This window comes from Fundulus heteroclitus, chromosome 17, assembly GCF_011125445.2.
Source record: "Fundulus heteroclitus isolate FHET01 chromosome 17, MU-UCD_Fhet_4.1, whole genome shotgun sequence".
In the NCBI taxonomy this organism is placed as follows: Eukaryota; Metazoa; Chordata; class Actinopteri; order Cyprinodontiformes; family Fundulidae; genus Fundulus; species Fundulus heteroclitus.
The window spans coordinates 9,274,850-9,419,028 of NC_046377.1; the positions used below are offsets into that span (position 1 = coordinate 9,274,850).

Consider the following 144,179-nt stretch of genomic DNA (forward strand, 5'->3'; position numbering starts at 1 on the left):
AATCAAAGGGGAATTAACATTTTTTTATGCCAGCTCATTTGCTTGCAGTTGGGTCCTTGATATGGGGGTCGCGAAGAGATGAGGCGTTTTTTTTTTTTTTTTTTACGAGCCCGAACCCAGACAGGCCCGTCGCTCATAAAGTTGCATTTACAGTTGCTGTTATTGATTTTTGTGTGGCTGGCCGTGCCGGGAATCGCGCTCCAAATGCAACGGCGGTTGTAAAAATTTAACAGCTGCTTCTCGGACTCAGCTTTTTGCAAAACAGGAGAGGGGAGGGGAGGGCTTTGGCTGCAGACTCGGACAAGAAAACGTGCATCTGTACGTCTTACAGCGTCTTTAAATTAACTTTGGCTTAATTGTTATTACTTTTTCAGTTATTATTACTGATATTCTTGCGCTTATGTCAAGACTCCGTCGACTGTTGGCTAGCGGGGCCTACAACACCCTCAAGACAATCCAGACTCTCTTCATGTGTCACTCCAGGATGGTGGAGTCACCTAGTAAGCACTAAAAGAACAGTATCACCTAGAAGACCCAGCTCTTTAGAAACCATCTCCTATCCTAGCACATACCCTTAGGTCTTCCTTAGTAACTGTTAGCTGCCTTGTTATATACTCATTACTAAGTCGTATAAAAGCTTCTGCTAAATGCACGATTATGGTTACACGGTTACAAGTGGAAACCGGGACCAAAGTTAATAACCTGCAGTGGATGGATGAATGGATGGGTTATTGGACGAAAGTGTGGAGTGACGGGAAAACACGGATGCGGGGAGGGAAGTATAGATTGATGGAGGGTGTGGAAAATGAACAAATATTTCCGCGCTTTTATCCCCTACCCCATTGTCTGAAAGCTGCCAGTAGGAACTCTGTCGTTTGTTCTTCAACTACTTTCAGAGTAATCCTGAGGGCAACAATAACGTGTCTAGCTTCCGCTGAACAAACTGAAATGGATCAGAGGGTCTGTCCGGACATTTTAACCACACAGAAGATCAACCAATTAGCTCATACACTCCTGGCGAATCAGAATTGATCACAAATCTATAAAAAGGAGTGCTTGGGGTGGGGGAAAAATGTGCACGTTACCAGCCCTTAGTACACGTGTCTAGTGGCGCATTAATCCCGTCTTACAAAGATACAGCCTTAACTCTAGGCTATGGATAAGGTATGGATAAACCATCAGTCTGATCTATGGTCAATGGGAAAGCAATGAGACTTGCAGTGTTGATGGCTTCATTAAGTAAATGCCACTTGTGTCGTCAATATCATTAAACAGCGAGTAAGCAACCCATAAAGATCCTCATGGGGGAAATTAGCTTTCAATCCGAGCATCTGCCCGAAGATGGAGATTTGTGTTTTCCCGCACGAGGCAATTCCCATCGCCAAAGCCCCTTTGGTCTTTTGGGGTCAGCAGCAATCCAAAATCTCATCCCGGAGAGTGAAGCGGCAGGCGGCGGAGGACGGCAGCTGGGTCACCGGGGTTTGAAACAGCCCTTTCATCAGACGTCCAGCTAGATTAAACCAACAAGACTTAGAGCGGCCTTGTCAAATCCGCTCTTTAAACTTTGATGTACCCAGGAGACTTTTTACAAGAGGGCCACTCGCGCCTTTTTCATTCTCTGAAGGGAGGAAGGCGGACCTGGAAGGGAATGACACTGCTGTGGCTGTTTCCAATCTCAAAAATGGGTGATATCTATTTGACATCTAGCGACACTGAGCTGATTTTTTTCTATTATCTTCTGACAGTATGAGGCGATGTCTTAAATCCCCTTTCAGTGTGGATAATAAGTTTGCTTTCTTATCTGTATTTATTCTTGAGCATTTTTTAAACAGGTTTCAAATCACCTAGAAATGCACGGACCTAAGGTACAAGAACTCAGAATATGAGAACTGGAGTTATCTTAAACAGAGACTAAATTGCTGGGCTGGCCAAAATAACATAAAAAAACATGGACTAATTAGGCAACAACATGGTTAATTATATTAGCAACTTGCTAAACACATGCTAATAGCACATATTTATGCTACTGTCAAAAGCCAAGGAGGCGCTACTGTGGTGTGGGCCTGTTTTACTTCTAAGCGGGCTAGGAACCTCATTAGACTGCACTTTTGGTGGACTCCATCAGATAACTGAAAATATGTCATAACTGGGTCTTTGAGCTAAACAATCAAAAGCAAAAGATGCAAAAAAAAAAAAAAGAAATTATTCAAAATCAACCCAGTTTGACAGCCGTCTCAGTCCTTAGAGGTAAATCCTACAGAAAAACCTGCTGACAGAGTCCGGCAAGCTCTTTCTCAAAAAATACAAACCTTTTTTATTGCATCATAAACGGCTCTGAAAGCTGGTTGTTTGTAGTCGTGGTAAACCCCTCGGTTTCCATGCAAGATGTAGATGCCATCCTCCTCAGCCGGGGCGCAGTTGCTGCCATAGATGCAGTGATCTGGCCGATAGTTCCACTTGCATGGAAACTCCAGCAGAAACTCTTAAAGGGGGCGGGAAAAAACAAAAACAAACAGAGAACTGTTACTAGTTAAATCTCCAGAATCAACAAAGTACGCATTCGGTTTTACCGCTTTACATTTAAATCCAGCAGTAAGAACAGAACCTGCATCTTAAAAAGGGGTGGAGCCTTACCAGGATTATGGTGAAAAATAATATTGAGAAGGTCCTGGTCTCCCCAGGTTATATTGAGTTTGTATTTTTGCAGCAGAGGCATCAGCAGCTCTTCCCAGCGCAGTCCCACCGGGGTCATGTCATTCTATCAACACAGACGAGCGTTTTTTTTATTTATTTTTTTACACATCCGTGCACATCAGATACAGCAGAACGCCGCCCTCTTGTGGCCAGCGGTAGGAATCTCACCTTGAAAAAGGCGCTCCTCATCCTGGTCATGTTCATAAGCATGACCCCGGAGTTGATGCCCGTCCTGCCGTAGAAAGGGTGTCGGGCAAAGCGGCTGTACCAGGCGATGCGGGGCTCCTCGTGCTCTGGGGACATGGCTGCCAGCTGGGAGGGGTTAAACCGGGACAGGAAGTCCCAGAAGCCGTCCACGGGCTGCAGGAAGAGGATGTCGGAGTCGACGTACACGATCGAGTCGATGTCCTTTAAGATCAGCTGCAAAATCACAAAGTGGGCTTTAACAGGTGGGCGATTCCGATTCTGCGAGTATATTTTCTTCTCTAAGCAACTCACGGGCAGGAAGAGCCTCTGAGAAGCGCAGGGTTTGAAGAGCTTCTTCCACTCGCCTGCGTTCTCCCTGGGGAAGCTGATGGAGTACACGGTGTAGTTGAACCTCGAGCGGAAAGAACCCGGCCAGGACTCCAGCTGCAGGGAAGGAGGGAAACACGGCGGCGCCGGTGAGCAGCCCGGGAGAGGAAGAAGAAGAAGAAGAAGAAGGAGAAGGCGCACGACGGCAAACGCAGAGCGTAACTCACGGCTTCCACGAAGCTGGCGTGGAGCTGGTCTTCGGCAAAGACGTGCAGGTGGAGGCGCTTGATGCTGAACAGCACGGCCGACTTGATCATGGTGAGGGTCTCCTCCAGCCTCTCGCCGCAGGCCACCACGGCCAGGTGCATGGTGGGCTCGGGTCGGCTCCCGACAGCTTCCATCTGGCCGCTCTGACGCATGATGTACCTGGAGGAAAAGGATCCAGCGCCACATGAGCAATCCAGACACACGACTTTGCAGAAATAAGTGTCTTAAAGTCAGATTGCACAACATATCGGCATTGGTATTGGCCGACTTCAGTGATTTCTTTTTTTTTAACATATAGGCTTTGGCCTGCTAAGTAAAAGTCGGCCTTTATCACCATCCGGTATTTGTTTCGATTTTGTTCCCAAATGTTTATCTTTATCGGGAGGGGAGGCAGATGACCATTTGGTATTGGTTTGGGCATGTGACAGTGATGGCGATTAACTGAAGCAGAGAGGCCATTTTTTAACAGAGTTGAAAAAGTAGGAAAATATATATAATATTAGTCAATATCGGACATAGATATTGGCCCAAATTTGTTTTGTTAGTTTCCGCTTGCTGGCTTCTTGCAGGCGCACTTCTACCGTTTAAGTATCCGGCTAGCTTCTGCGTTAGCCGCTCATTGTCGCTCCGCCGCTCTCACTGTATGCTGTATAAGTGTACGTATTTATGCGAGGAACCGGAAGTCCTCAGTAGAAAGAAAAAGACCAGAGTGGATTTGGGGGATTTTTTTTTTCACGCAATCCCCCTGAGGAACGGAAGAGCAAGGTAAGACGGTCTTACGCGTGCTCAGTTATTAAAAAAAAAAGGGACTTAGTTAAAGTCGGCGATTTTTCTGGAAGGGCCACCAACAGCAAACAAAAAACAAAAAACATTAATATGGCAATAATTAAACATCAAAACAAACAGCTTTCTTGGTGGAACGAGAAACAAATGGCCGTGATGAAAATCACTGTGCATAAAAAAATTAATAAATAAAAAGAAAATCAGCTTAGGTTGCACCTTGAAGACCGAAGAACACACAAGACAGGTCCAAGATAGAGTTGTCTATAGCGGGGATAGTATATAATACGATTTCCTGAGCTTTGAACATCTAACATTGCGTCTAACTCTGGAAGAGCTGCAAATATCTGCTGACTATTATTAGTCATGAAGGAATGTTGTCTGCAAATTGCCACAAGCCAGTCAGCGGACATACCAGACCGGTTGGTAGAAGGTGGTCTGAACCAATGAGAGTAAAACGGGCTCTTCTAGCCCACATTTAAAACACTATGTGTGTCCACAATGAACCATGGTAGTGGCAGCATCATGCTGTGGGAAAGATTTCAGAGGGGAGCAAATAGAGACATATCTCAAAAGACCTGAGGCTGAACGCAAAACATATACCGCACTTTTCTGGTTACTCTTTTATGTGATTTCACTTGAAAAACGTCCTTAGCTTTCCTGCCATCTCCCTATTAAGGTTTGTGTTATATTGGTCTGTCAATTAAAAGCAATAAAGTACATAACTAATGGCCAGTTTCCGAAATAACATTGTGTGTCTTGACTTCAGGAACAGTAACAGCGACCTCTAGAGGCCTCTTTAACTACAACTGATCACAAGTGTCTCCTTACAAACAAATAAAGAGATTTTAAAAAAATGGGTGCAGTAAAAAATAACGTCTGCAACACATTTATTTTAAGATGTGTAAATATGAGAAAAAGGCCCCTTTTTAAAGGCAGTTCTCAAGTTGATGTCTGCGCAAACTGTTGCATACCAGGGTTAAATCTCTGCCGCATTCCGGTGCATCGCTGGCATTGATCTCAACCATGTTTTCCAAATTCCTAACTTGAACGCGTTTTTCAAATGGAGCCCATGCAACTCCCCGCCCTCCCCCGAACAATGGCCAGAACTACCTATGGTACCAGTGGGGTTTTGGGGGTCCGGCTCTGTCCGCGGACCCCCGCCTGGTTCCGGTGCCTCTCTGCGGGATGAAAGCCCTCCTCGCTCCGTTTCCTCCGACCGAGACGTCCGCGCGGAACACCTTACTGTAAACATACAAGCCCGAGAACACGGCGAACACCGTGCACAGCAGCAGTGCACGCATGTACCGCCGCATTATGGTGTTGGACAACGCATCCCGGGACTAAAGTCATGACACAGAAACTAACGTTTTCTTTTCTTTTCTTTTTTTTTTTTTTTTTTTTTTTAGCTCGCCGTCATGTTAGACGCCTTGTGCGCGAGCGCTTCCTGTTGCGGCTTTAGACAGTAAAACTGATCTGACTGAATCTGGCGCAGACAATGTCGCCCTCTGGTGGTCATCCTGAAGCTCAACAACTGTCTCCCCAAATGCTTCATTAGAGAAAATGGTTTAATTCTGTTGCTTATTTCATGAAGAATTTGGGTGATGCGTATTTTAATTTTCACATTTTAATTACCCACTTTAGTGTGGATTATATCACCCATATTAGGATTTAATCTAATGTGTTCGTTGGTTGTAGTAAACATTACACTGTTTTATTGAATCGTTGTTTTTTCTGCTCATCATTTTTGTTACTTTTTTTATATCTCAGATGTTCCTTGACACTGTAACGCTGTACTTCATCTGTTCCTCGTGTCCTCAAACTGTTTTAATGTGTTCATTTAAATCCTAATGTGGCTTTCTACATTCTATTGTAACCAAGAAAAAGCTCAGATTTGCATTATCAAAGTCAAAAAATTTGCATTTACTGAGTAAACAGGTAGCTGAATGGTTGATTAAGATCCCAAAGCTATCCAAAATGTTAGAAGAGCCATGATCTCATAAACATTTGATTATATTGCCAGTCCAGTGTATGCGTGCGACCTTCAGAGGCAACGGTGGAAGATCTCAAGTGTAATGAAATTGTGTATTATTTGCACAGGGGGGAAGAAAGTTTCCAGTTTTTCTCATGGTTTAAAGCGCATTTATTTATCCTTTTCTGGTCTCCACCCCAGTAAACCTCTCCCAGGGTTTATAAACTCTGTGGTCTGACTTTTCTGCCAGATCCTCATGCCTAATATCTCATTCGCTTTGTCTGTTTTTGGTCTACACTCTGAGTTTTTTTTTTTAAAATCATCTTGATGGCTTATGCATGCCAGGGTTTCCCCAACAGTCTCCTTAACAAAAGGCTAAGGTCCATTCTCTGGATTTTTTCCTGAATAACCTCAGCCCACAAAGATTATTTTTCTCACTTTCTCACAGTGAAGTATTTGACAAACAGACATATATGTTTTATTGCCCTAGAGGGAAAAACAAGGACAGAGTAAAGAGTAACAATTGTTAGTTTAGTACTTTTTGGAATAAAAATCTGGATTTCACATTAAGGTCAGTGGAGACATTTCTGGCATCTATCTGCTGATGAGGCACGTAGTTCAAACTTCGACGGAAATCAGAATAAGTAAAAGAGGCTGCAGTCTTCTATATTTTGATCTACACACTGTTCAAGAATGATATTCGAATGGTTGAAGTAGCACAACTAGTGAAGCACAAAAAAAAAAAAAGAAGGAAAGATGAAGAGGATCTTGATGAATATGAACCATTATTTAAAAAAACATGAAACTTGAAAACTAAACTAGCTTTGCCTCTTTGCTTTCGTGGTTTTATTTTGAAGGTGGGATGAGGAGGAGGATCTTCTCTCCTCGGCCTATCTGTGCAGCCTGACGCCTCTCCTCCTGCAGCAGCAGGCAGAGACCCTCTGTGGGGGAAGGGTGGGAGCAAGAACTGAGCAGGGTTCCCTGAAAGGAGGCTTTCAGTCTGGCTCTCAGAGAGCTGCTGCCATCGACTGGGGGTGCATTTGACTAACAGACCTGAAGGTCAACTGACTTATCATTAACTGTGGGAAGACAATTGATAAAGGGGGTAAAAAAAAAAAAAAAAAAAATGTTTTGTTAGGGGAAAAAATACTAGAAAGCAGCTGAGTATTGCACATATCATAAAATACAAAAACATAAATACATTTGCTTCTCCATTTGGACATGAATGTTTCTTTTACTTGCTGCACAGTTTTAGACAAGACGAGGAAACTCCGATGTTTGTTTTGCTGTTTTTTCTTTTTCTTTTAAATGCCTTGCTTACATCGATGAAAACCGATCTTGCTCGCATTGTTAGGCACACAGAAGCAGTAATAAGAGCCATCCCCACACCTGCAAACTCCAAAAAAATAAAGGAAAGTTTGTGCCTCCAGGCACCGGCCTGTCAAGAAATAATAGCTGTGAGTGAATAAGGAGCAGAACCTGTTTTTTCTTGCTTTTAATTTGGTAAGTTTTTTCATTTTAGACACAAACACATTTTTTTTTTAAAACAGATGACCGTGACAAAGCAACTCAGAAACAAAAACAAAAGCTACCGGCAAGTGATAAGAGTTGCAATTTAGTCGTTCGACTTTTTTTGCACAATCCGAGCAACACCCACCTAGTCCCAGCTAGAGTGGCGAACGCGAGCGACACGTAAAAGACGGCCCCACCGACTCAGAGGGCGCCGCCTTTTCCACAACATCATCAACACTCTCACATCATGCTGTGACACCTCTCCGGCTGTGAGCTAGAATGAAACAAACCTCGACGACACGGATATGATGGCAAATATAACCACATCGAAAACATTGTAGTAGAATATTATAGAAAGCTATCTTTTTTTTCCCCCCCTCATCCCCTCTTGTTTAGCTATTCTACAGGTTTTTAGAGGTTACGGTGGAGTTAGGTTCATCTGCGGCGGTCCTGCTGGGAGATTACGGGCCTCTGAGGCTGTTCGTTTTGAAGTCCTCTCAGTTTGCCCGGGTTCATGTCGAGAAGTCTCTTTCTAAATTCCCCCACACACACACATTTTTGCGTCAAGCGGTAGAAGGTTTGGCTTCTTGTGCTTTTTTTCGCCACGACTTGAAGCAAGTGGAGGCTTCTCTGCAGGTCACGGGGGGTCACGAGAAGCGCACCGGAGTCATTTTATAGCTACAGTCACTTTAGCACCTTTCGTATGCGCTCGTCTTCCCCGCCGTGGGATCACCCTGCTTTGATAAAAAGCTCCATTTAAAGCACAAAAAGAAAAAAAAAAAAAAAAAAAGAACAGAACGTTGCATATTTGCTCAGCTCCAGCCTTTAGAACAGGTTTATAAATATAAATCTCCATCTGAGGGTAGTTATTGACTAATAGAATCCCTTGAGTGTCACTGCTGTGGATGCTAATAGTTTTTTTTGTTTTAGTTTTTTTACTTTATGTAGAGAAAGAGCAGTGGAAAAAGCACAGAGAAAGACAGACTAAAAAAAAAAAAAAAACAAGTATAACGCTGCAAAAAAGGGAACTAAAAGTGAAATTGTTCCTCGATTTGAGCAGGCAAGTTTAAATGATCTGCCAATGGAAAAAGATGTTTGCACGTAAAACGGGAACAAATCATCTTCTTTCAAGTGCAGTTTGCCTGATTATCGTTTTTTTTTTTAGGGGTCAAAATACTCATTCCAGTGAAAGATAACCTTATTTACCCGCTCAAATCAAGGACAAATCCACTCATTTCAAGATTACCTTTAGTTCCGTTTTTTTTTTTTCTGTGAAACAGAGGCCAAGGCAGCACCTCGGCCGTTCGCCACATTCCCTACGCATCCATGAGGGCCGTCATGGTGCCGAGGGAGGCTGACGTCAGGGAACCGCCTCCGCCGTGAAGCAGGAAGCTGCTGTGACACGCTGCCGTCCACTCATCGTATGCAGGTGTGAATGTTAACATTGGCTTGGAGCTCTTAATGCTTTCTTTCAACAATTCCTTTTCCCTGGGGGATAACAATGACCCAAATTCTATGACGAGGACCAGGCGCACGAGCTGAAATCTATGGTGCGCTTTCTATGATCTACAAAAATAATACGTACAGGTTCAAATATAGGCATAGGCCGGCGCCGGCGTTCGTGCAATGATGCCCTGCGAGTTGGACCACGCCCTTTCTGCAGCTGTCGGGATTTGGAGTTAATTGAATTTAGTTGGCCTGCAGCCACGCAACAGGCTTTTAAGCTCAGTCTAAACATGTTCAACAAGGTCGAGGCTGGTGTGTGTGTCTCATTGTGCTGTCAGGACAGGTTTCAGCAGAAAATTGTCCTGCTGCAAGTCTCAGTCTACTTAAAGGTGTCATTTTGGTTCAATCCACTTAGACAAGCCAAATGCTTTCTAGGGGGAAAAAAAAGTTTTATTGTTTAAGAGAAAAAAAAAAAACTTTCTGTGACATGACAATAAGTAAGTTTGGAGGAGTCAATATCAGGGCTTCAGATGGGAGAAAAGTCTACCGTGGTGGTGGCAGCATCATGGTGAGAGTCGGTATTCCCCCATTGTGGGAGAATAAAGGAATCTCTTACCTTATATTTCACTGCTGGTGGGACTGGCCCATTGCAAGGAGGAGGACTGCCTCCAAATACTTCAACCTCACCTCAAATCAACAGCTATGGAGGTTTAAAGCACACAAGTGACTGTTCCAACACAACAGGCAATGGCTGCAAACACACCAAACGTGCTTCTGGAGTGGATAAAACAGGCCAACGTGACGCCTGGGGAACGGGCTAAGGCTTCAAAGCTGGATCCCCGGCAGCATTACTTCATTTCAAATGATATAATGCATTTCATTTGAAATAAATGCATTATTTCCGATAGGACTGGTCAAACACCCACACCCAGAGCGATTTATAGCAGAGGCTTGCTGAAGTTGACAAAAAACAACTTGCTAAAGCTCATCTAGCTGAATATTAGAGCGGTTGTATGTATATATTTGAACCTGTACGTGTATCTATGACCAGATGTGGTGAAATCCCACGCTAAATTGAAATCTGCGTACACTGCTTTTGCTTTTTAAACATAATTAAGTTTTATGATCACTACAAGCTAAGAATCTGTGTGACATTCATGTCCATGATGAGTGGAACGTACTAAAAGTACTAAGGTACTTTTGGTCTTAATGTGGCAGGTGAAGGCTGTTCCTTGCTTGAGTTTTTATTGCACACATCACTTTGTAATGACTCTGTCGAAAACAAAGACTGATCCCCAAAAACGAATGACCGAGACACAGAAGCGGATTATTTGCAACACGTTTCAGCACCACAACGGGTGTTACCTTGTTGAACCGGCGCAACGTTCAGCCGGGCGACGTTTTGCGTGTTCAGTCATGCTTTCGTTACCCAACCCGCTCCAGTATGCAAACGAACCCATGTGGTCAAAAGAAGAAGAAGCTTTCCAGATCAGCAGTAAAAGTTTGCTGCAGGGTTTGACAGTCCGCTGGACAGACGCTGTGAAAGCAGGCGCTAAACAGAAAATCTCCAGGTAGGGGTCGGAGACGCTGCTGACGATGCTGATGGCAACAGTAAGACTGTGCATTGCTTTAGAGGAAATTTCAAATCTCAACTCAAGGTGATCCGAGTACTCTGTCCAAAGTTTGTCCCAATAGTTTTTTCATAAGAAGTTCCTTAATTAGGACCAAACTTTTCAGAAGTCCATATTCTAGCAGCGGACTTTAGTCAGTTCAGCAAAACATGTCTTCGTAACGTTGTGGAGGATCGTTCAGTTTCCTAAACGCCACAAATACCTTACCTTTCAAAAACAATATCTTCTGGAGATAATCACCCCTCCCCCCCCAAAAAAGTTTTTCCACCCGTGACAGTGGACCGGGCCCTTAGATGCAGGCTGCCAGTGAGCTGTGAGGAGAATCAGTGGGACTCTCCGTTGACTGAGCTCCCCTCTCCTCGGGATAGGGAAGAGTGGGGAAGGCCCTTTTCCGTGTTCTCCGAGCCGGAGCCGTTCTGGCTGTGATGGTCCGCCGACGAAGCGGAGCTGGAGGAAGGAGCGGAGGTGGCTGAGGGCTTGGCCTTCTCCTTAAAGTCCGTTATGATGACCGTCAGGTCTCCAACCGTCACCTCCAGGTGCTGGGCACTGCTCCGGTCGATGTTTTTTAATCTTGGCCTAATAAGGGGTAGAAAAAAAACAGAGTGCTACAGTCAACAGTACATATTCTGGTTTTCTGTCTCACACTGACCCTTGAAACCTGAATTGGCTCGTTTACCTCATCTTCTTGTGACTGTTCTTCTTAGGCGCCGGCTCTCTTTCACTCTTGTCCCTCTCGACCCTCTCCTTCTTCTCCTTTTTGGGCTGCGACGGTAGAACAAACTGCTGCGTTACTTGCTGCTGAGAGACGAGCTGGGAGACAGGACGAGGCTTCCTGATCCAGCCGGAGGTGGGTGGGTAGGCGGCAAAGAGAGTCATGAAGCGGCGGCGAGAGGAGAGACGAGTGCGGCAGATTAATGACGAGGAAAATCACAGAGAGTACAAAATCACCTCTCGCTGGCCTACTGCTAATAGCCTACCGCTATAAAGAGCTGTACACCGCCAGAGTGTTTTAACATCAGCTCCAAATGGCACCAAAAAAAAGAATTTAAGAGGCTGATCAAATTCCTGCAGAGGTATTTCAACACTCTTAGAGAGATACATGTAGGATAAAATGGGTTTAGGGTAATGCAAATATGCTATAGCAAATTTTATTTCCATTTTATTTTACCCTTTACTACAGAAACCTACTCTTTCTTATCTAAAGTTATTGAAAAAACAGTTGCTCATTAATTTGTGAGCATTTACGCAGTAATGACCTATTTGAAGAGTTTTGGCCAGGCATCAGAGCTCATCGTAGCCTTGAAACAGCTCTGGTGAAGGTCACTAATGATATTCTCATGGCCTCAGATAATAGACTTGGGTCTGTACTTGTCCTGTTAGATCTCAGTGCTTCATTTGATACAGTCAATCATTATATTCTCTTAAAGATTTGACCATACTTGTAGGGCTTAAGGGAAAAGCTCTAGGCTTGTTAAAGTCTTATTGGTTTGGCATATTCCATTATGTTCACGTCAATGATCATTTTCACTTATGGCATACCACAGGGTTTAGTGTTTGGGCCAATTGTCTTTACTCTACAGTGTATATGCTTCAAACTGGTAAAATACTCAGACAGTACGAGGTAAATTTCCACTGTTATGCTAATGATAATCAGCTATATTTATGCAAAAATCCTGAAAAATCTCTTCAATTTATAGACTACGGCCATGTCTTAAAGACAAAAACCAAGATGACTTTAAAGTTTCTGCTTTAAAATTCAGACGAGAAGTTTACATCTTTTGACCAGAGTCTTTTAAAAAAGATACTGCTTAGTCAGTTTTGATGGAATTAAATAGGCTACCGGTAACAAAGTAAGAACCTTGTTAACGGATTTGATCAGGACATGTCATTTATATCTCACATTAAACAGGATTCTAGGATTTCTTTCTCTTACATCTAGACTATTGCTAAAGTTAGAAATATCCTGTCCAGAAGTGATGCTGAAAAACTGGTCCATGCAGGCTGAACTATTGTAATTCTTTACTACCAGGACATCTAGGAAGGGTGGTTAAAAGTCTTCAGCTGATCAGCTGAATTCTGATTAAAATTAAAGAAATCATATATCTCCTGTTTTAGCTTCCTGTTAAATCCCGCATAAAACTAAAAGTTCTTTGCACACATAAAGCCCAAAGCTCCATCATACATCAGAGATTTGATTGTTCCATATATTCCTAAAAGAATACGTCATTCTTAGACTGCGGGTTTTAGAGTGTCTAAAAGTAGAATGGGAGGCAGATCCTTTAGCTATCAGGCTCTTCTCCTGTGGAATCAACTCCCACTTTTAGTCTATGAGACAGACACCCTGTCTACTTTTAAGACTAGGCTTTTGTTGTATAGACTGTAAAACTGGCTCATCTACTTATCTGCATTTTTCTTTTTGATGAAGCCACTAAAGGAGCTACTACAGCAAGTAACGTTTTACTTTTTAATATCGCATGTTGCAGTCGGACTTGTTGGCGTATCAAGTTTGAAATGTTTCCAAACAGCAGACTTGGCTCGCTCCGGCGCTTACTACATGTTGCTCTGTGTTTGCTCATCATTAGGCGTCTTCTGCGTCATGGTGCAACCCCCCGTTGCAAACATAGAAGTGAAGTGATCACTGTAACTGTATTGCTGCGTATGATATTCATAAAAAATAAAAGGAAATGAATGCTGGATCAGTGTCATTCATCCGAAATCCGACCCAGCTAATTACTCAATATCAGAGCCGATATCCGATCTGGGCATCTCTAAAAACAACGTTGATTCAGTTACCTTCACACTTTCCAGCCTCTATAAATAACCTGTGCTAACAGCCTCTACTTTAGTTTCCTTTATCCTAACGTAGTAGTAGTTTACATAGAAAAGCCCATTACACTTATAGGTCTTCAAAATTAAAATGAAAGGATGCTTTGATATTTTTTGTCCATATACATTTGTGACATGTATTTATAAAGTGGAAGGCTACAGACGTCCATTTTAAGATCACTGTAGGCTTCCTAATCTACAAGTTGTGCCTTGAATCCACCACAGAGTCCCTTGTTTTCTGCAATACTTGCATTGTCAGTTGGCGGTTTCCAAAGAAACGCTGATTGAGGGGCCAAGGTTTAGGCAAATCTTTAAACAAACAGACTGCTCTGAAGTGAAGCAAAAGCTTCACAAGGCAGCGATGTAAAGAGAAATGCACAGACAGGAATATTTGTTTTGTCTGTTTAAACGGTACAAGGCAACACAGCTTCTTGTGTTTCAAAAAGTACTGTATTAAACATTTTCAATGAATAATTTAAAAAAAAAAGCAAAATACTTAACTGTTAAATTACAAAAACAATCAAAATATGAAAAATATTAATTTCATATAAATATGAAATAAATTGTTCCCAAAACACACAAGAGTAGAAATTATATTGTTACCTCTAAAAAACAAAATTTAAAAAAATATAGATTGTTTGATGGAAAGTGATAAGTAACTATAGCAGCTCCTTTTGCTTTCTTTGTGTATCTCATTGTCTCCCACAATGTCCCATGCTGAAAATGAGTAGTGTCATTTAAAAGATGGTAAATTGTCCACTGATGTGCATTTATGGATGCAAACATGCATACAGACGGTTGCATATAGAGACAGTAGTGCACAGAGAGCAGGTGAAACACTGTTAGCCAGACTTTTTGTATTCAGACATAATATTTACAACTAAAAACTTACTTGAACGATGGTTCTTTACAATTAACAAGATTCTGTCATCTGAGCTTGTTAGATGCATCCATCTGCACCAGGTTTAAAGATCCTTTTTAAAGTGACTTTATAAAGCTCTTTCAAAAGAAAAATCTGCAGACTCTTGCTCCATGAAAAATAGATGGCAATTTGCGGTTGCCAAATTTAATCATAAGGCTGGTAACACAGAGTAGTCGAAACCATCTGCAGAGTCTGACCATTTGGACAAGTATTTAAGAGGCCAACGACAGATTTTTGCCAAAATGAGTCTCTGTGGCCCATTTGACTCAATGTAGCGGCTTGTGGCTGATTTCCTTAAAAATGAGGGAATATGTGGTCAGCTGTCTCCTTCGGTGGGGGGGTAATTGTTGTTTAACGATTCTGGGGTGACCTAAATTGGACCCAGCTTCAAAAAGACTCTCTCTAGCCTTTTTTTTCCAGACTTATCGGTGTCTTCAGAGAACCAAATTTGGTGTTAGCAGGGGTAGACTGAAATGCAAATGGGTCTCTTGGCCTACATAACTTGTCTGATGGAAAGGAGATAGCGAGATGCTCTAATATGTCTGTCTTGTCAGCAAGATGCAGCAAAACTGCTGACGTCCTTGTTGAACTAAAGATAGATGCCCTAAAGTCTTTTATTTGGAGCTGTTTAGAGTTTTCTGCCTCCTTTACATTCAATATTCCTTCAACGATGGAAAAAGCAGACAATGAAAAAAAGGGAGTGCCTTTTTTGTGTTCAAATAATGTAGTTTACTGTAAATAGTTACCCATTAAGTCAGTTGCTTCTGGTCATTAATGCAGTAAATGGGAGCACCCTGAACCATGCTTTATTTATTTTATATATTTTATAGCCTCTTCATTTATGCATCATTTTTATTCTCTTTTTTTATTCCCATAGAAGGTACACATGGTTGGTTCTTCTTTGTTAAGTTGTATCCCTTCTGGGCAAACATGTTGACGAAGCTACTTTCTTTCCATAGAAAGTGCACCTGGCTCAATGATTCGCTGTTTAACTCAGTCCCTCTCCTGGCTGGGGTCCTCACCTGAACATACTGAGACATTTGGTTGGCTCCACGTTGAGATCTAGAAGGGTGTTTAAAACGATGAATTTATGCCGAATGTGGAAACCAACCCCACGCCACCGTTATGAAATGAGGGAAAACGGGAAAGTGGGATCGTTCTGAACGCAGTTCCCAGATCCCTTCTTTTTGTTTAAATGTTAAGTCATGTCAAAATATATAAAAACTTTTAAAAGTATTACTATATTCAACATAGTTCTGTGATGTAGAACATATAGTTATTACTCATTAAAAATAAATGCAGAGTTGTAAATCCAACACATCAGTATAAAACGAAAAAAAAGTTACATAATGCAACATTTTCTTCTTATAATCCACTCATGCTATGTTATGATCTATAATAAACACAGCTGTCAGGAAAAAAAATCTGTAATTTTATAAAATCTGGACAGAGCTTCTGTACCTGCTTTACCTCCATAAGAAGAGTTACTAGTTCTACGTGGAAAATGAACCATGCTGGGCCAGTTTCTCTAGACAGTTAATGATATCATACAACTCATGATCAATAACTGAGACTGATATTTTCATTTGTAAAATTCAATGTATTATGTTCCATCTTTTCACTGATAGCCTTATCACTATCTCTCTGAATGCTGACCGGGAGTCTGTAAGAGAGTTTATTGATTCCAAAAATAATTTCAGCACATAATGCTAGCAGCTCTTTGACATTAACACTGGGTGAGTGGCAGGAGCCAAGATCTGCTCCATTCGTGCCGTCTATCTATTCTGCAGCAGTTAAAGAAATCCCAAACACGGGAAAATTAGGATGCTAGGAGAAGAGACTCCGAAGGGCGATTTGTTGAATGCTAAATCATAAATGTGATCTGTAGTTCATTAGATTAAAACAAGGGCTCACTGTAGAATAAGGAGCTAGTTAGAGACCAGCTTGCTTTAACCTTACAACAAACACACGGAAAAAAAAAGCGGACCCCTAACTGACGGGGAACTCTGGCTGACCTGTTCCTTAATATGTTGCACACAAACACACGCACATACCATCCATCAGTATCTTCCTAGCGTGGTCTTTCACACTCCTCCACCCCCCCCCCTCTCTCTGCACTCGCTGACCTCACACTCTTCCTCCACTAATGGCCTGGGCTGGAAACAGATGGTAACTTTATTGGCGCTGGCTGGCTTATAAACAGTGTGCGTATCTGCGTTTAGCAGACTCCGTCCATTTTTTAAGTGTATTTTATGATATCTGAGCCTTTGCGATGCTACGATGATTAAGTTGACGAACGTTTAAACTTCGACACATACGGCGAGCGACATAAAAACGTCATCCTCGCATCGTTTTGTGAATTTGTTCACAAAGAAATGAGCAGTAGCGTTATTTTCCTGGTAGTTGTGACAGCACTGCTTTTAGCACTCTTTGTGGCCTTTGTGCACCATCACCCAGGTCAGATGCGGTTCATCTGCTGCCATACGACTCACTTCAACAGCCTGACTACCTTGCTGGCATGCAAAGTATAGAGATTGTGTTTCAAACAGTCCTGTGGCTTATATTTATGAATAATGACAGTCGCCTTCAAAATGAGAGCCAGTATTTCCTGAATACAGTTTCCATAAACAGGTTTGTGTGTAGACAGGTCAACAATGGTATGGTATATTAGCCAATCCGTTGTGCAAATATTGTGGTTTGTTCCTTTTTATTTTTTTGGTGTACGGTGTTTTCCCCTACCATTCTACACGCCTGCTGTGGGAAATGCAGGGATTTGTCACAAGAAGTTTTGGCAGTAGGCGCGCTCCACAGCGAAGGCTAAAATGTCCGCGGAGAGTCAGCGCGGTACGACAGCGTGTGCGGGAGCCTTTAGTGCAGTGGTGTGTAAACTTTTTTTTTGTCACAAAACTTTTTTTTTTTTCATAAATAAAAGTTTACATCTTAAATCCACTATATGTTTTAATGAAACATTATCCTTTTCTCTAGATATCTTTAGTGTAATCTCAGCAACAAGAACGTTGACTCGTCCATGCTAAACTCTTGCTTTATAAATTGTGAACTGTTTCTCACGTTTTTCCTTTTAAGTTGATTTTAATTTGGCTGCATATATTCTGGACTAAATTAATTTTTAAACTGCATCTGAACCAGCCACAAAAGGCCCCTGGGCCACACTTTGGACACCCCTGCTTTAGTGTGTCTCCTAAGCCGAGTTGTCGCTCCTCTACTTTTAGCTCAGAGTCACGTGTGTTAGCACGCAGGTAAACTCCCACTCCCGCGCAGACCACTCTCCTAGGGGGAGAGATTTTTACCCGCCTCGGTTAACGTATCTGCGTTCTGTGAACGACCCAGTTTGTGAGGACGGCTGCACTAAAGGCTCCCGCAGAGTCGGGAGCGTCTACTAGCTGGGCAGACGTCAGCGGCGTCTGTTCTTCTGAACATTATTCTATATTAAACTGATCGTTTACAACAGATTTTGTTAATGACTAAAAATGTCAATGTTTTATTTGGCGCCACTACTGAGTACAGTTCAAGAACCAGAGATAAAAAATAAATAAATCGGCTTTTTCAAAATTATTATTTTCAACAACCATTTAAAGGCCAAAATATGCCAGTCTTTGTTTCTGGAAGCGGAGGATGCTCAAAAACCTAAATGATAAATTAGAGGGGCAAAAATTGATGAAACCAAAGTGAAAACATCTGAACTGAATAGACACTGATGAAAAAAGGCTCCTTCTTCATAAAATCAGATCGTGCCTCTACCATTATGATGTCGTTTGCCAGATTTCTGGACTTGCCTGTGAGGTTTGGATAGAAGAAATGGATTTAGCCTCTCGGTTACTGTTCAGAGAGGTGTATTGTTCTTCTTATCTGTGAACCTGCTGCTTAAAAAAGGGCCAAAAATCTCTCCATGAGGTTTAGAGCAGGAGTCAATGTCATCTGGAAGCACTTCACTTGCGAGTCATACGACGGAGCATCGTCTTGGATAAAATTGATCGTCTTCCTGAAAGTTGCAGACGTGTTCCTGTCCCACCTCTTCTAAAAACTGCCAGTAGGTCTGTGACTTCAAATTGAGTCGGTCTTCAACCTGAAAAGGTCCAACTAGCACATTCATATGTTTTTTTTTTTTGTACTTGGTTTTTGCCCATTTCACATGGGAAATAGAAGCTGTCTAAATATTGCTCCAAAAACACACATCATTTGAAAAGCTTAGATCAAATGAGCATTCAACCTCATATGGCGGAGTTGAAAAAATATGCATAACAAAGGAGAATATCCTCCACGTGCTCACTTGACTAATAGCTGCGCACACAGAGCCTCTCCTCCTGCTTTGAGAGCAGCCTAAACTATTCTTTTCCTCATGCCTAAACCGGTACGTGATCAGCGTGATGATTTCTCAACAGCTCAAACCCCTTATTGGTGCTTTACGCCGAGTATAAACCGGTAAATAACGACGTTTAATTTAACTTTTTGTTCAGACAAAAGCATTACAGGACATAATTGCACAACCTTGGTTGCATTGTGCCTCAATCAAGTGGATTTTATTTTAAAAAAAGGGACCAATAATAGTGACGCTTGGTAATGTTTGTTTATTCTTTAATAGTTATGTTATTGTGCGCAAATATAACTATGGACCCAGGATAAAGTGAGATTAGCATAAATACACGTCACCGGTCTGTAAATGCTAGGTTGTAGGGGGGTAGGATGCTTATTTCACTAAGGCTACGTTCACGCTGCGGCCTGAAGTGACCCAATTCTGATTTTTTTTGCCCATATGCGACCTGTATCTGATCTTTTCATGACAGTCTGAACACAGATCAGATTTTTTTCAAACGCGACCCGGGTGGCTTGGATATGTGGTCCTGAATCCGATACGTATCTGATCTTTTCAAAATGCAACCTGTGTCTGTACGGCCGGGTCGCATTTATCCGACCTGTACGTCACCGATACTCGACAAACGTCACTAATGGTGGACCTGGCTATGCCAAAGAGGTTGGCAAAAAAAAAAAAAAAGGAGGTTGGCTATTGTGTGGTAACAAGCACATATTGCAAGTCAAAACAGCCCGACGACAACGTGTTTACTCGCTGCCATGGCCGCTGAAGATGTGCATTTTTACATTAGAGCGCTGAAGAGATCCGTTCAGACGCACATAAAGGTTGCCTTTGTCATTCGAAAATTTTTAATGAAGTCTGTATCAGTAAAGCCGCTGGCATCACTAAAATTTGGCTCTTCCTTTTCGATCTTCTTAAAAAGATTGCGTTGGTAATGTGCTGGCTCCGGTTGGAGAATAACTTAAAGAACGCAAGATACGCCGCAGCATTACGATCCATGTTTACCCCCGCAAACAATGAGCACGCTTGCTACGTGTGACGTCATCGCGTCCTCTACTGCGCATGCGGGATACTTAGGTGTATGAATGCAGTTCACACAGGAGATCACATACCAGTCACATATATTTGGAAATGTGAGCGGACAGGCAAAAAAATCTGATTTCACCAAAAAATATATAAATAAATAAATAAATAAAAAAATAAAAAATCGGAATTGAGCATCAAGGCCTGCAGTGTGAACGTAGCCTAAGATGCACATCAAGTTGACATTTAAACAGATTTTTGATTAATCTTTGTTCTCTCCACATAAATGGATGTACAATAAAAAAAAGAAAAGTAGGAGTCTGTTCCTTTCTTTGTAAATGAGAAAACTTAAAGCAACCTGCAAGTGTTTTTCCCCCCATTATATCCGTTGTAAATGATCAATATATGCAGGTTTGCTTCAGTCATTCAACTGGAAGTAAAACACTTAACCCTGTAAAAGAAGAGTAGGATTGTCATGATGCTAAAATTTCTAATTCCATACCGATACCAGGAATAATACCCAATACCATTGTTGATACCGGCGCCGTTGTATTGTCTGCTCCAGGGCAGCTGTGGCTACCAGCACAGCTCACCACCGTCAGAGTGACAATGTGGGAATGACAGTAGTGTGAAGCGCTTTGGGGTTCGTCGGACTCGATAACGCTCTATACAAGCCCTTCACCATTTACCACGCAACGGCAAGATTTTTTTTCAAGGCACAGGCTTATTTCTGGTTAAGAACAAAACACTTGATTGATTACAATATGACAAACGTATCGGCAAAACCCCTGAGTCCTCATTTAGAGAAACAAATCATTAAAGAATCACTTCCCTGTTTGGCCAAACGCTAGACAAGATACCGCTAATAATATGTGTAATATGTAATAAAGTGTTTTATCCTTTTATAAGCTGTTGATCTGCTGATGACTTGGATCTAAAGCGTGGCTCTACGGAAATCTGCAAAGGTTTCCGATATCAGCCACTAGCTGTTGGCTACGCTGGTGTGACGAACAAACAGGCCGAGGAACGGCGGCCTGTCTGCCTGTACGCGCATGCAGCAGGGTGGGCAGTTAGTTAGAAGGAAATCTCATCTCGCCATTCGGCGATGATTGTGAAAGAGCGCATTTTACGCCCGGCTGATCGCCGTCAATCAGGGTGTACGTGTCTGTCTCTGTGTGTGTGTGTGTTTCTTTTTTTGTTTTTTTTTGCAGGTCCTGGGAGCTCCTCCAACCCAGTAATTAATGACTTTTCCTGCCTGTACACGCTACCATTTTGTGTGTGTGTGTGTGTGTGTGAGTGTGATACAGACAGATGGCTCTCTGCGTCCTTTGGTTTATGACACCTTCCGCAGCCCACTGACCGCACTTTGCTGCACACCATCGCCTGCCTGCACAAACATACCAGGCGTCGTGCATCAGTGTCATAATCGCTGATTACAGGCTTATCGGGCCGCCGTAATTTCCGAGCTGCGCTGATGCGATAACAGCTAGCCCCATTGTCCGAGGCGTACGCTCGCTGTCAGTACAACGCGCGGGCGCTAATGCCGGGAGCCCACACTAACGACCCATCTGCGACACTTAGCAGAAAATGTAATCACGGCGGCCATTTATGTGCGGAGAAAGGCGGCACAAAAGAGAAGTGGAAGTGTTTAATAACGCTGTCGTTCCTCGATGACTTGAGCCTCAGAAGCGGCGCGGCACAATGAAAACAAACCAAGGAATTTACAGGCACCTAAGGGGATGAAAAGATGCGACTCTATCCGAGGCGTCGTTCTTTGCTAGTTTCACAGTTCTGAGTAATTAGGGCGAAGAAAAAAAAAAAGTCACACACAAATGGGGAAAACCGTGGGTTGTGGCATGAATACAGCTTTCCCGGTGACGAAATAAAGATGCAGCTCAGTAAAATAGACTATTATCTTATGGGATTACTTTCATTTTCAGAGAAAGAGAACATTTTACACACATAAACATTTAACACATCAGCCTGAGGGGCAAAGCATCAATCCCTGTAATTAAAGAGAGCAGACCAATGCTCTGCTCTCTAATTTACTGTAAACATTTTGCCGAACGGACAAGCACCCATAGTCCTTTTCACGCGGAACAAAAACGTTTAATAAATCGTGCACTTTTGCCCTGCTTTGCATGCTCAAACCAACCAAACTGCCTGGTGGAATCACACAGGGGAGGAAAGAAAAAAATGCACCTTGAAAATAACGGGCTCCTGATTGGTTTGTTTTATGTACACCGTTAAGACGCACATCCAAAAATCCAGCGTCTACTTCGGCACCAGTGTGTCGATGACTGATCGGTTCAGGGGTAAAATCCATCGTCGTAAATTTAGTTATGAAAATATGGAAGCGTGGATCGCCCAACGGGTCTTGTGGAAGAAAGACTTTGACCTTAGCTACGAGTAAAAGTTGCTAAAAACCTGACGCTACGACACCAGTTCACAGACTGAAAAGACGCATCAAAAGTCCCACTGGGATTTGTTCTTGTAGGAGCAGAAATAAACGAGGAAAAGGGGGCACTGAAGACCACAGTGGTAGTTTGAGAAGTTTCCACTGATCTCCGATTTCCCCTCATCGGTGCGGAGCGAAGGCTCAGCTAAACGGTTAGCATTTAGCTTGGGGGCAGCTAGACCTAGAGGTTGTCAATACGGCAGTGAATTTCAGATTGTTTTTCAAAAATCAGCCACGTATGCTACAAACGCATGTATGAAAGAAAAGAGTAAAGGGTAATGCTGTACGACGGTACAGCGAACTCCCAAAGAACGTGGGAGGCAGAGCTACAAGAGCCGATTCTTGGCAAAAGTTCGGAACGTGCTAAAGAGCTGCTTCTTTGCGATGCCGTGGGTTCAAGCTGGAGATTTTGGAACATTTTCAACAGATTAAAGACCGCGTCCTCTAAAACCTTGAAGATGAATGGCCCAAAAGAAATCAGTCGAAAAATTTGCTAAAAACCAAAAAGGTGCAGGTTTCTCTATCAATTACGAGGTTGCACATATAAATGAAGATGGAAAACATCTTGAGTTAGGATTGTTTGAGTGCGATTTGTTCATGAAAAAAAGGGAACCGGCCTTTAACAAGTACAGTATAAAGTACTTTTAGTGGAGTGGGCTGTTTTTTAACACTACGTGTATTATTCAGGATTTAGCTGAAACGCAAACCAACACAATCTGCTATATTCTTAGAGGCAAGATTTGTTTGCAGATGGAGCAAAAATCAAAGGGCTTTACTCTGATGCGCTGAACTTTTGTTGGGTGTTCGTTAAATGAGCATCTAATAGGTTTTTCCAGCATCAAAACAAGGCCTTACGAAGAGGTCGCCTCGAATTAATGATCCCAGATGTTAATAAGGAGAAAATGAACGAGACAAACAAGTTACTTTGCCTTTTTTTTTTTTTTTTTTTGCCCTCGCATACTGACTGCGTGGGTGAGCTTTTGGAAACGACTTCTAAAAGCAGCCAAACGACAGTTTCCCAGTCAGCCAGAATAGCCCAGGCTTGTTTAGGTGGAGCTCATGGAAAACCTTCATATCAGTCAGTCATCCTGTCAGAAAAGACGCCTGAGGTTCAGTTCGACTCCTGGGGGCGAAGGTGGCAGGGAAAAAAAGAGGAGCAAACAGAAAATGCGGAGAGAGAGAGAGAGGGATGAGCTCAAACGGGAGAGGACTAACGGGAAAACGATCAGGCTCACTGTCCTGACCTGCAGAGTGAGGCCGTCATGTCGCGAAAACAGGATCTGAAAACGTGCCGCGGATCCCTGGCGGCTCTGACTTGTCAGCTCAGGGAGACGTTACAGGTGAGGTCGACGCCAGAGAAGGTTATCACGCCCTGTAGCGTGTAGTCAAGGAGGGATTTAGGCTTCACGGCTGTCTGTCGGCAGCGCTCGGGCCGCATTTAGTCAAAATTCCAATCATCCGGCCAGAGAACGTTAGGTAGCTTCCCTTAAATACTTAGAGGCACCGGAACAGGTTATACTGGTTGCGCGGGCATCACCCTTTGGTGTCTCGCCGTTTCTGCTGCTGCAGGGAAAACCAACTTGTTACCTCGGACCTTCGCTTATGAAACAGCAACAGCAACCACTGCGCCACGACCTCCACGCTCAACGTCTGCTCCCAAAGGCTGGGACTGAGCCCAAACACTTCCAGGAAGAGCAAATACCTCGCCTTTTTCTCAGCAGACCTGTAATATAATGAGAGTGCCTCATATGGCATCTCCTCCGCGACTCCTTTGATTAGCTGGCAGCAGACGAGCGATGTATTTTACTATGTTAATATGAAGAAAAAAAAATTGCTGCATTTGGTTTGCAGCGTGTCACATCTCTACAGTTTCAAATATAGCGCCAGGATTACAGTGCGCCGCATAAGTATTCATACCCCTAAAACCTTTTTTTTTTGGGCATTTTGTCGCATTACTGTCACGAGTTTCAACGTGCTTTATAGCGACCGACGCAGAGCAGCTTATTAAGGAGAACGACTCCTGGTTTTCAGTCCCCTTTACTCTTGATACTCCAAACAATAACCTTCAGAAGTCACCTGACAAACACACAGTGAGTGGTTGATCGATGCAGGCATACAGCAGTTCTTCCATAAGAGGTCCCGCTTGGACATTACCACGAGCCAAGTAAAGGACAGGGGAGAGTTGGGAGGAGGAGCTCTGGTCAGATGAGAGCAGAAATCCACATTTTGCAAAGTCAGACACTGATTTTCCTCCACCAGAAGAAATAAACGCCAACCATGCATTGAAACATGGTGGTGGCAGTATCATGCTGTGGGGAGGCGTCTCTTAAGTCTTAGAGTTGCTCCACACCTGGTGCTCTTCGTTCATTCTCACTGACATTGAGCTATTTTTGCAAAGAAAAGGGGGGCAAAACGTTTAAAAGCGCACGTTTGGTAGAGGTGAACCCTAAAAAAAGGTTTGCATTCTGTCTATCTGCAGCCGCAGACGGAAATGTGTCAGATTTTCAGCGACACGCAAATGTCTTCAAACAGAATCCAGTGGGTATCGACGCCAAGACTCTCTGCATGCGAGCAGGTTGCGTTTCGTTAATCGGAGCTGCTGACAGCATTAGCGAAACATCAGCCAGTTCCCACTTAGTCCGACTGTCGTCTGCAGACACCATCGCCTACGATAAGGGCGTCTGGTTCTGCTGACGCGGCCTTTGCTAGTATGCAGCCGGCATCCCAGACTCGACACGCTGCCTTCAGTCAGCTGACGGCTTTGGACCCCCTGTAGCTGATCATCTTCCTGCACACCGCTGGAATCCAGGCTGCAGGATGTGCCAAGCAGCGTCTTCATCAAACATTTATCCCAATGTCCGGACTAAAAAGTCTACCAGCAAACGCTTTTATGTCGTATTCAGGGCATTTAGTGCGTCGGCCTCGTGCCGTTAGTGTCTGATAAGCTGATTTAAAGTCCCATTAGCCGCTGTGAGGGGCTTCTTCCTGACATCCGCGCGCTCTATGCTCCGTGTCAAACATGAATCCGTTGCGTCGCAGCTACAGCTCAGTCGTGCTTATTTAGTAGGTTACCCTGCGTAAATAATATAAAAAAAAAAATCTGCTTGCCTCACGTTTACGTCCAGCCTCCGGTGAGCTCGCAGAGAAATCAACTCTTTTGATGCGTTTGGTAACGAGCAGCCGCGCGGCCCTTTTGGTCGTATTTCTGCAACTCTTCAGCTGGAAGAACGAACGTTTTATGTCCAACGAGACCTTCAGAGACCCACCTGAGTCATTGTTGGGGTTCTTTAGCTCTAAAGGGACAGCTTTAGATTCAGCTGTGACCATCCTGTGCTGATAGAAGAAAATCCAACCAATAACTCATTTAGTGGTGATACGGTTCCAAATTTAGATGAAAAATGACCCGTGCTCACACATAATGGTACTCCTAAAAAAGCCGTTTAAAATAAATGCCCCCCCCGAGTCATTTTTGTTAAATACATACTTTTTTTTTTTTTTTTTTTTTTTTAAACCAATCAGTAGCTGCTAGGAACCTCTAATTAGGAATCCAAAACTTTTGTTTCCCTGGGGTATGACTGACATTTCAGAGACATTTTATGGCCACTACTGTAGAAGAGGAGCCGGTGTTATCTGGGCTCAATGCACACTGAAAAAGGTTGGTAAAGGGAGATAATCTAGAAATCTCCAACGCTCACAGTAATAGGTAGCATCTCGGAGTCAGAAAGTGTCTGCACTAAGCATTAGATGGAATCTGCATGCCGTGGGGTTGTTTGGTAGGCATGTCGGCAGAAAGTTTGTTCCTTAGACTTAGACAACTTTATTTGTCATTTTGTATGCACAGAGTGCGTACAAAACAAAATTTTGTTGCATACAGCTTGTAAATTGCAGTAAAATCAAATTACAGTATAATGCACAGCAGTGATTTAAAAGTAAACACTTGAAATGTAAACAATGCAGGAGAAAGTTACAGTGTACAGGTGAGTATTTTTAAAAAAAACATTTGTATGTACAGAATTTGATTGTGCAGAGGGCATTTGTGCAAGAATGTATTTAGAAACTAAGAGTTCGGCAGCATTTGTAATGCTGGATGGAGATGTAATGATGCAAAATGTGCAAATATGCGAATGTTGTGCAGATTTCCGTCCTACTTTCGCCAACGTAGAAGGTGGCGTTTGCTTAAACTGGCTGGGAGGTACGGAGGAGGATCCGTGATGCTTTGGGCCCGCGTCACTTCTAAAGCCTCCCTGGCCCTTGCTAAACTGCATAACATCACAAACTCTTTGAGGTATCCGATTCCCACCCCCACACAAATCTATAATGCTCCATCAGAAAAAAAAAAAAGCTTTACTTTGATCCAAAAACATATAAATCAACGCAAAAATAGGGTAACTAACTAGACTGAAACACAGCCTTCCTCCATGGCCATCTCAGTTCCCAGACGTGAATCTTACAGGCTGTGATCGAGAGGGCCGTGTAAAGCTTTGAAAACAGGTGCATCAATTCTGCCACCATCGTTTTTTTGCTAAAAACAATCATTTCTGAACATAGCCTTTTCCTCCCCACTGGCTTAAAGTACTCAAATTAAAAAAAAAAGGTTCCAATTTTCCTAAATGTTGCGTTTTAAAAGCTTTTTACACACGTCTTTACCGGGTTTGTTTCTTTTCTTTTTTTTTTTTTTCCACCACTTGTGTTGGGAAAACAAAGTTTGACATTTAAGCAAGAGCTTCTCGGTGCCATTTTCTAAGTACGCCGCTTTAGCATTCATAGCTTAGAGGGGGAAACTCTCAGTCGTTGCCAACTTCCTGAAGAAAAAATAAACGGAGACAAAGGACGTCACGTCGTCTGTTGTCCTGAGACTCTGGATCAAGCGATGAGATGAAGCGATCTCTACGCAGCGACAGCAGCACTTCGGCTCTTTTGCCTCTATGTGTGCGTGTGCGTGTGTGTGTTACCCTACAAATATGCATGCAGTCATGTTGAAAATTTGCATGATGGGCGCATCTGGGCTCAAGTGTGTGCATGTGTGTGTGTCCCTCCGACAGCAGGCTGATTAAGCTGTTGCATAGTAATGAGCTATGGCTGTCTGTCTGGCAGCTGCTCTTTTTACAACAAAGCCTCCCACTCACACGCACAAAGAAATAAACAGAATCATTAAACACACACACAAACGCACAAAGGCGGCGGAGAAAAAGAAGAAAAAAAAATTATTACCACCACAAAGGCCATTAAAGATCCCCTTGTTTTAGATGGTATAATCAAGGAGAAAGTTGTGCTAATGCAGAGGAGCATAATTAGTGATTCACTCAAGAGGGGAGATCATGGAACAACAACACACCGTGTCCCATAGCAGGAGAGCGGCGCTACACTTCCTCCCCTTTATTTCTTTGTGTTGTTTTTCCCCCCTTCTCAAAGACCGCCGCTCAGGAATAACTCCCGATTTCCTGCTTCCAGTTTCTGATGACGGGGGGGAAAGAGCTGCGTTAGTTGGGAACCTTAACGCTGTTAATGTGCTGCTATCTTCCTATCTGTTCCCTCTAAGCATGGGGGAGTTTTGAAGACATGTCAAGGTTTCAGTTAAGCAATTTCTTTCCTACCTTTCAAGTGATTTTAATGAGATGACACAATGTTAAGGTAACACTGTTTTAAAAAAACTCTAGTTGCAGACAGCTGACTGCAGGCTGGCTCTCCAGGCGGAAAGTCGTACTGGCTAACCAGCGAATAGGGATGAGCGGCATTAGATTGTCCAACCTCAAGGAAAAACCACCACAGTTTCAATGTTTTTACGCACATAAACAATGCTTACGGTGATCTAACTGATTATTTTTAAAACCAAAAAGCTGGAATGTTTTTTTTTGTTTTTTTTTTACTACCGGTGCCACATAACATATTATTAAAGCTATAACAATGTTATCTATAGTTATTCATCCATACTTGGATCTTGATAGCCTGACATAAGAAACATTGCAGAACGAAAAAAAAAAAAAAAAAAAAGAATTTAAAAATGTTTCTAGTTTCAGTATTTTTCTGCCTTTTAGGGTGAGCAAGTAAGCCGACCCATTTGGGGATATGCCACTGTTAGCTTTCTAAATGTAGTTCTAAAAACAGATTTACCTTAATAATAAGGGGTTCCTAAAGTCTTGATGGAAATATTCCCGTAAAGCCAAATCTGTCTTCCATTTAAGCAAGCAATAAGTGTAGAAGCCTTCTTTCAGACAGCTGACCAGCAGCGCACAGCCGCAGGCGAGCCGCAGGCGAGGGAAGGGCAGAGAGTACGGCCTAATAAGCCAGACGAAACGCTGGCATCTCGTTAAGAGGACGTTAAACTGTAAGAACGCTGTAACACAACGATCGGGACATAACGTGGCTATTTTCCCACAGCTAAAAAACGAGATCCGACAGAATTTTGCCTCTATATGTGGACAGAGCTGTCAATGTTTTTAAACCAAAAAAAAAAATGTAAACATAAATGTTTTAATTTGGTTGTCATCCAGCAATAAGGTTGTTAAGGAAAACTATATTAATGCCTAATTATGCAAACTTGACTGCAGCAGGAACAGAAGCTGTTTTGGTTTGAATTCACAACAATCTATAATGGATTAAATGTAGGTCAAATAAAATAAAAAAATAAAAAAATCTGTTTTTTTTTTTTTTTTAACAGAACAGGAATCTCCCACTTTCTCCATTTTGTAGGCCTGACCGCAAAGAAACCCACCATGCCGACAAAACAACAACAAAACACGAAAACAAACACGTGGCCTACAAGTATTAACTACCCCTAGAGCATATTTGTAATAGGAATAGCGCGAATAAGTCTTAAAAAAAAGTGTCACTAATGTCCATTTACTGTTTTATTATGAACGCAAAGGCGGCCATAAGAGAGAGGTGATTGTGACCAAGTGTATTTTTGCTGTAGGAAGGGGGGGGGGCAGCATATCCATCCCTGGAGACCCACTACCGACCAAACACATACAACGTAACGCCATATCCAACGCCTTACCTTGTTGACGTCCCCTTCCTCACATCACACATCATGCACTTAAAAGCCTCTGCCGTGTTCTTGTAGGTGCACACGCTGCAGTCCCAAAACCCCTCGTCGGAGGAGGGCTTCGGTTGACGCTTCGGCCTTTAAAGACAATAAATATAGAAATGAAGGGGGGAGAAGAAGAGGGAGAAAGGGGGGGTGGTGGTGGAGAGAGAGTGCATTCATAAGCAAAAACGACGGGTGGGAGGAAGAGTGACTTCGGCTTTCGAACGCGAACCTCTGATGAAAGCCTAAACGGTTGAGGAAACCATCATCTGCACGCGCGCCGTGATCTGACACTGTAATTGCCGATGAGGGTTGTGTTTTTTTTTTTTTTTTTTACACCCGCGCGCGGTTACATGGCACGCGCTCATACACGAGAAGGAGAGAGGGAGAGACCGAAAGAGAAAAAGCCAATTTTTTTTTTCCTCCCCCCCTCCGTGGGCTCGCCTCTGTGTCCGCTCCCCTCCCCTGGTTAAAAAAATATTTAGGACGCGCCGCTTACCTTGTGGGGCTCCGCTTGTCGCCCATGCCAGACAAGGGTTTATCTGGAGGAGCTGGGACGAGCAGAAGTCCGGTTCTTTTCAGATTATTTCAGGAAAAGAAGCGATGCGCCTTTTACCCGCTCGGCTTCCAGCTGTCGTGGAAACTCCGCTTGGGAAATGGCCACGTGGCTTGAGGTGGCCAATCGGAGCCCGGGTTATTTCCCGAGGCTGACATTCCTCTTGATGAATAATGCTGCGTTCACGGACACCTTGTAAAAAGCATACTTTCTGGTGTGTCGTTTTAAAAATCTTACCGGAAACGAATCACAGGTGCGTCTACATAGATGAGAATTCGTTTATTTGGTCAATTAAAAAGCCGAGCTCATATTTATTTATCACTGTGCACAGATTGGTATATTCAAAGAGTTTGTTGATTTTAATATTTATGGCTTATAGCAAATTAAAACGCAACATTTGAATTGTCTGCCCACCTAAAAGCATATACATGTTCTCAAGACTCGGTTTGAGCTCCTCTTGCATGGATTGCTGCATCAATGAGGTGAGGTGCGGAGGTGATTGGCTCTTAAATTGTAATATACTGCACTATGCAACAATTAGGTCCCCTTTTTTCCCCTTTAGCCCAGATAAGATCATTCTGATGTTGTCACTGGTTCAAGTTTGGCTCCAAACAGGATTTCCAACCAGTACAGTTAATTTTTTATGCATCACAGCAAGGGGTGTTGATTCCAGCACCATGAAACTCTTGAATGGGTTGTACTTGACCATCCTCTCAAACCGGTTGTCACTGTTTTTGGCGCATGTTTCTCTGCCACAGGTTTGCCTTCCACTAAACTTTCCATTAATTTGTACGGATACAGGCCTGAGTGTAACTGAGGGGTTTATAGCAATGTCCTTTCATGGGTTATTCTTCTAGTGGAAGGTATGTCAGTTGAGCAACTGTTAAATCAGAAATCATCCTCGTACTTGGGTAGGCCATGACACAACATGCCTGCATCCTTTGGCAATATTTTTTACTCAATACCCAATTTTTCAGAAAAATATTAATTTGGGGGTTTTCATTAGCTGTAAGCCATAATAATCAATTAACAGAAATATAGAATGCATTGTTCTGTATCTAGACATTTTCAATAACAACATCCGTTCCAACGAGGCTCGTTTTTCAGCTTAAAAGTAAATTTTGAAAATAGCATCTAAAACAGAAATTAAACATACTTTTCATTTGGCCCATATTTCTGTAATAAAAATGTTTTTATTGGTCTGATGTAATATTCAAGTCAAATGTTGTGTTCAGTTAGCTGTGAGTGGAAAATCATAACAGATATAAATGCCTGAAAACATCAGTAATTAATCTGTTTATTTTAGTGAATTGAGTTACTGAACTTAATGAACATTCTAATTTAAAATAACTATAGATGATTTTGCTTCTTCCACCAAATTACTGAATACACTTTTAATTAGATTGTAATTAATTATATTGTAATGTACTGAGATGCACCAGTATGAGCAATATTAAATCATATGGTTCAGTGACTTAACTGAATTAATTATTCAATTAATTAATATTTACGGTGTAAATTCAGGTTACTAAAACCTTAACCTTGCATGCACGCCGAATGCTCACGGTGTTTGTGCGTTCACAAACAGACGACAACGTGCAGAACATAAAGTGCTACACATTATCATTCTAGCTTGCCAGGTTGATAAATCCCAACTCAGCTGCATTCTAGTTTTAAATTCTAAAACAAGTGAGCTATTTAGCTAACAGACACGCATATTGACCAGGCTAACGACTATTTAGAATACAATATGATTCGGTACCTTAAATTTTCTAATTCAAAACAAGTTCTCTAAATAAGCATGCATAATAATGTTTCTGAATGGCTTTATAAGAACAAACTCAGAAATTAAAATTCTATTTTTTTAGGTTGTTTTGTTTAGAAACCCCCAACTTTTCTAATCTGAAGGCACTTGTTGGAACATTTTGGCCGTGTTTTTAACGTCGAACCTAAGACATAACAACTCTAAAACTGGAACACAATCAAACTATATCCTTCAGAAAAAAAATAGTTAAGAGATAGGATGATGTTCCCAAATCCTCTTTCAATGAGGCAACGGAAAAAGCAAAGAAACTTCAAATCATGTCACGCAATCCCATTTTCAGTGTGTCAGGATGGAAAACAAAAATAGTAATTCTAAGAAATTGTGTCTAATTTTTCTTCACCCTTGGTTTATCCAAAGTTGTGAGAAATATATTGTTCTTGCGTGCCCCATATGATTTTAAACGAAACTTTTATTTAGCACCTGCTCCAGGATATATTTACAATAAACACACATATGTATACAAAGCTACTTTATTAAGAAAATAAAAACAATCATATCTGAGGAACAAAAAATTGACTTTACTGGTAAATAATTTGATAAATATATATGCAGTTTTTTAAAAGTCTGTGTGTATTAGTCACTGAGCTCCTCCTCGTCACTGAAGTATGCGCTCTTTTTGATCCTCGGTTTCTTAGAGTCTGAAGATGTCGATGCGTGGGCATTGTCTTCTTCTGCTTGCCTTTTCTTCTTTGTCTCCTCTTCCTCAATATGGGCTTGCTGGAGGGACCCCCCCACCCCCAGAAAGAAATTTGTTAGTTTTTCTTTGAGAAAAAGAAAAAGTCATTTTGTTGGATTTAAATCCAGATATAATAAATACTAGAAAACAAAATGTGCCAAAGAGCCAAGTCTTTTAGACTTTACACCAAATAACTTAAACAGAGAAAACAGTTTTCTATTAATTCTGATTTATCTGGTCATGAACCAAATAAGATGCCTTTTTTTTGGCTTTTGTAATTCTGGGATGGGTTCTTCTAGTAGACTAAAATAAGCCACACAGAACCACAGAATGAAAAGGAACCAAGAGTTGAGACTTGCTAACCTGACTCATGCCAGATGTATGTTGCTCCGCCTCGCTCCACTCACATACATCTGGGACATTGCCCATTGAAAGTGATTTCTCCAACCAATTTTATGGTCTGGCCAATCAGGACCCAGGGCTGGAGTTTCATAGATGTGACGTAGTGACGCGACCATGACGTGAGACTGTTTTGAAAGCAATGGCGGCTCGTCGAGGAAGCAAGCGTTAGCATTGATGCTGCTATTTCTTCTGTGTTGTCCAATCTACCTAATATTGTTTCATTAAAAGAACATCAGCGAACGCCTCTGAAGGCTTTTATTGGTGGAAACGATGTTTTCGCCCTTCTCCCGACCGGATTTGGCAAGTTTTGTTTTCCGGGGCGCGTCCGCTGCAGACGCGCCCTGGAGCTGTTAGCGGTTAGCACGAACCATGTTAGTAGGCCTTTAATCCTCAACGCGGTCGGCCCGGGATCGACTCCGACCCCCGACGCTTTGCCGCCTGTCTTCCCACCTCTTCCTGTCAGCTCACTGTTAATAAAATGCGTGCCACTAGAGCCACAAACACATAAAAAAAAGTTTTGTTTTTTCCTGCGTAGCTCTCACAGCGTCACGGGTTAGCTTCGGTGTGAGTGGTTGAAATAGCATGTCGATAAAGATGACAGACAAGTGGCTTATCCAATCATATGCAAGGATTTTTGATAAGGCCCAGCCTTCAATAAAGGCAATTCCAATGGCGGTGTCCCAGATGTATGTGAGTGAAGCTAGGCGGAGCGACATGCGTCTGGCTTGAGTCAGGTTAGAGGCTTGCAGAGAGGGTCACAAATTGGCTTTTGAGAAGTTGTAAAAACCTGTATTGCCCCGAACCTTTGTCATTTTTGTCAAGCGTCACCTGGTCAGTTGTTTGTTAGCTCATGTTATTGCAAAGACCCAAACATTCACACCTAATGTGACATGAGCTTAGGTATTTAAGGCTTTTGCAGTCTCTAAATAACATGGCAATGTTATGAATTACCTGAAAAGCTATGGCTTGGCTTAAGCTATCCAAGGCTGGGTCTTCTCCTTCCTCTTCACTTTCTTCATCTTCTTCACTAAAAGAAAAATAAATCTAGTGAGACATACCAAGCTATGCAAAAAAAAAAACTAAAATTTTTTTTTTATACAAGAAACTATTTACACAATTTCTGGTTGTTGGGCCTTTTTCTTCTTCTTCTTTTCTTTCTTCTTTGGCGGTTCCCTCTCTCCAAGCAGGTTTTTGGGACATGCGTAGCTCAGATGTCCTGTTTCCTGTGGCGTATACGATCGCATTTACACAGAGCATTCCTGCAAGCCCCCCCTTAACCAAAAGTAAAGCGTGCACTCACCCCGCATTCATAACATTTGGTCTTGTCCGTGTAGTTCCTTCTCCTTATAAATTCAGTTGCTCGCCCGTTGTCTATAGCAATGCTGGCTTTAACCGTTCTGCCAAACAACTGGGTGGAAAAAGACATTTTTCTTGGACAGTCAACACTCAAACCTTGAAATTAGGGCTCAGTTTGTGCTAGGAGTCGTTCGGCATGGCTCACCTGTTTGTTGTTCACTGCTCTTGCACAATTATGAGCCGATTCTCTGTCCAGGAAGAGAACAAACGCCACTCCTTTGCTCTGTAGGGTGAATTTATCCTTAACTATTGTGACCCTGGGACAGAAATTACAACCCCATGTCAAGTTTTATTAAAGCTACAAGCCTTTTTCTGTAAAATTCTAAAATATTTGGAGGTTCAATTTGTCAGGTATAGAACATTTCAGGATGAGCTTTTCTTTTTCTGTAGCTAGATTGATGTAAACTGTTATTTATTAAAGTTAAAACCTACCCTTTCTGAAAAACAAATTCCACATGTAAATGTCTCTGCTGACACCAAACGTGGTACTCATGACATGAGTACACCAATATCTCCCTCCCCTCTTTATTCAGTGGTTTGACTCAAACTCTTCCTTCTTCAAAGACGTTTACTTGCCTACTGTATGAATGCAAGAAAGTGTTTGAGCCAGATGCTGGAATATTGCGTGGATTTCCCCAAAATCTCTAAACAAGGTGCAAGAGAACCAGGGAAGACTGGAGTGACTAGACTGCATTATCAAAAATATGCTACATTCATTTGGAGCAAAGTTACTGAAAAGAAAAAAAGTCAAATGGTCTGGTAGACATTTCCTTAGGATGTTTTCAGCTGAACTGCTGCATCGCTCGCTACTCCTGTCAAAATGATCGGCAGAAAAGCAGACCTATAATGATCCCAGGCCTGCCAGTAAACCTCACCATGCATGCACTCTCAGAACAGCTGACACTGTCAAGCAATTTAAAAAGAAGAAAAAAAAAAAAAAGAAAAAAAAACACAAGAGCACCACTTGGTAGTCAAAAATGTGACAAATACAGAGCTGAACTAATCCAGCCTTTCATTTCTGATACTAGGGCTGAACGATGTGGCCAAAACTTATATCACAATATTTCTTCATTTCGGCCGATACAATATAATTACGATATCGATATGAACAAAATAAAAGCCTGAGAAAGACTACCAGAAAAGCCCACAACATATGCCCGTACAAACTAATGACAATTATTTTTGCCATGTTTATAACACTCCTCCAATTTTAACATTTTAGAAATATTTGCTTTAAAAAAAATAAAACACATACAACCCGGAATGTCAGTCAGTGATAAACGATGTAATCATAGACTGTGACGTGTATTGAAGTATCGGAAATTTCATATCACCCGTATTGAATAAAGTTATATTGTGGCATACAGCATATTGATACTGAACAATTGTCCACCCATAGATGATACCTATTCCTTGTTTCTGCATAAAAGACAGAGTGCAGTGTAGATTGTTTGATAGATGTAGTACCGTTGAATCCAACAAAGAAAAACACAGACATACATTATTATTCCTGTTTATGCATTCAAACATGTCCCTATCTCATCCATCCATCCAATATCTATGCACGCTTATCCTTCATGAGGTCGCGAGGGGTGCTGTTGCCTGTCTCCAGCATTCAATGGGCGAGAGGCGGGGTACACCCTGGACAGGTCGCCATACTCACACCTAAGGAGAATTTAGAGACCCAACAGTGTCCCTAATCTATTTTTTTTTTTTTTTTTTTTTTTTACAAAATTCAAAAAGGTACATAAACGTATGTTGATGCTCTCATAGACAAAAGGTGTTGTGACCTTTTGGTTTTGAGCCATTTAAGGAATAGGAAAAGCACCACACCAGTTGTTAACTATTTGATGTACAGATTATGGAAAAAGTATGGCCTTACTTGTTTTACAAGCGGCAAGTATGCACAGAAAGCAAGCGAAAGGAAAAATTAAAACAGGCTTATAATCAGAAAAAGACAACCAATGTTATCTTTATTTCAGATTTGCCATCCACAGCAGCATCCATCAGTGCGACATAGCCTTTTTCCATTTGTGTGTTTCTTGTAATTGTCAGGGACCCAAATGCAGGGGAGACAGAATCATCAGTTTTTCTTTCCTCCATATGATTTTAAAAAGTAGCATTTGGGAAATTTATGCAGTGCAAATCCACTAATCCACTGTTTTTATCTGTAAGTGTACGTTTAATCGTAAGGAAATAAAATCACCACAGAATAACATTTTTAATCCAATTGATCGGTTGTTTTACCAGAAAATACCAAAAAGGCATTACTTACTTTACGACTTTTCCATACTTTGTGAACAACTGCAAGGACACAGATGAATACATCAATGCACAAAAAACTGACATAAGCAATGATTCAACATATCTACGTTTTCTCTTTGCATAGATCGATTTGCAAAAGCCCGATTACCTTGTGTAGGTCGTTGTTGGTCAGAGAGAACGGCAGATTCGACACATACACTGTGCTTTTGCTCGGTGCTAAACCTCCACTCATGGTGGACAGACTTTATGTAAAAAAAAAGAAAAATAAGATAAAATAAAAGAATCAACACAAGCATGTATCATTTTCAATTAAACGTTTTCATGTGACTTCGTGTACGCGCATGTGTTCAATATAAGACTTACCAACGTGACTGTCACCGGTAAATCGCAGTTTATATGAAATTTCAGTGTCACTAAATAACGAAGCTAACAGAAACAAAAAACAGCGCCTGCGCGTCGCAGACTGATGACGCGTTCGCTTTGATAAATAGGTGTTGTGTAGTAGCTGCTGGGGAAAGGCTAGGCTAGACTAGCTAAACGCTGATGAAAGGTGATACGGTTTTGAAATTTCGCACTAAGAGAAATCACTTTTGACTAGCTGCTTAAATGTGGTTTGCTTGTGCAAGGCCGTACGTTGCCCTAAAAAAAATTGTTCTGGGTAGTTTTTTGCGGTGATAACTGAAAGCTAACGTGCGCTTACGTCAAATGAAACGTGCTAATGTTTGCGGCACTGACGGGTTAGCCGAGTTAGCTCCTCTTGCTTTAAACTCTGTATTGAGCTGCTGTTGTAAATACATCAAAAACCAATGATGTGACGACGATACGACGCTGTAGAAGCTGACAGGGCGAATGTTAGGTATCTATCGAGGTGATAAACCTGAACGAAATCTGTCAAGTTTAGCAGCAACTAGGTGTTTTAGTGGCAGACTAGTATTTTGAAAGTGGCAAATAGAATTATGATGCGTTTATACTTTTTTTGCGTGTGAAGGTTCCATCAGCCCTACGTGTTTGTTTTTCCATAAAGATTACTCCGGTTTGCTCTCTTCAGAAATTAATTTGGGCCATTCCGTTAACTCTACTGAAAATCTCTTCACAGATTGATTAGAAGATCGCGTTTGCCGAAGAGCAATAAACCTGAGAAGTAAGTAACTCACATTTTTTTATGATACAGACACTGCTTGAGGCATAAGTAAACAAATTTGTTGTATTAACCAGTTCTCTGCCTGCGCAAGACCTTTTTTATAGGCAATACTGAATCCGATTTTCTTAACGCATTGCACATGTATTTGCACCCCAACTTTTTCACATTTCATCTCTGTACTGTTATAAATCTGAACACATTTAAATCGAATTTAACGTGAGAGATAAACACAAAGAATCGCGTAAGCGGGAGAGGGGTTAGTGGATCTGATGTACTCTCCAAAAAAAAAAACCTGAATGCTTGTGAAAACGCTCAGTGTTTTCTGTCTGAAAAATTTCCAACTGTGTCTATTTCAAGTCGTAAACATTCAGCCATAGCTGTAAGACGATCCTTTAGTCAAAACGCGTGTTAAAAACTTGAATTTGTCTCCGATGTGCAGAGCTGGCAGAGACTGTAATTCAGCTGTAATTGCAGCAAAAGATGGTTCTACAGAGTTCTGACTCAGAAAGATTGGAGAGAAATGCACAGAACAGTTTTTTAACATTTAATTTGAAAAAAAATAAAAATAAAATAAAGATGCTTTCAAGTTTGTGGTTGTAACATGAGGGAAGGTTTCAAGGTGTACAAACGCCTTTCCCAGACAATGTAGCTCATCCAGAAACTACGGGAGGCTTTCATGAACCGCTTACCATTTTCTTTCTGAGACAGATAGCCCAGCCTGTATTGTACAATTTCTTTTATATATATTTTTTTTTTTGTTATTTATCTTTTTTTCCCCCCCACAGTGACATACAGAAGAGAAAGAGGTATACGAGAAGTGTATGAAGAGCGCTTTTTGCCAGAAAGACCAGTGAGTGTTTCCATGTTTTGTTTGGAGCACAAACTATTTATTCCAACAAAACCATTGTACGTCAGCGACGGCAAAATTAATCGTATTTTGGAACTTTTTCAATCTTAAAACAAATTAAATGCATAAAATACTTCACGCCTGTCTTGTGTAGGGACCGTATCCCCGGGTAGCTGGAGGCGTCGAGAGGAGAGGCCCTTTCAGCAGGCCGGAGGACGAGTATGGGCGTGGCGGGTACGAATATGAAGGAGGTCCCCGTTTTTACCCCAACGGAGGCGGCCCCCGGGGTTACCATGACGATCAGAGGGGCTACCAAGTGGAGGGCCATCACTTTCCCGAACGCAGAGCTATCCCACCGGCACGAAGGGTAAAAATAAAACGATCCATTTATTCATCTTTTCACTTTATCCTTATTATCCAAGTGTTTGTTTTGAAGGTCACCTGGTTGAGTTTGGCATTAGTGTGTTTGTATGCAAATATCATATTCCCTACAAACAAGTACAGTGAAAAGCTTTAGTATTTTTTTTTTTTGTGTGTGTTTAGGAAGACTTTCCCTACAGAGTACCGAGAGAAGACCCTCACGCGGGGCGACCTTTGGAGTTTGGGTAATATTTTTTTCTGTCTGTTTTCCCAAAATCCAATTTCGTTTTGCAGTTTAATATTTAAATGACGCCTAGAAACGTCCTGATCCAAGAATTATTTACACCGCCTCGGATAATTTACTGTTTACTAATGGTATTTACTCGTACCAATTATCAACACATGCGGTTCTTCACAGCATTTATTTGCACTCTGCGTTCTATAAGGTGCTGTTATTTAAATCAGTGCCATGTCTTCGTTTGACACCTCCAGTAGATCTACGGAAGTTTGAAGTGCTTAAACTCACCGCTTGTCTTTCTGTCAGTGGTTTCTGTGATGGGATTCATGCACAAGCAGCTGAAGGATCTTCGTATACTCTCTCATGCTTGCATTTTTACAATCATCAACGTTTTTTTTTTTTTTTTTTTTTTTTGCAATATTGCATAAAATTAAATGTTTAAGACAATCTAAAAACCTATATTCTGCAACAAAATGATGGCTTGGTCACAAATACTCATGGTCCCATTTCTACATTTTGGCTCATACCACCAATGGTATTGTTTTACTTCAGCAAAATGAATTTTAGACTTGAAGCATCCAGCGTCCATTCCTCCATTGTCCTCCGTTTATGTGTCGGGTTGTGGGGGCAACAGGTCCACGAGGGACCCAAACATCTCTCTCAGCAGCCAACCCTTTTCTATAAATGCATTTTTATTTTATTCCTTTTAATTTTTTCTAGATAGATAGATAGATTAACTTTATTGTCCCAAAGGAAATTTGATTTGGGTTACAGACTCTGGCTGCTACATAGTGCACACTATGTGTCACACTGCATTCACACATAACACTACTATAAAAATTCCATTATAAGACAATAAATAGATACATAAAGGAGCATGTTACATTAGCACAACAGCTGTTTATAATTCTTTAAGAATAAAACATAAATTCATATATTGTAATATCAGAAAATATTAAAAACAAGTGAATTAAGTAAAACTGCAGGAAAACTGTACTGCATTGCTTATTTGTCTGCAGGGATTTAGGTTGTTGACTGGTTCAACAACCTTTTATTTTGCTAAATTGTTGTCCTGCATACCATTATTTTAATGCTGCCACAAATCATCTGTTTATTAATTTAAATTGGCCTTTTTTTTGTTGTGCTTTGTGCAAATTTGAAGGTCTTGTCGCTCTTATGATGACCTGGAGCCAAAACAGTCTCCTGTACGTCACACGCACAGGAGAAATTTGGGTTGTTGAGAACTTAAGCGGAGGCTATTCATATTATATTGTTTTCCTGCATAAAAAAATAAAACAACAAAATAATCATTTAGCTGTAAAGTCAGTTATGGTCTGAGTGTTTAAGGTTTAAACTAAAGAGGGATTTATAAACATTTACTTTTCCATTCGCTAGTGATTTGGTTTCGGGCATTTAAGGGTTTATATAAATTTTTTTTAAATAATTTTAAACTTCTACATTATACCCCCACAAAGACTTAACCTTCTGTTGTTGTGTTTTTTTTTTAATTGATATTCAGAAGACAAGCTTTACTTTCACTCGACATAGTTTTTTTTTGTTGTTGTTTTTTTAACTCGCCAGGGTCATCAGAGGATTTTGTGAATTGCGTCTATTTTAATATTAGTATTTATTTATGTAATCTTTATCTCCTCAGGGCTCGTGTACCTCCACCTCCCAGTGTACGAAGCCAGGGCGTCTATCCAGCACCCAGATCGCTCCCAGAAAGCGGGGAAGACACGTTAGTCCAAGCCATCCGCAACCTGGACAGAGGGTATGAGAAAGGCGCTTTCTGATCGCCTCCCTGAAGACGTATTTCTTTAAGACGGATAAGCTGATGAAATAAACACCAATAGGCTCTGTAGGTGAAATAAAAAAAAATAAAAAAAAATCAAGCATTGTGCCTCCAGAATGAAGCTTCAGTACATTCTGGTAAATGCTAGATGGCAGCATTGCGCTGCATTCAAGAACGAATAGAAAGGAGAGAACATTGTGGCAGATCAGTGGTTATGATACCAAATGATTACGCAGCTATCTGTGCTTCCAACACTTGAAATGTTTAAAAAGCGACAAACCTATGACATATCTGTCTCTCGCCCTTCCAGGGAGGACAGAGATCCTTACAGGAGGAAGGCGGCCCTGTTCCCTCCCCTAAGAGAGCGCTCCCCCGTCCGCCGTGAGGTGGCCCGCTCCCCTCACAGTCGCTCCGGCTCCAGTGTGAGCAGCAGAAGCTACTCGCCAGACCGAGCCAAGACTCTGCCTTTTCCAGCACAGCAAGGCAAGAGTATGTACAAAGCTTGTGTTTTTTTTTTTTTTTTTTTTTTTTTAGTTCCTGTTTTCAAGCCTTTTGAAGCTTTAGAAAATGAAAAGCATGGCAGAGTATTGACACATCTCGAGCAGTTTCGTATTTTACAGCTTCAGGACACTTATATGGAAGCAGGCGCTTTAGTCAGATGATTAAACGTTCTGGCCCTACATGCAAAACGGTGTGCGACAGAAGACGAACATGAAACACGACGGCGGCGACATCCTTTTGATGCTTTTCGTCAGCTGGCACGGGGCAACCCTAACCCTGGAAGAAATCCTGGTTACGAGCCACAAAAGACCCATCTTCATCTTCTCTCAGAACGACCCGAAATGTGCGGCTACAGTAGACCAGTTTAGAGCAAGCAGAGTCACGTATTGGACTTGCCCGGACCTAAATCCAGTTGTGAATTCGTAGCTACAGTTGAACTGATGTTTAGAGTCTCTAGATTTAATGAGAAGAATGCTGTATGCTGCCTTTTGGCCAGGTGATGGTTGTAAATGAGAATTAGTTCTCCAAACACAACATGCCAGCAAATTTGACACCTACCCGGTTAAATAAAACGAATAAATGAAGCTGGAAGAGGCATGGCTGAAATGATTTGCTGCTGTTACTGCAGGAAAAAAGTGCTTCTACAAACTATTAAGTTCAAGTACAAAGTGCACGTGATGCTTTTCTATTTTCTTTTTTCTACAATATCTGAAAACTATAATTTTCCTTCTACTTCACAATCATATGCACTACTTTGTGTTGATCTGGTAGGAATATAAAAAAAAATCCCAATAAATACAATAGTTTTACAAAACAAAACTTGAAAGCTGCTAAATATTTACTGTTCCAAATCCTTGGTGAATCTATCCAGCATAAGCATGTTGGGCATTTTCATTAGAGATGATTAAAACGGACCAGAGCCACGTAACACATTCAAATCAGAGTAAATCACAGCTTCAAAAGTGTCCTGTAGGCATCATTCAACAGAATGAAATGGTCTAAAAAAACGTTTTTACCATTAAAGCAAAGTGTGTTTATTGTTTCCCATTTCCTTTTTGTTTGTATTTTCTCATCCTGTGTCCTTGACTGACAATCTGGCGGATTGGCTTTTCCAGATTTGGACGCTCCAGAGGGTCACGCAGGTGTTTCTGAACACCTCTGGGGGGCGCTCTTTCCTCAGAGTGGACATGAACCTTTAGGTCTGTACACCAACTGAAGTGACCCAGCTTGGACTTGGGTGATGTCCTTACTCGCATCCTTTTCATGCTCAAAAACATGACGAGGAATAAAGACGGGTTGAATAAATCAAAGGGTAAAAAAGAAATAAAAAAAATAGGAGATGGGGACAACATTTTCCTGCGAACTCTTGGAGATAAAAATAGTAGCTGGGTAACTTCGGTTCTTATTTTCTGACACTAGTATGTTTTTCACCCAGGTTTTCAGTTGTCGCATGAGTTTTAATTATGTTGTAGAGCCTAGTGGAGAGCTCCATTCATTAGGATAAGCAAATCATTTCAACTTCTTGTGGGGAGATACTGTAGCACTTCTCAATGTTCCTACCCTGATCCAACCACTGGTTTTTACAACAGTTTTAATTTAATTGTTGTGTTTTTTGTTTTTTTTCCAAAATGTGCCTGTTTTTAGCACAAAACACCCAGAAGTGCCACGGTATCTCCTGACACGCTGCATGACGGAACCTTTCCCTTTCCATTTAACATTTAGCTCTGCTGCTTTCCATTTCACCCTAAGCTTTTCCCCTCCCAAATAAGGACTTGTTTTATATTGAAATAATAAAGCCGCCTTGTTTTACCTTGCAAACTGCACAAGGAGGTGCATAATTAAATTTTCCTAAAACAGATAGACAAGGGTAAACCTTTCCTTAAAGAGACAGGGTAGTGGAAGAGTGTGTTTATGTTAGACGCCCTAGTTGGCACACTCGGCGTAGTGACCTTATGGTTTGGTCTTCCTGCAGGGTACGAAGAAACTTATTCTCAGTGCAAGATAATCGGTAAGTAAAGTTCAGCGTGGTTGTTGATGACCGAAATGATGCCGACGCTTTTTAATATGTAGGATTACTGATGCGTAATGCAAGAACAAGACCGATGTTTTAGTTTAATTCACCCAATGAAACAAGAAAGCCTCGTTTTTCCTGTCAGATATGCGTTCTCCGCTCTTTGTTGGAGGTAGAGGATTGCTCCCCAGTAGAAACACGGGGTTAGCAAGAGCTTTCTAGGTCATATAGGTCTTTAAAAGAAAGGCTGTCTCCAGAAGTTTGTAAAAGTTTTTTTTTGCGATAGACCAACAGAGATGGTGCCTATTTATGAATTGGAACGAAAAGGTTTCAAATTTTTGGCAAATATAAAAAACATTGTTTCCTGTCTCTGGGTTTCTACGCAGTATGCATTATTTTCCAGATCCATATGGTGGGGAAATTGAGGTACAAAATATATTTTGGGTTTATGAGGTGGTAGTTTAAGAGTTACTGAAGGAGCGAACCAACAGAAAAACATTGATTATACAAATGAAAATTGGCTGCATATAGTTTTAAGACTTGGTCTTGATATTTTATTCTAGTTTTTTTTTTTTTTTTTTTTACAAGTCGTAGCAGCCCTTTTTTTACTTTTATAAGCTAAAAGAAAGCATAAAATGTGACACAATTCAGTCTAAATAAGAGCTATTTTAGCTTGCCCCAAAAAAAAACAAATAAGGCAGTGCCCTTTACCTTGCTGCTTGATCAGCCAGCAACCTCATTATGATTAGTAAAACTATAACCAACTATGTACATTTACTATTATAAATTGAACAAAAAACCCCAACAATATTCAGTAATATTCATGACTGTTGAAGTTTAAAGATATGACCTGTGATAAACAAATCAAAAAGTGCAGACGTCTGTTTGGTGTTCACGCCGATCATAGACCTCAGTTAATGAGTAGTCTATCAACCAACAGAGAAAAAATTAAGATTTCCAAGTTTTATAGAATAAAATGCCACCGCAACACTTGCTACATTAAACCAATGTCTCTACATTACTAGCTTAGCGTATTGAATTGTTAGTTCTTGAATAGTTGGCTAACACTTACTGCAATCCAGGTAGTTCTCTGCAATATACATCCCATTGGGCTCTAGTAGGAACTGTGCTATAATTGTGTTCAGGCTTCTTGAGTCATTAAATTTTCTTTGCAGTCACAGCACAGCTTTGCACAACTAGACTGACATTTTTGCCTGTTCCTTTTCGCTAATGTGTTCGTTGCCCTGCATGAAATCTGGCCCCAGTCTCCAGTCAGTTCAGTATTTCTATGACAGCTCTTTATTTCACCCCAAGAGGGCCTCTTGTGTGTCTCTTTTTTTTTTTTTTTATTCATTGATTTCCTAAAAAGGTTGAAGGATTGCAAATATTCTAGCAAAAACATTTTAGAAGTCGTCGTCATTTTAAAAAAAAAATCTCTTTTTGCAGCATTTTGGCACTTAGACGTAGATGATATGTAATTGGGTGAAACATATTTATTAGCGCTGAAGTTAAGAGTCTGATTCTTCGATCTGTGAAGATGCCTTTTAGCTCAATAGATGTCCTAATCAAGGGTTAACTGCATTATTCTACACAGACTACAGGTCTTTCATTAAATAGTTTTCCACTTGGGGAAACCTTTTGCTCTGTCTGTCATGGCAACACTGTTAGTTTTCACATCTACTGTTACGTTTTGTTTTGGTTTTATGGAATATGTTTTTATTTTTTTTTTCCATCCCAGAATTGGAAACATTAATACATATTGCTATGCTAATTAATCTCTCACATTCGGGGAGAGTAGGAGGTGTGCTTTCCAGACCAAACGACAGGAAAATGGGAGCGTCAAGTCGGTGTAACTGGAGTTGACAGAAAGCGTTTCTAATGTGTCCTGCAGGAAGCCCATCTCCTCGTCTCCGTCCTTCCTCTTGTCCGGGCTCGTAAAGATGCCACCAGCCCGTGCTCAGGGAGGTGGAGGGAAGAGGGTATAGAGTGTCTGATGGATATTCCTGAAGCCAGCGTTTCCTCTCGGGGATGTTTTCCTGTCTCTTTTCTGGCCGCTCAGGGTTCCCATTTGTTTTTTTAGTTGACCCAGAAGACCTAATTGCTCTTCGGGGGTCACACAAGGAAAATTCAAGAGATCGGATGTGGTCCATAATTAATGCGCTACATAATAATTAAGCCCAGTTTCCTGAACTAACTTTTCTAGAATCCTTGCTTCCCATCGCTTTTCAACCTCTTCCTTTTCCTAAGTCTTTTTAAAAAATTTTTGTGGTGGTGGTGGGGGGGGGGGGGTGATAATTTTTCATGTTTGCCACAATTTTAAAGCTGAATGTATCATTCCCCTGCTTTCTTTCTCCTTTTTGTCTTTCTAAAATCATAGACAAAATTCCCGGCTTGTCTCGAGAAGGCTCCCCACAGAGTGGAACATCCAACAAGGTGAGCAACAGAAGAAGTATGCTTGAATTTTAAAGATATTTGAGCCATGTAGAGCTTTTGTGTTTTTAACAAATAAACAACCTGCATTTCAAGTTCCAGCAACTTTTAAACAACTTGACATTAATCGGTGGCCCTGCTCTCCTCGCAGCGGCGTGCATCTGGAACTTCTTAAATCCCATCCTCGCCATAAGCGCTCGGTCCCACCGAAGCACGATAATGGCTTTTTAAAGCAGTGTTCACACACGGCAGAGAAGCCATCAGGCCAGCGCTGTGTTTACCTGCAGCGTAAGCAGACTTCAGTCAGATGGACGGATAACGGGGAAGGAAAGCGGCTCAAACCGTTGACAGCGTGTTTTTTTTTTTTTTTTTTTTTAAAAGCTACTTTTTGTGTCGAATGTGTACGTCTCCTCTCGTACGTAGTAAATAGCAGTTTGTTTCGCTCATGCCATCCGTCTTCAGCCACGCCGAGGAGGGTAAATAAAATCAGATTGGGGGGCGGGGGGTAGTGATCAGGAGCAGCGGGTGCAGCCGAGGCCACCCAGAAGCCACCGGGGTTAAGTCAGTAGCGCAAGTCATAACTTTATCGCAGGATCTGGACCGCAAAGACAGCAGAGTCCCAACAGAGCTCATTTAGACGCGTTTATGCTGTTTACAATGAACAATCGCTTCCTTATTCAGACGGAGAGAGCGTCTGTGCGCGGGGGAGTGTCCGCCGGTCGGGGCGCGTTGTCCGTCTTGGTTTTTTTTTGAGAGAGAGGTGGAGGTGAAACGTAAGACTGTCAAGCAACGTTTTGCCTCGAATTTGAGACGCTTCTGTATTTTACGCCTCATTTATAACCTGCCGGGGGGAAAAAAATGTCAGTGGTCTAAAAGAGTTGCCTGTTAATCTCTTGACTGCTGGTTTGCTTCTTTTGCTTATCTTAGGCTTTGCAGTGTTTGAATTTAACATGTTAAAGGTGCTGCGCAAGTCGTGGCTCCTCCAGTGTTCTGTGAATCAAAATAGGTCCATATTGGATTTTGTGACACTCGTTTGAAAATTTCTTTTTTTAGTGGTGCAACTTTGATTGATAGAGGCATATTTATGTTTTAATATAGTGATGATAAAGTAATTAAAGAAATGTTTTGACAACTGGAAGATCTGATTGGCTTTCAAAAATGCATCATAATTTGAACCATTAAGACCTGGATGCACTGGGTTTATCCAATAAAACGACTTGATTGTAAACGTGGTCTACTAGTGTTAATCTCAGTAGGACCAGGTTCTTTGAAGGCCTCAGGTTTGTTGGAGGACATTAGTGAGCAAACGGGATCATAAAGGTCGAGGAACACAGCAGACTGGTCAGGGAGAGAGCGGCGAAGTTTAAAGCAGAAGTGGATTATAAGGCACTCTCTAGCTGGAGAGTCTGTCGCCAAATAATATTATCTAAAAGAACATTGTGCACATAAATATTGAGATTTATTCCATTTCCTGTTTACATGCAGTGATTATGGATCTGAGTGCACCTTCAGCAGATTTTGTATAATGTTTGGTCTGTGGTTTGCTGATATTACTGGCCTGTGAGTAAATCGGAGATATTAGCCGTTGGTCGACCTGCTAGCTTGTGGGGTACTTTTTTTTTTTTTTTTTGGACATTCAGACAAATTTAAACCCAAACTGGTGTTGTAGCAGCTGTTTCATGTCTCTATAGTTAAACCGAGGGCCACAAAGTTGCCACATTTTTAATCCAAAAGCCAACGACCCAGCTGCTATGGTCCGAGTAGCTTCAGGGTTTGGTTGGGGTTTCACTGGCTGTGGTAGACCACAGCCTAAATAAACCCTTTTTATGTTTTGTAAGCTTGGATGATCAAATTGAAAGACTGTTGGGGTGTTATTTCTTCTTTTTTTTTTTTTTTAAGAAACTGGACTGACTGTGTGCTTTTTGCAAGAAAGTATTCTTTTTTTTTTGTATGTATGAAAATGGCACAAACCGTTGGGTAACAAACAAGCTGGGTATTTATGAAATACAAACCGTGTCTCTGTCTGACGCATCTCTCATTCAATCAATGCCGTGATCAAAGTTTGTTACTGTCCCACCTCTCCCCACACACACACACACACACACACACACACACACACACACTCTAACACGCTTTCTGCTGGGTCTGATCTGTGCTGCGGTGCATTGTTGTTCTCTATTCCCAGGGCACATGCCCATAACCTTGGCCGAGATGAAAGCCTTTTGCTGTGCGCTCAGTAAAGCTTGTTCTAACAGTCTGGGTCACTGCATGCTGTGGCAATTCCACACACACGCACACACACACACACACACACACACACACACACACACACACACACACACACACACACACACTTTCTGGAGCCATCACTGACTGAAGAGACCAAAGAGGAGGGCAACTATAGAGCAGCTCCACCTCTGGCTGTGAGCCAGAGTGGTCTATGGGTGGAGAGCTGGATTTGGAACAAAGCAAAGGTCACTGGGAGGTTCGTCTCTGCACCAAAATCCTCTTTTGTTACAATTTCATATTTGATCAAGGAAGATAACTGAGCATGTGGGTTTTTACCTGTGCTGATTTTTATTTATTGGGGTAGGCCAACCAAAAATGTGCTTAAATGTGATGTCGAATGGGAAAAATATGCTGTTTTTAACCATTTTACAAATCTAAAAATGGCAGTGTGCATTTCTGTTGAGCCCCCTGAGCCAATCATTGAGTCGCCGTTTGCTGCGGTTAAAGCTGCAAGCCTTAAAGTATGTCCATCAGGGTATGTTGCCCAGTTTTAAGACGCCCGCTTTGTTGCAAAATGGCTCTAGCCCAGTGCGACTGAATGCAGAGGGCCTGAACCTGGGTTGAAATGGAGTCAGATTCTCAGTTTGGTTTTGCTGAATTAAAACGTCCCACAGCATGATGCTGCCATCATACTTCGTGGAGGGGTGAAATCTTTTCTGATATGATCGGTGCAAATGCGTTCCATGGTCCCTTATGAGGCTTAAAGCAAACTCCAAACAGAATTTCTTTCTTCAGACGATGGTTTCTGTGGATTGCACGTTTATTTGGTGCGGTTGACAAACTCTCCCACCTAAACCGTGGATCTCTGCAGATCCTCCAGAGGCGCCACGGGTCTCTTTGCTGCTTCTCTGGATAACGCTATCCTTGCCTGCCGTGTCAGTTTAGGTGGACGTCCATGTCTCGGTAGCTTTGGAGTCGTGCCATATCGCGTCCGTTTGTAGCGGATTGATTTATCCTCCGCAGCATGTTCAAAGCTCGGGGTGTTGTTTCAGAACGTAACCCTGCATTGAACTTCTCCAAAACGTTATTCCTGATCTGTCTGCTGTGTTCCTTGTTCGTCATGATGCGTTTTTTTTTTTTTTTTTTTTTCTCTATAAATAATTTACTATGGGGGACCAACTAAAGTGCGCTGGATTTTGTTTGCGGGTGTTGGAGCAAATAAGGTTGAATACAAATGCTTGCTTTATTTAATTTTTTTGGATTTATATTAAAACATTTTGAAATTGATCATTTCCTTTCACTGAACAGCTATGCACCACTACTTTTTTTTTTTTTTTCAAATCAAATTTCTACCATAAGCATGGAAGTTTGTGGATAAAATGTAAAAAAAGATAAGTAAATAGAAGAAGTTAAAGGTTTAAGCTTCTGGAAGGAACTTAATGCTTTGTTTTTCTGTTGTTTTTTTTTAATATATATGAATTTATATCAATAACTACTGTACAATAAGTAATTATTGCTACTATGTCAACTTGTTCTAAAGCGCTGCTACTCCTGCCAATAGTAGTGCTTAGAAAGTCGGTTCTTTCATGTTTGGCAAATGGCAACAATACATCTCCAAAGACTGCAAGCCATTTATTAGAATATAGGAGACATAAACCCCAATTTAAGTTTAGATCATGCAGGCATTTTTTTCTTTGCCAAGAAAAGTAAGATAAACATATGGTGCAAGCAAAAAAAAGGTTCCGTTATTTTTCGCTACTCGTGGTCACACAGTCCCTTAAAACGACGACATTCACATGCTTCCATATATGTGGGGGAAAAAAAAATCTGTCCTGCTTTGTCTTGAAAGCAAACCTAGTTAGGCCTTGTACAGCCAGTTAAAATAAGGCTCCGGTATGACTGTAATTTCATTTTTTTTTTTTTTTTACTCAAGCAAAGAAAGCTGAATACTGACAAATGTGATCTTTCAGATGTGCACAATCGTGTAAGCCGGACGTCTCCCTGGAGCTACGCCTGGGACTGAATAGGACGGAATAATTGGATGATTCCTTATGAGCTGCGCTTTTCATTTTTAGACCGCAGTCGGCCTTGATGCTCCGTCCCCTGTAATATCTTTACTCAGTCATCTAGGAATGAAAGCCGACTTGCTCCGTGGCCCGTTTCCTCCTAATGTATGACTGAACTTTAGTCTTGGTTGGCCGGATCCCGCCGCCTGGCCGTCAAACTCTCGTAGAATCAGGGAAAACGCGCAACGATAATACGTCCCTCCCTATTTACAAGCGGCTTCAGGTTTTCAGTAACACGGCTGCCGCGGTTTCCAGTCTGCTCGTTACAATCCTACATTTTTGTTTTTTTTCTCCATCTGAAGATTCTGTCCGCAACCACATAAGTCATTAATCTTAGTAGGAAACTACTTTAGTGCTGTTAGACTTACTTTGATAAATATCAGAGATTGACCGAAATCTACTAATTTCCTTTTTTTTTTTTTCTTTTTTTTTTTTTTTAAGTAGTACAAAGTTCAGTTTACTCCTTTTTCATAAATGATTCTGGCTGTTCGTGTATAAAAAAATAAATGCTGTAGATCCCAGCTTGACCCTATTTCACCATTCTTCATTAACTTAGATGTCCTATAAAACATTCTGGTCGCTGTGACCCACTGATGGGCTTCGGGTAACTGACCCACATTTCCTGCGCATCCTGGTCACTTATTCTCATGCGATTGCCCGTCTTATGTTGTATCTGTTGTAGGAGTAATTCATCTGCAGTGTTTTGTTTTTTTTTCTTATGGTTCAAGCGCTTTCCGGGTCTGCACCGCGTTCAAAACAAACGTTTGTGCCCTTCAGTTCCCTCAGTCCTCCTTACCGCCGTGATTCACACCTTTCGTCTCCTCTCTGCAGGAGGAGAGCAATCCTCCGGAGGCGGAGAAGGAGGACCCAGTCGTCGCGCCCGTCATCGAAGAGGCCAAAAAGTCGGCCGAGAACATCGAAGAGCGGCGACTCATGGCCATCTCAGCCAAAGCCAAGGAGATAGAAAAGGTACGTCACCGTATCTACTTGGAACTAGTGAGACGTCGAAGCACAAACAACCCCAGTCGGAACAACAAAAATGTCATGTTGATAAAATGCAGCAGTGTTTTCCGCTAATAGTGTCTCTAGAAACTCCAAAGATTATATTTTTAAGAGTTTGTGTGCTTCGGTTTTGCTGAAAAAGCTTAGAGAGAAATGCATCGCTTTCCTTGATATTTTACTTTTGTCTGTTTTTTATAAAAGTTTTTCTCCTTTAACTCCCTGTTACCTGCAGCGCCGCTTTAGTCATTGCGGTGGTTACAAATGAACAAAGTTGGCAATTAGGTGAAGTTTGGTTCTGGCGTTTATACCCACAATAAATGTAGAGGATGTATGTTTAACGGAGCTCGGAGCGCCCCGGGCTGAAGGTTCCAGGTCTGCTCACTCGTCTAATGAAGGCCATTCCCGGGCCAGCGAGCGCCACCGCTGGTTTACTCGAAACCATTAAAGCCCGCCGTAACTCTGCCCTGGAGCACACATTTGGCTCTCGCGTCGAGCTGCACCAGTGACCCTGCAGCTTTGCTGTAACGTTGCTGCTGATGCTGCACCTTCCCTCCTGTTTTACAGCCCAGCCGTTGCGTCCTTGTGGTTCTGCTCTTACTTGTTCTCCCGAGGGGACTCTCATTCTAACTCCCAGTGCATTATCTCACCTCGAAACATTTGTGAAAATGCCCCTTAGTGTACGATTCTCCATATGGGGCAAAACAACCAATCACCAACGGAAGCTTTAGCAACTAACAGCAAATAATGAAACAGCTTATTAAACCAAGATGGATGAATCAGAAGCAAAACAAGGGTTGTGAATGATACTTTATATCTGGTGTCTCAGTCATCCAGGTCATGGTCATTCCAAAAAAAGTAAAAAAAACAAAGCAACTGGACTTGTTTTCCGTAGTTGAAGACGTTTCGCTTCCTCTTTTTGAATTGAGAAAGCTTCCTGGAGAGGAAGCGAAGCGTCTTCACAAATGTGGCTTGTAGTTCACATGTTTTCAGTTGTATGGTGGAGGATCTGTGATGCTCTGGGCATGTCTGTCTTCTAAAAGTCAAGGAAATCTGGTTGGAAGTGCCAGGAAGTATGAAACAAAAATATTGTGGTTCCTGCCAGAAACTGAAGACTGGTCATTATTTGGGTCTATCAACAGGATGAGCAAGCCTGGAGAAATCTCATCAAAGGATGGACTTTTTTTTTTTAGGCACTCTTTAGTGTGTTGTTATGCCCAGTTTTTGTTTTGGAAAGTGTCCCGTTTCATCTCCGCCGTCCGAGCTCTTTGTCCGATAACATCAGTCACCCAAAAAAACTAATTTTTTATAAGAAAATCAAAAGAATATTTATTTTAGTTTTTCTTTTTCACCCCCAGCTTTCTGCTCTCCCATTGCTTTCTGTGGCTTTTATGATTTCCAGATTTCGTAGGTTGTTTGTCATTTGGCAGCTGCGGTGCTTTTCTTGTAAGGCTGGATTGTTTGGACGTAATCCTGCCAGACTAAAGTAATTTAATCAATGTTTTACCTCTTACAAAGTATAGACCCTTGCTGCTTATTTCTCTTTTTTTTTTTTAAACCATTGGGGCTTTGGTACACTCATTAAAACCTAAAAGTGCTCTCACACATTAACTTTGCACCAGCAGCTATAAAATGTCTAAAAAGCATTTGTCAGTGTCACTGGCCATAATTTCCTCCTTGTCCCCATAACGCTCAGGTAAACTCACTTACGTTAAGTTTATTTTTACCCTATTATAAAAAAAGTTGCCTTCACCCTCTAAAATCAAGGCAGTATTTCTCTCGTATGACAAGTGTGAGCCAGATGTTTGGCTTTCTGCGCTCAGTTTTGATTTCGAGCCCTCACACAGACACAAATACACAGAATCAAACGGCATTCACCGACCGTCTCAGTTTGGAGTCTGATTCTTGGAGCTAGCCTGACGTGAAAGTCGGCCAAAGTGGTTGTAGTGAGTGACAAGGCGTGCAGGCTATAAAGGGGTTAGTTTTTCCTCCTCACTGCTTGGGCTTTGGAACAAAGGGAGTTTTATATCGTTGGCTGAGGAGTAGTAACAGATTTGGCCTCAGAAGAACCGTAGAGCACTTTGTGATTTTTATTAAAAAGATTGCAAAGCTGGATGGCGCTGTCTATATATTTGTGCACTTATCCTAACCATAATCAGTTTGAAATTAATAAAATATCATGAAATGTTAAAATTTACTTTTAGTGTGGAAAAAACAACACCGCCCATTTCCTCATGTCTGGGTACGAAGGATAACAAGAGACGACGGTCCTTGTTGCCCATTTTCAGTCCTGTTGATATTTTAAGCGACTTTTCAGATCCCGCAAGCGACTTTCATTCTAAAAGCGACTAGCAGCAAATCTATCGACTGTTTCTGTGTTAATGGGGACTTTACATGATCGCACAGAGAGCTGCTGAGCCTGTTCCTACTTCCCTCAGCGCTGTCTTACAGGCACACGGCGCCATCCTTTGCCTGAATCCACAAAACATCTGCTCTCTTTTCCTCCAACTGCCTCTGATGCGGCTTTCAGGACATGTATTAAAATTCATAATTTATTTCATAAAAGTCATTTGTAGTTTCAAATACATTTAATCACTGATTTTAATCACCTTTTTTTTTTTTTGTCTTGGCAAAACAGCCTGGGTCATAAATGTATGAATAAATGTGCAAATTAGACAATGACGTAATCTAATACATGTGATACAAAACGTTTGCCAGCCTTTTATTTACACCAAGGCACAAAAACAAGATCAACCTTCTTTCAGCTGCTAATGGTAAATGAGTCAACTTGAAGCTTGATGTTTGTGCTCTTCAAAGTGGTCTGGTTTGTCGGTCCAACTAGTTACCATCTCATCACATTCAACTACTAGTTTTCTGTCTGAGAGAACAGCACAAACCAGTTCAAGCATGATGGGAGTATTTGTAAATGGTTCAGAACACCAATCAGGTTGGACCCAAAAGACTCAGTCATCTGTTAGAAGGATAAAGATAAAGAGGGATGTTATTTCTCAACATCACTTGGAAGCCAACCATCGACAACCAACCAATTTCCTAGGACCCGAGTGGGCCAACGTTATAAAGTCGATGCTGATAGACTCTCACTAAAAACAGCTGTTAAAGCGACTTTTGATTTACTTTCACTTTTCAAAGTAAATTTTTATTTTATTTTTTTTACATATTTTACGTTTAGCCCTTAAGGTTTGTTTTAAGTAGAATTGTGCAGAAAGTGTTACATTAGAGCTGGAATAAGGTTTAAAATGTTTTCCATGGTCTCGTTTTTTAAGGACTTGGAAGAGCGTTTGCGAAACACACAAAAATACTCTGGAGACAGAAGCTCTCATTCTGTCGAGGACCACTTCTTTCCTTCCTGACTGGATAACCCGATTTGATTTTTAGGAAGTGCGGTTGAATACAGGAACCTCAATTTCAGCACATTGTTTTGTAGGAGCAGCTTCTTCCTGTATTCATAGGCGGTGTTGTCCACACACTGATTGGATACATCCTGAGAGAACTGTAGAAATAATCAACCGCTGAACGACAACGTTACATTTCTCTAGTGTATCCAGAACAGCATAGAGAGGGGGTTTACACGTTTTAGCATAAACATCCCACATAATTTCACATACAAAACGTACGGAAACACCCCCAGTTTAAAGTGCGGGTGTGTTTTGATTTGCGTCACCACCTGGTTTAGAAACTGTCCTGATGATCACCACACCTTTCCTCTGAAGTGATTAATGTGACTGTTTCTTCCCATTGTTAAGTAAATCATTTAAAAACCACTGGTATTTCTGTTTCCCTCCATCTGCAAGTGTTTGTGTAAGGTTGGGCATGGGGTAGGAGGGGCTAGCTAGCATCAAACAAGTGGCTGGGATGGAACAACTGAACCATAAACTCTGGTTTCATAACAGGTTCAGTTTTTAAAATGTAATTTGAGTTGTTTTGTTCTTTTCTTGGAGGGATTTTACTGCAAAGAGTTTTTAAGAAACAAGAATTCTTTTCAAATCTGTATGAAATATCCACAATAAATTGAATCATTACAGGGACAAAATTAGATATACACATTCAGCTACATACTGCATCTACACCCCCAGTAATGTTTACTGCAGGGTCCTTCCACAAGCTACAGAGAAACACACTGACTTTGTAAACTGCGTCGGCATCTCTTTGTAGCAAAACAGCCAACCAAGGCAATCACTGCAAAAACGGATCTAAAAATAAGTAAAATGTTCTTAAAATTTGTGTATTTGTCCTAGATTTGAGCAGGTAAATAAGATTATCTGCCAATGGAATGAGTATTTTGACCCCTAATATAAGATAATTAGATATACTGCACTTGAAATAAGATGATGGAGATGAATTGTTCCTATTTTAAGTGCAAAAATCTTATTCTATTGGCAGATGATCTTATTTACCTGCTCAAATCAAGGACAAAGTACACAAATTTTAAGAACATTTTACTTATTTTTAGTTCCGTTTTTGCAGTGAAGGCAAGTTTATTTATATAGCACTTTTCAGTAACAAGACGATTCAAACCCAGCATCATGCTGCCATCACCAAGCTTGACAATTGATGCAATAGCCGTGTTCCCATCGTTTTTATGAGCATTTTGAAATATTGCATTGGGAAAGGTTGATGGAAAGGGCAAAATTTTAAATAACTTCCTCAAATAAACAAAAAAGCTTTTACGCTCACTTGAGTCCTCCCAGATATTCCCATAATGACGCATTTCTTTCTCAACATTTCTGGGCTACATGTAACATCACCGATACTAGCCGACATGACAGAACAATTACAACTTTTCTGATAGCAACACATTCTTTTTTTTCTAAATGTGTCTGGTCCATGCTAGTTTACAACCTCTGCAGCTAATTACAGCTATGAGTGACCTCAACTTCTCATAAAACTACATTTTGCATAGCCTGGTTAAGTCGCACCAAACCAGCAGATGGAAATTTGCCTAAACATTTTAAAATTTGCTCAAAATCCGTGTGACAATTGGATGGAAACATGGCTAACGAGTCCATACACGTGCAGAAATTCCACTGTACTCTGATTTCAGGGGGTTACTGATTTCTCGAGTGAACAAGTCAACAGCAAAATGTGATAAGCAAACTCTCAGAACGACTTCTCAGATTCCCTGAAATAATGTAACCACAGCTAGACCTTTCTCCATCCCCTGATATCCTGTGCATATAAACACTGTATTTCGGTTTATTTTTGCTTAACACCTGCGCGTGTTCAAAAGAAGAAAAAAAAAGAACAGAAGTTACTTGAGCAGCAGAACAGGAACATCGACAATCATGGCAAGCAGCAGTGGGAAATTTAAGAGATCGGCAAAGAGACACTGCTTGGAGTGAGGACTTGGCGAATTTGATGAATTTCATGAAAACGCACAGCGTCCTCCAATTCCTCGCCTGCAGGAAACGTGGGAATGCAGATATTCTTCAAAAAGTTATGTCCTTTGGTTAAAAAGCCTTAAGGTAACTCCTCCAAACTTTTTGAAATTGTTTTCAAACTGGTTCGTCTTTGTCCCATCTGGTCTTAAACCCTTCCTACGAGAGGCATTTGGTATCCTCTCCGTCCATGGATGTAAACCTTTCTTCACTGTGGTCATTTTCACCAGTTTTGCTGCGTTACCCAGTGCACTGCAGGCTTGAGCGTTTGTGCGCTCTGGGTTGTTCTTAAACATCCAAAGACATTTTACTATTATCTGAGAGTGACAGTTAGGTTGAATCTTGGCCAGAATTGGGTGCGAGCCCAAATACATCAATGACACTGGTTTTAGAATGGACTAATCAGGATTGTCTTCCCCAAAGTTGACTTAAACTCCATGGAAGCTCTAGTTACCATTAATTGGTTTGTTCCACAAAACCAAGGAGCGCTACCATTTTTTTTTATTTTATTTTTTTTCAAATGTCCAGCAAGAAATATGTTGAAAGCCTTTTAATAGCTAAAAAAAATAGCACGTGGTTTCTCTGCAACATGCTAAGGGACCTTTCACCAAATGTTAGCGGCGCTGCATGTTCATATTTGAACATGGTGTAATTCTGAACATGAAAGGATTGGAAACGAATCCAGAATACATTTATACTTGTGCTCTCAGTTCTTGTCTTAGAAATGTCAGGTTTTGTCTCCAGGTTCCCTGCACCGTCTGGGGAAAAAAAAAAAAAACAGTTTTTCGTTATCTAAAAGAAGAACATTTCTGATAAATAAAATTACATTGGTTGACATTTAGATCATCCGTGCTACCACAACACTTTAGCTTTGGTCAAACTCTTTCTCAAAACAGATTTGTTTTTCTTTAAAGCTCTCTTTTTAATTACCAAATTTGATGCAAAAACAGAAAAAGGAAAATTGTAGTGTTTCTATTGGATAGGTGGTTCCTAAACTTCAGGTTTAGATTCCAAGCAATTTTCTAATTTTACACTTTATTTTAATGTTCTAATTTTTAAACAAAATAATGGTATCCAAGATGTCAAACTGTAACATCTAAAAAAAAAAAAAAAAAAAAACATTTTTAAAAGACAACCTGGTACAGATTGTGCAAATCAAAGTAATTTAGATTTTAAAATGTAGCTGATTGTAGGTTATACACCTTATTTCAAGCAGCACAACTTTCTGTCGTGATGTTAACCTCACCCCATAAGATTTTTAGGATTCATCCAACTCTCATCATAAAATATAGTTCAATTAAAAAGTGGTTCTACTTTCTGATCTTTCATTCTTGAGTGACTTATATTTTACTTTTCTATTATTATTCTTTTGTTGCAAATAAATAGACTCTGTTTGACAGCCGATCTCTGTTCTGGACGTCTCTGCTCTTGCGAGCATGCGTTGCAGTCTAGGAACAGTGTGAAAATCTATAAATAAGTTGGTGAGTCAGGGCGCCCTGCGGTGCAGAAGCCACCGTTGGTGAGCGACTGAAAGTTGCTCTTGCCTGACCTAATTTTCAACACGGATGCTGATGGGCACATGGATGTTTGTCTGTTCGCACTTTTACACGGGATGTTTGGGAATCGGCCTCCAGCGCGTGAACTTGTGTAACATCATCAGCGTTGGAGGATTCATTTAGTTGTTCTGACTCAAGCAAAAGAAAACTTGGGGATAGAGGAGACTGGCTCACTAATTAAATGGGCTGTGAAATATTGTCAGTTTCTACATTGCAACTTTAAAACAAATTATTTAGGCCCAATAAAAAGGGCGGCTCATACTAAACGGTTTAAATGGGGCTTAGCTTTTGTCTTACAAAACTGCAAACTGGCCCAGGAATACAGTGATAATCTGGATAGACTGAACTGAAAGCTTATACAGTGGAAAAGTAGAACTTTTTCATATTTTTGTCAATTTTTGCAAATGTTTCTTTTGGACCGCAGATCTTGCTCAGTCGGATTGGTTTGCAGAGCATATTTAATTGTTTTGTTTTTTTAATCTTCCCTCAGATTTTCACAGGATTTCTTTGCAGCATTGAAATACATTTTTTATTTTTATAATTTTCCTGGTGTAGATACACTTTGAAAAAAACTAACATTATTGCTTCATTCCGACAAGCTTTACAATATTTAACAAAAAAGAAAGGGCTAATAATGCTTAATTATTGAGTCCGTTTTTAACATTAATTTATATAAATTTGACATGACCAAGTCATTCTGAATATTTTGTTTTTAACATTTAATCATCAGTATTTTTGAATTGCTTGGAAAAACAGTAATTCAAACTCCTAAAGTTTCTTACCACCCGTTTCTTCTTGACAACTTTAGGAACCAGTTTAACTAGAATTCAAACTTGCTCTAAAATGTGGAAAAAAAAAAACATTACCTTCTACATCTACCTTCTATTATTGGGATTTTACAAACAAAATAAATGTGATCCTGATGCCACAAAAGCCCCATACAACACTGAATATTGGAAGCCAATTTTGGCATTGTTTAATTAGTTTTTGTATTTAACAGATAATGACCTGACTTTAATTCAAGCAGGTTTAATGTTGATACAGATTTCTGGTTGGAATGTGTCCAAAAGTGAGAAAAAAAATGTAAATAAGAGATTTCCAAGGCAACGTAACCTCCATTATGTTTTTAACGCTCAAACTTCTGTGGTAATGATGGGTTCTCTCCAAAGGTCTTCCTCCCTCATTGCACCTTTTAACACCTGATGTAAACCTCTAAAACACCAATCAAACCTTTTTTTTGTAGTTTCTCCACTGGTGCCAAGTGGGTTTATTAAATGCAAAAGAGGCAGCATTTGTGTTCTGACAATACCCGGCATGTGTTCACACCAGAGTAGGCCACTCAGGCGTAGTGCTGTGAAGTGTTTGCATCCGGGTGGTAGGGCAGCGCAGGAAGGAAACGGTTCATCATCCCCACATTAGAGACTTTCCCCAGAAACTTTGAACTCCCATTCACCCTGAAATCTGCATTCATTTCGGTAGATCAGTGCCACGATAATATAAATGAATGTTGTTCTCTTGAGTTTTATTTTATCAGAAAAGCAACAAAAACAAAAAAAAGTTTAACAAATTTTCCCCTGTCCTCGTCTAGGTCTACAGGCAGGATTGCGAGACATTCGGAATGGTGGTCAAAATGCTGGTGGCGAAGGATCCCAGCCTGGAGAAACAGCTGCAAGTCCCCCTCAGAGAGAATCTCGGGGAGATACGCGAGCGCTGCCTGGAGGACCTCAAACACTTCATCAAAGAGCTGGACGAGGAGGTCCGGCTGCCAGATTCCACCGTCTGTGACTCCGCCACCGCTGCCGTGGCCCAGAAACTCTTAAAGACCGCAGTGAACCACAGCTCGTCTTTCTGATTCGTCCTGTCCAAATCCGCTCCAGTCGGGACCAGATTGGGGTTTTTTGGACTGAACGGCAGAAATTTAGGATTGCTGGACTGACTAAACATACTGTAGGCCACAGCGACCTAAGGAACTCACCACAGGAGTGAACAGTGTTATTTTTGAATGGATTTCCTTCAGGTTTTCTATGGAAAATGTAAAAAAAAAATATTCTAACGGTTGTTTGTTTTGCTTAAATGTAAAAAAAAAAAAAAAAATATTTAAAAATGACAAGTCTCCATGGCTCCCATGATGTTTTCAATCACACATCTCACATTTTGTAAGTTTTTGTTTTCTGCTATGTGAATTGAATTTTGAATTCATTCAGACGTGTGTGTGTGTGTGTGTGTGTGTGTATGAGTTGGTGCTACAAATGGAAAAACCTAAAACGTCATAAATTTGTACTGTATAGAAATATTTGAATTTGACCCTTTTTTTTTCGTCTTCTCGTTCTGCTTCTTCTAAATTTCAAATCTGTCATCCGTTTCTGGGAAGAAGGGGGAAAAAAAACAGCTTGAATCTTTTTCATCTTTATAGAAATCACCTATAAATTACATAATATACAAGGACGCAGATCCTTCCACAAGTAGATGTACAAGATTTTTTTTTATAGAATAGGACTTGGTGACCTCAGATTGCCACAGTTGGCTTTTTTTTTTTTTTTATGTTTTAATCATTGCTCTGACTAGATATGGGTGAGTTTGTGCTCTAGTAGCTACTTTGTGCCTTGCAGGAATTTCATGTTCTTAGGTCTTTCCCATTTTGAAGTGTGTCTAATAGAAAAAAAGCCTATGTGATATTTATACCTCAGGGAAACAAAGTTATGGAATACTAACTGAAAGTTCCTAGACATGTTGATTTGCCTAAAGTAAATATTAGAAAAAAAAATGTTTTGGTTATACTTGGTTTCATAAAAATCCTCGTCTTTTCTTCTTTTAGCTTTTATCTTGCTCTTAAGTATGGGCATGCAACTAACTCCCTGTAAGTATTTTGTGAATTATGAACATCAAGGGACATCTGCCTGAGTGATTTGGCATGTTCTCTCTCTTTCATTTTGAGGAACTCCTAAAATAAATACGTCTGTCACATTATGTATACACCAGGGATTAGACTTTGGACTGTCTTTACCTTGCACAAACTCCATGTTCTCTTGTCTTTCCAATATTGGAAGAACGACTAAGATTTTTTTTTTATTCTCGTATTTATACCTCACTGAAACAAAGTCATGAAAACAATAAATGGAATGAAAAAAAACAGAACTTAGAACTATTCAACTCCCCAAAGGAAGTATTTTGTTGAGAATTACAGCTGTTAGTGGCTTTGGATTAGTCTCAAAGTTCACCACATCTGGCCTTTTGCTCATCAAGAAAAACTGCTGCAGCTCCTGTACGTTGGATGCTTTTCCCTTGTGAACACCATATTTCGAGTCTAACCACAGATTCTCTATTGGATTGAGCTCTGGACTTTGACTAGACCATTCCAGCACGTTTAAAGGTCTCCCCTTAAATCACCTGTGTTGGTTTAGCAGTATTCTTCGGGTCATTGTCCTGCTGGAAGATCAACCTCGGTTCCAATCTCAAGTAACAGGAAGACTGATGTAGGTTTTGCTCAATATTACTGCATTTGGTGGCTTACAAAAATATTTATACCCCTTGAACTTTTCCACATTTGTCACATTACAACCACCAACATAAATATATTTTGTAGGAATCTTATGTGAAACGCCAACACAGTGGTATACAATTATATAATTTTCTCACCACTTCTCTTGATTTATTTATTCATTTTATACCAATAAAAAAATGTAAGTGTTCAGCCACTTTTTCTTGAGTTCTACCTTCAGAAGTCGCTGTGATGGCCTCAGAGGTTGGTTAGGAGAATATCAGGGAGCAAACGGCATCATGCAGTCCAGGGAACACACCAGGCTGGTCGGGGGGAGTCGTGGCGAGGTTTTAAACAGGCTTAGGCTATAAAAAAAAAATTTCCCAAGCTTTGAGCATCTCACGAAGCACTGCTCAATCGATCATCCTGAAATGAAGAGAGTACGGCACAACTTAACTTACAGGCCGAACAAGAGGGACCGAGGTGACTCTGGAGCAACCAGAGAGATCCACAGCTCAGGTGGGGGAATCTGTCCACACAGGACAACTATTTGTTGGGCACTGCACAAATGTGGTCTTCATGGAAGAGTAGCAAGGAGAAAGTTATTGTTAAAAGAAAACCTAAAGAAGTATTGTTTGCCAGACGCCATGTTGGGGACACAGCGAACACGTGGAAGAAGATGCTTTGGTCAGACAAGACCAAAATGTAACTTTTTGGCCAAAATGCAAAACGCCATGTGTGGCGGAGAACTAACACTGCACATCACTCTGGACACATCATCTCCATTGTTAGATATGGTGGTGGCAGCATCATGCTCTGGGGGTTCGCCTTCCAGCACGAAGGGCTATAATGGAATCGTTTGAAACAAAAGTACTCATGTGTTCGCACAGCTCAGTCAAATTCCAACCTAAACCCAATCGAAAATGTGTGGCAAGATCTAAAAACTGCTCTTCACAAACGCTCTCCATCTAATCCGACTGAGCTTGAGCTGTTTTGGAAAGACGAATGAGCGAAAAGTTCAGTCACTAGATGTGCAAAGCTGGTAGAGACGTACAATAAAAGCCTCGCAGCTGTAATTGCAGCAAATTATGGTTCCACAAAGTATTGCCTCAGGGGGGCTAAATACTTTTTGCACAATGCCCTTTTCAGCTTTTTATTTGTAAAGAAAAAACCTTGTGTATAATTTTATTTCTACCTCACAAATGTAAACCACTTTGTGTTTGTCTTTCACATAAGATTCCAATAAAATATATTAATGTTTGTGGTTGTAATGTGACATAATGTGTGGAAATGTTAAAGGGGTGTGAATACTTTTGTGAGGAACAGTATAATCCCTGTAGCCATCTTTCCTTTGACTCAGACCAGTTTCTCAGTCTGGGGATGGTTTTAGCGGTTTCTCTAGTGGCCAAAAAGTTCAGTTTTGCTCCCACCTGACTATAGCACTTTGTCCCATACATTTGGGGAACTCAAAATGTGCCTTCTTATTTCAACATTTAGTAATGTCTTATTTTTCCCAGACACTCTTCCATAAAGCCCAGCTCTATTGAGACTACGGCTTATTGTGCTCCTACGGACACATCCTCCAGTCTCTGCTGTGAATCTCTGCAGCTCCTCCAGGGTTACTTTTGGTCTCTGTGCTGTCCCTCTGCCACAAGGCAAATTTTATTCTTCATTCTTTCTTTTTTTCTCATTCCACTTCACCAACTTGGACTATTTTGTGCAGATCCATCACACAAAAAAGGAGATTCAAAAACATTTAAATTACAGATGTGAATGTAACAAATTGGACAAAATGTTAAGAGGGGTGAATTTTTTTTTTGCAAGGTATCATAGATGTCTTTTTGTACCAACACAACTTATTCAAAAGGCTAAATTACCTCCCAAGCCCTGCTTAAGAAGCATTCAAATGTTTTAGGTGGGTTGAGTTTAGACAGCATCTAAAACAGGCAGAGCTTTTAAAGAGTTTTAAAGAAATTGTAAGCTGTGCCAATTAAAACCAATTGTGATAGCATGAAAACCCTCGTACCGCTTTGTAACCGCTTCTAAATTATTATCCTGACTGAAGAAGTGAGCAAATTCTAGTGAGTAGCTATTGTATTTTCTTTGTGCCATTTTCTGATATGAGGTTCAGCACTCTTGTCTTGTTTAAAAATCGTTTAAAAAAAATTAAGATGAATGGAATATTCTCTCAAGGTTTGGGGAAAGCTCTTTTTGTGTTGTAATTTGGTCAAATCATGCCATATAAACAGTATTTTGTATAAATATATAAACATTCAATTGAAGAGAATGTAATATTTCTCTTTTTTCAATTTTTTTCTAATTGTAAAAACTAAAAATTGGAATATGGGATTTTGCAGCCCCTCTTTAACCCTAGCCTGATCCAGGAGAAGGTTCCATGTTTTGGAAGACCTCCTGCCTTGTTCTGGTACCAAATACTCACCTATCAGTTATCAACAACTATAGAGCTGTTGCCCTGACATCCCACATCAAGAAGGTCCTTAAAGCGACTCCTGTTAGCCTTCCTGAGTAAGCAAGCAGCAATGGGACCTGATGGACAAGAAGCTGAGAACATGGAGTTGGTGGACCTCTTTATGGCAGGGTTTGGAAAAACTCATCTCATCTTGAATGTAAATAAAACAAAGGAGAAGATTGTAGATTTCAGGAGAAACAGGAATAGGTCAAATATTATTTCCATCATGGGATGGCTCTGTCCTGAGGACTCCTGTACAACCTCTGGAGATGATTGTGCAAAGGATTGTTCATAAAATGAAGAACGTTACAGATAACCCTGAGCTTCCTCTTTCGCAGACCGTAGTACATCAACAGCGTCTTCAGTCCGAGGCTTCTCCAGATCTGCCGTAAGACAGACCGCTACAGGAGATCCTTCCTGCCCACTGCCTTCAGTATTTACAACTCTTTGAAGAGTCCGGCAAAATATGAGTCACAGCAACATCTAAATCCCCTTCAAGATAAAAAAAAAAAAACATTGAATAAAATGGTGGTCCTTTAACTAACTTTACTCAGTGTTCAATAAAAATTACCGTTGCTAAATTTGTTTTTCGGGTCAGTGGCAAGAATAACTGGATTTCAAAGATTGCTTTGCTAAGAGCAATTGCCCACTGTCATCTATAGGAAAGGAGGAGAACATGGGATGTTGCCTTTCTCCAGAGGTCATTGGGCGAGAGGTGCAGTAGACCTTGGAAAGTCCGTCACAGGGCGACCCAGCTAGTTTACATGAAATTCATGTTTTCTTGACTTTTCCATTTAGAAGGAGGCCAATAGAAAAGGACCTCTGTCATATTTATACCCCTAACCCTACAACATGGTTTAGTAATTCAAAGTTAATTGACTGTCTTCAACCTGAAGTAAGATATAAATTGCAAAAAATGCTTCAATAACATGTGGTACTGTTGAGCCTTTAATCTGGGATTTTGTTTCAGCGCTGAATAAATGATCTAAAATGAAAGATTTTTAAATGCTGTTTAGAAAGTATAAGTGACAAGCATAAACTGTTCATGGGTGAAAGCTGAATGGTTTGAGAATCAACCAAAACAGTATTACTGTGAAAATAGTTAGGTCCCACTTGGAAAAGCAATAAAATTAGACTGGAAAACCAGACAAATCATAGCCGAAGTCCACATTCGAGTTTTTAGAAAGTTTTTCTGCTTGACATGAAAATGACACTTGTTTATATAGCCCGATTCAAGATGATTCTTAAAGCGTTGGAGAAAAGAAAATATTTATTACAAGCATCTTTACATCACAAAGTGTATGCTTGGTTATCTTAGAGCAATGGCGGAGATCGGGTGCAGATACAGGTGTGTTGCTGTCAGTTCTGTACACAGATTGCGGGTACATAATGTGGAAGGTGATGCAGATGTCAAACAGGAATAACATGGCTCTTTTCTGTGAACCAAGTGGTAGCTCCTTCTCAGTCTTTAATTCATACCACTCAAGCAAAACGGTTTTCACACTTGCAAAGGCTGAGTATAAAAATACCAGTACTGAAATTTTAACTTATTATATACATTTTTACGTTGTCTTGTTAAACATTAAATAATTATTTGATAGTTTCTAGGATCTACTTGCATTATTAACCTCTGGAAAAAAAAGACACTAATATACCGTTGTGTTAACTGACCATAAAACCCTCTCTTCGTGCAATTCAAAACTTCCCTGTTATTCGCATCCTGTTATGATACATGTTTTTTTTTTTTTTTAACCAGCTCAGTAATGGCCTCTTTATGAAATATGACAGACCTAACTGAAAATCTTTACCATATTGCTTTGGGTAGTGCGCTTCATGACAACAATAGCGTGCGTTGCTATGAAATGATACAGTTTTTGGAGCTGTGGCCCTTCCGGCGACCTGTCTGTGAGCCATGGCTGAGGGCCGTGAGGGCGGTCACCCTCGTCGGGTAGTCTTCTGCGTAGTAACGGCCAACCGCCCGAGGCTGGGGGATTGGTTGGCCGAGGAAATATCCCTCTTCCTCAGAGTCCGACGACGACGAGGAACAAGTCGAGCACCAGTCGTCCTCGTCCCTGTGGAGATCCATGAACTGGTCAAACCGCGAGCTGCTCTGGTTCGAGCTGCGAAGCATGTAGTCAGATCGGGTTTGGGAGAAGGCCAGCGGCAGCATGTGCGTGGGGTGCTGGAGGCGCATCGCACCGTATGGTGGGTTTGCTATGTCCTGCTGCTGAGGATCAAACGGCCTCTGCGCTCTCCCCACAGGTACCATGTGAAGCGCGTTGTCCGAGCGGGTTTTGCGGCTCCGGTGGCGCCGGCCCTGGCGGTGGTGTTGGGGCCTGCTTCTGCCGTGGTGGCTCGTCGAGTGGCTTCTCGCTCTGCCCAGCTCCTCCGGGCAGCACGCTCTTCTCTGTGGTTTCTCGCTCATAGGGATGTTTCATGACGCTGACCTCAAAACCGTCGTTGTAGCCATTGTCCACCGTGTCCTCTGAGAACTTGACCATCTGAGGGGGCCTGGATTGCGACTTGCTCCTCCTCAGAGCTGGAGCTTGAACAAAGGATGCGGGGAGGCCCTCTGATTGTGGAGACATTGAGTGAAGTCCTACAGGACCAACCCTCATTCCGAGCGCTACCCCATTCTCTTCCCCCTCAGCTCTCTTTTCCATGTTGAGCCCGAGGGAGTTTGCGCTGTGGTGAATATGTGATGAATTAAACGTTCCCATGTTGCTCATTTTTTCACACTCGACAGTCATGGAGGAATCGTGGATGGTGTGAAGGTTGTAGGCTGTGGTTGCATCTCCATCCACCGACGCACCTAAAAACAGTGAACAAGAAATGTATGTCGGAATGCGTTTTTTGACATTTAAAAGAAGGAAGAACCCAATCAAGACAATAAGCACAATGCTTACCAGTGATGTTTGACAAAGCAAGGGAGTCCATGGAATCTCCTACGCCCTTTTCAACCTTCCTTAGCTCATCAGCGATACACTCCAGGGAGTCATCATACCACTGTCTTGTGTCTGGCCAAAAGGCCTGTTTTCCTACTCCAGACTGCTCCTGATCTTGGTCCAACTCCAGCTCTTGGATCTTTCTTGCACTGGCGGGACCTGGATGGCTCCCATAAGCCGAGTCTCCAAGGCCGTCCTGCGACTGGGCCCAGTACATTTCCGGTAGATGCTTCTTGTCTATCAAGCCAGGGCTAAGGCTGTTAGCTCGAGACTGAACAGAAGTTTGGCTCTGGGTGGGACTGGTAGGGGTGGGAGAGGAGGGGTTACGCCCAACTGATGTCGATTCGGACTTTAACCAGGGATCATTTATTAGCCGCGTTGCATCACCGTTGGGGCTTGGTGACTTTAGACATGACGGCTGGAGCTGGTGTAGCATCCCACGATCACCAAACTTGAGCAGAAGCTGAGTCATGTAGTCCTCGTGCTGAGCCCACTCCTCCGGATCCTCCTCTCCACCGGCATCCTGCTCTTCCCGCTCTCTCCAGAACCTCTCCTCCTCCAGTCCGAGACGGGTAAGCTTGCTCCCCACTATATCGATGTCCCCATCGGCGTCTCCATCTCCCTCTCCCTCCCCAAACCTGTGCTCATAAGCAGTGACAGCAGCTGGAGGACTAAACAGCTGTGACTGACGCCACTGTTCAGCGGGCCTACTGCTCTTCCCCATGCGGACGCTCCGTCGAGATTCCCGTGAGCGAGCCGATTGGAAAGCAGAATCTGATGAGTCAGAGGCATGTACATCTTCCCCCTGGCTGCAGGCCTTTGAGCAATAGATGCGACCTTGCTTGGGTAAGAAAGGACAACCCAGCAATGATGTCTTACACTGGGTACAACAGAAGCACTGGTCTGTGGCGTGCCAGTGAACACCTTCATAGGTCATCTGAGCATGGTCGACACCTAAAGAAAAAAAAAAACAAGAATCAAGTCACTGTAATCTTGTTTTCAGGCGTCCAACCAGGGACGTAGGTCTGATATTAAATCTCTTAAATATCAAGGCCCCCTGACTCACTGCTTTGTATCTCCAACATCCACTGCAACTGCAGCTGCAAAGTATTTTTGGTTAGATCTATAGTTTCTGTGCACCTCTGGAGTTTAAAAATGCTTCTCAATCTGCTTTCAAGGTCAGTCCAATTGGATGAACAGTATCTGAATAATGTGCATCTATCCTCCAAATACCTCTTACCACATTGCCATGGTTGCACAGGATTCTGTATGTTTGTATTTTTAACTGACTAGTTTTTGTGAAGTACTTTTTGTTGTTAATTGGTGTTGTATAAATAAACTGAATTGAATTCTTGAAGGCGGATAAAACTACTTGCCACAAGTTCATAGTGTTAAAAATATTAAAAGGTACAATGGACATATTTTTCTGGAAATGTAGGTAAGAAACGCCCAAATCACTTTTTGAACAACTGCGCATGTGCAAGACCATCCTATCAGCTTTTCCACTCCTCAGGGGAATCACGTGAAAGAATCTTCCAAATAAACTCTGGTTTAATGTGTTTCTAATGAGGCCTTCCACTTGCTCTCATAAATTTGAAAGACAGTTTGCTTCTTGCGACTCTCAAAGTATCCTGTGAGAGCAGCGGAGCTACAATGAAGGGTTGAAACTGAAGGTCACTGGATACATAAAAGATAGAAGTGCACATGTCCAGCAAAAGGAAACTAACAAGGAACGAGCACGCACATCGGCGCCGAATGAGCACTTCACAATCATTGGCATGTGGGACAACCAATAGATAAGCTGATCCCGCTGGAACTCGAGCAGATCATCCGCTATACCTTTAACACACTCATTTATAAAAATGTCTTTAGTATTGCTTACCTATGTTTTCTCCACAGGCCTCACAGTACTCCGCATACAGTGACTCAAAGCACCCACAGCAGTAGGGCCGTCCGTTTTTCATGATGTACCGTTGTCCGCCTAGCATCGTCCCGCACTCAAAACAGGCAAAGTGCTTCATGTGCCAGTGACGTCCCTCTGCCTCGGTGCATTCATCCGCAAAGATGATCTGGGTAGATATGAAAAACGCAGTCAGCTTGCGTCAGTTTAAAATGCTACAGTGGCTAGCTAGCGTTGGACCATCGGGCACATTACCTCATCGCAAGAGGAGCATCGAGGTTTCATGAGCTCTGCGTGGTGTCGGCCACAGAAGATCTTGCCGTTTTGATAGAAATAGATGAGATCTACCAGGAGCTCCTGGCACATGGAGCACGCAAAGCACGCCGGGTGCCAGCAAGGACCGGGCCCAGCTCTGGAGGCGAAAATGGCCATCTCCCCTCCATTAACGCCGCCACGACACTGTCAAACACAAACAGGAGGTAATCTGTGAGATAAGGCTGTCCACCCTGATGGTGATTATTACTCTTTGAAAGTCTGGGAAAGAAGGATCGCAAATGAAGCCGCTAAATAGGCATGTGGAATGTGTGAGATAAGCAGACAGCGGAACGTGCAATATGTCACACCGGTGCGTCTTAATAAACGTCTATTTTCATACGTTCATAGAAAAGAGTAATACTCAGAGATCAAGTACACCTAGTGATTTTTTTTTAGAATTCTATTAACTCATTTTATTGATTTTCTACATTATTAAAATTATAATATGACATAAAATCAATAAACAATATTTTTAATGATGGAATTTTGTGTAATGGCCATGTTTAGCCACCTAAATCATGGTCATTGATACCCCTCCACAAGTAGGGCTGGTGACAAAAGGTTATTGCTAGAAAAGCTGAGAGAGCTGTATCCATGCATATTCACAGAAAGTTGAGTGGAAGGAAGAAATGGATTAACTAAATAATAATGGAATTAACAGTGCTCATATACCAGGCTTGTGGGGAATGTGATGTGAATCCCATTTAAACCCGGGTTTCCGTGGAGATTTTCCAAGCTGTGAACTGTGGCTTGAGCGAGCCACCAGAGACGGACGTATGCAGAACACGGGCTACAGCTGTTGCATTCCTTGTTAGACACCAGATCCAGCAATGCAAATGAGCCTATATTAAAGCAAGATTGGCCTTCCTGACATCCCAGAAGTGACAAAGGCTGTTCCGTCCGTGCCACGCTGGACCAAGGCAGTAATTCATCCCAAAAAAAGACAGCCCAGCCAAAAACACTTATTGCATATTTTGTGCAATACCAGAAGTAATTTGACATTTTTATATTAAAACTTCACTTTTTGTAATGCACTTCTCAATTTTTTTTGTCGTTCATTTTGGGATACGCCTGTACACCTCGTTTTAACAAAAGCAGCTAGAACTAAGTAAGTTGATCACACTTGGAGCGCCACGAAAATGTAGCTATTTTAGGGATCTACTCCACTCTCTTCTAAAAGCGCAGTAGCTCGCCCTGAAATCAACAGCAACTCATTGGTAAGCACCTCTGATCCGTAAAGCGGCCTTGGCCTTCTGACAAAAGATCTCATGACTCCACCGCGATCGTTAAAGCCTGTCTCAACGTGCGGTCTTTATATAACTAGGCATATTTATAAGGCATTCATCGGCAGCTATGGGACAGCATGCCCAGCTGTTAGCCATTATGACCAGTTTGGACAGACCGGGGCCTTGAGAGCCGTGGTGTTGCATATCCCTGAAGGCCGAGTCTAGCAAAGCGATGAGGTTCTGTGCAGTCATTAAATGTCCCGTGGTTGACAATAGCATATGTTTGCAGAGCTGCCGTAAATACATGCATGTCCGGTCCAGTGCGTGTGTCCGGTGGAATCCGGTGAGCATGTGTTTGACCTTGCACCCCCCTTCTCCATTTTAGCGTCTGGGTTCCCGAGTGGTGACAGACCGCATCTGAATGCTCAGGGAGGGGAATTAGCCTCATCTGCTCCCTCCAGGAACGCCTGGAAGAGGATGTGGTTGACTCACTCTTCGGAGACGAGTGCATCGGAAGCCACATAACACCAATATTTACGTTTGGAGCAACGAAGGAAGGAATACGATCGGCCGCACTTAATGTTTCTGTTTAGAATATCGGCGAACGCAGCTGCGTCTTGTCCCGGGCTCAACCCGACTCTGTTCAACAAGTCAAGATCGCCGCGCAGCGAACAGATCTAATTACGCCACTTAGTGTGGAATTGCCGGCTACACACTGAGACCTTGTTTGTGTAAAAACAGGATTTCAGGACTCAGGCGAAGAGAATTACTAATTAATCCCGCCGCCTTTTTTCCAGTCTCTCACGTTGGGTTATAGATGGCTGGCAGGAAATTGGCTGAGCTCTTCATGAGGAACTGGCCTCTCTCCGCTCGGGTTAAACATGAGCCCTCCAATTTCCCCGTTTCCTCTCCTGCCCTAATGAGGAAGTTTATGTCAGTGATTAAAACGGCTGCATTAGCGAGTCAGAACCAGCCCCTCGGGCTGCCAAGGAGAGGATAGTGGATCGGCGACGCATGATATAAATAGCTGAAGATCCTCCGGCTTCTTTGTGACCGCCATCTTACCTCGGCGTATGTGTGCACGGTAAATGTGACGTGTGTACGTGTGTGTTGGGAGGGGGGGCATACGTTTTCACAGCGAGTGTGTTGCAGGGCTCTGGGGAGGATCTTCGGCGTCCCTCTTCCCAGCGCCTCCCTCTTCCTTTGGTTGCTGAAAATTTGGAGCTCCCTCTTTTCCTCCTCCGTTAGGGACTGGCAGTAGCGCAACTGTTGGGGGAAAAAGAAAAAACACCAACAAAAAAACATAAGTGGGGTTGCAAGAAATATATCACATAAAATCCCAATAAATTACACAGAGAAAGTCACAGTTGCAAAGTGACAACATTTTCAAAAGTTAAAGAGGTGTGCAGCAATTTCCAAAGTACTTTGAGAGGAAAAGCGAACGCTACAGCTGATAGCGCTGCTTTCATCTCTGTGTTCATGCTTGGGTAAAAGCAAGTCCGACAAAGTCCAAATATGGTTGGAGAAAGAGTTTAATCACAGCTAATTCTCCGCCCAAGGCTACTTTGAAAGGATGGCATTAGCGACATGCAAACCCTTCTTCTGTATTTAGAGAGGAGGATGAAGGCTCAGATAAAAGAGCAGGGCCGACCTAACAACCAGCTCAGTTGATGTCTAAACAACAGTAAGCGATGCTGTCTCTGTCTCTTTTTTCCTTTCACAAACACACACACACGCACATCCTTGTCTAAAATACAAAGTGAGGACTGTGCCTTGACTTTCATAAACTTCGATTCATTTTCAAGCCTTTCTATGACCCTAACCCTAACCTTTACCAGTACATACATAACCCTGACCTAAACCTAATTGACACCTTAGTGGTAAACCTAACCCCCGAGCTCATAAAAAAAAAAAACATTGAGGACCAAAAAAATGTCCTCACCTTAACAGTAAAACGAGAATAAAATGTTCTCACTCAGCTGCAAGTACAAGAACACACACACACACACACACACACACACACACACACACACACACACACACACACACACACACACACCTTATCCCCCCTAACCACAGCTAGTCAAGCATCACTTCGCTTCCCCCGGCTGCCGGGACTGCTAACAAACATCATAAAACCGCTCAGTCAAACACCGCCTATGTGATGAGTGTACCTATTGTGTATCTTCCGTGTGTGTACAGACCCCCACCCCCCACCCACCCAGTTGATAACCCTCCACCCTATCACCTAATGTAAACTCCTGGATTGTAAATGGGAAAGGAGAGCTGGTTTGCACATCATAAACAGAGCGAACAGAAGAGATGGGTGTTTGCTTTACTGTCGCACATTTGTGCTTTGTTTTGTTCGAGGGAATGTGGCTATTGTTTTAGGTTTCTGTTCAGCAAGACTCTGTAGAATTTATTCAGCTCCTTAATCCATTGATTCGCCACGCTGTCTGCCGTGTCGTCTGCCCGGGTTGATTGTGTATAAATCCAAGCGTGTGCTCGTCAGTACGGTTTAAGGGGTGCTTTAGCCTTGATTTAAGCACCTCAATATGAAATAGGACATCAATTAGGATAATTTTGTATATTGAGCTGTCACAGATTCCTTTAATGAAAATAGCTACAACTTATTTTTGCTTAAGACCAGCAGCATATGTAAGGTTGTCTAAGCCATACCATTTCTTTTTTTCTTTTTAAGAACTTAAGGAGTATTAACTACAGAGCCAAATATGATACGTTGAAATAAATTTGGGAGTGGACAGGATTTGAGTAGAATTAAGTTAATTTAAGATGATTTAAATTGCGTTAAGATTAGTTTATTTAAGTTGAATTTAATTTCATTTAAAGAAAGTTAAGTGAAAGGACTAGGTTAAGTAAGCTGAGATTAACCTGAGTGTGTCTTTATTCTCTCCCTTGGGATAAATTTGTCAAGGCCTTCAGAGAACTTGAGACCTCAGTCCTACACACAACTTCAGAACAGGACAATCATACACGATTCAGTTGATATATATATGATATATATTTTATATATGATATATAAAATATTGAAGTTTGGAACTTTTCGATAAAACATTTCCTTTCAACAGAGGGGGTGCTCATAATATTATTTACAAGTTTGCAGAGGAGTTCTGTTAGTGAATTGAAAGAATTTAAGAAATGTCCCCCATTCTACTCAGTAAATCTGCCCCAGATCTTTAATAGGCTAATTGGTTTGTTTTGATTATTGGGTATTATTGGTTGTTTTGGAGGCCAATCCTAAATTTGGACTCACACAAATAGTCAGAACATCGCCAGCGCTTTTTGTCCCCACACTTTTTCCTTTTACTCAACTTTCCATGAACATGCTTGGATATACAGCACTGTGCGAACAGCCAGCTTCTTTAGCAAAATAATTTTTATGGCTTCTCCTCGTACTGGAGGGTGTAAATGACTATTTATCCCACAATGTTGTAGGCCATGACCTTGGCATACCACACTGGTCTTACAATGTATTTGAATTTGGTGCGTTCATTAAGTGGAAGCCATAATCATCAAAATGAACAAAAATAAATGCTTGAAATGTATTACTTTGTTGTAATCATCTATATAACGTATACGTTTGTTTTAATTGAAATGGCAAAGAAATAAATGCTATGATATTCTTATTAATTGAGATTACCTCATTCGTGTGACTGTAAGCAATCTTCCTACATCTGCATTATTTTTACTAAAAGATAATCCATGTCACAGCAAATTGTACATTATAAAACGGTGGTTTATAGATGTCTAGTACAGTATGGATTAAGTACTGGTTTATATTTTTAATCTTTTCTGCGTCTATACTCCATAATCCTTTTTTTTTCTGTAAATTTCTTGTCACACTTTGATCACAAAGTTCTTTCTACCTCATTGTCGTGCGGTGGCAGCTGGTAGAGGAGCTGTCTGATCCGGTGTTTTTCTCCCGGGCTGTTGACGTACGGCACCTTGTCTTCTGGCAGACAGGCGAAATACATCTGGACCTGGAGAGGAAGAAGACACGTGCGTGAGCAGATCTGAGCGCTCACCAGGCCGTACAGCAACTCCTTTGTAGGGCTGCTTAGAGGCATTAAGGAAAGTAGAGTCTTTCGCTGTCAACCGGGCATATCAGTGTGTATCTTCCTTTTGTGATTCCATGGGCCAAACATGCCAATCTATATCTAGTCACAGGCGCCTGACTGTGAAATCCGCTCACACACAAGCAGACAGCGAAGGGATTGTAAAATGTTAATGTTTGCCTCGGTTAATTTTCCTTGACAGGAGGAACGGAAGCCAGAGCAAAAGGTGCTTGGATGTCCACAGAGGGTGGAAAAAAAAACATGGCAAAGTATTTTCTGACTGAGCCGAAACGAATGTCTTTATCCTGAGTACACAGACTTAAATGTGGATGAGCATAAGCTCAGTGCCAGGGCAAGTCTGCACAAAATATTCTTACTTGCACTAAAACCTCCTGCTTATAGCAAACAATTTTATACAATTAAAGTCCAATTATGTGTGTTGGGTCTTTGGGCTTTGTCAGCGAGTTATCCTATGTCGAAATTAGATGGGTAATCTTAAGGACACACTGAAAGACCAAGATTATATGTGCCTCTCTCTAAAATGGTCAAATTAAATGGTTTTGGAAGGGCAGACTTTACCTGTTCAGGCCTGAGTCCAGGTGGCACCCAGGCGTACTCTTCAAGCACACAGCCGGAGTCGTCGTCTGAGGTGGAGCTCCTCTGAAAGCCCACAGACATCATCTTCCCCACCTTCCCTCCTGAACGAGCCTCCATGTCCGGCCCTCGAGGTACAGGACGGTCCCTTCTGTCGCTGCGCTCTCGGTTCATCAAACTCAGGCACTGAAGACAAAAAGAATGGATTGAGGATTTATATTTGCAAAAATACGACCTTGTGTTTTATCAATTCTTTGCTTCTTTTGCATGTCCCCCCCCCCCCCAAATTATACAAAAAATGTATAATCTGCATTTGACCCTTTTGTCTTTGTTTTTGCTGGAATATTGGTGACACTGGGTTGCCTTGCAATTATTGCTTGTAATTGCTCGCAATCAGTCAATTTCCCATTGTTTTTTTAGAGTCTCAACCATATAAGTGCCTCTACCCCCGGCAGTGTTGTACAAGTGTAACATACTGCCTGTAACATAAACATTAGGAGAGGAGAGAGAAAACAGTGAAGTAAAAACAGTTTCTCTGCAATTTAAGTCAGTCAGTTCACCTTTAATGAAAGAAAAACGTTTGCAGGTGCGTGGCGCTGAGGAGGCCAGGAGGTGGCCAAGGACCATCAGATACTTGGATTAAAAAATGATTAGGTCAGATTAGATTAGTTACCTCACTACTTACTGAATTAATTAGGGAACAAACAACATATTTTACAAAGGTTAAAAAGTATGTGCATTACAAGTTATTTTTTAAAAAAACTGAAAAAATAAAGTGAGTCACAATAAGATTAAACAATGGTAAGAATAATGACATTTAAAAATTATGAATCAGTATTTAGGAGTAATCGCCACAAAAAGAAACAAAAACCTATAGATGGTTGTGCAAATGACAAGAGTTTGTGCTACATGTATAATCTTCAGCTTGCTTATAAAGTATATAAGCTATTCAAAACATTGAAAGAGTCTCTGCAACTAAACCATTAGTGAAGTCTTATTGGGACTTGTGTTTACTCAAGGACTCAAAAAAAAAAAATGGAATTTAAAATCTCCCAAGTTTGACAAAACCAGAGTCTGTCCTATTTTAAATATTACATCAGACAACTCCTTTAAGTTTTAACTTTTCCATTAAGATGCCCACAAATCTACTGTTTCGAGACTGCAATAAAATACAACCCAGCAACGTTTCGTTTTCAGCCCCCAAAAAAATCCAATGGCCTGAACTAAATGCCATGAAACCATTGAGCTACAACTGTCTGCAAAACAACATGCACTCGTACTATAGCGGGAATCTGCATTCAGGAGCATTACAAACATCTTTTGTTCTCCACGTTTATGAGCTGATAACGGTCGGACCGGCGAGGGATTGGAGACCCATCGAGTCTGTCTCCCTCTCCTCCGCTTTCAGCAGTAGCCTCCTTATCTCACAGCAGCTATGTTCTCTAGATCCCTCTCAGGCTGATAACAAAAGCTGAAGGTGTCGAAAAGGCCACTTTTATGTAGACCCTGCCCACTCGCCACATCTTTCACATGCAAATAAAGACCAGAATGAGTTGTTGTTTGGGTAAAAAACAGACTGAAACTTCACACACCCACCTCAAAACTGTATGTAGATTAGGTGTTTTACATAAGAACAGCACTTTGAAGGACATTAGAGTCTCGGTAGCTTGTATCGTGCTATAATTATCAGTGTCAAATTTCACTGGCACTTATTGCACTTGTGAAATTCCTTACCTGTGAGTCGCTTGTTGAGGTAAAAAAAAACAACCAGTTTTATTACTTGAAAGGTAAAAAGGGGAACCTACACTTCATTCTGGAGGCCTGCCCTCCATCATGTGTCACCTTGCAGACCTCCAACGTCACACCATGTAGTAAAACCCCAGGAACAAGATTTGGGGCATAAAGGCATTCCTCCAATTAGCATACAAGGCTACAGAACGTAGAATTTACAGATTAGAGCCGCAGTTAAAGGTAAACCCCGCAGCTCTTATCATGGGATAAAAAAGGAATCAGACCATTGCTTTGTTCCTTGGCAGCTAATCTGTTAAAGTGAGCTACAGCTAGATAACGTTATCAAGCAGAAGCTTTTCTCTTTGCTTGCCCTAAATCGACTCCTGTCACCCAGTTAAGATCAATAAGTGACGAGATTAGATGAAGAAACATATTTTTAAAACGCAAATTTGTGTAATTAATTGCTCTTACTTTATAGCCCACCCCTAAAATGTCACCTTTGGTAAAAAGCCTCAAAATATGATAGAGTTAGTCAAATTAACATAATGTGAAACTGAAAACAATATAATTTATGTATTGTATTCATTTGAGAAAAAAGTATTGAGACAATAAGGATGAAAAGTGGGATATGCAAATGATTCATATATAGGATAAGTTTAGATCAAACTATGGTTTCCTTCTAGTGTTACAATTATTTATGACCTAATTTCCTACACGCAATATGACTGCAATCAGTTGAAGCTAATGTGCAGAGCATTTGACTCCCTGGCATTCTGAAAGTTTATTTAGCCTTTTTGAGCAGGGAGTGTGCTCATGCGCCTGTTGTTGAGTTTCAAAGCACATACCACCTACTAGGGGCGTGAGGGGGATCTACACCGTTGTTAACATTCCTACTGGTGTGTCGTGCACGGAGATCCCAATCGAAATGTTGTCATGTAGATGTGTTAACAGGAGCGGGAAAGAAAGTCCTTTTTTGATGGATTGTGCTTATATGGACAAGGCCCTAGGAGAGCTGCTGCAAAGATCTTGGAATCAATAATTGTGGAAGGTGAAATTAAAAATTTTCACAATTTTTATTAACTCTTATTTGAGCTACCAAGACTATCTTGTGTTTTCTATCCCTTGTAATTACAAAGACCTATTAATCAATAACCAAAAAAAGTCCCCCTTCGCTTCGCTTTGAGTGAACTTGAGCGGCTACGTCCTCATTCATCATGCTCACAATGTACGTCTGCCCTTCAGCTCCCCTGCCTCTCATCCCGCAAGCGACGGGGAAAAGGTGACTGTGGGTTCCTGAGCCAATATACACAGCAACTCACATTTCACCATGTCACCACTTGGCAATAACACAATGGCTGTCTTTGTCAAAAAAATAAAATAAAACACAAACAAAAAAGTATTCCCCTTCAAGACGCGGGTAACAGCGGAGATGCGACAGAAAGAGGTTAAGAAGGTTAAAAAGAGAAAGTTCTTTCTTTTTCAAACAGGCATTTGGGTTCAAAACATTATGTCTGAGCAAACAAAGGCCAGATGCAGTCTTTCTAACTCACCTGCAACCATACGCATACTTGAAGAATACCAGCAAAGTACATCATACTCCCTTTTTTGATGCGGGAGAGATATAGGACACCGAAATACTAATGGTATGCAAAATAAACACCACTAACTACATCTTAATCATATACCAGTAACATAGTAATAATATAGCTTTAGGTCATAAGAGGTCTGCCCAGCATAGGGCCGAGAAACTTCTAGTGTAGTGGCTCACTCATCACAATGTAACATCCTGAGGAAACGCTATATTAACAAATACAGAAAACTCAATATGACCACAGTCACAGTCACAGTCACAGCGTCTAGATAGATGGATCTTAGAGGTTGACTGGAAGTTTTAACTTTGCTATCTTCCTGCTGCAGGTAGCTGAAAAATGTGGGAATGTTAAATTGTATATAAAGAGTAGTAAACGGTTTAACAAAGACAAAAAAGTGATTTTTTTTTTTATAGGAAGTGCATGACATTTGATGGGATGGTTAATGGGTGCATTAAGGCCTGAACACACCAGATCAGGTGAGGCATCGGATCCGACAGAAAATCGGAATGCATGATGTCTGCAACAATTAGAATATGTTGAAGTGAATGAGGCACAAACTGATTGCCATTCCCCGTGACATTTGTTGGACCTGTGCATCAATTTCACAGGAAAGCCATGAGTCGTACAGGACTCGTGGCAATCTTAAAAGGTACGAAAAAGAGTAAAATGTGAAACAGCAGTCTTCTTTGAGCTTGTTTGGGCAGCAACTGCAGATTTGTGATTTCCGGTATATACGCAAACGCGAATACTCAATATTGCAAGTCCGGTGGTCCATAGAGGGAACCTCTAGACAGAAAATTAGCGGTTTTAAGAAATCACATCAGAGCATTAACAGTCAGACACATCCAGTGTTTCTTACCTTTTATACCGCTACTTTCCTAACTTCCTACTTCTTTTCTAGCTTCCCATAGCAGCTGGCTGTGCTTCAGTGCTAGTTTATATATCAACAGAATCAATAAGCACAGACAAAAATAGCTGCCAAATGACAAAAGAATAAACATAGGGATCATAAACAACTCCATGATCTCCAAAGCGATGTTTAATGTTAGTTTTAAACAGCTACTTTGCTAAATTCCTATTGCAGCTCGCTGTGCAGCAGTGCTAACGCTAGCTTTTACCTATATAAAAACAATAGGTAGATACAAAAATTGTTGCTACATCTTCAAACATTAAATAACGAAACAAATCATGAACAATTCCAAATAATTCAAAAGCATGTTTCATATAAGTTTTAAACTTTCGGTAGCAGTAAGCTGTGGTTCAGAGGTAATACTAACTCCAAACTGAAGAGGATCAATCAGGGGAGACAAAGATAGTTGCCAATGCGAGAAAAATGAATAAACAAACAGGTCACAAAACCCTACAATGTGTGAAGCAAAACTTAGTTTTAAAGCACCTGAAAGAGGTTGTCACATGACAAAAATACATAAAGAAATGTTTTATGCATCTTTGTAACTGCTACCTTTTTAAATTCCACTGGAGCGTAGCTGTACTGACATTCTAATGGGAGCTCGAATGCAGATACGTGCTTCATATTAATTGAGTGAGCAGTCAAAGCATTAATCTGTTTTGAAAAACGAATTAAAATCTACTTTATCTAAAGATGATAGGATTTACTTGAGCATCAATTATTATTTTGTGGAGTTCGAAGATTGAGGTAATTACTTTCTGGTGGCTGGAGAGGGTTATCCTGAAGACCAAATGGGTTATGGGAGGTGTGCAAGAGACTTGAAACAGCTTGAATCAGACCAGCTGCACCAAAAATCTGAGAAGATCCATTTTTTAGAACAGTTTGACAATGATTTTTTTTTTAGTCTTACCTTTACTAAAGGCATCTATCTCGCTCCATTGTCACACATAACTGTGATAAACCTCCACAAATTCCCCGGTCACTCAGTTTCGCAGCTCTGGCAACCTTTCTGCGGCACGGAGTTGGAACAGATCCATGCTCTAATGGTATCCAGATCAGTCAGGAAGTATCCCTCCCTTCAAAACCTTCTTCGAGCAGCTTTCAAAAGTTAACGTCAGCTATTCGGACAGTCTCAGAGAGCAGTCGGAGGAGCAACCCGTTGAGCAATCCAAAACCGTCCAAGTCCAGTAGGCAAGCAGGGAGGGCAGGGAGGTGACTTCTCGATCTGCAGTATCTCTGATCCCGCTGTGACTGTGTGCTCCTGGGGCAGCCAAGCCTTGTCAGCCCCTCCCTTCAGTCCTCCCCTAAAGAGCAAATCGCCTGTCTCTGCACTTCAATACTCTCTCTCCCACAGACACACACAAACACACTTCAGAATCAACACCCCCTCACCCATGTCTCAATCTCCCCATTCCCTTCCTCCACTGGCATGACACCGAGCCCTCCAGCCAGTACCTCACTGGGCTGCATGATTCCTGAAAGCCAGATGATATCTATCCCCCCCCCCCCTGACTCTTTTTCTCTCTAAGTTTTTAAATGATGTTGTAGACCACGAGTCACCTTTATCGTAACAATTTAAATGTTCATACTGGCAATGGGCGAGTTTTACAGAAAACTGTTTGTGCTTTGTGTCAGTTTCTCTCGTTTATACCTTCATCCGATATGCCATTCATGGTATTAATGCAAACTGACCATATGATGTGCTTTTCTCTGTTATCACGGGGTCTCTAAGATGCATTAGATGTCATATGTTCCCCTAATTTCATATTAATGTAAAGAATACACAAAGGCTTCTGACATACATCCTTTCGTAGAAGATATGATGGATTTAAAGAAGTATTTGCTGCTTCTAAAGTGATAACACTTAAATTAGAATTGCGTAAGTTTCTTTGATCTGTTTTGTGCCTGGGCCTGAAAACTGAACATTGTTTGTCACCGGATGTTTTGGGTCCAAGACTCGCTGCCAAATCAATACGCTGATCTTGCCACGATGCAGAATTAGAGATGGGGAAGTGACACAGAGGGCTAATTTCACTCCCTCTTCACAACAGGGGAAGACAAGACACGCCATTCAGTAGCTGGCTTGTTTAAATGTTCATTTGGACTTCAACAAGCATGATTTTATGTTGTTGTTTTTTTTTAGTCAAGATACAAAGTCAAACTTAATCAGGGTTAAGATGCATAGCCTGATAATGCTATTTGTTCAGAACCAGTGTCACATGACTGCCAAAAGTAATAGTGTGTTTGGCTTGTACTGGGAAGTTGGTACTTTAACTTGGATAGTTGCAAACAGTTCATTGGCGCTTTTTAGGGTTTTTATATCATAACTATGCATACCACCATATAATCTCTACTTGTTAGCATGTTAATTTTGTATTGCAACAACTAGCACCTTGTCATGGGTTTCCAACTTGTAACAGGAGATTCACAATATATTGAATTGCAGTTGCTGTAACAGTATACATCGGCACAACATTAAAGATGCAGTCGACTACTTTGATGCAATTATTGGTGGGCTTTCATATTTCAAGTGCCATGCAGTCTGATGTTGCATGATAATAATGTGTTAATATATCATCAGACCTTTAATTTGGAAAGAGGGCAATATTGGTTAATGGCAATAATATTTAACAATAATATCAAAATTATGTCCATTTATCCATTGTCTATATCAAGGCTACGAAGGTGCCTGCCTCCAGCAGTCATTGGGCAAGAGGTGGGATAAACCCTGAACAGGTCACCAGTCCACCGCAGGGCGACACAGAGACATAGCAGACAAAGAACCATACATGCACGCAGTCATAATAAAGAGACCAACTACCCCGACAGTCATATTTTTGGATTTGAGGAAAAGGCTGGATTAGCCAGAGAGAACATGGAACTCAATGCAGAAAGACCCCAGGCCAGGGATTCTAACCCAGCAACTTTTTTTTTTTTTTTTGCTACAATGCAGCAGTGCTGACAACTGCAATAACTTGCAGAAATGAGTTTTTCTAATAATCTTCAGCCCTACTTACAATTAAAATGTGCTCAACTCAATCCCTAACACAACCCCTGATGCTTTATCATTCCCAAATCAATTCTCCATAATTCTGACACAAATTGAATGCAGTCTAACTACAGTTTCTTGACCAACTACTTCATTTATGCAGGGAACACTTATAGCAACAGTGCAACCACCTCTTCCTCATGCTTAGAATATAGATAATACTATTTAGTTTCTCACTGGCAATATTTCTACAGCTAGCTAAAAGTGTCCCCTCTGTGCTGAAGATTATGCGGTATTTTAAAGGCCGTTCTTCCGAACTGAGACGCCTCATGTCTTGCTGCTGAGTCTGAAGTTAAATATTAACCGTGCTTCCTCTAAAGTCAGTCTCATCCATCTCAGGAAATTCTCATGGTCGAGATCTGTCCAGTCACACCCTCCCCTTGTAGACATCTCCACCGCCCTTCTTCTTTTGGAGGTTCTGAATGATGTAGAGGAGAGGGGTCCCCTGTTCTCATCTCTCACTTCAGGCAATCACAATGAAGTTATTGTCACAGAACACTTTGCTTCGGGAACCTCTCGACGATCCGACAGATGTAGCATTAAAAAAAAAAAGAGAGACAGAAGAATATAGAAATAAGAACCATCCAGAATTGTCCAAAGAAACCAAAAACAAACTGAAAACTGTTGCATCAGTAAAAAAAAAACTGAGTCTAGAGATATTTGTTTTGATTATTTGGTCAAGTTCTGCACCATCCATCATGGTGAAAGGCTGAAAAGAAGCAACAGCTTCATTTAAGGAGTCAAAGATGAGAAATGAGTTTACTCAATTGTCCGGTAGACAAAGATGCCCTCTCGTCTGACAACCCAACAAAGTCGGCTTCCAAATAGGGCAGCGGTGCTGTTTGTCGCATGCCATAACCTGTTACAAATGAGAAATGACTCACTTGGCTAATTAGATTGGGAGAATGAGGGAGAGAGAGAGAGAGAGATTCTGTGTGCTTCAAAAGGAGACTTTCTTCTTTCTTTTCAAAACATTTTAGTTTAGTTTTTTCTTGTGTACTAATTCATATTTAGAAACTGAGCTTGAGAACCAGAAGAGCTTGACAATCATGTCCACAAGGTAAAGCTTTCAGAAAAGCTCCTCGGTCTTCCAACACTCTTGGCAGTGCAGCGGGAAAAGCTTCTCTTTTGTTCCACCCTCAGACCGGTTCGTGTTGGGTTTCCAGAGATATTCATCTGGTGATGCATTTCGCAAGCTCTTCAGATATTATATAGGCAGATGGGCAGAGATGACAACCTCAGGTTTTCCTTTCTGAAAGCGCAGTACTTAATCCTAATAATGAAAACAGGGAATGAGCGGGTGAAGAATGCTCCTGCATGAATGGAGGACAGCATTGAGGATGAGCGGCTTTATTGGGGACAATGGACTGAAATCTGTCTTTCAGACCAGCCCTGGGCTCTTGGCCAGAGACCTATGGTTCTTTAGAAAAACACAACTGACCTTGCTGTCTCTTTGGCTTCCTCCTAAACGAGTATAAAGAGTGCAACAGTGCAAAGTAAGGACACAAATGCATAATGCATAAAACTGTTAAATTGGCTATTTCCTTTTTTTTTTTTTTTTAGTTATCTGAGGTCTTTTAAGCTGCTAAACCCTGGCAGTAAGGTCAACAGTCACAGGGTGCCTCTTATTAGGATATCATACATTGCCATTTTTAAACAAAAGAACAATCTGACAAAATCAAAAATAACTTTATTCCGAGTAAATGATCAGTATCTGTGAATAGGTCAGGAGGATTGTAATGATATGATAAGTGGGCTCAATGTATGGCAGCACAATGACAACACCGAATGACCTGAAAAGAAATATAGGACAATTACCTCCATAGTTATTTATGTGATAGGATACAACTGAGTAATAGCATAGATTAAGTCTGATTAAGTCTATACAATAATATATATATATATATATATATATATATATATATATATATATATATATATATATATATATATATATATACACACACATATATATATACACATATATACAATTAAGTCTATACGTAATTCGTCTACATTTAGATTAAGCAATACTGCTTCATCACAATTGATTACAAGATTGGATATTTAACTCAGAAATTATATGGACCACATAAAAGACAATAGCTAATACAAAACAATACATGAAAGCTCAAACCATGACTTAAAGACAGCTTAATTTGATTCAGTAAGGATTACATAATTTCATTGTTATTTTCAGTTGGGATTTTGTGGCAATAAATGGTAAATGGTCTGTACTTGTATAGCACTTTATCAAGTCCTGAGGACCCCAAAGCGCTTCACACTATATTCAGTCACTCACACGCTGGCAGGGGTTTGAACCGGCAGCCCACAAGTTAGAGGAAAAACTCCTAGCTCTCGCACCACCATCACATAAATACAAATATAAGGATCCAGCATTTTTGTTTGTTCAGTAGCTAAGAAAGAAAATTGAGAGAACAGAGATTTTTTGTGATGTAAGACACAAAAATCCCATACAGATGGGCTGTTTTTAGTAGAAGAAACAATTCTGTTACTTTCATGTTTACTACTAGAAAAGCTTAGATGCCTTTTTCTGTTTCCAAATTCTTTACCCAAAGCTTGGCTGATGTCCAAAAGAAACGGAACAGTTTTCATCATTTTTAAGTATCATTTCATTCGTAAAAATCAGTAAAAATGGGAAAACAGTTGCAGAGAAATCTTTTGATCAAATTCCTTTCAAGGACTCTCCTATAAAAAAATGTTCTTTCCTTGGCAAAAATTAAAGAGTGGCAGTTCAGACAAGATCTCGTTGCCTTTTTCTGCACTTGAAATCCAAGTAGAAACTAGACACCACCGGCATGCAGACACCCGGCCACACTTCCATAGGCTTCATGACTGCACCTTTTATCTGTCTTTAGAAGGAGAGCTTAGCTGATGATTTGGCCTTTTCTTGGTTAGTATTGTGGAGGGATGGCTTACTAAGCAAACACGCTAGTCTTGCATTGTGCTCTGCTTTTGCATTCAAACAGATATTCACACCTGAAATCTCTCAGGAGGGTCTCATCCCCAGGAGGTAAAAAAGAGATTTACCCGATCGTTTAAAGCAGACATCGCCGTGATTTGTTTGGTTGTTCGAAACAGAGCTCAGCCAGCGTCTCAACACTTGCATGTCTTAACGTGTCGGAGGGCAGTTTGTCATAAAAGCCCAACTCAAACAGAGCAGAGACAATTCCAGAAGCTAAAGAGGCATAAAGTCCAATGCGGTATATATGACTGTGCAAATACCCCCTGCGCAATTAAAAGCGACTGAAGTGGTTGCGCTTGTTAAAGTCACAAATATGTGTGATGTAAACCCATAATTCTGACAGAGAAGGTGTGAAATTAACACAGCGTTGTCACAAACACACACAAAATCAACAGGCCTATCTATAAAAGAAGTGCTCTTCCTGACAAACCCAAAGCAAGTTCACCCAGACTATGCCCAAAAATGTCCTCAATGTCTGACAAGCAGCTTACAGAGATCGAATTCCCATAAAACCCCTCAGAGCACCGTCTCAATTCACATCCACTTTGATTCCACCTTTCCCAACCCATTCATGCCCTTTTTCACGCTGACAGACGCCTCTCAGCAGCCTTTCACGCCAAGAACGTAGGCCTTCAGTTCTTCCTAACAAGGCCCACCGGCTTAACTGGCCCCTTTTTTTTCTGCAGCACGGCGGATCTGCGGAGCTTCTTTGTAGTTAGTCCTGCCAGGTCAGTGTTAATATTCATTGAAACTCATTCTCCAGGAGCAGTTTAACTTTCTAGCCGTAAAACTTTCTGCCGCTATTTGTTAACCACTGCGGGGTGTTGGCTACACACCTCTGGGATGACAGAAGTGGCAATAAAAGGGGTATAAAATGCAGGAAATCGTCTACTGTGAAGGAAGCATGGGCAGGGATTAGGTTTTAAACCGTTGCATTTAACTTCTTTTGAAATAGTTAAAAAGAAATACGGTGAAACACCATTTTCAATATCATATCCGTTATATCTCTCGATGCCAAAGGAGTAGGAATCTGTGTTACTCTTTGGTAGGCATCACCTCTGCACCAAGCTTGTATTTAGTCGCCAAGGCAACCAACTGTATTGCTAATCAATGGGTTGTCGGGGTCGCCACTACTCCCATTACTGCTTCAGATTTTAATGCATATAGGAAGCATCAGGATATAGATTAAGATGTGGTCTTACATTGCTTCATAAGCAAGAGGCCCTGCAGCTGCTCCTTAGAGTGACCCCTCCATCATCTAAACGTCAAAGGTTAGCCATACCGCCATTGAAGATTAGGGAAAAAGTAGATGGTGGCGTGTGGAGCTCAGTATAAACATACTTTTCTGGAGGTTGATGCAAACATTTAAATTGTAATTTTTTAGCGTTTAGGCAAAAAAAAAAACAAAGAAAAAACAGATTAAGAGTGTATTACAAGGGTTGAAACAAAGTTATTGTGTGGTGGTATGGCATGCACGTATACTGAACAAATGCAGTATTGATTACACTTAAGCTAACAAAACCATCACTATTTTAGCATGATTACTGTTCAGTTTCGCTCTTAAATCTTTAACGTATTGCCAGTTCTGCCGACACCATTACATATGCAGACAAAAGGTCTGATATTTGAGAAGATTTTTCATAAATCCCATCCCAACTCACTGCATGGAATTACCCAATTCAAATGACTAAATGAGAGTTATTCAGTATATAGAATATATAGAGGTTAAATATAGAGGTTAATCTCATATAATTTATAAACTGGGACTTCATATAAAGGGGCCTAGTCATATACTATGACTTTATGAATGTATATGGCAGTACCTCTCTCTGGTTGCATATAAAGGTTTTCTGATTAAACTATCGCACCCTGTTGGCTTACTATATTTTATCTCTGTGTTTTAAACTTTGTTTTTGCTCTATTTGTTGGAAAACAAAAAGCTTTTGTGTATATTTACCATAACAAGACCACGTGACCGGAGGTACAATATTGCACATCTGTGCAATGAGTAAGCAAGAAGAAGCAATGGAGGCGAGCGAGTCAGTAACACCCAGCAGCTCTAAGGAAGATTCACTCAACCTTGGAGACCCTGTAGATCGGGTTGGTCTTTGACCAGGCCGAGCTGTCACTTTACTGTGAAGCATCGCAGGACGGTCTACTGGCTCTCACAGTAGCTGCGTCAGTTGTGTCCATGTCCAGTTGCCATACTACCGATAGATGACACAGCAATCCTTATGTCTGCTGATCGCCCCTCGTAAAAAAATCTTTTTAGGCTCAAAAAGGACTAAGTAAACACCATCAGGACAAACGCCTGGTGTATATAGTTTTATTAGAAGATGAATATGTGTTTCTTTGTGTTTTTTATAGACATAGTACGTGACTAGGCCCCCTTACACTCAACACCTGCGATTATCTGAATCCAATGCTGTGCATGGTCTTTGTGTCCTTTAGGTTGAAACCATTCGTGAATGTTCATAGGCCTGTGAAGGAGTTTTATCTGCTTCTGCGCTTTGTATTTTGGCAAGCAACACATGGGTTGAAGAAATGTTCTAATAAAGAACAGAAAGATGAGAACTGGAAAATCTTACACAACTAATGGGATAAGAGCATTCTTCTTAAAACTTTAAAGAACTACCGACATACATCACCTTTTGAGCGTTAACTGTCACAGAGGGACAGTGCGGTCTTGTGCATCCTATCCGGCTCTAATTTGATAATGTTAAGTGATGCATTCCTTCTTTAATAAAAGCCAGGAGGACATTAACCCTTCGCTTTAAAAGGGGTTTGTGTGTGTGTGTGTGTGTGTGTGTGTGTGTGTATGGAAGTGTGTGGGTTTTTTAAGTATTGTGAAATCATCACATGGCCTCAAATCCAAATTCAGCCCAATAAGAGGCTGCATACAATAGAACAGGGGGAAAAAATCTACAATGCTGTCGTTTTACTTGAATGTTATTAGACATCGTGATTGTAGAACTAGAGTTGGCATGGTTAAAGTTGTCGGTATCAAGGTGTATGTGAGGTTTTAACAAGTTAAAGTTTAAAAACTGTTTAAATGTTACATAGAACAGTTCCTTTGGTTTAGCGCTGTTCGGTTCAGCGAAAGAATCGTACACTTCGACACACAATCTAGCTGTAAAATATTGTTATTCATGAAAACCATCATTGGACACACACATGGGCCTGTATGAGACTCTCATGGGACAATACGCTTGAGTGACAACTGTAGAACATATATTTAAATCAGAATAGCTGTAATTTTTTTCTACTGCCACTAAAATGTAACTTATACCTATCAGGCTGTATACCTGTCATTTTGTTTTGTTATTAGCCGTGTTTGCATCAACCTTTTCTAATGCATAGTTTTCAATATTGCATTCTAAAACGTTGTTGGAAATGGCAAAATTCAAATTAACTCACAGAATTTTGCATAAAAAAAGTTTTCCCTCTTGCTTGAGGTGTTTTTTAAATTTTTTTAAACAGCGGAAATGAGCTAAAGAGGAGATAGAAACCCATTTGTCAAATAAGTTCTGACTTGGGAAACATTTACTGATCACATGTTTCTGCTGCTGGTGTCTCCCATAACATAAACAGGGCTGGAAGCAGCAATGATTGAACTTGATTTTGTAAAGTGCCTTGAGATGACATGTTTCATGATTTGGCGCTATATAAATAAAATTGAATTGAAAATTGAATTGAACGGGTACACGTGGAAGAAGAGACTCCAGCATTTCTTAGTCTCATTCGTGGATAAAAATAGGAACACATTCATTAAACCCTTGCTTCATTACCGATCTAGTTAGCAATCTCTACTCCCTGTTTATCACAGCCAGCGTCAACGTGTGACAACATAATGTGTTGCATCTCCTGTTTAATTTGCTACAAACACGTCAGAACACGTCTGATTCAAAATTTCTTTTTTTGCTACATTTTGAATGACAATCGGATGGAAACATGGTTATTGATTTTGAGAAATACTAGCAAAAACACAGAATGAACAATCTGCTGGTAGTTTTCAGGTGCTTAATGTGCAGAAAATAACTTTTTTTAGACTACCACAGATATAACAAGCTTATATTAGCTGGTAAATGACCTATATGCTCCGATTGCTACCTTGCAGTTGGCTACTTAACATAAATGCAGCAGTAGCTTTGCACTGTAGTTTTTTTAAAAAAGTACCTTAAAAGAGATGGTAACAATGACTTTCTTCTTACTGAAGGTTAAAGTGTATGAGCTTTCAATAAGCCAGCTGACCAGCAGTGTGCTGCAACAGCCATGGGAACGGGGAACAAGGATCCAAACTACGTTCTATACGGACAAACAAAACTCTGGTCCCTCTGGCACTTTGTCTGGCATCATCATAAAATGACTTTATACCAAAATAATGATATGAATAAAATATTTTGCGGTTTTGAAACTTACAAGTGTCAAATCTTTGGTATGGCTAGATACCGCAAAATGATGCGAGGCTACTAACAAGAAAGACAAATACAGCTGTTTGGAAATGTTCCTAATCCAATGAAAAACAGAGACAGTCATCATGTAGAAACAAGCCCAACCAATTAACCTAATATCAACATACTTTTACATACAAACATTTTCATTTTACGTTATTACCAAAACATACCGCGGAACCTTGGTATTAAAGTTCATACCTTGAGAGTCTCATACAACCCATGCCTAGGTTGGTGTAAAGTCTTCCCACTTGCATCACTGGGAAATATTTCATTTGCAACGCTCGGTTGGACTCACAAAACAAACCTGCCATTACCTCATGCATTTGAGACGACCAAATGACGAAAGCTATGATGGCAAAGTTAAGTAACCAGCTTATCTTGTTCATCTCGACAGACATAGAAAAATGGCGATTGTTACGTGCACCTGTCAAAATTCAGCCTGTTTTTGTTTTCACTGGCCAACATTATCACTCTGATTTATTGAGGGATGATAAATCGTTGTTATGACATTTACATTTACTCCCGCTGCCGCTGTGAGCATCCATTCGGGTGATTTACGGTGTGTCGTCGTTTGGCCAACACAAACAGGACCTTTTAATGAGTTGTGTCACTCAATCTAGATCCATATAGTCTGCTACCATGAGAAACTGACTCCAAGAAAAGCTTTAATATGATATGTCAGACAAGGTGATCAGTGGCATTGCGTCAGATTTTGCAGGCAAAGCCATTTGTACATCATGTGTGAATTCCCCTCTGACATTTCTATAGAGATAGATATTGGCCATGGATTGTGGGGTTGTGTACACACAGCCTTAATGATAGGACCCCGGAGGGATTGTGCATCAGTCAAACAGAATAGACAAACACATCACTGACACACTGACAGACAGACACGTCTGTGTATTACCCAACCAGCACCCCCTGTTTTTTTTTTTCTTTCTTCCTCTCTCATGGTTTAGCATTAGAAACATAATAAGGGCTGGGAAAGACAACGGGTCGGACCAAGTTCGCAGCCCCGGGCACTTTGTCACACTCTTGACTGCAGTTGGGACAACATGTGTTTGCACAAGTCTCAAGACGGCACGGTGTGAAAGAAGGTGGTGTGTGAAACTGCAAACCCTTCCTCAGATTGTGCTGTTTTTTCTTTTCCTCCCGTGAATTCAAAGACTTTTTTTTAAGAAGGTGAAACCAATACAGCTGGAAGGCGTAGCAAAGATTTTCGCAACTTCTTTGGATGCCGCAAGGGTGGTGGATACCGAAGCTATTGGATATAGGACAACTGCTTTGAGCGCTGTAATGAAATAAACCCATGACAACAGCTAATGTAGCGTGACTCGTAGGGTTTATATCTTCCTTCGTTGAATCTGGCCGGGCAATCGGTGTTGGCATTCCACACTAACCCTCTAAGAGAGGACCAGCTTCATGGGTAAACAGATTGACCGTTTGGTGGTCTCTCTGTGTAATTTCAGACTCTCCTTCCCTCTCGCTGACCGTCTCTTTCCTGCGCTCCCGCCCTAGCATCTCAAATAGCCATATCCTCAGCTGGCCTCTGTTAATTCGGACCTACCTGACAGTTATGTCTTGTGGGTTTACTATCAGTCCTGCTCGGCGACAGGCTTTCCTCTCCAAACACACACTGAAACTAATCTGCAACAGATGGAATACGACCCGGGGAAGGAAGTAGCATAAAAGGGATGCACAAAATATTTGTGCATCCCTCTGAACCAAACGATGGGGTTTCAACCAAATTCCGAGCAAAGCCAGAACGTCGTTGAAACAATGTGCACATCAGCGGCTCCCAGGACGCCTAAAAGTACATTTCAGTTAAAGAAATAAGCTATCAGTCAACATTATTGTTGACTGGAAGGCCCTGTGGTGTAGTCCGGGGGATATTCTCTAAAGAGGAGACCCAAAAGCAACAAAATACACACATGCAAATTATAGAATAAACAAAAAACATATGCCGGCCCACAAATGTAGATCAACACCATCCACACACAAACAGGGCCCCACATGTTGTTGTTTCATGGGTGGCTGGTTGGAGATAATGAATCCTCTCAGCCCCTACTTTACTGTTGGGGCTGGGAGATCATTTGTGTAAACGCTAAGGACATTTATTTACCACCTCATTAATGCAAGCGGCCATTTAATCACCTTTTCACAACAAACAAAATGAAAGGGAACTAAATGTTAGGCTCTAACAGCAGTGAGACACGGATAATAGCGGAATTACTGTTTCTAAGATTTTACAAAATGTCAACGGAAAGTCCCAAGCTTTTATTTCTATTCTCCAATCCAAAAAAATATTTTGGGGACTTAGTATGGAATTCAAACAAATTTTGATTCTTTATCTTTTGATATGAAACAGATCTTTTAAAGTGCTCTTAAATGACTTATTGCTCCTATTTGGTGCTGCAACAATAAACTTGTTAGAATTTAATTGATTAGGGAGGCAAAAAAGGTAAACCTAAATATGATGAAGATTTATTTGCAAGATAAAGATGTATACAAGTAATGTTTGTTGTGTATAATAGAATTTTAGCTATTATTTTTTCTACCACTTGGGGCAGCAGAGAGAAAATATAAATGCATAATAAATTATATTGGCAAAGAAGATACATAGCAGTACTATTATTTCCACACTACATGCCCCCTTCAGAGTTTTTTATTTATTTATTTTATCTTGCTGCCTCGCAGTTGGGGTTACGAAAAGACAGGGTTTGTCAAAGTTTTTTTTTTTTTTTTTTTTACCAAGATCTATGATGCAGCAGAGAATAAAGCAATACAAACAAGTTCCTGGCTGTAAGAAAATGCTTATCAATATGCTGAATCATATTTAGGGGAGTGTGGTATATGTCTTATCAATTAGAGCATCTCAACTAGTGCCTTTAACAGACATTGGATGTACCCTGCTGAAGTGCACCACGATAGGACAGATGACTGGACTCCAGTTTTAGATAATTTTATCATCCCACTCCTGCAGCTCACATCCTGCAGGAGGGAGTGGACTGCTTGACAGAAAATAATAGGGGGCCTATTTTGTGGCATGTGTCTGATACTTCAGATGTGGATTGCCCTTTAGCCTCCTTCATGAAACGTTCTGTGCCATATGGATATGGACGCCTTTCACCATCAATGTGAGCTTTCTGAAAACTGAGATGGCATGGGGGTTGAAGTCGACCAGACACTGTAATATCTTTGAACTGATAAGTAAGGTAGACACAGTCACAAATCATCTAATTTATGCAGAGGTGATCTGGCCTGTCAGCCAGAGGGTGCAACATAGTTTGGGTGGACTCACCGTATGTCCATTTGGCCAAAGAAAGTAAATTTTTGTATTACACCTCTCAGCATTGCAGTGAAAACAGAAAAAAATCTATTTTGGGGCCAGATTCCAACAAAGGAAAGACGACTAGCATAACCTGATACAATGTTTTAATTAGAAGAGAAAAAAAAAACAAGCTCCCTTCTGGACAAGTAAAAGAAAAATGTGTAGCTTTAGGCAAATTTTGTGAAAATCCTGTAATTTTCTTAACCCCCATTATGCTGCATTTATCACACTGCTCCATTTCCGGAGTCCGGGTGGCATCAGATTCAAGGGAGCCATTTCCTCTTGGACTGAATTAAAGACCTGGTATTCCTCTGGGATGATGTAAGGAGGCGTGGAGACACGGCGACAGACATAGAGAGACTCAAGAGACAGCCACCCAATGTAATTACAAATTATTTAGTTCCAATTAACGTTATCCATCATTTTGTAAAGACTAACACGTGTAGTTGTGTAAAGACTATAACTAAGAATGATTCCGGAGGTCATTTGTCTCGTCTGACAGTTGGATCACTCCGAAAGACATGAAATGGAAAAATAAGATTGGAGGGTAGCGAAACGCAGTTGAGCGAGGGGAAAGGAACAAACTGTCCCTGATTAGAGCTGACTTGAGACATTCACCATTAGGGTTTGTCTGTGCCTCAAGAGGAAAATGTCTAAAACATGACACTAATTTAAGGAGAGAGGGCAGATGCTGAGTCAAGTTTAGGTCTAATAACAAGCACGACTCTCACATTTTGGCTGAATTACGACGTTGTTTAGCCTGCTACATCCTTGTTCCATTTGAATATGATACGTCACACAAGCTGAGGTATCAGTGCTTTCCAAAAGTAGACTTGATCAGACTTAGATTTGGACTTTGACTGGGGCATGTTAACATCTGAAAACGTTTTGATCTAAAGCATTTTATTGTAGCTCTGGCTGTTTGCCTAGAGTTGTTGTCCTGCTTGAAAGTTAAACCATGTCCCAAAAGTCAAGACTATTGCATTCACAGACATCCGTTCGCAGAATATTGCCTGCAGTTAGGTCTATCTATTATCACATCAACTCTGAACATCATACCCACAGCATGGTATTGCCGCCACCATTTATCACAGAGATGGAGGTCCAGGGTCTTGTGTATGCTACGTTTTCCGTCACATGTAGCATTTTGCATCAAGACTAAAAAAGTTGGTCGCAAAGGAAAAAGTTGGTTTTCCTTTGCGCGCTGAAGAAAAGCATTCCTAGAGCATGATGTTGCCTCTTTATTAATCCTTTATTTATACAGGTTAGTCCCTTGAGACTCAGTGTCTCATTTACAAGAGAGACGTGTTTAAACACATACAATTACAACAATTTACAACAGCAATTACAAACTTGTAGACTAGTGTCCCAGCATATGGTTTAAAATTTCAAGACAAAAGTAACATATGTACAAATGTCTACATAAAACAAGTACTATTTCTTATAGACCCTATCACCAGTTATTTTAATAAAACTCTGAATTCTTAAAGTGTGATTAGACTGGAGAGCCTCAGGGTCTGCTGAAGTGTGCTCCAGCTGGAGGGGCCTGTGAAGGAGAAGGCCTTTTTCCCCCAGCTCTGTGCGAACTGCTGGAACACTGAAGGAAACATAGTTCTGGGAGCGGAGAAAGTGATTGTTTGTTTCGCGTCTGAAGTAATGAGACAACCATGGTGACGCCATATGGAGAACAGATTTATAAATGAACAAATACCAGTGCAAGAGTCTGCGCATATGTACTGAGGGCCAGCTTACCAACGAGAACAAGGTGCAGTGGTGAGTAGTGCCTCTCCAATGAAAACCGTGAGGATGGTGTGTTCAGATTGATAAGTATTTTTTACCTTTCTGATATAAGTTCATTCTCTTTTACTTTAGAACTTAACTTTAAGTTCATATTACTAATCTATTGTGTAAGCATGTGTTTTTGACACTGTCATGCCCAAATTTCCTTATTGTGGAACAATAAAGGTGTTTCATATCTTATCTTATCTTTGTACAAAATATTAAATCATGAGTTATTCTTTATACCCTCTTTATTTGCTACTTTGTGTTTTGTTTTCTGCCAGACTAAATCCCGATTAGAAAAACTGAGGTTTTTGGTTGCACTGTGGCACAATGTGAAAATTTTCAATTGGTAAGAGTACGTTTGTAATCCACTATATAACATTTAGGAATATGGCAAAGCAGTCCGGTAGAATTAAAGAAGCGTTTGCATTGGGAAGTTCACACTACCTCACATCAAACTGAAAGCATGATCAAGAAAACCCCCCAAAAAATAACAGCTTTCCCACAACAAGAGCAAAATAGTATGACTAGAAGTAAAAGCCATCAACCCAGAATCTGTTATGCAGACCTTTTTATCTCTTTCCCCAATCATAAACAAAACAGAAAGCTATCATTTGTGTCCCCCCCCTTCCCCCAGGGTGGTCATTTGATGAGAAATAATTACATGTTTTCTGCAGAGCAGTCTCGCCTTCCTATACGATGCTTCACCTCCATCCATGCTTTTTACTTGTACCTGAGCTTTAAAGCCTTTTAATTATTGTCATCTAATAATCATCGCCTTTAATGTCTCCGTGTTTTCTGCGGCTGGCGACTGACATCGTCTGAACAGACGTGTGAGAGTGGCTTTAATCATCATCAAATAAGAGTGGTGTGTGTTGGTAATTAAGGTGGTGCCGCATCGACTCTCACTCGCGGGCGCGGGTCGGCAGCCCTCCACAGCCTCGCAGTTTCTGCGTCGCTCAGGAAAGCGCTGCGGGCAACTTTTATTTCAGCTCCGCTGCAAGTTTTGACATAGAATTTAGTTCCTCTGAGTCCATTACTCAGTGTCTCCTAGTCTGCAAAGCCTCGGATTACTTTTTCAACCCACAAGCTGACCATAATGCCAGGGTTGTGGAGCCAATGCGGCCTGAAGGGTTTGGTCTGAAACCACTCAATGAGCACAAAGATCACGATAAGTGTTTGTATACGAAGGACTACTGACCAAGCCCTCCCACACACATGAAAGGACCCAACCGAGGCTGATGCCTTGGGTGGCGGTAAAAATCTTACGTGTTTAGCTGATATTTTTGATGAGATGCTTTAAGCTAAAATATGTATAGATGTGAGACAAAGACGAAGAAATAACAAATATTAATTCAATTTTCAGATGACACAACTAGAGACATTAATAGTTTTCAAAACGGCTAGTATTTTTTTAATACTCCGCTTAAATGAGATGCCAGAGAAAGTTTTATTTGGCTGTATGGAGCATAGAGTAATGCTGAGTAAGATGGCTCAAGGAAAGTTAATGCACTTTTTCCTCATCTATTAGAAAGACAAATTGGACTTTTAAAAGTATTTTTTGGCTGCAAAAAACATTTGACTTTATTAGTCAGGCTAATGGAGGAGATTAATAATAACTAATAAAACAGCTTGCTTAAGCTTGTAATGCCTGTCGAGCTGTGTAAAAAAAGCTGAACTGTAAAAATGTTTAGTACTCTGCAGAATAAACTCTGGAAACCACAACTAACTAATAATTAGTAATTACCATATTTTCCAGACTATAAGTCACAGTTTTTTCAACGTTTGGCTGGTCCTGCGACTTACAGTCAGCTGTGACTTATATATGTTATTTTCCTCTTTATGATGCATTTTTTGACAGATGCAACTTATATTCCGGAGCGACTTATAGTCCTAAAAATTCGATCGTGTAGCAGCTATGTATTGTGTGTTTGTACATAAATATGTTTATGAAAATAAATATTAAAGTTAACATTTTTGCAACTTTAACAATCAGTGTTGAATGAGGATTATAAGGTCTTTGGGTAATGTCAAACACTCAGGGCTTTCCTCAAAATTCCCTTTAAGAAAAGGTTCAGTTTCATGTCTGTCAGTATGCACAAAAGCTGAACCGACCACAGTAAATGAGCTGAATATGTCTGCAGTTTATTTCATTCAGCCTATTTAAATTAAGTATATGACAATTAAATCTCATACCCTTGAAGCACCAACTGCATATAACTTGATTTATTTTTTGTTCAAACATCTTGAGGACTACACTGTTATTATAAACTGGATGATGTCACCATCCCCCATTATTGCTCTTTCTTTTTACTGGCATCTCATCATTGGCAAAACAGTGTGTGTGTGTGTGTGTGTGTGTGTGTGTGAATGAAATTGGATGTTTTCTAATGTTTGCAATGATTTATACACTTGATTAATTTCAGTATGATAGAGCACACTCTCTCACATAAATGCATTAAAGCTTCCCACCTGAGCTCATCTTTCCTATTAGTGTAATTGTTTTTAATTTGATGCAATTTTGCACAAGAACTAAATTCGGGAAACAAAATGTTGTGAAAGTCAAAGTAGAACCAGAGAAAAATCTATCTTATAGAGCTTTCCTTTAGTCTTACTTTCTTCGGTTTCAGGCAGAAAGGTGGCCCATATTGAACTCTTCACTGTTATATCTGCGATCAGACGACGTGTTTTTCCACAAGAGCTCTTTGCGCTAAATCAGGCATGCTTGGTCGCTGAACAAGAAAGAAAAAAAAAAAAGGTTTTCCAGGAGAGTGTCCAACAATATCAAAACAATATCCAAGCTGGATTTCCTCTGCGACTCTTTGGGTTTCACAGGGAAAAAGAAAAAAAAAGCTGTTGGATGAAGGTAAAAAGATGCTGCTCTGAATAACGAGTCTGTTCGGTTGAAAACTGTCCACAAACACAGCATAAGCAGTCCTGTCATAAAAGCTCTGTAATAAAATTTCAATGAGGCCTTAAAAGTCTAAGCAGTTCTCCAGCTTCAGCTACAGCTCTGGATGGGGGGGGGGGGGGTCATCTCTATAAGATCTGCCTCACATCCTCCTCTCTTCCTCATTATAACATGTTTAAACATAATCAACCTTTTCACCCATGTTGCTATTTGCTAAGCCAGAAAAAGGTCTTGGGGTAATAGGCCCCTGTTAAGAAAAGAAACGTCTGATTGTGTTGATTTTTAGAAGGTATTCTTAACTCTGTTCTTGGCGTGATCAAGAAGAACTGATAATATGTTAATAATAAAAGAGAAAGTTGACATTTAGCTTGGATGGTGTAGAAACAAACATTCCCTGGAACTCGTCAAGACGTTAAAACTTCTTACTTGTTACATATACAGCTATTGGAAATGAATTGATAATAGTGATCTTGATCAGCATTTGACTTCTACTTTTGGCTGTCTTCAAACTCTCCAACGTGTAAAATTTTACTTCTTGAAGTATAAAAATGTCTTATCTGAAAGTTTTGCGAGACAGTGAATTGCATTTCCCATTATAAAATTAGTAAACCATTCCAAATGTCATTAAGTCCGTGGTTGTCAAACTTTTTGTGATAAGTGGCAACTTAAAAAATTGTTTTCCCAAGTACCACCGTGCCGACAGATGTTTTAAAACAGTAGTGCAATAGTTTCAAGTTGGTAAAAGTATTACAAAAGTAACCTGACTCTAGCCAGATGGATGTTGGTCCACCAAGCTCCACACGAATCCGCCCATGCATCTGGACTCGCTGCCATTGGGAGGGATTTCAATACCACATAAAATGGTCAAGTAAACCTTGACTCTAGCCAGGATGGTCCCCATTACAGTTGGTCGTCCAATCTACTGAATATTAATTCTCTAAAAGAACACCAGAGAACGGCTTTGAAGGCTTTTTTAGTGGAAATTATGGTGTCGGTTTTTGATGTTGGTTTCGATGTGAGTGGTTGAAGTAGCACGTCAGTAAAGATGACGGACAAGTGATTTATCCAATCACATGCAAGGATTTTTGATAAGGCCCGTCTTTCAGAAATACATCTCTAATGGAGCGATCCCAGATGATTGTGTGGAGCTCTGTGGAACTAAATCCATCTGGTGAGAGTCAGGTTACTACAACGGCCGCTCTGATGCTGAAATTTCAAGTAGTAAAGTTGTTGGTTTTTCACAACCCTGACTTAAAATCCAATGTGGCTTTAATGTAGAACTTAATGATAGCTGCTGTAAAAAAAAGCATACTTCTCTTACAATGTGTAGGCAAGTAATATACCACATCCTAAATTGAACATGTTGCTTCAGTGTTTGACAATGAGAAATGAAGAAATAATAACAATAATAATCCATTATTATTATTGATATAATCAATTTGCTTTTAATGTTAGTTGCTAAGGTAAGTTAGCCTGGTCACATAGGCTACGTTCACATTGCAGGTCTTAATGCTCAATTCCGATTTTTTTGTGAAATCTGATTTTTTTGCGTGTCTGTTCACATTTCCAAATATATGCGACTTGTATGTGATCTCCTGTGTGAACTGAATGCGTTCAACCGAAGTGTCACACATGTGCACTCGAGGACACGATGACGTAACACGTAGCAAGCCTCCTCTGTGTTTGCAGAAGTAAACATGGATTATAATGCTGGCGCGCATTTTGCGGTCATTAATTTATTTTCTAACCGGAGCTTTCCATCCATTGACTGCTCTTCTCATTGTTGTCTGCTATGGGTGTCGTCTTTCTTCCCGCTTTTGCATAGCAGGATGCAGAATAGTGACGTTTGTCGAGTATTGGTGACATACAGGTTGGATAAATGCGACCCGGCCGTACAGACACAAATCGCATTTGAAAAGATCAGATACGTATCGGATTCAGGACCACATATCCAAGTGGCCTGGATCGCATTTGAAAAAATCCGATCTGTGTTGTTCAGACTGTCATGAAAAGATCAGATACGGGTTGCATATGGGCAAAAAAATCGGAATTGGGTCACTTCAGGCTGCAGTGTGAACGTAGCCTTAGTGTATCCTGGGTAAACACAACTAGTTTTCAAACTGAAAACTGCAATATGGTTCAATTGGGTTTGATGTCATGCAAGGTCTAAGTTCAGGGTTGACTGGAACACGACATAAATAGCAAAAAGAGATTGCTATGGTCCACTTTTCTTCCTGAAAGTTTTTTTTTTTCACTGTTCCATCTTGCTGTTGTAAATTACGAGCTTCACATCATGATTAATTTATAGCTGGCAAAAAAAATGTCTTATGAGTACCACTTCAGACATATCATCAATGCTACTTGTTCCACAGTTGATAATAAGTCAGATTCCTTTAGCATTAAAAGTTAGTATACCAACACAAACATATACAAAGTTTCTCACTTATCATTTAAAGCAGCATCTCATCCTCTTATCGTTGAAATAAAACCTCTTAGATTGTTTGGGCATAAGACATGTGCAGAGTATGTTTCCAGTACGGCAGAATTAGTGCGGGTGTGCCAAACGATTCCAGTGTGTTAAAAATTTTAAGTCCAGAAGTCTCATTTTTGGGGCATGACCAATAAATATGTATAAGGTCAAAAGGGAACCAACAACATCTGGTGTCTATATCGACAATGTTGGGATAAATTAGTAATCTTTAATTACTATTGTTGATCTGGTGTTAGATTTTTGTACGGATGTGGCCAGATGGGGGACCACTTTCCTTATTTTTTAACACTAACCTGTAACAACAAAGTACACCAAGGTGGAAGTTAAAGAACCAAGAAGTTAACTTCTTGTTTCTGTGCATTTTCTGGAAGGAGCAAGGTGCCAAGGGGGGTTGAAGTCAACCAACCACTGTTAAGAGTGATACAACCCCATCCATGTGATGCCGCAATGGTAGATTGGTTGTGTGACCAACTGGAAGGCTGATTTAAAGCCAAAACACACCTTGATTACTGCGTTGCATCATGTATGTCATTTCTAGGTGTTAATACACACAGGGTGGATCTTGTTGGAGTATGCCACGAAACAACTGGACACTGGACATTCAGTCAAGGCTACTTATTTAAATGGGAGCGATGTTTGGAAATAGAACAACAATAATAATGTGTCACATGTCGCAGATGTGCCCTTTAGAATTGGAACGGTCCAATCAATTTGTACATATTGCTCTCCATGGACCCTGGTTAGTTCATTTCCATGCCAAATGTATTTCAATGATGTTGCCTTTATTTCTAGGATGATGTCATAGCTTGACTGGTGATCGACAAACAGCCAAAGAAGAGGGGCTCGTCTTCAGAGCTTTATGACTGCGATGTTTTTTGAAAAAGGCCACCAAATGTCAGGCACACAACAAACTAGCCACAGTTACAAGGTGTTTATTACAAAATTATTGTTAGCCGTATCTGGTAGTGCATAGAAAATGTTTGAAAATACTTTTTCTGGCTCAAACCTCCATCACAAAATTATTTGGTAATCTCCTTTATTCTGCAACTGCATAGCATTCTCTTTGAAACTTCTCTTTGAAATCCCCTTCTCTCCAATAGTGGTGATGTTTAGCTAGATAACTCCTGCAGATTTAGACAACAAACATTTTCCATTAATGAAAAAAAAAAAAAGAATCAATTGTGGATGGTAAAGAGCCTTTTGGGAACCTATTATTAGCAATCAGCGTTATGTCCCTTAGCAGAAAGTGGTCAGGGCCAAAACATCCCTATGACTCCAGTCTCCCCTGTGGTCCAAATGGCTAACCAATTAACAGCAGCTTAACTCCTGAGTCCAAACACCCATTTCTACCACACATGCATGAACACACCAAGTAGTGACACAAGTGCAGATACCCAGGGGGGGGGAAAAAAGGACATAGCATTCATGGACAAGGGCATTAAACGTAATGGACACCTGGATCCACGTGCACCTAGAGCCAGCGCCACACACAGAGAGGGGACAGGGATTCATACTCATTAACAAAGGCTTAGCATTGCAGAGAGTGTATACCCCCAGCAAAGCCTGCCCCCCACAGCGGTGATGAACACACCTCTGTTAACTGATCCTGGATGTTTTGACTAAAAGAGACTATATGTTTTATAGAAGTTATCGCTGTGCTTTTATATATTTTCAATTTACACAGCAAATAAGTGGGGTATTCATCTTTCATAGCAGAAGGAAAATGCGGAGTGCATCATATTTGTCACCAGTAGGTGCCACCACTGGACCCTTTTCAAAGTGCTGTGCAAAATGAATCCAAACTCTTCTTTTTACATCACACACTGCGAAGGAAATTTATAACTATTAATAATAGTAATAAAAAATAATAATACAATTTCCCTAAATTGTATCGGAAAGATTTATTTATTTTTTTTTTTTTTTAGAAACAAAGCTTGATTGTTTGGTACGGTTGCAGAGATGTGGCTCGCGGAGTTTCTGCGCATTTTGGAATGCGGTCTGTCAACACCGATGGGGTTTCTCAAGAGTTCAAAACACACCGACAAGAATCTGAAAGAGGGGGGGAAACGAGCTCACCCGAGTGACAAGCAACAGCTGAGTCCACACATCTGGAAACCCAAACGCAACCCTACATTTAGTGCACCTTTGCGCTCACACGCACGCTCAAAGTATTCCGGTGCGTCTGGCAGTTAATCTACAGACTGCACCCTTCCTATGCGGGATTTTTCATGGTGCATTTTTCTTTACCCCAAAATCATAACACCATTAAATAAACGTTTAGAAAAGCAGAAACATACCTGCTCGAGTTCAAAAGAGTTTAGAAAACATCACACTCACCTCCGAGATGCGACCAACTCAGCAGGCGCAGTAATCCGCAAATCAAAGTAAACAAATGACGAATGTTGACGCATCCAGACAAAGAAAAGAAACAAACACAAAAAATCTAAATCAAAATCTCAACTCAAGTCATGGAGGAAACTCGGGGATGGAGTATGTCGGCGCATGACCATGAGCGGAGCCGGGCAGAAGCAGATCGAGGGGCGCACGACGAGGCTGAGAGATGCGCAGCTCTGGCACGGAGTTAAAGCGTCCAGAAAACAAATTTGCGCTGCTGTGCGCCAATTGGCTGAAGCGCAGAGCTCCCCACGCCTCCGTATCCCTCCCACTCATACGCACCCATCGCACTTGAACACACTGTAGGGTCCTAATTTACGAGTCCATATGTTTGAGTGGTGTAGGAAAACATGCATGCAGGCATCCATGGGATGCATTTTAGGAAAGTTGAGTCTCTGCATAAAAAAGGCAAGTTGTACTAAGGGGTCATAAACTAAAAGTACTATCAGAAATATTGCGTCAGAAAATGCTATTGAGTTCACTTGTCATTGAACAAGATGTAAAGTTTTGTCTAAAATGGTATGCAATAAAGCAATTAAACGATTTTCTTTTGTATCTGTTCTCACTGCCGTACACCGTTCTACCTCATGCCACAAAAAAAATAAAAAAAATAAAGACTCCTGAAATTCTTTGCCAATAGCTAGTTAAGAACAGTGGTATTACATGCGTTACAGCCCATGGGCAAGATGTTCCTGTAGTAATGGGTAAGATTTTTGTTTCTGTAAGAAATGCAAGGATCTTCACTTTTGTTTTACTTATGAGTTTCACTGATTTAAACTGTGTCGTGAGAATTTAGAGTCGTCCTGGAACAACTAAGCTCAGCTTTCACCAATCCTGCTCGTTTAAGTTTTGAACTTGAAGAATCAGGGTTGCATCAAATAAAGTGCCCTTTAATTTAGCGCAAGTTGGAATCTGAACCCAGACACCAACTTCAGTGTACAGTCATATTTTCATATAGTGCTTAGAAAGTACAGAATACGAGGGGAACCCATTGACTTGACACGTGGAGCAATGACAGACTTATGCGGTGTGCAACTCGTGTCATCTTATCTCAAAGATACCTCAAACGCCAGAACTGTTTTGTAAAAGAACATGAACTTCTTTGCTTTCCGCTCCAGTGACTCGTTAATTGATATCCGAGTGAACTGGTGTCACAAGATCGCCAGCTCTTTTCTTGGAAGGAGAATGTCAAACTGTGTTACCTGCATCACTTACTGTAGCAGTCTAGTGTTCAACTGTGTTTTTTTAAAAAATTAATTTATGTGGTTTTACCCTCATAGGAATGTGTAGGAGAGAGAGAGAGAGGATATAAAACAGCCACATGGCACCACAGATGTTTTGTACATTCCTTCTAGAGCGAGATTATAAAAGTGATAAGAAAAGGCTCAGATCTACACCAAATACCTCAAACACATTATACGTGTGAACTGAAAGCACTTGTCCTAACAAATCTGAGCATTGACGCTGCTACCTTTGGAGCATGTGTTACTTTATAAATCAGTTGTTGCCAGTCCCATGTTGGAGGGAGCGGCCTATCCCGTTTACAGCACCCTCTGCACCCCTGGGGAAGATGTATAAAAAGCTTAAACATTAATTCCTCTTTAATGAAGTAAGACCACCTGATATGGAAAAATGTATCAAAATCCAGAAAACCCCATGTCCAGTATGGGGGAGGATCTGTGATGCCATGAGCCTGTGTTTCCTCCAAAGACTCCAGGAACCTTGTTTGAGTACGGTATCCTCAGCACTCTGAAATAGAAGAACATTTCAAATAAAACCATGGATGTCCTTGTCAGAAACTGATGAACGGGCCTTCCTTTGGTCTGTCACAGAATAGTGATCCAAAACATATGCCCAAATCAACACAGAAATCCTTTCCTAGTCAGATCAACCGTCTTCAAAGGGCCAACCCAGTTCCCAGCCCAAAATTGCTGTCCCCAGGACAAGTAGGGACACACAAACTTTATTAAAATAAAAAAAAAGTGCAGTTGAAAGCAGTCTGGTGGTCTGCGATGGGATAACCTGGACGGGAATGAAACTCCTTTTGTGCGGATAATTTTGACGTTTCTGTGCAGTGAATATGTGACGATAACTTATTAAAGTTCATAGGTGTACAGTGGATTAAGTGACTTTACTCTGTGGATTAGTGGAGTGAGTAATTTAGCTTTGAATGATAAACGGCTTGTGCTTGTATAGCACTTTATCAAGTCCAGCGGCCCCAAAGCGCTTCACACTACAGTCAGTCCTTCACCCATTCACACCCTGATGTGGTGAGCTATGTTTGTAGCCTGGGGCCGACTGACAGAAGCAAGGCTGCCATACACCGCCGGAGCCTCTGACCACTGCCAGCAGGCGGTGGACACACACAACCACTGAGACGGTCAGAGTGGGACCAGCAACCCGGCGGTTACAGGACTACCTCCATAACTCTTGTGCCACTGTCGCTTTTAAATTTCATCTTTCAGAAAATGTGTGTTCACTGGGTATGCAAAGCAGCACCGGCTGCTGCCACCTAATGCTGACTTTCTTTGTGGAAGCACAGTGCAACCGTAAGCAGATATCTGATGATAAAAACCATGTAAAAATCCACATTGGACAGTTTACTTAACCAGGACCAGGGACCTGCCTGAAGATTTGGTTCTATACATCTAGGATGGAAGGCGGTAGATGTACAGGAACATGTTTTCATTTTATTCAAGAGACGACAGGGGCCTGATGTTTTTCTCCAATTTCATCTAATTTTCTGCAATTGTAGTTAGTATTTTTTGCTTAAAACTGTCTATAGGAAAGCGTATTCTGCCAAGACAACATCGCTACAATCTACCACCGCGCTCTGGTTAGTTTCTGCCTCATCAGAAAGCTAGTAGTTTTGGGACCAGCGTGAGCATACAAACCGTTTCTAAAGGCAACAAGCTGATGCTGATCTGCGGAGCTCAGCATTTCAGATGGAGTCGTCATTCCAGGCTTTGAATTTAGGGGAGAGGGAGAGCATAGCTTTTCTGAATGTCCGTAAAGCTGGCAGTGAGACAGACGGTGCAGGTCAAACAGTATGGCTCATTGTCCCTGCCAACCGAGTGAGCCCACACAGCGAGAGCCACACGGACGCCCTTGTTCAACCCTGCTGGCTGCTGCTCCAACATACAGACAGCTTGGCTTACAGCGCACAGATACAGTTTATACTTCAGGACTACTTTTGTTTGTTTACACTCACGCTCAACTTACCTGGAGGGTTGCACGAACTTCAGGTAGTCTCGCGTGTTGCACCTTAGCATTTTCGTGGGAAATTGGATCACCTCCTGCCTCCAAATGACTTTCTTTCCACCTGTTCTCCTTGCCTCACTGCAGCATAGAGCCACTCTCTGTGCTTTCCCTCAGCGCTTTGTGTTCCCTCGCACAGACATCTGTAACATTAAGCCTATTTACAGCAGACACAAAAAAAAGGGGAGTAGGGTATAAAAGGTAAGCTTATAGGCCTACGCATGCAGCTAGAGAGGAAACGAGGATCAGTGCTGTGTAGAGAGCACAAAAGGGGCCTCCGGGTCAGTAAATCCCGACCCTGTCACCTTCTGGAGCTCGGAACCGCAGCCTGGTTGATAACATAACGTCAGAGTCGGGGCACTGGGAGTTCGTAGATCTCGCTTTCTCTCCGTCGTCTTTATGGAACACTGCTTTGAAAACAATCCAGATTGATGTGGGTCTGCACACTTTGTGATGCTGGCTTGGGTGTCATGTGCAGTGAATGGCAAACTGCAGCGTAGGGCGGTTATCTGCCTATCAGCATATCTGGCTTTCATAACGGATAAAAGGCATCCACGCCATCTGTCCTGCATGGGCCTGCTTGGTTATCCCAGATTTGTCATATTAATGGGATTGGGAAAAACCATGGGACTTTAGCATCACATCTCATGTTTGGTGATTAATTTGCCATGGAGAAATGTTAACCGGTTTCAATAATGCCTGTAAAAGATGCAACATTTAAAAAAAATCATCACGACCAGCTGAAAAACTTTCACATTGCCACAAATGTTGCAAGTATTGCAAACCCATATCCATGTTTGTACCATTCTGGACTGAAGTTTAAAGATACACGTGGGCAGGAATGTCATATTTTCTGACTTTTGAGTATTTATTCGAAGCAGCAAAACATCTTGACACTTGGAGGGTCCATGTGGGCAGCAGGTAACATCAGTTGTGGTCAACAGCGTCAATGTTAAAGCAGTTGAATTTCAGTCTTGACTGGCAACCCCTCAGGCTATGAGAATGTTTCATTGTGGACACCCAGATAGCAAAATGTGAGTGAATCTATGTTTAAATACTGTTAGGAAGAAATATCGAATCCATGTTGAAGCTTGACATTTAAATTATACATAAAGCGGTTGTTGACTTACATGTTGAATCAAGGGTAGGTTTTTAACCATAACCGATACTATTTAAATGTTGATTCAGCCATTATCTAATTTTGGATCGACACATCTTGAATCAATATTAGGAATCAATATTGATTCATGTATAATTGGACATTAAAATATTCAGCTTTTCTAAAGCCATTGTGAAGCCCATTAGAAAAGTTTAGTTGCTGCTGCTGATAGCTCTATAACAAAACATACCATTACAAGTTTCTTTATTTAGTACAGGTGTTAAACACAATACTTTTGGCACACGATTGGTATCATGTCGTTCAAAATTATCTTACATGACCATGTTTCCAAAAATCTACAAACTTAGAAATGACAACGTGGCATAAATATTACGTTTCATTTAGGAAAACAGTCCTAGATCAAGGCAGACTGCAACTTGTCCCCGAGCAGCAGGTGTGGGTGATATGACGACAAATGTTGTTTGTGATAACAGGTTTTGTAGAACCATAGTAACACCGGAGACAACAACACAAGAACAGGCTGAAGTGGTAAGTCATTCAAGTGGATGCATGTAAACATATTTGCCTCCTTTTTGACTGACAGAACACGATGGAAGAACAGTGTCCATGAGGTTTAGCCTTGTATGAACCAGGGAAACGGTGTGTGTTGGGTTAACCTAAGTTTGACTTTGGTTCACTTGACTTGGGTTTAAGTCACTTTGGTTCCTTGGGATACCTCCCGGTTGCACTCTGGCGCGTAAGGAAGCCACTTCTTGACAGTTTCACTGTAGTCCCTGTCAGTCAGCTTTGGGTCAAACTGCTGAGCAGCAGCTGAAAGACACAAAAATAAGAGTGAGGAAGATGGAGTGTTTAAACTTGTAGACTAGAATTTGTGCTCAAGTAGCTAAGAAGCTAACCGCATTTTTCCCCTGAGGAAAAAAACGAGCAAGACCACATTGAAATGATCTACATTTGACAAATGAATGGAGAGTGGAACGGTGGGTGTGCAGAAAACAGCATTTGTTGGTTCAACTTTGATTAGACGTTGGCGTTTTAATCATTAGAATTCGACCACAAAACAACATTGATTCAAGGACATATTTTCAACATTGCCGAATTAGCTAGAATTGGGTGATTGTTTGATGGTTGATCCACCACCAATCACTAACCTTAACAAAAATCAACCTTTCTAACCATAATTCAACATTAAATTAACATCTTTTGCTATCTGGGCATTGACTCTGGTTGATGTTCCTGCACTTTCCAGTTTATGATGGGCTAACGCTAGGTTAATTCCCGGACAATTCCTGAACACACAATTTCCTTTCATTGGAGGATGACAGTATAAGCTCGATGGATGATATCTATACAAAACTTTCTTTTTAGATTTTACCTTGATTTACTCAGGTGAGTCAGATCTTCAGATTCTTTATAACAAGCCATGATCCCAAATATGGCTAAATTGGTTTTGGTATGGATAACACATGCTAACATAAAGTTCTGGAATGGTCCTTTCCAAAGCCTCAGTTTCAAGCCTTCGGAAAATGTATGGACAACAACAAAAAGCCACATCAGTGCCAGAAAATCAACTATGTAAAGCAACTCAAAAGAAGAAGAATGTGATTAAGAAAGACTTTTATTAATGTCAATGTACACTCTGTATATATTTTTGGGGCCTGTAAGTATGATTATGACCCAGTGGGCATTTAAAAAAAATCTACATTATCATCTAAAACAGCTGTGTAAAAATTTTAAATGTTCTATCGTTGTTCCTCCGAACAAAAAGATCTACTCACCTTCTTGCCCATAATGATTGCGTGCACACTTCCAGCCTAAACTGTATCTGAAACGGTATCTCAATAGTCTGAATTAATTACTCTGCACCGCAGAAATTGTTTCCTTTCCTACTCATGACCCAGTGGACTCTTCTTACTGTGACCCTGAATAACCCTGCACAAAAATCTTTTGCGAGAGTGAAGTAAGTGTTTCCAGATTTGGCCTGAGGGGAAAACTGTCAATCAAGCTGTGGGAATCGGGGCTGTTTTTCCTGACACCCCGACAGTCCCCGAACGATCCGGTGATCAGGACTCAGTCGCTACCTGTCCTACTTTCTGACAGTAGATTTCACAATAGCAACAAGCAGGCCTGGTTGGCTACCATCACTCTTATTTATCTCTCTGATCAATGTTTTCCTGCACCCCCATCATTTGTCTATCTACTTGTGTCATCTCTGTCGTTACTATAGGCTGAATTACGGTTAGAGAAGGGAGGGGCTGTTCTTACTTTGCTCTCTGCCATTACATTAAGTGCCTGATAAAACTTATTTATTTTATTTTGTTAGCTAACCTAATCAAAGGCAGCCGTTTATTAGACCCATGCTAGCAAACAATAATGCCACTGTGAGTTAAATAAACCTCATCATGAAATTAGCATCACATAGACCAAAGAACACAGTAGACAAGTCTGGGTGAGGGCTGTGGAAATGCTTAAAGCAGCGTATAAGTTTAGGATACAGTATATCCCAAGCTTTGAAGATCTCGCAGAGCACTATCAGTCATGCACTCCACATATAGGTATAATTAGAAGTGAGAAGAAAAAAAGCACGTTGAAAAAAGGCATTACGAGATTTTTTTTAACAATCTGCACGACTTTGTGTCGACTGTGTGATCTGTCACACAAAGGACATCTAAGTTTTTGGCTCTCTTTTTAGCGCAGAATGATAGACACAAGGATATGCCCTTATTTAAAACTCAGATCAAAAGAAACTCGCACTCTCATAGAGAAGCTAAGTAATTAAATTTTTTTATTTTCAGGAGAGAAAAAGCTGCAAATGAATAGAGCAGAACAGAACCTCTTTGCCTTTATCTGGAATTCCTGCCACCTCTGAGAGGTAATAGTTGAATCGGGTTGATCAATAGTCTGCAGCCCCCACAGGGTCCGTTCCCTGACAGTTGGCCTCCTTTATACACAGGTGTGGAACAACAACTGAATGTAATGGTTAAACATTAATCCCATTAGGTAGATGTCTTGTTCATACCTCAAGGCACATCAAGACTTTACACACGCACGCAAAAACTCCTCTAATTAGGCTAAGAACACAAATCACATCCGGTATGCTACCTCCAACCTGCACAGGACCTCCAGCAGTTGAGCTACCATAGCTGGCATACCTTAGCAATGAGAGGTTCAGTCTGGAGTGCCTGACCATATATGGTCTGATGGAGTTTTGGCTCAACTTTTCTAAGTTCATTTCTGCTGTATCGCGATTGCTGAATCACAACCAATGCATATGACAAATTTTCCCTTTGTAAAACAACCCAGCTTCGCTTACAGAATTCATTTATATGGGTGAGCACTTTGTATGTTAAATGGTATCATCATTGGTTGGATGCTTTCAAGTTTACTCATGACTTTCCATGTTCATTTATCTATTTTTCATTCACATGAGCTGTCAGATGGGTGATTAAGCATGGGCCGGCATGAGATTCTAATTATTTGATACTTTTGAAAAAAAAAAAAAAAGAAATCTCATAGTTGTGCTTTAATTTAAAAGAACAGGTGCAACTACCATTACTGAACCTACATACCACACGATTGGGTAAAAAAAAGGTTTGATTTTTTTTTTTTTTGTCACAGTTAGGTGACATAAGAAAAAACAAAACAGCTGAACAGTTATTAGGTGCCCCGATACCATACTGAAATACAAGTACGGGTACTTCAGTTTAGATACTTGCCGATACAGTGTACTTAATATATTGGTACTTATAGATGAGATAATAATAACTGACTATAGAAAACAACTTATGAAGAGCGACCAATTTGGTAACAGCTTCAGTTATCGATTGTCTGCAGCTATTTTTTTCATGTTTCTGAAGTATGTGATGCAGTGTTGGCTGTGCAGCAGCAAACTCTTTGAATTCAGAGTCATGTTTAGTCTTGAAATGCTTTATTTAATTACTCTTTATTGCTCCTCCTCTATAAAGCTTACCTAAGCACAACAGACAGCCTGCTTTTATGGTATGGATTGGCGTCTAGCCTTTAAGTTGCAGTGCAGCCCAGTCCGGGAGGAAAATCAAGCACAAAAGTGGAATCAGTTCGGAGAATCAGGTTGCTTTCACAAGTATGGGTATGAGTACTTAACGCTGGTATCGGGCCCGAAGCCGATACCGGTATCAGTATCACAACATCACCAGTTAAGAACAATCAATATGATTTGATCTGCATCCATGTTGGAGATCTAAGGCTACAACTCAGTAAAAAAAAACCACAAAGGCATGTCTCACATTTTCAAAATAAACGTCTTTAAGCTAAAACATTATTTCAGAAAAAGAATGTCATATCAACAGTCGAGGAAGTTTGTGGTAATGTGATGGTCCGGGGTTGCTTCGCTGCTTCGAAACCTGGACTTCTGTTCTCTAACAGAAAATCCGGAAGGAGAACATCAGCAGTCTGTGAAGCGCACATGGGTTGTGCAGCAGGACAATGAGCCAAATGACAGCAGCTAGTCCATCCCTCAATTGCAATAAATGAATACATTTCTAAAATCGCGGCTTTCAAGTGGCTTAGTTAAAGTTCTGACCACAGTTTGACTGAGATGCGGATGTGTCCTCAAAGGAAGGAGCTGGTAAACCAGGGAAACCGATGGTGCGGTTCAACTGAAATCATTTCTCCACAGCGATGTAAACGACTCATTGCCAGTTATCACAAACGCTTCATGGTCATTGTGGCAGCATTTAAGTCTACGAAGCACACAACCTGAGGCATAAACAATAGTAAAAAGAAATCAACAGCAGTGTAGACGTTAGTTACATGGTGTGTGATTACAACTTTTAGAATTTACCTGACCTTGACTGACTTTGGCAGTACCCTACAGACTCTGTGGTAGAGCCACCCTTCATGGCTGTACTCCAAATAACGTTTGTGGTAAACTGCATGCCTTCACATGCAACACAGCTGGCTCACTGTCGTCGGTTTACGCTGCTTTAGTCAACTTTGTTTCATGTACTCAAACTCAACACGGTGACAGACTTATATTTCTTTTTTTTTTTTGTCAGCACAATCCTTAAAATAGGCCCTTGGAATGGATTTGTGTTATACTGCTGTCTGGATCAGGGTTATGGGTGCATAGATCATCTATTTTCTCCCAATGTCAAATATTCCTTCTTCAGTTTGTAGATCTTAGAGATTACTTCACTCTTTGAGTTAATGCTAAACCACTTCTATATGCCATTGTTTAACCTTTAAAGCATTTGCTGACCCAATGACCACTATAGTGTTGGCCCAATGTTTTTTCTTTCTTCTTCACTATTTGAGGTTTTGTTGTGAGTATTCACATTAATGTGCAGTTATTGTGAACTTTAGTAGGTCAGAAAGCTTTGTTCACAACATGTATAATGTACATAATGACACTAGGGTGAGCGCCAGACCCATGTTTGGAAGCCGCTGTCCTCAATGCAGTCATTCCGGGTCTGAATCCCAGCCTGTGGACCTTTGCCGCATCTTCCCCCTTCCTCTGAACCCCATTTCTTGTCAGCTCTATGTCAAATAAAGTTCACTACTTCCAAAAATTGTGCAATTTAAACTGTGGATCAGTTTATTAGCACAGGTGTAGTGAATTAAAACACCTCGGATCGACCCTGTGTCTTACATTTAGTTATCATGACTTTGGATCTGGCCAAATTAATTTCTTATCCTGCGGATGAAACCATCAAGAGACGGATGTGCTTAACTCCTTGCTGTGATCATCAGCTCTGTTTTTGGATGTCTATCACTCCATGTCTTCAGAGAGCTTCAGAGAGCTTCAGAGAGCTTCTAGACATAATTGCCAATTTAAGCATAGTTTGTCCTAGCTCTAAACGATTAGTAAATTATTATTAACAGGTTGGAAACCATTTTATTTTTTTTTTTTTTTTTTTTTTTTTTTTAGAGATTTAAGTCCATATTGATATGAAAGCATCACATAGCTGCTGTGTATTTGTTGGCTGCACATCCATGATGTGAATCTCCTCTTCCACCACATCCCAACGGTTGCTCCTCTGGATTGGCATCTGGTGACAGTGAAGGGCATGAGATGCTTAAAAAAAATTGTTTAGGAGTATTTTCACTTTAGTTGTTCAGACAATGCTTTGTGGGTATTAAAAGGGTCCAAAAAGTGTACAGAAAATGTTCCCTTAACTCAATGAGTGTACCGAATAAAGTTGCTGATGAGTATATGTATGTGACAGGATATTGGTTCATGTACCGCTCTTGATTTTTTCTCGTGCAGACCCATGTACACAGCGTTTTTGCACTGAAAAAAGGCTGAGTTTTCCAACCCCTAAATTAAGCATATTTATCTCAATATAATCGGATTAAACTGACCAAAAAAAGAAAAAACTAATAAAAAAACACAGCAGCTCTTTAGATAATGCCAAACTGATGGTATTGGTACAGATATATCAGATAATTGGTACGCTCCTTAAAATATTCTTGCTAAAGATTTTATAAGACAGAAAGTGCTTAATAATTAAAATCTAAGATAGTTATCAGCTAACTGTCTTTATAGATCAGCTATACTGGAGGATTATATGTGAGAGTATGCTGTGATATATGCAAAGGATGGAGTGACAACAGAGGAGCACTAATGTTATTTTAGCTTAGCAGTGTTGGGTTTCATCAAGTGCGCACAATGTGGAATCACTTCGCTGTAACATCCACTTGCTTTACATTCAGTCACCCAAGAGGCCAAATTTGATCTCGTGCTATTTTTCGGCAGCACATGAGCACACGTTTCACCTATTTTTGCCCTTTTTGAGTATTTGCTTTAGCGCCTTCCTCCAGCTCCTCCTTCTCTTTCAGGCTGTGGGCCTCGGGGAGGAAGTGTGTGACAGCGCATAGCTCCTGAGCCCACTCCCAGGAATTTTTTTTTTTATGCACACAATCACATGTGTGCGCGCGAACACACTGAAAATCCAGGGGATGTGTCAGCCAAGGGCAAGGCTTGAGATCAGAAGGAGGGCGAAAACAAGCAAGGAAGCAGAGGAGGAGGTAGAGGGATCACGGAGGGGCGGGGGTGGGACCTTGGACTGTACTCTCGACTTGGGAGGCCAAAAAGAACAAATGTCTTTGACAGTCCAGAAATGAATTTTCCTGTCACTGTTACAACAGCAGCCAAATATGTCAAAGCCTCCCTAGGGTCCCAAGCCCCACAGCCCGTCGGAGAGAGATAAAATATAAGACAAGTAATCTTTTTGCAAACGGTTTGAAGACTCTCCAAACTAATGCCTTTTGGTTTTTGTTTTTGTGCAGAGAAAGTTTTACTTCCAAATTCTACTATGAAACAAACTGATGTTTGCTTGGCAGCAACATTACGATCCGTGTGTTCTTCAAACGTCTTGTTAATTAAATTGACACAAACGATAAGGCTGAGGAGCCTTGTTGAGTTCAAGTTTCAGATCGTATAAAAGGTTTCACTTTTACTCATTGTCTGAAAGACCTGTAAGGTTCTTCAGAGCTTTTCCCCTTGAACTGGCATAGGTTTCGTGTAATAGATAAAAACGTATTGAGTAATTCTGAAGCTGAAGGAAACAATTACATCACTTCCAACTTGTCTTGTGAACAGAAATCTTAGAAGTGTGGGATGCTCCCTTTTGCCAAAACGGTTTAAAAACTCCCATTTCTGCAGTTATAGATGCAGGTCCGTTGATGACCGTCTACCTGTTTTTAAATCTACAGACTGCAGTTTTTACGCATTCTTCTTTGCTAAATAGTTTCAGCTTATTCGGAGTGGGTAGAGTGTCCATGTAAACATCAACATTTAAGTCTTGCTACAGATTCTTAATCGCATCTAGATGTGGACTTCTACTGAGCCGTTGCAACATATGAATATGCTTTGATCCAAACCAATCCAGCTCTAGGGTTGCTGTCCAACTTGGAGGTGAGTCTACCGGGATTGCTCCATCCATTGTCTCGTCAACTTTGACCCGCTCCCCTGTCCTTGATGAAGAAAGCTTTAGCACAGCATGGTGACGCCACCATTATGCTTCGCTGTGTGGATGTGATGTGCATGGTAAATGTGTAGTGTTTACCATGCCAAGTAGTTCCACCTTGGTCTCATCTGACCAAAGGACCTTCTTCCAGAATCGATGGGCCTCTTAGTTGGTCTGTGACAAAATGACTTGATACATTTTAACGCCTGACCTGCGGACTCTGCAGCTCCTCCAGCGTTACGTCTGATGAATGCATGCCTTGGTAGGTTTGCATTTGTGCCAAACTCTTCATTCTTCAATGATAATGCTGAGAGTCTGTTTTAAAAATCTAAGTCCACCGCCTGCTGTGGTATCCTGCGCTTTTCATGAAACTGTTATTTTTTCTCTCCAATGCTCTTTATAAACACCCCTGAGGTCTTCACGTAAGACACAGAACACACAATTGGATACTATTTACTAACTGGGTGACTTTTTCACGTAGCTGGTTACACTAGTTTAGGGGTATCAGAGCAAAAGGGGATGATTATTGTTTTTATAATACATCCTTTTCTTTCCACTTCACAGTTATGCACTACTTGATGTTGGTCCATCACATCCATCCATCCATCCATCCATTTTCCAACATGCTTATCCCAGTTGGGGTCGCAAGGGGTGCTGGTGCCTATCTCCAGTGTTCAATGGGCGAGAGGCGGGGTACACCCTGGACAGGTCGCCAGTCTATCGCAGGGCAACACAGAGACAAACAGGACAAATTCTCGCACACACTCACACCTAAGGTGAATTTAGAGATGCGAATTAACCCTAACCCTCATGTTTTTGGACTGTGAGAAGAAGCCAGAGTACCTGGAGAGAACCCATGCATGCACAGGGAGAACATGCAGACTTCATGCAGAAAGACCCAGGACAAGGGTAGGACTCAAACAACAACTGTGCAGCTCCCCATCATATCCAATCCGATTAAAATATGTTGATGGTTGTAGCGGTAAAACACAGCGAGTTGCAAGTGGTCCTGCTTACTCATATCAAGCCAGATCTAAGAAGTATTTTATTCTTGCATCTGTAATGTAAGAACAATGCATCCTTCAAAGTTCCCCCAAACTTCCCTTTGCACAAGTCCCAATGGGTTTAAAAGGTGAGAACGGGCTCAGATAGGCCAACAAAGCTGAATGAGAAACACATGTAACACACATGGACAGTTGTCCTCATCCACCATCCAGTACTCCTACCCCTAGCACTCAGAGCAGTTCACACTAGTGTTATGTTTCAGTTGATAGATGCACAGGATTGTATATACACAGGATGTAATCAGTAATCTGGCCCTCTCAATGCATCTGCCATGATACAGGCAAGTGATATAAATGCCGGGTTTTATGCCTTCTCGTCGAACAACACCCAGAAAAATGTGCAAGGCCTGAGCTAATGCTTACAGCCAGGACAGCGGGAAAGCAAGTTTCCCAACTGGCTCTAGAAAGTAAACAAATGTAGATTTTGGCCAGATAGTACAGTCATTATTTTCCCTGAGTAGGGAAAAAAAAAAATTTCTGGCAACAAAATAATATGTCTGGTACATTTACAGAGCCCTGCACGGAATCGTTTTCATATAATCCAGATTTTTCCCAGTGTTCCAAATAATTTGTGTACTTTCTATCAGGTCAGCAAGGGCGTCAAACGTTCACACGTGTTCAAGCGAGTTTAGAGAGATGATCCACTATCAAATCAGCCAGACATGCATTCATAGCTAAAAAAAGAGACATTTTGTGTTTGGTAAACACCGGCAAAGATCTGTCGATCATTGGTCTTAAAATGTACAAAATACAGCTCCTCAAAATTATGTTGCACTGCGTTGTTTGTCAAGAAACCAAATGAAAATCACCCCGTGATTCAACAACTTAACAGCAATAACTCCCAAGTACATTCCCACTTGTTTTACTAACCACAGCACTTTTTCTGCTACGCTTGGCAGCCTTGTTCCTATTGAACGTCCAGATTTTGGCTAACTTCGACTGTCTAACAGATGGCCTAAAGCTTGGTTCAGTAAACTTTGGTTTACCAAGGAATTTATGATCCAATCCATGCAAGTTGTACATCTCCTATTTTCAGAAAACAAGTCTACCATGGTCAACACCATGTCAAATGCTTCAAATAAAGTCATTCAACTTGGCCCCTTGTGAATACCTCATAATAAATGTTTGTGCCACCCTTGCTGGCAATTTATCCTCGGCTTTTCAAAAAAAAAAAAAATCAGGATCATCACAGAGAATTCTTGATTTAACAAGCAGGATGTCATGATCTTTGAGTGGTAGAGGGTTTTCCTGACGGATTTTCACGTTCTGACCTGGACCACCTTATTCCTTACCTATTGGACATCCACTGCGGCCTTCTGCATTCTGGACACAACCTGGACAGTTTCCCCCCACCATGCCCCTTGCCATGTCCACAGATTTGTCTGCCGGTCTCTGCCTGTGTGTGTATGATCCTCGCCTGTCCATCAGTACTTGATCTGGCTTCTGCCCATAACTTGCCTGTAACCTCCTGCTGTAAGCAGCCAGCTGGCCACGGCCAGGCTCCTCACCATTCTCCAGCAGAAGCTTTCCTGTCTTCACCGGATTCTTATTCATACAACTTTTTAAAGCGTGACACCATGCCTGGCTCAAATATCGGTCTATCTGGCGCACATCAGGGAGATTACAGTTTAGGTTGAAACTTTCCATGTTTCTGATATAAGAGCAGTCCATCCATCTATTGTTTATACCGGCTTATCTGTGGGTTGGTAAAGCTACTTCTTACAGTGACTCATGCTCCCGCTCATTTGATTTGTTGAGTGTAAACAGCTGAATGAAGATCCTCAGACATCTTTTTGCCAGGAACTGTATTAGCCTCAAGAATGAAGTTTTTTTTCTTTTCTTCCCTAAGCCCTCCTTGACAGATTTTAGTTCTCCTGGCCTATTTTATCGTAGTAATGTGCTTGTTAATTGTGCAGTCACATGGCAGGGTGACCATTTCACTGCACGGATAGAGGGTATGTCTGGACTGTCTCTAATCTTGAAATGTAAGACACCCAGACTTTCCTTTCAGTGCATGCTCCATCACCTAGGCTGGTGTAAGACAGTTGTATTAATCCCTCCAGCATGTGTTCAGTGAATTGGTATCTGTGTTTGGAGCTCTTCAACAGACTCTGGAAGTTTCATCTGCACAACATGTGCCCGGGAAGTTCTGTCATCGCCTCCGTGATGAGTGGAGGAGAGAAAGGGGAACAACAGTGAAAAGGAGGAAAGGAGCAGAGACAGATGGTGAACATCGGGGAAGAGAAGAGCTATAAAGAAGTAAGGGGGCAGAGGAGGGAATTTAATGTAGGATAGGGAAAGTACGGGTTGACATTACAGCACTGAGGGTAGGAGATGAAACTCTCCAAAGGGAGGAGGAGGAGGGTGGGGTCTGAGAAAGCATTCTCTATTGGATTTTGCCTCTTTGACAGACATTTTGGCTTAAATCGATTGAACATGTCTCCTATGTTTCATTTTGCCACTTTGAATTTATGGCACTAAAGGTTTTGTCTCTCACTTTTGTCTTAGATGTACTGAAAGCTATGGTATCGAACGTGAGTCAAGCTTTGTACAATTTAGTAAAGTGTAGCCTAAGTTACTATGTAATTTCAATGTTGCTTGTTTTGCATTCATATTTTACATTCATTTACATGTAAATAATAAGGGGAAATCCAGTTATCAGGTACATTTTACCATTATATTACATGGTTTATTACATTTTCTTAGACAATAGCGCACAGACTGCTTTGCATTAATGTAAGCAAGAGGGATTTTTCTTCTGTTCAGGCTCATGATAATTATAGTTATTTCCAGGTTTGAAGTTGAGAAATATGTAAAAAGAAAAAAAAAACTAAATAAATAATAAAAACTAAACAAAACAGCAACTCAGCCAACTATGCAGTTAAAGGCATACTATGCAACATTTTTCAGTTAACTAATGTGTTCCATACCGTTTTGGATGATTAAATGAGTCATTTCAGGTTGAACTAAGGTTTTCTCGGCCGCCCTGGTGGTCTGTGGGGGAAATACCGCACTTGCAATTGCAGGAGCACTCGGCCTGCACTCACAGGCTCAGAAGTGTCGTGTGCATCGCGAGAGTCGGTCTTGCTTTACGGCGACAACTGCTACACGCCCGCAGTGAAAGGCATGCTCGTTGCTAGCGCAGTGGCGATATTTGTGCAGTTATTATGGCGGAACCAGGACAAATCAGCGAAAGCCCATGTCGGAGCAGGCAAGAAAGAGGAAAAGGGTTCTGGACAGAGAGAGGAGTCGTACACGGGTGAACATCGGGCAAGCTTTTTCCAAATGGTGAGAGCTAAAAGAAAAAGAAGCCAGCAAGGCTGACTCGGACCTCGCGTTATTGCTGATGCGATTGTAAGTAACATTGTAGGGTTTCCCTCACGCTACCGCCTCGCCGACATTTCAAGAAAATAATAATAAAAAAATAAAACTAACTGGATATGCTCGCAAAGTTTGTCTCCCCCCCGCTCCGCTCCGCTCAGCCGCTCAGCGGCGCAAAGTTTGTCTCCCCCCCCCGCTCCGCTCAGCCGGTCAGCGGCGCAAACTTTGTCTCCCCCCCCGCTCCGCTCAGCCGGTCAGCGGCGCAAAGTTTGTCTCCCCCGCTCCGCTCCGCTCATCGGCGCAAAGCTTGTCTCCCCCCCGCTCCGCCGGTCGTCCCAAATTCCTAGGGGAAACACTGCAATGGAATGGTTTCTCTCTCTCTGTGTGCATGTTCAAACTTTCACTGTGTTAGTCATGGTTTGTACTGTCGTTTTTTCGACTTTTGTATTCGTTGCGTTCGCCTGTCTGCTAAGCTCAAAACAACCGCGCCTGGCTTGACGGACAAACCAAGAGAACAGCTGAGCATCTTTACGACAGTGCACTTTTACTTTCGCCCTCTGGGGGGAGCCTCGCTGGAAAATCAACGCTGGTTGCATAGTATACCTTTAAGGGTTTCCAAAGAGTAATTGTGTAATGACGATACACATGGAGCAGTGAACTGGGGTTTCTTTGCAGAATACATTGGCCTCCAAGACATAAGTAGCCAATTCTCTAGCTCAAATGAGCTCATGTAAGTGAACATGGTTATTTATTTATGTCTTTTTGTTGTCAGCAGCGTGGAAACCCAACAGTCCGGTACACTGCTAACGGATTTAAAAGCACTGTGTCATGAGTCTGTTAGTGTAATCATGTACTGTGGTGGATAACCACTTGTGCAAATAAATAAATCATTCAAAAGATTACAATTAGCGCAGCAGATGGCTGAAACAACCTTCGCCTTGGTGGTAGAAGCACCAAATTTTGTGCACGTGCTCCAAGACCTATTCAGAAAAATAATTTACCCTCATTAAAAAACAAAATGGCCAGAATTTTTAAACATGTTCGCTATTTGAAGTGTCTTTAAACTGTGTGTGAGCTAGATTTTGATGGGATTATGCAATTTTGATGTTCATATGTCAAAATATATGTTTTTTAGTATGAAACATCTAATTCTGCATTATATGAAATTGTGGACTACGGACTACGCCATATATCCTACTGGTAGGTAGGATGATGTTAACTTCCTTTCTACACTTTGCAAAATTTAAAAAAAAATATAGCATATGGAGCAGGAAATAATTTTCTTTTGATTTGTGTGGTGGATTAGTCAATCATTTAGTCCGCACATTTGCATTCACACAACTGTGTGAACTGTCTTGAGGCTGAAGCAATTGCATTTACAAATTACCCATGGTATTCAGTTTTGCAGCCACATTTTGTTAATTGTTGACAAATCTGAGCAACTGGTGGAAGGGTCGTCCAAAGGACTTGCCAGACCTCACCATCTTTCTGCCACTCCCATTCGGAAGGGCTTTTAGTTTGCATTTTGCACACTTAGCACCGCCGATTAAGCAAATATTACCTAAGAATCTTTCTCTTGATGGTAGAAGCACCAAATTTGTGATAACTTTGGAAGAGATCTCCAAAAGTACTAATTTTGAGTCTTGCAATGACCATTTAAGAATAGTCAAAAATATTTTTTTTCGTCAAAAAAAAATTCTATTTAACAGTTGGATCAATAGCATGTTTCTATTTATTCACATTTTAAGCTGATTTTTTTCCCCTATCTTACAATACATCCAGCTAGAAAATTGGTTGCCATCTTGGATTTTAAGTTGGGTAACGTTCTATTCTTTAAAAACAAAAAAGGTCCAATACTTCAGTTGTGTCAAATTTGATGCTTGTACCATCAAGTGAAATCTTCTTATGGAATAATGACTTAATCTGCTGCACTAGTAATCATATTTTGGGTTTAGGTTTGACAAGGAATTTTACTATGTTGCACATGAGGTGTGCACCATCTTTTCTCCAAACAACTATCACCAGGACTGCCTACTTTTACATGTTGTATGAAATGTGTTGGTAGTACACAGATAGCATAAAGTCTCACTGTCCCAAGGTGTCTGTTCATATGTTACTTAAATTGTTTGTTTGCACTAGAGTAGCTACTGTTTAGCTGTCAAAACATCATTCTAAGTATTGGTATTCTAAATTGTATTATAAGTTGTGATCTGCATTTAAAAAGCCAAAATTCTTGCAGCAAAAATTAATATGATATTTTCAATAACATTACAGTCCTTGTGGTGTAAATTTTCCCTTACTGTACAGTTTCTTGTGCCTATCATTTGTTCTTATATTTTTACTATTCTGAATGATTCCATTTTCCTGTCATTTTGTTGGTGGTACATCTGAATTCCCCTTCTGAGGGACAACAAAAGATTTCTATTGTTCCACTGTATTCAGGTAGACATTAATTCTGCTCTGGCTCTAAACCAACATAATTACTGTACTCACATGCTCATGGCCAAGCGTCAGCACTGCCTTTTCTCTGAATATCTTGTCTCTCCAGAATAATTTATGTGAGGAAGAGGTGTAGTGGTTGTGTAAAAATAGTGCTAGTGAATGCAAGCAGCTGTAAGTCTCACTTTTCTACACATAATCTGTCTGTGCTTTACCTGTGCCAATTTCACGTCACTGTTATAATTTAGCTTTCAAAACATTATTTAGAGGACACCGGCACCTCACTCAAATTGTATTTGTCAGGGTAGTTTTTCCACAATAACATGGTTTTAATACTAAGACGTGATTAGAAGCTATGGCTACACATGTGGTGGTTCAAAGGGAGCTCAAAATACGGAAGGATTTTTTGTTTGGCTTGGTTACAAAAAAAATGTAATAAAAAAATCTGAATTGTCATGGGTTTTTGAGAGAATGTTCTGAGTACAATGTATTAATGCTATACACAGGGGCCAGACATTTTGTACCAGCACAGGTAGTGACACATAAAAAGTGAAAAATATAGGAAAACAATGTTTTTTTTTTCTTACCTGAGAAAAAATGCTCACAAACAACAACCATGGTGTGGGCTGGTTGCTCACTCCGAACTAGCTGTTGAAGCTGTAGCAAAAACTGTGTTGAGTTCAAGATTCCAATTATATTATAATCCTGGACCAAAATGTGGTTGAGGATACAGACCGTTTTGGGGAGTTAGGTGACCTGGACAGATTTGTCCTATTCACTTCCATAAATCTCTCCCAGTTTTTCAGCATAAAGCATCTTTAAGGAATATAAGAGTGCTCATTCCATTGTTTTATCCACATATCTATTCAACTTACTGTTTTTGGACAGCTGTTTTTTTTAATCAAGAAAACAATCTGTACCTGTTTCTCACAATAGAAAATCTTGCACTACCGTTATATGCACTACCTAATCATCGATACATCATAATACAGTTTTCACTTTAGCAGGAGGTAGTGGTTTTTGTGTCAAAAGTGAATTTCTAAATTACATGTTAAAAATAGAGGAAAGGCTGAGTGTGATTTATTGTTTCCTACTTTCTCAATTTGTAGGTTTCTGGCTCTGACATGTGTTTGCTCTTTCAATGGTATTTGCAGCTCAGCTTTCAGTGAGATAAAACATTTAAGAACTTAAAGTGTTCATCATAGGAAGTGAATGTCAGCTTTTCCTAATGAGCTGCGGTAAACAGTAAAGGGTGTCAATGTTGTAATTCTACACCTGGTACATGTTCTCTTGAGGCCCCTACTGGGTGTGGACTAACACACTCAGGTGTGCGAGCAGAGAGGAGAAAAGGGTGAAGAATAAATGTTTGGATGGAAGGTTTTTTATTTCATCTCCAGTCCCAGTGTGCAGCTTGTGACAAACTGTACAGATGCCACCCTTGGGAGCCCATGTGTTGTTCACTAAGCCTTTTAATTGTCGCAAAAGTGACACAAAACACACCCTGTTTTAAAACTGTGTTGTCCAATAATCCACTGGCTAGGTTTGCAACCATGGATCACTTTAACTCTTACAAATTGATCAGAGCAACCTATGAAAGGGTTTAATATTGGCAAAATACATGCGTTTTATATTATATTATACACACACACACACGCACACACACTGTGGGTACGGATAGTATTCAGACCATGTCATATTTCAGTTTTTCTTTTTTAATAAATTTACAAAAATGTCTAAATTTCTGTTTTTTCTTGTTAAGATGGGGTGCTGAGTGTACATTAATGAGAAATAAAATTAACTGTTTTCATTTCAGCAAATGGCTGCAATGAAACAAAGAGGGAAAGATTTAAAGGGGTCTGAATACATTCCGTATTCCGTAATTTCCGTACCCACTGTTTGTGTATATGTATATATATATATATATATATATATATATATATATATATATATATATATATATATATATATATATATATTATTTTTTTGCATGGACATTGACTGACTTTGTGCTATGTTTTACAGCAGATTTCAATACATACCAAACTTTGTGAATGCATTCAGGTCTACATATGGAACACTGTCATAGATGGGTGCAAATGAGTGCGCTATTATCTTATGTAATATGTACAACAAAAGGGTGAACCCAGCTTCTACTGAGATTATTTGTTCAGTTGATTGTGTTTTGATTTTCTTTTTAAATGTGTGCTTTTAGCTGTGCAAAACTCTGGTGTTTATTGGAACTTTTTTGTGGCAGTGGTGATGATGATGTGAAGATAGATTAAGAACAAGTAAACAGAGAACGGAGAGGAAAGTTGAGCGGCACACTCAGCGAACATGGGGATTCTGGTAATAACTGGTAAAACTTTTTCATCTGCGCTGCACCTGGTGTTCTTACATGCGTGGAACCTCGGCATGTTGGTGTGAGTTTTTTTTTCTTTGCTCCTCGCCGTGTTCCTGCGAGCTCTGATTCAGCCTCGCTGCCACACCAGGCTGCCGCCTTGGCATCGCACTCACTCGGCCGCCATGGTGAGCCAACTCCCACAGCGCTTACGTGTACGCCGTGAGAGTAAAAGGAGGAAAAAAACGACACTGAAAGCAAGATAAATATATTTTTGGTGGTTTATGATGGGAGCATCTGTTTGCAGTGACCAACGGGGCAGGAATTGACATTAAATCCGCTGAGATGAATGAGTCCCAAAGGACCAAAGCCATCAGTAGATCCCGCTTTGGATAAGCTGCCAGCTTCCTGCTTCTTTTGCCTAATTTTGGCTCATTTCCTTGAGGTAATAGGTAAATGTTTTAATGTGTGCAAATAACAGCATCTGAATTGTAAAAACCACAAGGATGCAGCAATGCAACCTACCTTGCTCTCTTCATCTAATGCAAATTATTTATATCTATATTTAACTACATAAAATCTGGTTTTATTACATAAAAGAACAGCTTGAAACACAGCTTGGAAAAAAAGAAAAAAAATCTGTGGCCAGTGCAGCAGCACGACTTAATGATTAATTCACCAACAGATGACAAGCCTGCAGGATGTACATGGATTACATAAGGTTAGAGATCTCTCTCTCTGTCGAATCGCGGTGTTAATGATGAACCGATGCTGTCTGCAGTTAATTGGCTGCTTTGTAGCTGCACAGCATACAGCCGGTGATGTCGGTACGTTTTGCCGTGCAGGTGTCAGCTCACAGTGTAAAGATGACTCCAAAGAGTGTCCGCTTCGAAAATTGGTTTGGTTTAATTTATAAATATATATTTTTTATTTCAGATCATTGCAGCTCATCAGAAATTGGCCATTTTGTGGGTTAAATATTAAGTACTGACTTTTGTGTTCTCAATAAATTTAGTTAGAGGCAATGTTAATTGTTCTTGGTAGATTTTTCTAAACTCAGATAGCTAGTTTTTGTAAATCTGCAATATAATTCTCAAGTCAAAGTGGAATATTAATTTCGGCAAACTAGGAAGTTTATGAACAAATAAATACAAACATACCTTAAAGCATTTAAAGAACTGAAAAAGCAGGGTCAAGCAATGTCAAGTGAAGATCATGGTAACATATGTTCCTTTCACTGAGAGGAACACACATATATTCAAGCATACTTACCTGGCCCAACAAATCCTCCCAGATACCTAATGAAAGCTTTCATTATGCGTGTAGGGCCACCACTTAGAGCGTCCTGCAGACTTATGATACCCATTTGCCCCACTCTTAACTCGGAGACTGAAGTCTCCGGCTGTAAATCACTCAGTATACGTTGCACTAATTAATAAAGCCAGGGCAGACTTTGCGACTCTGGGGAAACTTAATAATCTTCACAGAAAGAAAGAAAAAAGTCAAACCTGATTATTATAATGAAGAAGCCTGGGAGTTTGTTTTTGCTGACTTGGCAGCGAAGATCAGCGGCCGTTTTGATTCCGTCTTGCGTGCGTGAACGCTAAAATGCGAACGCTCGTTGCCTTCAGCTTTCTCAGAGGGAATGCACCCTTGTAACTGCCGAGGTCAAAGAGCGATGACCCCCAGACTACCAGCAGGGGTTAAAGGTCCTTTATCCTTAAGGGAGCCAGTGGCGACACCCGGGACCAACAGGCTTGGGTCAACATATTAACCACTGCATTGAATTTGACAGCCCCAAACTTTGCACGGACCGTACTCAGAAATGAAGCTCTCGTTTGTCCCCGGTGGCATTTCATTTCGTAAGGTCAGGTCTGCTAAATAAAGAAGAAGAAATGGGTGAGATTAAGTGGTTCTTTGGCCAGTATCCACAACATTAAGAAACACTATGATTCAGTCCACAGTAGTAGTACCACTGAAAAGGCTTAAATGAGTAGAACCAGCAGTTTAAACTCACTGTCTGAGGGTATTCACTATCTGGTCTGCTATTTTGATGTTGACTTGAGTTTCTATGGGGAAATTTCGGCAAACGTTCACTGTTACCAAAATATAAAACAAGCAGATTCCTAGAAATCTCACACTCTGCAAAGCAGGCTGTTTGTTTGCAGGCCAGCTGCCACACCTTGACACAGCTGAAGTCATTTCATCCTCATCAATGGATTGCATAAAAGCTTCAGTCATTCAGTGCATCCCTTTCCCTTGGGCGTTGGTGATTTAGTTGCTGGTTTCAGGATGTATTCCACACATTTTGTGCCTGCTAGACCTCCATTCTAAGGGTTGTAATGTTTGCCTCATCATCTTAGCAGCAACTTTCAGGATAACCCAAATTGATTTCCAAATGATTTTGGTTCAAACCAGTGACGGCAGCAGTGGATACAATGTTTGCATCCACTGTAAAGAAGTTTTAAAAGCCTTAAAATACATTCACGCCTTGTTCCAAGAGCAATTTCTCACAGTAAAAAAAAACCCTGAAAAAGCCAGCCTTTAATTTCAGTATTTATTTTCTTAATGGGAAATAACCAGAAATTATGGGGGATGGGGGATGGGGGGGGTAAATGAAAATTCCTGATGCTACAATTGCTTTAGAGGCCTTTGTGGAAATATCTGTACAACAAACGCTTCTGTTTCCCAGAGTATAATTATGATTTAACGCAACCATATTTCTCCCAGCCACCCTTTTTTATAATGGGAAAGAAAGGAAAACATTCCATTTAAGTAAGATGGATGAATTTAGTCAGAAACTAGCTACAATAAATACCATATTAGAGCAGCACTTAAAGTTTAAAACAACTGGAACTGTTGTAAAAAAACAAAACAAAAAAAAAAAACAACAACAACCAGGTGATGCAATTCACTGGTAGAGAACTTTAAGCTTCCATAAAAACCTTTTTGTTTTTCCTAATAGATGGTTTGAAATGTTTGAAAGCTGTGTGACGTTGCCAGTAGTAGTTTTTATTTATTTATTTATTTATTTATTTATTTATTTGAATAGGGACAAAGCACATTAATGAACATCAGTATAAAAACAAATGTAAATATGCCGGATTATAGCTACAAAGCTAGTTTTCATCCGTAGTCCCTAGGCAGGCAAATACATAATGAAAGAACATATAATATACAATATAAGCATCACAAGGAAAATGTTAAAAGTTTAGTGGTCACATGACTGGTTTGTTTTCATCCATAGTTTGAGTTGAGCTCTAAAGCTGAGTTCCCTAACCTGTTGTAGAAAGATGTCTATATTTTAGTCAGTTATAGAAAAATAAGGGATGCCCAGCATGGTGGAAAGCTACTAGCTGTTTTAGCAACTTGGAACAGTCAAACTGAAAACTCTCAAAGCAATCCCGTAATATAACTTTGTATTTCTTGAATAGCAATATTTATATTGGAGTTCTGTTAAAATCTGGTAATTGGGGGGCTTAAAAGGTGTGATCTATCCCTTTAATTTGTTTGTGCACAACTTTACCAGGGGCGCCAGTCATTGTGGAGGGTCCTGTTTGTGAAACACAATGACTATTGCATTTGTTTCCGTCGTACGTTCCTCTCACACATCACCTTCCATAAGCAACCGAGTTATTAATGAGCCCTTCATTTTGAACGACCTTCAACGGGGCCAAATACATGCATGCAAAGTGTCTCTAACTTAAAGCGGCATCTCTTGCAAATTTAGTTTGCAAATGTCCCTTGTGCTGCAGTCAATCAAATTAAGCTCAATTTAAAGTGTTTAGTCAGAGCCTAAACGGATTGGCTGTTGCTTTGATGGATGCGACGTTCCTTCCAAGCAGCTCCCACCCTAACATGAAGCAATACATCATGCCGGATTATGTCTCACTTTTGTGCTCCCCGGTTGCTCTGACACCGCAACCCGTTTAAACAGATTGGTGGGAAGAATCTCCACAGTTTGAGGTCTGCAGCTTTAAAAAGCCACGTCTGTGCATGTGGAAACTGCCTGCTAATCAGATGACAGCCTTTTTAATAATGTTACTGCTCTCCCTCCGAATCCGCTTTTCAAACCAACTTAAGGGAAATTCCCCCCCCCCACCCCCCCGTTCATGCATTGCTGATCTTGTCGTTTCAAATAAAAAGAGGAGACTTTTGGTAAGTAACTCCCTTCTCTTGCCGTGTACAGCTGAAGACCACCTTGGAGAAAATTGCAAGAAGCCTCTTGGTGCAGCAGGCCAAGATGGAATAAAGACACTATTCAGTGACTGGCTGGCCCGATTTCTGTTGACTTAGCGAGCAGGGGAAGAAAACATGAAAACATATGCCGATTTTAGACACAACCTTCGGTCGTGCCTGAACAAATTTGAAATGAAACTTTGGAGTAGCAAGTTCAAAATATCCATATTTTTCTAAATCGGACCCGCTTATTTTAAAGATGATTAATCTCACCTTTTTTTTATGTTCTTATCTATCCAGTGTCCAAATTCATCTTTGAATTTACTCCTTTGTTTGCCACAGAACCTCCCTAAATACCCAACAGACTCCATTACAAAGCCCGTGCATGTTATCCACACCCGTTTGAATCACAATAAAACCTAGCGCTGGGCCAAGCACATGGCCCCATGGGGGGTTAATTACTGAAAGGAGGGGTAAAAAAATGGCAGTTTTAAACCACATACGGTATGTACAGAGTCCGTCAGCTTCCCCCTTTTATGCTCGCTTCAGTCAGACCATTTTTAGACTGGATGCAAGAGGACTTCATCTGAGCATGGAGAGACGCCAAACAGAGAAGGGATGAAAGTTCCTGTAAAAGGAAAGTGAAAGGGAAACTGTCGATTTTTTTCGACTGAGGATAATTGCGTTTAACTCATAACATTACCCAAATGGAAAAGGCTTTCCAATTATTTATGTAACTAGGCACATGAGATGGGAAACACTTTGAATTCCCCTGCATGCTGGGGTGTTGCGCCCCGTGTTTTTAACCCCCTGGAAACCCATAAAAGTGCCCCTCAAAATATTTATACCGGAATGATTAAGGTAAATGTTTAACATATGTGCTTCCAGAAGGGATATGTCTCATACAGAATTCATACAGTTCCTATTACTATGCATTCCAGTTCTTTCCCCATTTTGTCACAAACTTAATAAGCGTCATTTAACAAACCTAATTGTGTATTGTGATTTAACACGATAGCAATAAAAAAAAAAAAACATTGTTCTGACCAAGGTAGACACCTGGCCTATGTTGGTCGGAACTATTTAGCAATTTGATCAGAAAGTCATGATAAGGAAGAGAGACATGTTGGTAAAGTAAAACATATTCATTTTGGAGAAAATACTAAATAAAATGTCTGAACCACTAAGGTAAGCTGTATGCAATTTCCGGTCAAGTTCGTCCCCATATAGGTTCAGTTCAATAAATAATCAATAAAACAGTTCAGTAAACTGTGTACCAACCATTGGTAGGAGATCAGACGTACAGAAAACAGACGCGAAAGAGAAACAGCAATCTTCAATCTTCTTTCTGCTTTGTTCAAGCAACTACTGCAGCTTTACGATTACTGCCCGGCTTGTTTATGTTGGTGGAATATCCAGTACATACTCTCACATGAATACTCGACCTTATAAGTCCGGTGGTCTGTAGAGGGACCCTCTAGGGAGCCAGTGTGTCAGGTGGAAAGAAAATCTGTTTGTAGCATAGATGTTCAGACGTAAGCAGTGTTAACTCTGGAGGAGCTGCAGAGATCCACAGCTCCGGTGGGAAAATGTATCTATTGGCTAAGTGTTAGAAACCCATAATACATCTAAATTGCTGTAAGCTACGTAGGGAACACAGCCACATGGGCCAAAATTTACACTTTTTAGCCTACATCCAAAATTTGCGCATCAGCAGAAAGGTAACATTGTACATCAAGCTGAAAACACCGTCCTCATGAGGAAAATCTGCATATATTAGCTAGATAGAGTTGGTCGATAAATTGGTAGAGCTTAATGCAGGACAATCTTGGGAGTAAACCTGTTGGAGGCAGGGAGTTCTTCCGACTTCCAGCACCAGAACAACCCTAAATATACAACCAGTACTGCAGTAGGATGTATATTGTTATAAATGGCCCAGTCCAAGTCCAGAACTAAACTGCGTTGAGATTCTTTTTGCAGTACTTGATAACTCGAGCTGCTCTCTATGCAGTCTGACTGAACTGAAGTTAGAAATTTGCAGAAATTTACGTCCACAAAGTGAAGGTAGTTTTACCAAGTATTGACTCAGGAGGGTTACACATGTCATAGTTGAATGCTACATGACAATGGCATTTTGTCTTGACTTCCACTTCTCAGTTGTACACCGTTTTAGTTTTTTTGTATCGCATAAAATCTCAATATAATCTAATGGTAATCCATCCAAACCACTGAAAATATTACATTGTCCACTGCATATGTTAATTAAATGAAATAGATTTGAGACTCAGCCACATGTGTATCAACTTTAAAAGCAAAACAAAATGTTAAACATGTAACCAAGCATCCTGGCAATTATAAAGGGGTTCTTTCTAGAGTCGGCCCCTATTATTACCATCTAATGTAGAACAGATTACTGCATCAATGTGTGTTTCTGTGCTTTTTTGTCTCTCTTGTTGTGTCTCTGCTCTGTCTTCTGTAACCCCCAGTCGGTCGAGGCAGATGAGCGTTCATACTGAGCCCGGTTCTGCCGGAGGTTTTCCTTCCGGCTAATGGGGAGTATTTCTTTCCACTGTCGCTTCATGCTTGCTCAGTATGAGGGATTGCTGCAAAGCCATGTACAATGCAGACGACTCTCCCTGTGGCTCTATGCTTTTCCAGGAGTGAATGCTGTTTGTCGGGACTTTGATGCAATCAACTGGTTCCCTTATATGGGAAATTTTTGACCAATCTGTACAATATGATTGAACTTAACTTTGTAAAGTGCCTTGAGATAACATGTTTCATGAATTGGCGCTATATAAATAAAATTTAAATTGAATTGAATATGGACAGGGGGCTCAACAGTCCAGTTTTCAAATGTCCAGTTTTCAAATGTATAGTAAAAATGCATCTCATTTTCTAAGATTGATACATGAATAATAGTGACCCTTAAAATTTGAAATGTTAAATGTAAGTAATTGCAGTCTAAGGTGCGTTCCATTCTTTATCGTCACTACCAGCTCTGCAAGCCTGATTAATAGTTATTTTAATATTTTTACACATGCACACTTGTGTCCCAGACGCCGTCACATCACAAATCACGTGTCGCAAAGATGATTCAATCAACACACCTTTTAATTGTAAATTCAACTGAGGAAATAAATTACTTGGTTGTACAATTTGGAGTTGTGAAATACAATAATGGTTAGATTTATTATGTAGAAATGTTCGAACACGGAGAGTGGCTGCTGGAAGGGCCCCAAAGCAAATTCTGGTCTCGGCCGCATACGGCCGTTCTGGCTGTGGTTCTCACACCAGTTAAATGCTGCTGTGGGAAGGCGCAGGGTTTGGAGTCATGCTGGCTTGATTAACCTCATTTGCTTGGGTAACCATGACTGTGTGGATGTACTTACATTAGTTAACGTGCATTTATATTTATATCTGCGCCCCCCCTACAGCTTTTATCCTTTATGTAAATATGAAACAGAAACTTCTTGGCCTAGAGCTAGCAGCTCATCCATTAAATCAGGCAAAGCAATATTTATTTATAGCGAAATTTCTTTTTATTGGCAAGTTAATTGCAAGTCGGTCTGCAGAGCAGCCGACATCTCTTCATCACCTCAGGGACTGTGTAATCCAACACCAATTACATGAGGGAAAAGCTTTTTTTTTTTTTTTTTTTAAGCCCTGATGGCAGAGCCAGGCGGAGTGGTGAGAAAATGGTCGCAACACATACACTAGGCTCAGGAGCACAAAGAGCTGGTATACAGTAACATCTGATGCTCTACATTCTGCTGTGCTAAGGATTAGTCAGCTCTTTGTTTTGCAATCTGTGCATTCAGGATTACGCGTGTGTCACATGTCAACAGTGTTGGTTTATTGGAAAGCCTGGAACATTTTGGAGCACAAGTACACGACTTAAGACGAGCAAGAAATAGCCTAAGATGCAATAACCTCTTTTTATTTCCACATAAGATTCGCTGCTGTTTGCTTTTTGATGACAAAAGCAGCTCACTAAAACAGAAAGGGGGTGGGGGGAAATGCTTTCTGCTTGTTTAATGAGATCTCAAGGTATGAGATGCCAAAAAACGCTGTAAACTGCTGTAATCAGTAAGCCAGTCATGGTAGTGTCAAAGACCTACTGCAGTGAGAAAACTCCCAGTGCTTTGAATATTAAACTGCCCAACTTTCCTTGTTGAACTCTGTTTTAGGAAGCCTATGAGCATGCAAATTAGTTGGTGTTCAATGTTCGATGAAATAAGTGAAACCCATTATATGACAGCTAAATAGAAGGTTAGTCCTTTCAGGTTCGCTCCCTGCTGTGTCTTTGTTTTGGAATCTTATTTTGAAGCATGAGAAGAAGTAGTTCTTGAACTGCTCTTTTTTATTTTCACAAAGTCGATTTACAAAGGCAACTTACCTCTAACCGTGAATTGAATTAACGGAATATATTATGTGGTTTATTATACGTTACAGTTGAAATCTACACTAATGGTCAGATTTATTATGTAGAAATGAATTAACACAGATAGTGGTAGGTGCGAGGGACCCCAGAAATATAAATGACAGCTTTCAAGAAAACCCCCACAACATTTCAGGGGCAGCATTTTAAATTCAAATCAACTTAGTCTTATTTACATAGCACCAATTCTTGACTTTACAAAGTCAGTTCAGTCAAATCATCCAGACAGATTGGTCTAAGAAAGCCCAGCAGATTAAATTCACTCCTCCTGAAAGAGCGTAGAGCCACAGGGACAGACGTCTGCATTGTTGATGGCTTTGCAGCAATCCCTCACACCAAGCATGCATGAAGCGACAGTGGAGAGGAAAACTCCCCCTAACTAGCATGTCACAGTATTCTCACATAGATTGTATCTTGTCTGTCACTCTGACTTGTTTCTTTTTTTCTATTGCAAATTCATATTGTTATTGTAAACCCATATGCCTTTACCCTCTCTGACATAGAAATGATTCCTGGATCATTGTGTGCTTCTGTGCTTTTTTGTGTATCTGCTCTGTCTTCTCTAACCTCCAGTCAGTCATGGGAGATGGCTGATCATGCTGAGCCTGGTTCTGTTGGAGTTTTTTTCTTCCTGTCAAAGGTTAGGGTTAGGGTTAGGGTTACCCCCAACCCTAACCCAATCCAGTTGGCATCACCTTGGTACTAAATGCTAAAGGGATGAATCCTGGAGTTATTCTACACTAGAATACGTCCTTAAAGTAATAGTCCATGCGGCTTACAACTATATTCACATGCCATGCCCATTGCCACAAAAACAGAGAGATCTTCTGATTGAATCATGAGTGACTTGTATTTGTCCTCAATGAATAGCCCAGAAAGCTCATTGTGTTGTGGGAAACATTTAAATGAACAAATAAATTTTGTCTAAAGTTAAATCATGGCACGTTCACTTAAGGATGTATTTTATTTAAAAATGCTTTAATATTCAATAATACATTTAACATGCTCCAATAGCAATATACTTTGTTGTTATATGCCTCCCTGTCTTTGTCTTTAGTTTTCTATTCAAAATGTATTCTTGTTAACAAAACATTGTTTTTCATAGAAGCACAAATAGACAAACCGGCTGACAAAAGGCCTTTTATTCATGTAGAAATTGTAAACATGGAATATATTAAATATGACCTCTTTAATTTGAATCAGCATCATGCATTTTGATAAGGCAGGAATTCCTCTGACCCAGAAAGGCTGTTATCCAAACAATGCATGACAGAATACCAGCTTCGATTCACAAATGACTGAACTCATTACCATGTTGTGTTTGTTCAGCCTCCAGTTCTTTGGAATCCCATAGAAAAAGTTAAATAATTTATATTGAATAGGACAAATGTTATCTGAATTACATGTAAATTTAAAATCTAATTGAATTAGTCATTATTTTAAATATTTATGCTGTGAAAGCACGTTGGCCACTATCAACAAAGTCTATTTGAGACTTTTCAGTGTTTTTTGTGTTGGAAAACTTTTCCAGCTTGATGGAACTTGTTGGGCATGTTGGAAATTTACGCTAGAAAAGCTACACACTCAACAGCCACTGTATTAGGTATATATGTTCAATTAAGTGAAGGTTTAAACAAAAATTAAATCATACTATAATTCAGATTAAACACTAATCAGTCTTTCCATGTCTAGCTCAATTTTGCCTTCACTTGCAGAAAAGGTACCAAGAAACTTCAAATCCTGTATTGCATACACTTTGCCTATGACAAAATACAGCATATAGCCATATGGAACACATTTTGCAAACTTTTATGGTGATGTCCTAACACATAGGAAGATTGCAGCCTATAGACAAAAGAGCTTACTTTTTAATATGTGCTTTTATATTTGCTTTGTATTTGCCTTCAAGACATTCTACTTTCAGAGTAGAACTATAACTGCCTTACAAGTCATAACATCTTGCTCTAATTTCATGCAACACACAGCTGTAATCGTTGCCAAGTCTGCACAGGCTTTAATAATAGGGCACTGATATTGATATGCCTATAGCCATATTTACTTAGTGGCTGGAATTGACACACAACTGTGCTGCTTTTATCCTGGAGTGAATTTAAATTAATCATATTGATGTGAGAGGAGTTGAGATTTGTTTGACTGATGTCTGACTGAATGCACTTAAACCTCGAGCATTATGACACGGAAGATGAAATCCTGAAATCCCCGGAGGTTTTCAGTCAAACTAGGCTGAAACTGTCTTTAATAAAATGTAAAAAAAAAAATCCATTTCCATGTATGCGACTTCTTGTACCTTCGAAGCCTATTTATCTATTAAGGTCTAGAATGTAAAGTCTTACAAATATTAAAACACGTTCATCTAAGAATTAATCACAAATTGAGTACCCCACTAAGTCTGGTTGATTAAAAAAGGTCTGTGTATTTTAATGGAGGCGTTACCTCACAGAACCATTTGTGGGTTTAGTAATGATCTTCCTGATGTACAGTAACTAAGTTGAGATAATATAATGAACACTCCCCTTGTCCTATATAAACCAAAACAGTCTGACCCCCTCCTTTCCTAGAAATGCCACTTTTCGTGCTATGTAATTACTTGCATCAGACTGTAAATACCCCACCCCCAACGGCTTGTTCAATGTCCCTCCACTGTCATTACAATAATTTGTCATCAGGCGACCACCCCGCCTTCACATAGCCCCTCCATTTTTGTCTGTTCGCTAACTCTCATAATGTACAGATTAAGCGATGACCTTAACCTGAACTCGGTCGCCTCGCAACCCCCCGTGCTCATATGATGCAGGACAGTCTCACCTCAATGTTAAAACAGATTCAGCTCTGAGGAGACTATGATAGTTTGGAATAGTTAAAAGGTTTGGCCTAATATAGCTGATGACAGCTATATATGGTGTACAGAACTCTCTTTGTCATGCTGAAAAAAATCAGTTTGAGATAATCTTGAGTTTTGTGACATTGTGCATTATCCTGATTGAAACAGGAGACAGAAGAAGTGTACGTTGTGGTCATAAAAGATGAACAAGGCATTTGTACAACTAGGTTCAAAGTGTACAAAATTGTACTCAAGCCTTGCTTTGCTATGCCTGTTGTTTCACCATCATATTACCTGTTTTTCTGTTCTTCTGAAGCTGAAACTATGTCTTTTGATATCCTTAAATTGTCATCCCTCTGAAACAGGGACCGAGTCAAACAGTCAATTGACCACTACCTGTTAGTGAATTGGAACTGGTGGCTGGGGAGTCCACTGGACAGAGCTGGTAAACCCCAAAAAGTGGTGAGGGTGGGCTAGGAACATCTGGAACCTGTCTGAGTGATCCTCAGTTCATACCTCCGAGAGACATTCTCTCATGTCCCCATGGAGGTTGGGGACATGGAAATGTGACCTGAAGGTTATTGGTGCCTGCTTTATGTACTAGTGTCATGTCTCCAAACTGTTCTCACAGAGTCGGTCGCATGGAATTGTCTTGGTCTGCTGAAACCTTCAGAATTCCTTTCACTGGGACTAAAGGGTTCCTGCAAGCTCCTGAAAAAACAAAGGTACACCATAATCCCCCCCTCCATCAAACTTTACATTTGATACAATGCTGTCAGACAAGTGCCTGTTCTCCTGGCAACCGCCAAACCCAGACTCATCCATCAGACTTCCAGATGGAGAATCGAGATTCAGCACTCCAGAGAATGTGTCTCCACTGCTCTGGAGTCCAGTGGCGGCGTGCTCTACACCACTGCATCCGACGCTTTGTATTGCACTTGGTGATGTATGGGTTGGATGCAGCTGCTCGACCATGGAAACCCATTCCATGAAGCTTTCTGTGCAGTGTTCTTAAGATAATCTGACGGCCACATGGAGTTTGGAGGTGTGTAGTGATTGTAGTGAAAGTTGGTGACTTCTTCACACTATGTGTTCAGCATCTGCTGACCCCGCACCATCAGATTGCGTGGCCTACCACATCTTGACTGATACTTCCTCTTTCTTTTGATACAGCTGACAGTTGACTGACCTCTCGCCCATTGACAGCTGGAGATAGGCACCAGCACCCCTCGTGACCCCACAAGGGATAGATGTTAGATATGATGGACTGAACTTATATAGCGCTTTTCCAGTCATGCTGACCACCCAAAGCGCTGTACACTATAGCCACATTCACCCAGTCGCTCTCACTAACGCACACACATTTATACACCGAGACACAGCTCGGTAGGCAACTTGGGGTTAAGTGCCTTGCCCAAGGGCACATTGACATGTGGCAAGGGGAAGCTGGAATCGAACCCACAACCTTCTGGTTGCCAGAAGACTACTCAACCCATCAAGTCGCCCCCCTATCACAGTTCCACGCTGGAATTCACTGAGCTCCTGAGAGCGACCCATTCTTTCACAAATGTTTGTAAAAACAGTCAGCATGCCTAGGTAGGTGTCTGATTTCATACACCTGCAACCATGGAGGTGATTGGAACACCTAATTCCAATAATTTGGATGGATGACAAAATACTTTTTGCATATATATATATATATATATATATATATATATATATATATATATATATATATATATATATATATATATATATATATATATATATGCATTTATTTGTGCTATAGATTTGCTTCTAAGAATGGTGTTGCAGGCTAAGTTTCTGCTGGATGGAAATCCTGACCAGTTTAAACACATTTCTCTTCCACATATATGCATTTCTGCGGACTACTAGAGGATCATATATTTACTGGGAGAGAAGGAGAGTTCAAGAGTCTTTGGTGACTGGGGCCTTCTATCTCTGTCTCCTTCTTTTTGACCCCCTGGAGTCTTGCAAACTTCGGAAGGACCCCATTTGGATGCAGGGTCTCTGCTGGAAGCCATACCACACACAAAAAAATGGGCTTGTATACACTTCTCTTCTGGGGGTTTGTTAGACACATACTCCTCTTGAAACAAGTATATAAAACCTTTTAATTGCACGCTTTTCCACACAGGGGATAATCCTCAAGCTCTTTTTCACAGCAGGGACATATTTTGCAGACAGCTGGGGGATGATTCACCGAGAGGAGAGAAACGCTCAAAGAGAAGCCAAACTATAGAGTAAGCAGGACGGAGACCTTTCCCAATTTAAGGTTAGGAATGTAAACAGCTCAAGTTTTATGAGCTTAATAGGTTCTTCTTGTCAGTTGAGTTTTGTAAACAGAATGAGACATACTGTTCTAGTCTTACATTGTCTTGAGACCACTTTGCTTTGGTCATTGTTAACCCTTAGGAAATCAGTGACATTCATTAAACATTTATAAACACCCCAGCGATTTGGTTGAAATATTTTATTTCAGGATGCTTTTTATACCTGTTACAATCTGATGTAGACAGAGATTATTTAAAATCCCCCGTGTTTCACCTAATTTTTCTTGGTTCAATTTCATGCACCTCACTGAGCCCTGATTGCTGCCCGGCCTGTGGAATCAAATGGGTTCCTTTCCTCCTGAAGAAGATAAAAGATCTCTAAAAGATGCACATCGTAGGATCTAAAGATATTTAAGAGCAAATAATAAACAAAGTCACTGACTTAGAAAGTCTGTAAGTTGTAAAAGTGTTATAAAGTCATCTCCATAGGTTTTGGAGTGCAGCAAAACACAGCGAGAGCCATTATTCACAAATGGAGAAAACCTAGAACAGCTGAGAACTTCTCCAGAGTAGGCAGCCAACCAAAATTACTCCAAGAGTACACTGATGACTTACTTAGCAGGTCACAGACGAACCCTGACCACTGCAGCCCTTACTTGCTTCAGTTAAGATATGTATTCATGATTCAACAGTAGGAATGCGACTGTAAAAACAGCTCCAAGGCCAAAGCCACTGAAGACCAAGAATACTTGCCTCATATTTGCAGGAAATAAACATTTTCATGGTCCCCAACATCTTTGGAAAAGAATTATGAGGTCCAATGAGACAAAAATTGGAACTGGAAGGTGTTCCATACATCTGGGGAAAGACAAACACAGTATTTCAGTTAAAGGACATCATCTCTCCTGTCAAATATGGTACTGGGAGTGTGATAGTCTGGGGCTGTTGCGCTTCTTTAGCATCTGAAGGCCCATGAATTCTGCTCTCTCCCAGAATGGAAGAAGAAGAAAAAGAACACTGTGTCATTACAGATCAACCATCCAAAGCGAATGGGTAAGTCCCCTTTAAAATGGCGAAAAAATAAAGTCTTTGAAGATTTTGAAGGTACGTGGTCTAAGTCTGCACTGAAGTCTGACTGAGATGCAGTGGCATTAACGTAAATACTAAAGGATTTAAAACAAGTCTACAAAGTGGTCATTGGGTTTTTCAGCAAAGTCTACAAAGTCTACAAAGTGTTAAAACAAGTCTACAAAGAAGAGCAGAACAAAAAAGTTGTTCCTACTAAGGGTGATACAACAAGTTCAGGTTTAGGGAGAAATACTTTTTTCCAAGTAGAACTAAGTTTGTTTGTTTTATTATATCAGCAAATAAAAACTTCTTTTTGTATTTACTGTTATCTATTTATGATGTTACATTGAGAATCTAAAGAATGTGAGAATCCGAAAAGCTAAAACAGAATCCTTCTTTAATGAGGCAAAAACATTTCCACAGTACTGTATATATATTTATGCATGAACTATAAACGCATAGATACAGAAAGAGGCTGTTCTCGAGCCCTCCTCATTCCTCTACAAGCCCACATGTGTTTTATTAGCAGGCAGGCCCATTGGACTGTAAATTCCAGCAGCGGGCCGGCCCAAGGCTACGAGTAGCCCACGGTTATGACAGAGCACACAAAAAAACGAAAATGGTAGGCAGGAGAGGATTCGCCTCTTTCCAAGTCTTCCTACATGTGCTCTTTCCCACAGATTTAGGCTACTGTTTTCAGCATTGTCTGAACTTTTACATTAAGCGTCAATCTGCTTTAAAAAAACAAAAAAAAAAAACTCTTATCATCTGTTTCTCTTTCAGTACTGGCTGCAATCCAGTTTTTTTTTTTACATCATCCACCCTTCTTTCGGAGAGCCACCTTAGCTTCCTTTGCAGTCCTTTTCCCCTCCATCTGGTCCTCCCCCCCCTCTCACTTTCCCTTGGTTTCTGTTAGTGCCTTGCTGCGTTCCTGTTCTCTGACTCCAAAACCACAGCCTTCCCGCAACAGCAAACACTTCTGAGACAAGAGAGCTGTGGCTTAAACAATAGTTTCCGCTCGCCCCGGGACAAAATAACTCACTCCCATCTACATACAAACATGTGCAGAGCCTCCCTCGTAAACTCACTTTTATCCATGCACTTCAATACTCCTCGCTGACATTTATGTTAGCTTGCTAATGTTCCTGTCTCTCTCCCTCTTCTCAATCAACATGACAATCATAATTAGAGTGTGACATAGCAGGTCGCGACCTGCACCACTCTGAAGCCCCCCCCCCCCCCCCCTGAACTTAGAAACCGTCTGCAGGGTTCCTTACATGATCCTTTGGATCCTGGGTCTGCAACTTTGAGTGTTGCCAGTGAAGAGGACACTACTGAAAGTGATCATCTTTAAATATGGTGATAACAAATTTAGTACTGCAGCTCATTTAATCAAATAAGTAAACTTTATTTATTTAGCACCTTTCACAATAACATAAAAAATAAAAAGATTTAAAAAAAACAGCATAAATGCAACATCATAGCATAAAACTCATTAAAAACTAGTTAAAAGTCAGTTGGAACAAGTGAGTCTTCAACTGTTTCTTTAAAGTATGAACAGAGTCAAGACAGCGTAAAGATAAAAGGCAAGGCATTCCACAATCTGGGGGCCACAGCTTTAAAAGACCGATCCCCTATGGTCCTGAAATTGGTTCGTGGAACCATTAACAGGCTTTGGATGGAGGATCTCAAACTACGAGATGGGGAATATGGTTGTAAAAGGTTGGTAATATAAGCTGGAGCTTGGCCACTCAGTGCTCTAAAAGTAAAGACTAAAATTTTAAAATTAAAATCAACTAATGAAGGAAATCATTGTAACCAGCTCTGGTTTCTGGTGAACATTTTCTTGTTGATTTTCACCATATCTTTTGGATCTTGCTGAAAAACCCAATGACCACTAATTTTCTATTTCCTTGTAGATTCTTTTTCTATGTTTTTGTATTTCAAAGACTTCATGATTCCCTGAACTCTAAAAAGGTTTTTGGGAGAATTTCGAAGAGAGGCCCACAGTATGACAGATCCTCCAGCGTACTTAACAGTGGACACGTAGTAACCTGAAATTCATCCTGGTTTTATTTCAAATCCACCGAAAAGCGTTTATTGCCAAAAAGCTCAATCTTAGCAGACAGCTCAACTAAGATCTCAGTAGAGTGAAGCAAAATCAATATGTTTACATTTAAGAACATTTAAGACTTTTTCCTGGTGTCATTCCCAATCAACCGGTTGCCATGTACAGTGTTGTGAAAAGTATTTGTACCACTACAGATTTATCTCTTTTGCTTTTTGTCATAATTGATTTTGATTGAAGAATTAAACATCAGATAAAGATAACCGTTGTAAACTAAAAAAAAACAATATTGATTAAATTGTATTACAGGTGGATTGAGAAGTGTTTTGATGACATCACTTAAAAATAGAATTAAAAGGCAATTGTACGCTAATATCCAACCCTAAGCTAACTTCACCGCGGTATGACAGTCCTCATAGTCAGAATCTGAAACTGATAAGTCTTCACTTCATTTCTGAGATCCAGCTGTCGGTTTGAGGTTCATACAGGTCTGGTTGAATACCCACTACTCCCACAAAATCTTCTGGCATTTTTTTGTTATTAAAAGAAAGCTTCTTCCATGGCTACAAGTAAACAAGTGAAAAGTTATGGCGTACTTGGTTGTCCAGCGTTCTGTTGTAGCTGGTTGAGGCTCAAACAGACGTCAGCCAGCTCTACCTACCAAAATAAGCCCGTGTTGGCATTTATTGAAAAAAAAAATGCTAAAAACAAGTTACTCAAGTTAGAGGTAAGAGAAATCAGTGCTTTGAATGTTTTGTGGCAGTGCCTCAATATTTGCAGAGTTGATTTTAGTTCACCTTTAAAAGAAAAGTAAACTATCCACACATAATAGCCTTGTGTGAAAAAGTAAAGGCAAACCATCATCAGCCATTTGCTGAAAACTAGTGTTTTACTTTGTCTAGGAATTTTGGCTTACATGGACTCTTGTCTGTAGATTTCTTTTTTTAGTTCAGACACAGGGTTTTTAACGTATGATGTTTCTCCGGAGTGTTGTATTAGTTTTATGTCAGATGGAAAACACATTAAACAACATTTTTTTAAAAGACAACCAAGACACCTAAAAGATGTGCCTGAGAACTTTTTGTACTTTTTATACAATTGGATCATTCCTATGCAAAAACGACAAAGTCACTGTGTACAGATTCATTATAAATCAATTATTCAGCAGAGCTGTATCTATTCAGGATACAAAAACCTCACTACACATTTGGCAGCTCACTAAGTTATCTCTGAGTAGAGATTCAAATAACTTTGCAGGGTTATAGTCAGAGGCTGGGCAAAGGAGCTACTTGCTGGGCACAGTCACTGCTTCTTTTTTCACTCCTAATATTCATTATTTGGATAACAAGACGGGTTATTTACAGCTACATGTTGCAAGCAGACCCTAAATGAAGACATTGCTGTGTAGTTTCTGATGTTCTCAATAGCAACCTCTCTGGGTGTGCTAGCATTGCTTGCAGCTAACATCCTCTTAATCGGTTGATAAACAGTGGCTCGGCCCTTTGTAGAAGTTCAGAAAAGAAGTTAAAATCTTTAAGGGTCGCACCAGTTCATCCTATTTTTGCACATACAGTAGCAACAGTCTGTCAGTTGTAATTATTAGATTCCAGAGATTATTACTTTCCATGTGGGTGATACGAGTGTTTTTAGTATATCAGCAGAGGGATGCTCCCAATGCAATTAAACAACTTTTTTGTAATTGATCCTTGTCAAAATTTCTCAATATGGGTTTCCTTGAAGTACACACCATCCTTAGGAACACTGCAGCAATAATGCTGCTCCAGGTAAAGGGTACATTTAAGGAGTTTACACTTCTATTGAAGGAAGTAATCCAAATTATTTATTTTATTACTTTCCCAAATTATTAAACTACAACCTGTCACCAGATTCAATCTGCTAGCTTTTTTGCAGATGTAGTGTGAAAGGAAAAGTTTCATCTCATACTAGATACTAGTTGTAAGATATTTATAAGTGGTGACGCCATTGTGCTGAGCAGTTTAATTATCTGTCTACCGCCAGGTCTGGTTCTCATTTTCTCTGCTAACAGCCAGCTCTCCTCTGCGCTGCTCTCCTCCCTGCTGCCTTGTCCTCAGTTGGCATCTGATTTGCCTTAGAATATTTCCCTTTGTAATGTTTTTTCTGTTCATGTACAGCGCTTTGAATCGTCTTGCTACTGAAAAGTGCTATATCAATAAACTTGCCTTGCCTTGCCTAGAAACACATACACAGATAAAAACAAAACAGAAAAAACAAAACCTCAAATTGAGTATCTAAATACAAAACTCAAACTGCACAAGTTACATTTTTTGTTCCCATGCGTGAAAAAAGTGTATTGATTACTTTATTCGGTTTTGAACAACTGTAATTTTCCACATATAGTGCTGCTAATGTAAAATTCCGCCACAGTGGGATACATGTGTCATGCTCTGCTTTAAACCCCCGTAAATCTAAACATGATGTTGGGTAATGAGTGTTTTTCCATATGACAAACTTGGCATGGGAAAACGCTATGCATACCTTTGCATGTTTTGAAGCTTTACATTTTGAGTGCTCCTTGGCCCCAAACCAAGATAATGCTGAAATGGGCAGAATGTGCATACCTGCATGTGCTCTTTGTGTTCTTATCTTTTTTTTTTTTCATTTCTTTTGCTCATAATAGTAGAGATAAGAGACCACTTAGCCAAAGACAACTGATCATAAGTAGAAAATCAGACCAAAAGGGAATAACGTTTGTGCTCACAATCTCATCTCATCTAATTAAAGGGGATCCGTGCATAACAAATGGTCAAATATCTTCCATTCAGAGGTTCCCTGTCTGCATCATAGTTTCTGTTTTCAATAAACCTATTCTGAAACGCAACTTTGTTTATGGCTAGGACTTTGGGTCCTCAGTCTGATTCTTCTGACACTATGAGAAAGTTTACCTCATCAAAGACACCTCCGGCAAAACATTTGTTAGGCATTGGACTGGCCAACATCGTTCCTAGAAGAACATAAATTTCAGCAACTGTGTAAGGATGTAGAAGTTTCACCTCCAGGTTGTTTGACACCAGGGTTTTGTTACATAGTTCCTCATCTGTGACCTTCCACAAGGGTTGGCCAGGAATCCTTCCATGGGC

General features: G+C 40.8%; 5 protein-coding genes across 12 annotated transcripts in view; 1 reads left to right on the forward strand and 4 right to left on the reverse strand.

Annotated features, from left to right (window-relative positions):
• Nucleotides 1-5,872, reverse strand: part of gxylt1b (glucoside xylosyltransferase 1b) — an 8,107-nt gene extending 2,235 nt beyond the window's left edge. Inside the window, exons 1-6 of the mRNA XM_012853369.3 lie at nucleotides 5,368-5,872; nucleotides 3,435-3,633; nucleotides 3,193-3,324; nucleotides 2,863-3,114; nucleotides 2,635-2,758; nucleotides 2,310-2,482 (exon numbers count right to left, since the gene is read on the reverse strand). Of these exons, the coding sequence (XP_012708823.2) occupies nucleotides 2,310-2,482; nucleotides 2,635-2,758; nucleotides 2,863-3,114; nucleotides 3,193-3,324; nucleotides 3,435-3,633; nucleotides 5,368-5,570 (1,083 nt within the window). The 5' untranslated portion in view covers nucleotides 5,571-5,872. The remainder of the gene's footprint in view (nucleotides 1-2,309; nucleotides 2,483-2,634; nucleotides 2,759-2,862; nucleotides 3,115-3,192; nucleotides 3,325-3,434; nucleotides 3,634-5,367) is intronic.
• Nucleotides 5,873-9,007: 3,135 nt separating this feature from the next.
• yaf2 (YY1 associated factor 2) lies at nucleotides 9,008-30,072 on the reverse strand. Its single transcript, XM_012853367.3, has 4 exons — nucleotides 29,901-30,072; nucleotides 29,372-29,497; nucleotides 11,492-11,647; nucleotides 9,008-11,391 (listed from the first exon to the last, which is right to left on the reverse strand). Exons 1-4 carry the CDS (start codon nucleotides 29,924-29,926, stop codon nucleotides 11,139-11,141), a joined length of 561 nt encoding a protein of 186 aa, XP_012708821.1. The 5' UTR covers nucleotides 29,927-30,072; the 3' UTR covers nucleotides 9,008-11,138.
• A 2,101-nt stretch (nucleotides 30,073-32,173) lies between these two features.
• On the reverse strand, nucleotides 32,174-36,943 carry zcrb1 (zinc finger CCHC-type and RNA binding motif 1). Its single transcript, XM_012853366.3, has 8 exons — nucleotides 36,845-36,943; nucleotides 36,630-36,723; nucleotides 36,492-36,520; nucleotides 34,362-34,473; nucleotides 34,161-34,268; nucleotides 33,974-34,083; nucleotides 33,812-33,887; nucleotides 32,174-32,499 (listed from the first exon to the last, which is right to left on the reverse strand). The coding sequence occupies exons 2-8, from the start codon at nucleotides 36,711-36,713 to the stop codon at nucleotides 32,356-32,358; spliced, it is 663 nt and encodes a 220-aa protein (XP_012708820.2). The 5' UTR covers nucleotides 36,714-36,723; nucleotides 36,845-36,943; the 3' UTR covers nucleotides 32,174-32,355.
• On the forward strand, nucleotides 36,915-61,027 carry pphln1 (periphilin 1). Of its 8 annotated transcripts, none has more exons than XM_012853360.3 (12): nucleotides 36,915-37,031; nucleotides 37,578-37,622; nucleotides 38,408-38,472; nucleotides 38,624-38,836; nucleotides 39,013-39,074; nucleotides 40,722-40,838; nucleotides 41,170-41,348; nucleotides 42,476-42,559; nucleotides 43,333-43,368; nucleotides 45,749-45,804; nucleotides 50,928-51,065; nucleotides 59,636-61,027. In XM_012853360.3, coding segments are annotated over exons 2-12 (1,215 nt in total). In that variant the 5' UTR covers nucleotides 36,915-37,031; nucleotides 37,578-37,621; the 3' UTR covers nucleotides 59,900-61,027. The 8 variants fall into 8 exon arrangements, with proteins under 8 accessions (XP_012708814.2, XP_012708816.2, XP_012708817.1 ...); XM_012853362.3 differs by having other exon boundaries at nucleotides 41,170-41,342; XM_021311031.2 differs by lacking the exon at nucleotides 36,915-37,031 and adding an exon at nucleotides 37,088-37,349.
• Nucleotides 61,028-65,247: 4,220 nt separating this feature from the next.
• prickle1b (prickle homolog 1b) lies at nucleotides 65,248-80,548 on the reverse strand. The gene is given in 9 exon segments (XM_012853358.3): nucleotides 65,248-66,423; nucleotides 66,425-66,807; nucleotides 66,902-67,894; nucleotides 68,823-69,009; nucleotides 69,096-69,299; nucleotides 71,510-71,647; nucleotides 74,269-74,382; nucleotides 75,037-75,237; nucleotides 80,195-80,548. Coding segments are annotated over 9 exon segments (2,808 nt in total). The 5' UTR covers nucleotides 80,210-80,548; the 3' UTR covers nucleotides 65,248-65,850.
• Nucleotides 80,549-144,179: the final 63,631 nt, after the last annotated feature.

Excerpts from the sequence above, each read along its gene's own strand:
- yaf2 (XM_012853367.3), bottom strand. The coding sequence starts at position 29,926 with ATGGGCGACAAGCGGAGCCCCACAAG. Across the intron at positions 29,498-29,900 it reads GACAAGCGGAGCCCCACAAG|GCCGAAGCGTCAACCGAAGC; the intron begins GTAAGCGGCGCG and ends TTGTCTTTAAAG. Across the intron at positions 11,648-29,371 it reads AGGAAGGGGACGTCAACAAG|GAAGCCTCGTCCTGTCTCCC; the intron begins GTAAGGCGTTGG and ends CGGCTGGATCAG.
- zcrb1 (XM_012853366.3), bottom strand. The coding sequence starts at position 36,713 with ATGAGTGGAGGTTTAGCACCGAGCAAAAGCACAGTGTATGTGTCGAAT. Across the intron at positions 34,084-34,160 it reads CCAAATGTTATGAATGCGGG|GAAACAGGACATCTGAGCTA; the intron begins GTGAGTGCACGC and ends TATACGCCACAG. Across the intron at positions 33,888-33,973 it reads GCCCAACAACCAGAAATTGT|TGAAGAAGATGAAGAAAGTG; the intron begins GTAAATAGTTTC and ends TTTTTCTTTTAG.
- pphln1 (XM_012853360.3), top strand. Across the intron at positions 39,075-40,721 it reads GGGCGACCTTTGGAGTTTGG|GGCTCGTGTACCTCCACCTC; the intron begins GTAATATTTTTT and ends TTATCTCCTCAG. Across the intron at positions 41,349-42,475 it reads TCCAGCACAGCAAGGCAAGA|ATTTGGACGCTCCAGAGGGT; the intron begins GTATGTACAAAG and ends TGGCTTTTCCAG.